General features: G+C 44.3%; 1 protein-coding gene across 1 annotated transcript; it reads left to right on the top strand.

Annotated features, from left to right (window-relative positions):
- Positions 1-136,278: 136,278 nt before the first annotated feature.
- LOC130272765 (uncharacterized abhydrolase domain-containing protein DDB_G0269086-like) lies at positions 136,279-136,910 on the top strand. Its single transcript, XM_056518643.1, has 2 exons — positions 136,279-136,613; positions 136,731-136,910. Exons 1-2 carry the CDS (start codon positions 136,386-136,388, stop codon positions 136,836-136,838), a joined length of 336 nt encoding a protein of 111 aa, XP_056374618.1. The 5' UTR covers positions 136,279-136,385; the 3' UTR covers positions 136,839-136,910.
- Positions 136,911-144,179: the final 7,269 nt, after the last annotated feature.

The following is a 144,179-nucleotide window of genomic DNA, read 5'->3' as shown; positions in this document are numbered from 1 at the left end:
GCCAAGTATCAAGGAGGTGGTGGCAAATTGCTCAAGTGCCACAGCTTGGCACAACTCCTTGCCCGGCACACCTCCTTGCCTGGTACACCTCCTTGCCTGGTACACCTCCTTGCCCGGCACACCTCCTTGCCTGGTACACCTCCTTGTCCGGCACACCTCCTTGCCTGGTACACCTCCTTGCCTGGTACACCTCCTTGCCTGCTACACCTCCTTGCCCGGCACACCTCCTTGCCCGGCACACCTCCTTGCCCGGAACACCTCCTTGCCTGGTACACCTCCTTGCCCGGAACACCTCCTTGCCTGGTACACCTTGCCTGGTACACCTCCTTGCCTGCTACACCTCCTTGCCCGGCACACCTCCTTGCCCATCACACCTCCTTGCCCGGCACACCTCCTTGCCTGGTACACCTCCTTGCCCGGAACACCTCCTTGCCTGGTACACCTCCTTGCCTGGTACACCTCCTTGCCTGGACATACATAGCCCCGTGCATTATTGATGATGAGGTTCACTAATTAAGTAATGCAATTAAAGTGACAGTAAATAACATTGTAAAGTAACAAAACCAGGTTAGGGTGCATTCACATCACCTTTCCACTCTCCAGCAGCCGGATCCACCTGCTGCCGTATCCCCACCATAAAAGTGCAATACCTAATTCATTTCAATGATCCGACTGGAGTCAGGTAGTGACCCAGGACAGTTCATTTTCCGACCGTTTCTGCAGCAGTTCACGGTTTTCAGTCCGGGCCAAACATATATGATCGAAAAATGATTGGACCAAAGTCACCACACAGGTCCAGCAGGGATACGGTGGAGTGGAATAGTGATGTGAAAGCAGGCTTAAAGGGGTATTAAATCCCTGACAAGAAGAGGTTCTTCTAGTTCCAGTTTTTAGCTTCTCCTTAAAATTTTATAGATTTAGGGCAGGGTCACATGGGGCACATCTGCAGTGTATTTTAAAGGGACTGCAGAGTGAGCTCCTGGCTGCGGCCAGGTAGCTCTATGTGTCCCATTGTAGTGGCGGATTTATAGAAATCTGCCGTTACGAGCGGACACACAGAGCTACCTAGCCGCAGCCAGGAACTCACTCTGCAGTCCCTCTGTAACTGCCGTCGGCACATCCATAACGTGAAATACGTTGCGGATGCACCCCATGTGTTTCTGCTCTTAATGGAAAAATACAAGCCCTCCATTCTTTCCCAGTTGTCCCACCTGGTGGAAAGGGCATTAGAGGGCCTCTATGACGAACTCCGTGTGACCACTGCCTAGCAGTCATTCATGAAGTAGGGTAACCCAGTGCACTAGTCCAATATTCCAACAATTCCCCAAAGTATCCAAATAGTATTGACAGAAAGACAACCATCCCTCTATGTACCCATTTATAATTGACTATTCTTCACAGTAGTACATGGTATTTTAATGGTAAAATCTACAATAAAATACTAATGTACTGGTGTCACCAAGTCAACCTTAAAAAGTCCATCCAATATAGTATACTAGAAAAACAATGTAAAAAAGTACAGCTAGTGAGGTCTCTACAAATGACTATAATAAGAAAACAAACAAAAAAACTAACAAAAAACAACAACTAAATAAAACAAAGTAAAATAAAAGCAATTAATGTCTTGTGATAAAATTCATCAGATAAATTTCCACAGAATTTTACATGAAATTCTAGAGATTAAAAACCACAGGCCCTTGCGGTATATTATTGTTACTGTCTCTCCACTAAATGGCAATATTTATATGACCGCATTAGTAAGATGTAAACTTCATCTCGTAGAATTCAAGTATCATTAGGAAGTTGTGTAATGCTTTTTTTTCGTCTACTAGTGTAAACCGTGGCTGCTTGTTCCTGTTTCATATGTTAAACATCAATCGTGGCAGCAGTCAGAACAATTCCCAAGGGATCCATTTTCACCCTTATGTATGCTGCTGTGTTTTACATGTATTCTCTTGGCTACTGGAGTTCTGATTCTGAGCTGGGAATATCTGCAACGTTGATTGGTCAACTCCATAGCTGGTCAGAATGGGCTTGCTTCTAAAACACCCCCATCCCGCCTCATAACCCCTTTAATGGAGGGTTTTCCATCTCATAGAAAGTAAAGGGAAACATACAGCAGACCTTCCTGTCCTTGGGGGAAAAAATCAGATGCCATAATAGGAGGCCCATTTACATTTTTGCTGTGGGCTCCCCTTTCTTCTATGTATGCTATTAGCATGTGTTGTTGTCTGTGGGGTAGCGCGGCAAGAGCCAGGGTCATTGGGTCATTCCTTGGCTTAAGGTAAATAGTGGGGAAAAATGGGTCTTGAATGAGCGCTGCTGTATGTTTCTCACAAATGGATTCTTTAGCCACCACAATTGCATCGAACAAAGATTTCTTCGGTATGTACAGTATAAAAGTGGACAACGGGTTTTGGCGCTCACTGGTTCCTTCCTCAGGTCCAAAAACAGTCAACTTCTGGCGTCCTTTTTTCAGCAAACACGCCACAGTAGCACTGTTTTTGGACCTGAGGAAGGCGAGCGCCGAAAAAATCTTTGTTCGCTGCAACTGTGGTGGCTTAAGAATTATTTTTTGAGAAACATTCAGCAGTGCTTATTCAAGACTTATTCCCCCCCCCCCATTTACCTATGGTTCGTCCCACACCCTATGGCATGTGGCTAGGGTACTTGAGCAATTTACTGTGTAGACATTAAACCTACGCTCTGCCGAGAGTTGTGGCTATTTTATAGCACAAGTCGATAAGGTGTGGTGTTGAGTATATTGTTCCTCAACATATTACACCAAGGAGCCGCCCCTGTGTATTTTTTTTGCCTTTCTTTTCTCTCCCCTATGGGCTTTGGTACTGTAGCAGTGGTGGCTGCCACCCAGGGATCCGTTTAATCTAGTGGCCTTGATGTGCCAAGAAGGCTTGCTTGTTTTGATCAAAAGGTACACCAAAAACCTGTTGTTTTTTGTTTGAGAAGCAAATACCCTATATGCTCGAGTATAAGCCGACCTGAATATAAGCAGAGGCACTATATTTTACCACAAAAAACAAGAAAAACGTATTGACTCTGTGTAAGCCTCGGGTGGGAAATTCAGCAGCCTATACCATCCTCCATAGCCACAAATCCATCATAGCCACAAATCGCACAAATAGCACCTCCCTTCATTCACCTCCGCAGTCTGCACTTTGTAGGAGCTGCTGCTCTCAGCGGTGGTGGGATTCTGCTCTTGGTGAGTCATGCAGTTGGGATAGGGACACGTCCGTGACGTCAGGGACGCCTGTTACTCTTAAAGTGTCAGCGTCCCTACCCTGGCTGAGATTACTTGGGGCCGTGGCCGGCCCGGAGCGCCGCCACCAATAAAAACGGAGCCTCCCAGTGGGATGACAGGGGGAAGTGAGTAAGGAGCAGATGGACTCATGGACGGCCCGGCATGTCCTCACTCGAGTTTGGAGCATAGAAAAAGTTGTGAATAAGCAGCTGTGTCTGTATTTTTGTATATTTTAGTAATGTTTGGTATGTGCTATAGATAATGTGTATGCTCTGAGACCAACAGGCTATGGATACACATAGATTTTCACCACAAGTGGTTGCGAATTGGGGTCGCCTTTAGACCCAAACGTGGTTGCGTCTGCCACCTGACAATCGCAAGAAATCCATCTGGAATAGACAACTTGTCAATTGTGGATCATTGTTGTGGCTGCTTGATGGCTCTGATAACCACAGTGTGTTACAGCAATTTTTGAACGCACAACCTGTGTCATGCATAATATCACCATATAGCCAAAGCCAGAGTTCAAACAAACTATTCCTGCTCTCTACCTCCTCTCTCAGAGTCAAACAGAAATCACTCTCTTGTTTCCAACAAAACTAACTAGAGCCTAAATAATGCCTAACTAGAGCCTAACTAGAGCCTAACTAAAACCTAACTAGAGCCTAACTGGAGCCTAACTAGAGCCTAACTAGAGCCTAACTAGAGCCTTAATAGAGCCTAACTAGAGCCCAACTAAAGCCTAACTAGAGCCTAACCAGAGCCAAACTAAAGCCTAACTAGAGTCTTATCACCAACATACAGCAAGATACTGGTTGGGGGTACTGAAATTTATTATCAGGAAATACTCCATGAGAGAAAAGTATGAATCTCCATACACCACTGGGTCTCTCCCTGAGCTGCACATTAAGGCCCTTTCACAAGGGCGGATTATCAGCTGCATGAGTGTTTGTAGGGATGCTCATTCTCAATGATCAGACTATGTAAAGGTCCAACAGTTAACCAGTGAACAAGCAAAGGTTAATTCTTTGGTTGACTTGATTTCTTTTTTGTGTGCAGCCATCGCCTTGTATGAACAGGTAATGTGCGGTCAATAATGGTAAATTTAAAGGGTCACACACAGGAACCAGCTCCCGTTTGGTCCGACTGAACAATTGATTGAGATTGTAATCTAATTTGCATACAATTTACCCACCATGCCTGATAATAAGACTGTATCTCACAGTATATTCCCCCCCCCCCCCCAATTCCTAATGAAAATAGTGTAAATCCTGGTTAAGCGTATTTCGGAGCACTCTCCGTTCCTTCTTCAGTAGAAGATAGTAAAGAGTCTCCCTGGAATTCAGCCATTTAAAGCCATTCAAAAGTTAGGCTGAAATATGAGCTGTATTGGTTCTGACCCTTATGAAACTTGGACTGGATTCCATTGGTGTGTTGCGTCATACCTTATTACAATGAATTATCAACATCTTCATGCCTTCTCATCACACACAGCAAAGGTTTGTAGTATGTGATTATTAATAATATATAATTAAAGCATACCTGTCATATCACAGAAAAAATGATGCTTGTATATGTTAATCACTAGCTCATGCAGATGCTTTACATGTCTTTTTTTATGTGTCTAGCTTCTGTATTTGGTTCACAAATCCATCTGTTCTACTGCTCACCCATTCTGACATCCACTGCTTAGGAGGAGTTGTGTCCTAGGCAAGCACTGAGCCCGCCCTCATTCACCGTGCATTCACTCCCTCCCTGAGTCTGCTGTGCTGTGCTGGGTCTCTTTATCAAATCACTACAGACTGCTCTGTAACCCCTCCTTTCTGTTTTCAGACAGGAGTGAGGTGTGAAGACAGAGGAGTGCTTGTCCCGTCCTCATTTCCTGAACTTTGTCCATGTTTGTGATTCAGTTGGGACCAAGATGATGCTGCAGCCGCACAGGATTATGTTCTGGATTGTATGAGGACCCCTAGTGGTCTTTTATTTTTTATTTTTTATAAGACATGATTTATGTAAAAGATAACATTTTTGTTATGAAGTATATTAGACAGGTTAAAGGAAAACTGTCAGCCTGTTCACCCACACTAATACCAATACATTTGGTTATAGTGTGAGTGAACAGGAGTCCAATGAGGGGTCACTTATTTAAATATGTCCGGTAGGTCCTGAGATATGTCCCCCAGAAGAGCCTCTGCTAAATTCAGTGAATCGAGCACAGGGGGCGGGGCTCAACCCACTCAATTTACATATTCATAGTCTGTGACTCAACATCCTAGTGAAGTGGAGTCACATACAATGAATATGTAAATTGAGTGGGTGGAGCCCCTCCTCCTATATCCTAGTGAAGTGGAGTCACAGACAATTGGAGCCCCGTCTCCTGTGCGCGATTCACTGAATTTAGCCGAGGATCTTCTGAGGGACATATCTCAGGACCTACTGGACATTTTTAAGTAAGTGACCCCTCATTGGACTCCTGGGTAAAAGTGGGTGAACTGGAGTCCAACGAGGGGTCACTTGCTGACTTTAATGTTTTCCTTTAATGTTTTGCCAAGATCTACAACATCTAAAAAGTTTTTTGAATCTGACAGTGCCCATTTAATATATTTACTATAGTAAAAAAAATTAATGTAAAAATTTGCTACTTAAATTTGCAGATAAAACATACTCCACAAAATGGCAATAAATTCTACATTGTGCAACTAAGGATAAATAAAATTACACAAATGGGAGACTCTAACTGCAAGATATCCAGATGGTCAGTGAAGATATTGGTACGATAGAGGGAAACCGGGGCACATCGGAACGCTGGTAAACTTCCCGACTTCCAATGCATTGGGTCCACCAAAAATCTAATGGATCAATCATCCTTGAGGAATCCAAAAAATTTAGGTTCAGAATTCAGGCCTTTGCGGGCTAGAGAATCCAACGTGTAAGTGGTAGTCTGCTGATATTAACATTTACACCACACGTTACACAACTCCCTGACGGTATTAGAATCCTATGAGATGGCGTTTACATCTTACTAATGCGGTTACATAAATATTGACATTTAGTGGCGAGACAGTAACAATAATACAGCATGAGGGCCTATGAGTATTTACACCTGTGCTGGGATATCAAAATCTGCGGAAATTTATCTGATGCATTTTATTAAGGGGCATTCATTCTGTTTTATTGCTTTTACTTATGTATTTATTTATTTTTTATATCCATTTGCATCACAGTCATGTTGTGATATTACGTAATAAACTCCTTATCTGTATTTTATTTTTTCATTAAACTCCTACATGAAATTTTGAGATGGGGTAGGTGGAATGCACTTCATATGATTGACTTAGTCATTGACTTTTTTCTACTAAACCATAGACAAAACAGCAGTTAATTTTAAATGGTTGTGGTCTTTTTGGATATGTCATAAATATCTGGGGTGGGAATAGGGAGAAGAATGTGAAATTCTACTGTTGCTATGGGATTAATTTTCACATTTTCTTGCGTAAAGGGGTACTCCATTCCTAGACATCTTAACCCCTATCCAAAGGATAGGGGATAAGATATCTGATTGCGGGGGTCCCACCACTGGAAAACCCCCACGATCTCTCCTGCAGCACCCCTGTCATCTGCTGCATGGAGCAAACTTTGCTCCGCGCCTGATGACGGGCGATACAGGGGCATTCACGCCCACTCCCATAGACTTGCATTGAGGGGGCGGGGTGTGACATCATGATAATCTGTCCCCTGTATCGCCTGTCATCAGGCACCGAACAAAGTACGCTCCGTGCAGCAGATGACAGGGGGGTGCTGCAGGAGAGATCGCAGAGGTTCCTAGCGGCAGGACCAGTGGTGGATCCGGGGGGGGGGGGGGGGGGGGGGGCAACGGGGCAATTGCCCCCCTCCCCCAAGATTGCGTCCCCTCCCGTACTATAGCATGATGGAGCAGGAGTTGTCAGCTCCCGCTCCACCATTCCCCCACCTTTCTCAGACGCTGCTCCATTCTTGCAGCATGTGAGCCACAGGGACGCCATCCACTGCAGGCCAGCACAATGAAGTCACATCATGGTGCCGGCGCCTGGAGATCATGTTCCCACGGGTCACACTCTGCAAGAATGGAGCAGCGTGTGAGAAGGGTGACAGCTAGAGAGAGCTGCTCGGGCGCTGTATGGTACAGGGTAATTATTAAAGCTAAAACTCGGGGGGGGGGGGGGGGGGGGAAGGTGATGCGCAGAAAAGGGCACATTATAAGTCAGGGGCCGGACAGGGGGCATTATATGCTAGGGGCGCAGGACAGAGGGCCTTATTATTATGTGGGGAGAACAGGATGGGTCATAATTATTACATGTGATGACACAGGATGGGGCATTATTATATATGAGGGGCGCAGAGTGTTTTGCATTCCAGTGGTATAGTGTATAAGGATGTATTCAGAGGGTTCAGTGTGTAGTAGTATTATATTCAGAGGGTACGGTGGGTGGCGGTTTTATATTCAGAGTGTACAGTGTATTGTACCATTTTCAGAGTGTATGCATTGTGTCAGAATTATATTCAGAGGGTGTGTGCCAGTATTATATTCACAGAATACAGTTTCTGGCAGTAATATATTCAAAAGATACAGTGTTTGGCAGTATTATAATAATTATTGTTTTCATATAGAGGATCAGAATGTGCTGACATAGTGAGGAGCCGTCTGGGCATCAAGTTCCCAGGGAGAACATTTAGCTGGACCCAGCGGTATGTAAATCCAAATTAGATAAGAAAAGACTATAGAGAAGACGTCACCTGTAGTCACTGATATCATTGTGTATTGTCCTCACTATAGAGAAGACGTCACCTGTAGTCACTGATATCATTGTGTATTCTCCTCACTATAGAGAAGACGTCACCTGTAGTCACTAATGTCATTGTGTATTGTCCTCACTATAGAGAAGACGTCACCTGTAGTCACTGATATCAATGTGTATTCTCCTCACTATAGAAAAGATGTCACCTGTAATCACTGATATCATTGTGTATTGTCCTCACTATAGAGAAGACGTCACCTGTAATCACTGATATCATTGTGTATTGTCCTCACTATAGAGAAGACGTCACCTGTAGTCACTGATATCATTGTGTATTCTCCGCATTATAGAGAAGACGTCACCTGTAGTCACTGATATCATTGTGTATTCTCCTCACTATAGAGAAGACGTCACCTGTAGTCACTGATATTATTGTGTATTCTCCTCACTATAGAGAAGACGTCACCTGTAATCACTAATATCATTGTGTATTCTCCTCACAATAGAGAAGACGTCACCTGTAGTCACTGATATCATTGTGTATTGTCCTCACTATAGAGAAGACGTCACCTGTAGTCACTGATATCATTGTGTATTCTCCTCACTATAGAGAAGACGTCACCTGTAGTCACTGATATCATTGTGTATTCTCCTCACTATAGAGAAGACGTCACCTGTAATCACTGATATCATTGTGCATTCTCCTCGCTACAGAGAAGACGTCACCTGCAGTCACTGATATCGTGTATTGTCCTCACTATAGAGAAGACGTCACCTGTAGTCACTGATATCATTGTGTATTCTCCTCACTATAGAAAAGACGTCACCTTTAGTCACTGATATCATTGTGTATTCTCCCTCACTATAGAGAAAACATCAACTGTAGTCACTGATATCATTGTGTATTCTCCTCACTATAGAGAAGACGTCACCTTTAGTCACTGATATCATTGTGTATGCTCCTCACTATAGAGATGTCACCTGTAGTCACTGATATCATTGTGTATTCTCCTCACTATAGAGAAGACGTCACCTGTAGTCACTGACATCATTGTGTATTCTCCTCACTATAGAGAAGAAGTTACCTGTAATCACTGATATCATTGTGTATTCTCCTCACTATAGAGAAGACATCACCTGTAGTCACTGATATCATTGTGTATTCTCCTCACTATATAGAAAATGTCACCTGTAGTCACTAATATCATTGTGTATTCTCCTCACTATAGAGAAGATGTCATCAGTGTTTAGAATAGAACAGCTCAGGACACTAAGGATGGACACAATTGGACAGTCGTCTATGCCTCCTGATTGGCCCAGGCGTCATCCTGACAACTGTGGACACTGCAGATGCAGCTGAACAGGAAGGGCTGGAGCTGCTGTCAGAACAAGAAACAGACAAACCCATTACAGTCACCTTCCATAAAATGGACAACTAATGTTTTCAATTTTGCATGTTTTTCGCCCATAGCACATGAGAAGTTTTGTGCGCCAAACAACAACATCATGTCACACATTATAATGACAAAGGCGTATCACTCCTAGTAAATTCTGGGCAGTAGATAGACACTCGAAATTCCGTAGAATGTGTGCGTCATGTCGCTTCAAAACGCTGCAGATAATAAATCTCCACCGTTATTTCCGCTACATGGTGACCATTGCAAAATTAAATATGCATGAACGAAAAGCGGAATTGCATTTGTTTCCTCATTTCATCCCAGAAAAAAAAAATTCTATAAAAATGTATCGACACGTATCCCATATTCGTGTGAGAAAAATTAATTATTAATTAACTTTTTATTTATTTATTTAATTAAATTATTATTTTTTACCAAGAAGATAGGCTCTGAAGGGGTTAAATCAGTGTTACCCAATGACATTGCCTCCAGCTATTGCAAAACTACCACTCCCCGCATGCCTGGACAGCCAAAGGCTGTCCGGGCATGCAGGGAGTGGTGGTTTTGCAACAGCTGGAGGCACTGTGATTGGGGAACACTGGGTTAAATAATAAATGTAGCTCTGCTACAGAGGACAGGTGGTTATACAGTGAAGCTTTTAATATCCCGGTCTCCAAGAATACGGAATTTATGTGGACACATGTGGAGGATTTTATAGGGAAACCACTGTCTGGTACATAGCACTTACATTTAAGGACATGATTTTTGTTTAACAATTGCGCAATTGAATAATTTTTATATTTAATTTTTGTTTTGTTTTTTGTTTACAATTAAACATCACAGTGAACAAAAACAAATCAAAATAATTAATAGCAACAAATCAAAGTGAACATAATAAACCAGTAACTCCCACCCGGGGGCCCGGGGCTCTTTGATTTAATTAATTCCTATTGTAGTAAACAGGAAATTTAGAGCTTCAGGCAATTAAAAGCAGGGAATTAGGGAGTCACTTGACCCGCCCCTTTAAGAGTCAAATAAGGTTGTCTGTGTTGGTTTAAAGGGGTATTCCAGGAAAAAAAACTTTTTTTTATATATATATCAACTGGCTCCAGAAAGATAAACAGATTTGTAAATTACTTCTATTAAAAATTTTTAATCCTTTCAGTACTTATGAGCTTCTGAAGTTAAGGTTGTTCTTTTCTGTTTAAATCCTCTCTAAAGACACCTGTCTCGGGAAACGCCCAGTTTAGAAGAGGTTTGCTATGGGGATTTGCTTCTAAACTGGGCGTTTCCCAAGACACGTGTCATCAGAGAGGATTTAGACAGAAAAGAACAACCTTAACTTCAGAAGCTCATAAGTACTGAAAGGATTAAGATTTTTTAATAGAAGTCATTTACAAATCTGTTTAACTTTCTGGAGCCAGTTGATAAATAAAACATTTTTTTTTCCTGGATAACCCCTTTAAGTCAGGGTTTCCCAACTAGAGTGCCTCCAGCTGTTGCAAATCAACAACTCCCAGCATGTCCGGACAGCCGAAGGAATGACCTGTCCCTTTAGGAGTCAAATTATGCCGTTTGTGTTGGTTTATGTCAGTGTTAGGAATCAAATTATGTTGTCTGTGTTGGTTTAAGTCTGTGTTTCCTGGGTGCCTCCAGCTGTTGCAGAACTACAACTTCCAGCATGCCCGGACAGCCAAAAGGTCCCGGTCCCTCTTAGGATTGAAATGATCTTGTATGTGTTGGTTTAAGCCAGTGTTTAGGAGTCAAATTATGTTGTCTCTGTTTTTTTAAAACCAGTGTTTGCAAACCAAAGTCCCTCCAGCTGTTGCAAAACTACAACTCCCAGCATGCCCGGACAGCCGAAGCAGTCCAATATGGCATCACCCATAAAAAGTGACCGAAAAGTCACATATACACAAAAGTTGTACTGATAAAAATACAGATCATGGTGCAGATTTCTGTCGGGTAGTAAAGGTGTACTACTCTGGGACACCATATAAGCCTAGGCTGGGACAAAGTCCAGAAAGTGAGGGTGGGACTAGCACTCCTCTGTGCTCACTCCTGTCCTATTAGACTGCATTATGAAAACATAGAGGAGGGGGTTGCAGAGCAGCCTGTAATGATTGGATGATGAGATTCAGCACAGCACAACAGACTAAGGGAAGAAGTGAATGCATGGTGAGTGGGGGCGACTTCCATCACGAGCAGTGGATGTCAGAATGAGTAAGCAGCAGAACACAGGGATTTCTGAGTCAAATAGCTAAACACATAAAAAGACATGTAAAGCTGCATGACCTAGTGAGTAACATATAGAAGAATTATTTTTTTCTGTGATATGACAGGTACACTTGAAGGCTTCTCTGACACATAATAGAATGTAATTATTATAAACAAAACATGGTAGGTAGGGGCTCTGTTGCAGATTTTGCCCTGTGGTCAGGCACGTTAGGTTCTACTCCTGACCTACCATATATACTCGAGTATAAGCTGACCCGAATATAAGCCGAGGCCCCTAATTTCACCCCAAAAACCCAGGAAAAGTTATTGACTCGACTATAAGCCTAGGGTGGGAAATACATCATCCCCCCTGTCATCATCCAGACCCCCGTCCTCAATCCCCCCCCTTCATCATCCCCCCTGTCATCATTCAGACCCCCGTCATTAACACCCCGTCATCCCACCCCCCCTTCATCATCACCGCCTATCATCATCCCACTGTTACCATCCCACCCCACCCTTCATCATCACCGCAGTGGTCTTCAACCTGCGGACCTCCAGATGTTGCAAAACTACAACACCCAGCATGCCCGGACAGCCATCGGCTGTCTGGGCATGCTGGGAGTTGTAGTTTTGAAACCTCTGGAGGTCCGCAGGTTGAAGACCACTGCGGCCTTCGTCATCATCCAGACACCCCATTTAGTTTTCGACTCACCTCCCCTCGGTGGGAAGGAAGGATGAGCTAGTCCGGGCCATCTATGTTGCAGGGACCGTCCGGTGGGGAGGGTTAGTCATTCCGGGCTGTCCATTTTCACCGGGGGGGCCCTCTTCTCCACGCTCCGGGCCTGCCCCGGACTAGTGACGCTGCCTTGTTGACGACGCACAGAGACGCGCATGAACGTCCCTGTGCGTCGTCGTCAAGGCAACATCACTAGTCCGGAGCGGAGAAGAGGGCCCCCCGGTGAAGATGGACAGGCCGCAATGACTAGCCCTCCCCACCGGACGGTCCCTGCAGCATAAATGGCCCGGACCAGCTCATCCTTCCTTCCCACCCAGGGGAGGTGAGTAGAAAACTAAAGGGGGGTCTGGATGATGGCGAAGGCCGCAGTGGTCTTCAACCTGCGGACCTCCAGATGTTTCAAAACTACAACTCCCAGCATGCCCGGACAGCCGATGGCTGTCCGGGCATGCTGGGAGTTGTAGTTTTGCGACATCTGGAGGTCCGCAGGTTGAAGACCACTGAGAAGGGATTGACAGGCGGAGAGTTCACTCGAGTCTAAGCCGAGGGGGGTGTTTTCAGCGCGAAAAATCGTGCTGAAAAACTCGGCTTATACTCGAGTATATACGGTATTTATTGCACTAGGTAGCTGCTCTGGTTTTATATACCGCCTCTCTATCACTTATGAGGAACAGACTGTGGTTTTTGGCGATGGATGGTGTTTACATCTGATGTCACCAGAACATGACTTCAGCCTCTCTAGAGTTTAATATCACTGTTGCATCTATTGTTACCATTGACTCCTTGTATGTTTTTATAAGAGGAGACCATGAGGATTTCTTCGTGTTATTATTGTCCCCTCGCTGTTCGTTACATCAGCTGATGGTTTTCCATGTGGGCTGTAAGAATAAGCTTGTACATAATAGGGGGGCAAATCGACGAATTTCATGAGACGGACATTTTGGAGAAGAGTAATATCTTCACTTGGGGTTCTGCTAGAGCCGATGAGCTTGGACAATGTATATAATCAGGGTTCAAGTCCTGCAGGAATGCATGGGAACAGAGTTCCTGTACTTTTTCCACAGCAGGAACCCTGTTCCCATTAGCAGGAGTCCCGCAGGACCAGTTCTTAAAGGGGTACTCCGAAGGATAGAGGGATAAGATGCCTGATCGCGGGAGTCCCGCCACTGGGGACCCCTGGGATCTTGCACGTGGCACCCGGTTTGTAATCAGTCCCCGGAGCATGTTCGCTCCGGGTCTGATTACCGGCGACCACACGGCCGGCGGAGTGTGACGTCACGCCTCTGCCCCCGTGTGATGTCACGCTCCGCCCCTCAATGCAAGCCTACGGGAGGGGGCGTGATAGCTATCACGCCCCCTCCCGTAGGCTTGCATTGAGGGGCGGCGTGTGACGTCACACGGGGGGCGGAGGCGTGACGTCACACGCCGCCGGCCGCATGGTCGCCGGTAATTAGACCTGGAGCGAACACGCTCCGGGGACTGATTTCAAACGCGGTGCCGCGTGCAAGATCCCAGGGGTCCCCAGCGGCGGGACTCCTGAGATCAGGCATCTTATCCCCCTATCCTTCGGATAGGGGATAAGATGTCTAAGCACCGGAGTACCCCTTTAAGTGGAAATCTTGAGTGAGTTCCCACACTTTTTTCCCCAGGATTGACCCCTGTATATAATGTATATAACTATCAGATAAGGATCTATTACTGAGATAAGACATTAGGTCACTGACCAATGGTGGCCATACACTTCAGATAGCTGCCAGATGAATACTCTCTCTGGTGACATCTTCTCCTATCGCCACCCCCATACACATATATTCTTGGCCAAGCACGTGTTCTGAATAGAGAGAGGGGAGTAGTGTTGAGCACGAATATTCGTAATGCAAATTTTTATCGCGAATATCGGCACTTTGCGATTTTGCAAATATTTAGAATATAGTGCTATATATTCGTAATGATGAATATTGTTTTTTTTTTTCTTTTTTTCACATGTGAATTTTCCATGCAATTTTTCCAATTTTCACATTGAAAAAAAAAAGTGAATGAACATAGCGAATATGCGAATTTCACGAACATAGGACGAATAATTGTCAATATATTCGCAAAATATCGCACATTCGAATACGGCCCCTGCTGCTCATCACAAGAGGGGAGAACGCCGCTGTCTAACAACTCTGGTGGTCACTTATGTCTCCGGTTGGAGTGTACTTTGGAGTGAGGGTACCGGCGCAGCTTGCGGGATGTTGTTTGTTGTGGTATATGCAGTGGAGGTAGTCAGTTCTGGGTCAGCTGACTTCCTGTGAACTTTAGAGATTAAACCATGCCCTCTCAGATGTTTTCTTAAAGGGGTACTCCACTGGCCAGCGTTCGGAACACTTAGTTCTGAACGCTGTGTGCGTGCTGCGGGGGTCGGCCATGCCCCGTCGTGACATCACGTCACACCACCTCAATGCAAGTCTATGGGAGGGGGGGAGTGACATACACTTGCATTGAGGGGGCAGGGCGTGACATCATAAGGGGGCATGGCCAACCCCCGCAGTGCGCACACAGTGTTCAGAACTAAATGTTTCGAATGCTGGTCAGTTGAGTACCCCTTTAACGCTCAAGGTGGTCTGTGGCTTTGTAAGTGTCAACTAGGGGGAAGGGGTCAATAATAATTTATCAATATAAATATTTTTTACTTGCTTTTTTGATCCACTACACAGCAATCTGGTCTGTTTTCCAACCATATTTTTTCCTTGAAAATGTTGAAAGTGAGATCCAAGATTTAGTCACTGTCTACTTGGGCGATTTCAGACAATCACAGATCGGTGTGTGCAAGCACTGTATATATCGTGACATAAGTTTTGGGGAATGTTCTCCCCTTCCTCAGGTTACAGGATCGTTTTATCTTTAACCTGAGGAAGGGGAGAACATTCCCCGAAACACGTTGTTTTAAGACAATAAAAAGCCTTGGAGTATCTAAACCTTGGACGGTGGTTGGAGTGTATGTTGCAGTGCAACTTCCGGGATATTGTTTGTCGTGGTCCATACAGTGGAGGTAGCCAGTCCTGGGTCAGCTGACTTCCTGTGAGCTACAGAAATGACTCCATCACATATCACTGTCCAAAGTTATGATACTCCAAGGCTTTTAATTGTCTTAACACAATGTGTTTTGGGGAATGTTCTCCCTTTCCTCAGGTTACAGGATCCTTTTGTCTATAAACTGAAGAAGGGGAGAACATTCTCAGAAACGCGTTGTTTTCAGACAATAAAAAGCCTTGGAGTATCTAAACCTTGGACGGTTGGAGTGAGAGTACCAGCGCAGCTTCTGGGATATTGTTTGTCATGGTGTAGACAGTAGAGGTAGTTAGTTCTGGGTCAGCTGACCTCCTGTGAGCTACAGGGATGACTCCATCACCTATCAGATCTATTTTGACTGCCTAGGGTGGTCTATGGATTTGTAAGTGTCAACTAGGGGAAAGGGGTCAATAATGATTTATAAATATATATTTTTCAACAACTTTCAACTGTTTTCCCAACAATATACATATTTCTTTATCTTTAACCCCTTAAGGACCAGGCCATTTTATACCTTAAGGACCGGAGCGTTTTTTGCAATTCTGACCACTGTCACTTTAAACATTAATAACTCTGGAATGCTTTTAGTTATCATTCTGATTCCGAGATTGTTTTTTCGTGACATATTCTACTTTAACTTAGTGGTAAAATTTTATGGTAACTTGTATCCTTTCTTGGTGAAAAATCCCAAAATTTGATGAAAAAAATGAAAATTTAGCATTTTTCTAACTTTGAAGCTCTCTGCTTGTAAGGAAAATGGATATTCAAAATATATATTTTTTGGGTTCACATATACAATATGTCTACTTTATGTTTGCATCATAAAATTTATGAGTTTTTACTTTTGGAAGACACCAGAGGGCTTCAAAGTTCAGTAGCAATTTTGAAATTTTTCACTAAATTTTCAAACTCACTATTTTTCAGGGACCAGTTCAGTTTTGAAGTGGATTTGAAGGGTCTTCATATTAGAAATACCCCATAAAAGACCCCATTATAAAAACAACACCCCCTAAAGTATTCAAAAAAACATTAAGTAAGTGTATTAACCCTTTAGGTGTTTCACAGGAATAGCAGCAAAGTGAAGGAGAAAATTCAAAATCTTCATTTTTTACACTCGCATGTTCTTGTAGACCCAATTTTTGAATTTTTGCAAGGGATAAAAAGGAGAAAATTTTTACTTGTATTTGAAACCCAATTTCTCTCGAGTAAGCACATACCTCATATGTCTATGTTAATTGTTCGGCGGGCGCAGTAGAGGGCTCAGAAGGGAAGGAGCGACAAATGGTTTTTGGGGGGCATGCCGCATTTAGGAAGCCCCTATGGTGCCAGGACAGCAAAAAAAAACACATGGCATACCATTTTGGAAACTAGACCCCTCAGGGAACGTAACAAGGGGTAAAGTGAACCTTAATACCCTACAGGTGATTCACGACTTTTGCATATGTAAAAAAAAATATATATTTTTTTTACCTAAAATGCTTGGTTTCCCAAAAATTTTACATTTTTAAAAAGGGTAATAGCAGAAAATACCCCCCAAAATTTGAAGCCCAATTTCTCCCGATACAGAAAACACCTCGCATGGGGGTGAAAAGTGCTCTGCTGGTGCACTACAGGTCTCAGAAGAGAAGGAGTCACATTTGGCTTTTTGAAAGCAAATTTTGCTCTGGGGGCATGCCACATTTAGGAAGCCCCTATGGTGCCAGAACAGCAAAAAAAACCCACATGGCATACCATTTTGGAAACTAGACCCCTCGGGGAACGTAACAAGGGGTAACGTGAACCTTAATGCCCTACAGGTGTTTCACGACTTTTGCATATGTAAAAAAATATATATTTTTTTTACCTAAAATGCTTGGTTTCCCAAAATTTTTACAATTTTAAAAAGGGTAATAGCAGAAAATACCCCCCAAAATTTGAAGCCCAATTTCTCCCGATTCAGAAAACACCCCATATGGGTGTGAAAAGTGCTCTGCTGGCGCACTACAGGTCTCAGAAGAGAAGGAGTCACATTTGGCTTTTTGAAAGCGAATTTTGCTCTGGGGGCATGCCGCATTTAGGAAGCCCCTATGGTGCCAGGACAGCAAAAAAAAACCACATGGCATACCATTTTGGAAACTAGACCCCTCGGGGAACGTAACAAGGGGTAATTTGAACCTTAATACCCTACAGGTGTTTCACGACTTTTGCATATGTAAAAAAATATATATATTTTTTTACCTAAAATGCTTGTTTTCCCAAAAATGTTACATTTTTTAAAAGGGTAATAGCAGAAAATACCCCCCAAAATTTGAAGCCCAATTTCTCCCGAGTACGGTGATACCCCATATGTGGCCCTAAACTGTTGCCTTGAAATACGACAGGGCTCCAAAGTGAGAGCGCCATGCGCATTTGAGGCCTAAATTAGGGACTTGCATAGGGGTGGACATAGGGGTATTCTACGCCAGTGATTCCCAAACAGGGTGCCTCCAGCTGTTGTAAAACTCCCAGCATGCCTGGACAGTCAACGGCTATCTGGCAATACTGGGAGTAGTTGTTTTGCAACAGCTGGAGGCTCCGTTTTGGAAACAGTGGCGTACCAGCCGTTTTTCATTTTTATTGGGGAGGGGAGGGGGGCTGTGTAGGGGTAAGTGTATATGTAGTGTTTTTTACTTTTTATTTTATTTTGTGTTAGTGTAGTATAGTGTTTTTAGGGTACAGTCGCACGGGCGGGGGGTTCACAGTAGTTTCTCGCTGGCAGTTTGAGCTACGGCAGAAAATTTGACGCAGCTCAAACTTGCAGCCGGATACTTACTGTAATCCTCCGCCCATGTGAGTGTACCCTGTACGTTCACATTGGGGGGGGGGGGAAATCCAGCTGTTGCAAAACTAAAACTCCCAGCATTTACGGTCTATCAGTGCATGCTGGGAGTTGTGGTTTTGCAACCGCTGGAGGCTCCGTTTTGGAAACAGTGGCGTACCAGACGTTTTTCATTTTTATTGGGGAGGGGAGGGGGGCTGTGTAGGGGAATGTGTATATGTAGTGTTTTTTACTTTTTATTTTATTGTGTGTTAGTGTAGTGTAATGTTTTTAGGGTACAGTCACACGGGCGGGGGGTTCACAGTAGTTTCTCGCTGGCAGTTTGAGCTGCGGCAGAAATTTTGCCGCACCTCAAACTTGCAGCCGGATACTTACTGTAATCCTCCGCCCATGTGAGTGTACCCTGTACGTTCACATTGGGGGGGGGAACATCCAGCTGTTGCAAAACTACAACTCCCAGCATGTACGGTCTATCAGTGCATGCTGGGAGTTGTAGTTTTGCAACAGCTGGAGGCACACTGGTTGTGAAACACCGAGTTTGGTAACAAACTCAGTGTTTTGCAACCAGTGTGCCTTCAGCTGTTGCAAAAGCTACAACCCCCAGCATGTACGGACAGTGGAAGGGCATGCTGGGTCTTGTAGTTATGCAACAGCTGGAGGCATACTACTTTGGCTGGGGATGCTGGGGATTGTAGTTATGCAACAGCTGGAGACACACTGGTTTGATACTTAACTCAGTGTGCCTTCAGCTGTTGCAAAACTACAACTCTCAGCAGTCACCGACAGCCAACGGGCATGCTGGGAGTTGTAGTTATGCAACCACCAGATGCACCACTACAACTCCCAGCATGCACTTTAGCTGATTGTGCAAGCTGGGAGTTGTAGTTACACAACAGCTGAAGGTACACTTTTCCATAGAAAGAATGTGCCTCCAGCTGTTGCAAAACTACAAGTCCCAGCATGCCCATAAGGGCATGCTGGGAGTTGTGGTGGTCTGCCTCCTGCTGTTGCATAACTACAGCTCCCAGCATGCCCTTTTTGCATGCTGGGAGCTGTTGCTAAGCAACAGCAGGAGGCTGTCACTCACCTCCAACGATCCTCGCCGCACAGGTCAGTCCCTCGTCGTCTCCGCCGCCGCCGCTGCTCCTGGGGCCCCGATCCCAACAGGGGCGCTGGGGATCGGGGTCCCCAGCACCCGGGGTGCACGTCCCGCACCCGCTCACGTCCTCCGGAAGAGGGGCGGAGCGGGTTGCGGGAGTGACACCCGCAGCAGGCGCCCTGATTGGTCGGCCGGTAATCCGGCCGACGAATCAGGGCGATCGTGAGGTGGCACCAGTGCCACCTCACCCCCGCTGGCTCTGGCTGTTCGGGGCCGTCTCTGACTGCCCCGATCAGCCAATAATTCCGGGTCACCGGGTCACTGGAGACCCGATTGACCCGGAATCCGCCGCAGATCGCTGGACTGAATTGTCCAGCGATCTGCGGCCATCGCCGACATGGGGGGTCATAATGACCCCCCTGGGCGATATGCCCCGATGCCTGCTGAACGATTTCAGCAGGCATCGGGGACCGGCTCCGCTCCAGATGGTTGCGGGGGGCCGGTAAAACACATGACGTTCTCATACGTCATGTGTCCTTAAGGACTCGGAAATGGAGACGTATGAGAACGTCATGTGTCCTTAAGGGGTTAAAGTAAAGTATTTATTCGAATTTTCAAATACAATATAATAAAACCTACACGCATCATAAAAGAACATGAGGGAGAGAAACCCTACAGGGCCTGTATGGTCGAGTCGTGCCAGGGGTAGCGACCTGGGTGCCGCCTGCTGCAGCAAGACTGTCCCGCTATGCGGCGGGCTCTGGTGAAAACCAGCGGCACCTTAGACTCCGCTCCCTGGCATGGGCCGCGTCATCTGCCACACAGGTCCAGTGGATCTACTACCTCTCGTGTTCCAGACTACTGTGGTCCAGTGGATCTACTTCCTCCCGAGTGCCAGTGGACTGCGGTGAGTCAAAGGGTACGTTCACACTACGGAATTCTTGCGGAATTCCACGAGCGGAATTGAGCGGTGTGACCAGTTCACACTGCAGAATTTCCGCCGCTGAAATTGTTGCGCACAAAGAAAGAACGTGTTCATTCTTTGAGCGGATTCCGCAAACACTGTATAGCCGTCAATGGTGACGGCTCAGTGCCCCGCGGCCCCAGCGTCGAAGCATTCTCGGCAGCGGCCGCCAGGCAGAATCTCCGCTCGCGAAATTCAGCGAGCGGAGATTCCATAGTGTGAACGCACCCCAACAGTCGTGATCTATACAGCGGAGGTAGTCAGTCCTGGGTCAGCTGACTTCCTGTGGACTCCATCACCTATGAGATCTCACTGCTCCGGGTGGTCTGTGGATTTCTAAGTATCAAATAGGGGAAAGGGGTCAACAATTTATCAAGATATATTTTTAAACTTCCTTTTTGATCTGTTTTTCCAACAATATTTTTCCTTTAAAAAAAGGTTATAGATGCGAGCCAAGATCCAGTCGCCGTCAACTTGGACAATTTCGATACTTTAACCAACAATAAATAATCTTACTTTTGACCAGTCTATGACGTGATCTGATTCCGGGGCATTTCCACTACAAGGACACAGAAGATTTCATTAGGAGACGGGGAGGAAGGTCACTTCCATCAGCTTAGCATTGGCCTCAGAATTGTTTACATGACTAAGACCTTCACAGTGGGATACTGAGACCACCCTAAGGAGCAGACTGTGTAAATGTGGCCTTGGACGATGTATGATATATAGTTCTGTTGTCTTGTATAGTCCTGCCAACAAGCAATTCTGCTAGATTAATAAACATTGACTCCTTTTGTACACACCCCACGACGGGACTCGAGTGCATTATTTATGCGCAACTTAATGACCCCCAATTCATAATATTGGAGTATTTGTTATGACGATGGCTCCTAGTGAAAATCAGGGATTTACTTCACATTTTTCGTGCGTATTAAGTTTCTCAGGTTAACCATACGCTGAGCTGCTGATCTGACGGAATGTTTTTTTTTATTCTTCATGGATGGCATGAAAGCGAATTGGCCTGGTGGAAAGAGAGAGCAGAGGTGATGGTGGAGCCAAATCTGTGGCTCCTGGGGAATAAAGGAGGCGGCAGCGATTATTGGGAAGAAGTAAACATGGAACAGTGTGCCTTTAGCTGTTGCAAAACCAAAACTCCCAGCATGCCCGTGTGGTGTCCCGGGACCGTATTGCATACCGTACTTTGTATGGTGGTCCTCAAAGTTAGTGTCACAAGGTTCAGGTAGGGTTCCCCAGGTGGGACAGCCCCTAGTTGCCTCTTCTATAATGTTTAAATGTATATATTTAATTTGTGATCGGGGCTCCATACGTGTACTAGTGACAGGAAAGATTGCCTACATACCTATACAAGATCTTACCCTAGCATAGCGGTCTGAGTTGTGCCATAACCGTGCAATGAGGGCACGCCTATAGAAGGCAAAAAGCAACCATGCTAGGATGAATACAAATTCCTGAAATAAAACATCCTACATCCAGCATCAATCTTCACATACCCGAAGTAGACTATACCTAATGTGCTGAAAGAGTAGCCCTGACCAACTAGTGACTACTAGAGGTGGTAACCATACCTTTGAAACCGTGGTAGTAACGTCCATCTGTAAAGAATCAACCTGAGAATAACCTTCCCTGCCAAATACTAACTGAACTATACCTATCACCATCCCTACTTGTGACATTACTTCAAATGGACACGGAAAGGCTAACTTCATGGCAGGTCTGACAAGCACCAATCCCCTGCTATTTAAGAGGCAAAAACTAAACTGACAGGTAAATGACAAGAAATACCTATCTACCTGATAGATCGTGTGGGTCATGTCGCATGACAAGGTTCACGAAGGCACCTTACCTGATTGAGACTGTAACAGACATACCTAACTAGCCACTGTACTGACCCAACTGGACTTGGAAGTGATGACCCATTGCAGATGACAGCTCCCTGCGAGAGCAACGTATCTGTAGATGTGACCAGTGTTTAGATGAACCATCATGTCTGTAGACCTGACAGGTCTTTGTGACACCGTCGTGCCTGAACCCGTCACAGGTCCCCGCGGAACCATCGAGCCTGTAGACATGACAGGTCTTTGTGAAATCATTGTGCCTGTAAACGTCACAGGTCTTTGTAAACCACTTTTTTTTTTTCTTAAATACGTAAGTGTGAAATGCCATATTGAGATTGTATACTATCTGAAACGTGTCAGATTACCTACATAACCATGTCAAATCAATTGCTCTGAAATGAGACAGCAGCAACCATGATTCAATCCCCGATCCTAAAGAAATGAGTCATGAAACTGTGTATTAAATGCAGAATATATCTGCAACTAAATGCTGGCCCTCCTTAAAAGAGAACGTGCAATTATGCCAGATAGTTGAATCTGTGAACTATAACGAAATTATAATGTCATCGAGAAATACAACAGACGAGGTTATATCTGACCTGAAAACGTGTCAGGTCATAACAAATATAACACACGACAAAATTGCTCTGAAAACGAGTCAGTAGCAACTGGCATTACCCCTTTTAACCTGAAGAGGAGTCAGGCAACAGGGTAACATCATGAGTATTCCTGACAAGATACCTGTATGAAGCTGGCGTGTTGTTCTGAAGGCGTGTCAGTAACAAAATGACCAATTGTGTCCAATACCCTAAGCAAAGGATCTACCTCCCCTGTGTGCACCACATGAAACATGTTAACCGTATGTGCGGCATAACCTGCTAACAGTATACCCAACTACAAGTCGCTACTCAATATGTTATTGCTCTGAGACATGTCTAACAATAACCTATGTGGTGCATCCCCCCCTGCAGACGTAGGAGGTTTAAGAATATGTGCTCGATATATCTGCAATGAATGTAAGCACCATATGAATACTGTAATCGTGTCTTGTAAATATATGTACAGCCAGAGGTGCAACTGCTATTCAACACTAGGAACGAATGCACATAATAACCTACCCGCATACAACTATGGTAGTATGCAACAAATGCTGTGTACTGGTGCATGTATCATACACAAGCTGGGAGCGTAAGTACCGTGAAAACGTAAGGAACGTTATGAATTTATGCTCTAACATCATTATGAGTACCTCATACATGCCTAGAAAATAAAGTGTAAACATATATCTAAAAAGATAGACAACGTGCAACTATGCCGGATAGTTGAATATGTCTACTATAAGTAACTGATAACGTGGTCATAAAATACCACGGAGGAGGCTGTATCTGTCCTGAGAACGTCTCAGGTCGTGACAATGAACCACAATGTAATTGCTCTGAAAATTTGTCGGTAGCAACCGACATTAACTCCTTAAGCTGAAGGAGTCAGGCAAATAGGGCAACATCCTAACAAAGCTGTATAACCTTTCCGTATAAACATTATGCACGAATATGCAGTATGAAAGCTATGAGCATGAGTACAGTAAAGCTACGGGAGCATATGTGTAGTGTAGACTCTAAGGATGGAAATGCAGAAAAACTATTACCCATGTGCAGTACAACAAAATAAAGCTATGAACGTAACCAGACTATGAGCGTAACGTGCAACTTTGCCAGAGAGTTGAATCTGTGTACTATAACGAAATAACAATCGAGAAATACAACAGACGAGGTTGTATCTGACCTGAAAACGTGTCAGGTCATAACAAATACACCAACGACAAAATTGCTCTGAATATGAGTCAGTAGCAACCGACATTACCCCTTAACCTGAAGAGGAGTCAGGCAACAGGTTAACATTGTGACTATTCCTGAAATTGGTTGCTCTGAATGTGAGTCAGTAACAACCGCGATTCAACCCCTGAAGGAACGAGTCAGGTGACCGGGTATTGAACAGCCGATTAGTGCCACTAAAATGATGACCACCCTTGAACGAGTACCTGTGCCGGATAGTTGAATATGTGTTCTATAACTAACTGATAACTTAGTCGTGAAATACAACAGAGGAGGTTGTATCTGACCTGAGAACTTGCAGGACATGACAATAAACAACAATGCGATTGCTCTGAACGAGTCAGTAGCAACCGACATTGACCCCTTAACCTGAAGAGGAGTCAGGCAATAGGGCTACATCCTGACAAACCTGAGTGAACTTTCCGTATAAAAGACTATGCACGAATACACAGAATGAATGCTATAAACATACGTACAGTAAAAGCTACGGGAGCATGTGTGTAGTGTAGACGCTATGGATGAACATGCAGAATAAATACCATTACCCATGTACAGTAAACGCTATGGATGTTAGTGCAGATAACATAACAGAATGAATGCTACATGTACGCAGAATAAGTACTACAACGTGTCAGCATAATAATTACTACCATAGTATGTACAGAATGAATGCTACGAATGTCCGTGTAGTGTATTGCTACAATTCTATGTGCAATATACATGACGTGAACATGTCTGTGGTATGAATACAACGAGCGTGTATGTGGTATAAATGCTATGAGCGTATAGTGATATGATACTATGAGCAGTATAATGCTATGAGAATACTTGCGATATCAATGCTAAGAGCGTATGTGCCTGATGTAGGCCATGTGTATGTGCAGTATAAACGCTACAAGTACATGTGCAGTATAAGCGTCGAGCATATGTGCTACGAATTAATATGTGGTATGACGCTATGAGGTATGAGTACTATGAGCAGTATAATGCTGTGAACATGCTATGAGCGCGTGGCCACAACTGCACGAAACAGCATGACGCTATGTGTGAGAACCGTATGAAACCTGCGTGTATGAATGCGGTGAACATGTGAACAACAAAACCATGACCGTGTAACCAATATAACTGCCATGAGCGTATGAACCCTGCGTGTATGAATGCGATGAACAACAAAACCATAACCGTGTGACCAATATAACTGCCATGAGCGTATGAAACCTGCGTGTATGAATGCGGTGAACATGTGAACAACAAAACAATGACCGTGTAACCAATATAACTGCCATGAGCGTATGAATGCGATGAACGTGTGAACAACAAAACCATAACCGTGTGACCAATGTAACTGCCATGAGCGTATGAAACCTGCATGTATGAATGCGGTGAACGTGTGAACAACAAAACCATGACCGTGTAACCAATATAACTGCCATGAGCGTATGAAACCTGCATGTATGAATGCGGTGAACGTGTGAACAACAAAACAATGACCGTGTAACCAATATAACTGCCATGAGTGTATGAACCCTGCATGTATGAATGCGGTGAACATGTGAACAACAAAACCATGACCGTGTAACCAATATAACTGCCATGAGTGTATGAACCCTGCATGTATGAATGCGGTGAACGTGTGAACAACAAAACAATGACCGTGTAACCAATATAACTGCCATGAGCGTATGAACCCTGCATGTATGAATGCGATGAACGTGTGAACAACAAAACCATCACCGTGTGACCAATATAACTGCCATGAGCGTATGAACTAGGCATGTATGAATGCGATGAACGTGTGAACAACAAAACCATAACCGTGTGACCAATGTAACTGCCATGAGCGTATAAAACCTGCATGTATGAATGCGGTGAACGCGTGAACAACAAAACCATGACCGTGCAACCAATACAACCGCCATGAGCGTATGAACCGTATGAACCCTGCGGTGAACATGTGAACAACTTAAGAACCGTGAGCGTGTGACCACTATAACTGCCATGAGTGTATGAACCGTATAATTGCCATAGCAGTATACTGCCGTAACCAGTATGAAATACCATTAACATATGAACCGAATGATACTTTGAGCGTATGAACCAGTGATAATTACGAGGTGTTTGATTGCCATGAACGTAACATGGTAGAAAGAACGTAAGACCGTGAACATGCCAAGAATATGAGAACAGCATTAATGCCAAGTTTGTGGACCGTGTAAAACACCAGTGAGTGAGAGAATAACCATGAGGTGAACAGCATAAACGAGTTTGCCCAGTATAAATGCTGTGAATGTATCGTCAGTGAGTATATGTACCGTATATAATGATATTAGCACATGAAACTGTATACATACTAAGCGCGTACGAGCAGTGTGCCATAAGCGTATGAATTAACCATGAGAGTACGGACAATAAGAAACTCATGGAGTTATCAAACCGTGAAGATGCTCTACTCGTGTGCACCTTGTACCAGTAATGCGTGTATGCCCATAATAAACCAAGCGTATGAACTGTATGGATACCATGACCGTGCAAATAACGAGCATTACACTGTGTATACTATGATTTAATTGGATGTAGCCTATGTTATATCTCTACAGAGCATTGCACCCTACTATATACTATATTGAAACAAGACAGTCTACAGAGCACTGTATCACCACACACAGCATATGCTACCCTGCAACGTGATCCTCTGCAGAGTATTGCACCACACCAAACAGTAAATGCCACCCTGTGTTGCAACGAGACCCTTCGCAGAGCACTGCACCACACTGGACATGCTAACTGTAACGACCCTCTGCAGAGCATTGCACTATGCCCTATATAATATGTTGTATTGAAACCATCCCATCTGCAGAGCATTGCACTAACTGTATAAAGTTTGTTTATAATGAGACCATCTGCAGAGTATAGCACTATACTGTATATAGTATATTTTATATTGTAACAAGACCATCTGCAGAGCATAGCACCATAGCTGTATATCATGAATACTATATTGTAATGAGACCATCTGCAGAGCATTGCACCTTAACTATATATCATGTATACTATATTGTAATGAGACCATCTGCAGAGCATTGCACCTTAACTGTATATCATGTATACTATATTGTAACGAGACCATCTGCAGATTATTGCACCATAACTGTATATCATGTATACTATATTGTAACAAGACCATCTGCAGAGCACTGCACTATACCGTTATACAGTACATGTTATATTGTAACGAGACCCTTTGCAGAGCATTACACTGTACCGTATACTGCAAGGGCACCGTATACCCCGCAGAGCACCGCACCACACAGCAAAAGTTATATTGAAACGACTCTTTGCAGAGCATTGCACCACACTGTATACAGCAAACTTTATATTGAAACAACCCTCCGCAGAGCATTACACTATACTTTAGATTAACGATAGCAGACAAGCTGACAGGACCGCATAACGAGAACTGGGCAGCTGCCGCAACCTGTCCCAAGGGCATAGACAATTGTAGTTGTGTGGGTGGCGGGCGGTCCACATGTCGCCATGAGGCAGCTAGCGGGCTACGCGAAATGCTGAGGCCGCACCACCCCCAGCACCGATTTAACTCACCTGTTTGCCGCTCCTGGCCCCCACTACCGCTGCGGGCAGAGCCAGTCAGCACCATACCTGCCCAATATTACCTTATAATCAGAGTGAGACATCCCCAGATAAGACAGCCAGCAGAGCTGCCAGGATGCCGCGCCTGCACCCCCCCAGACCCATGATCAGCGAGGCCTCCGCACCGTGAGCAGCAGCTCTGAAGATTTTTGTGGGAGATTCAAACACCAGCCTGCCACAGGAAGCAGAGATTCCACAAACGACACGTGCTCCGCCCCTGTAGGAGAGGGGGAAGTTATATACACACGCCCCCACCTGTTCCCAATGAGCCCCACCTGGAAGTGCAGGGAGCGATAATTACTTCCGCCCCTCGCACAAACACAGCCCATCAGGCTTTATACATAATGTATAGTGTACTTGCCTTGGTAGCGTCGCAGGACCTTCGGTCATGTGACTATGTTAATTCCTCTATGGTATGTTGGAGGATCTTTGGAGGTCCTTGGGTTACATGGTAACCCATAATTCTCTGTACAGAAGATTGACAGTTGTTATGGACCACTGAGCTTTAGGCCAGCCCCTGCCCATATAAGGGAGCTGTAGCCAATGATCGCTCTCTTGGGTTGCTGCTCTCGTGGATGCCGGACTAGCAGGACGGATCTGCACAACTTTCAAAGACAAGCTAGGCCAGAAACCTGCCGGTCTCAGCCTAAACTAAACTGTGAGATAACATCTCAATCCCCGCTAAAGCTAGCGTGATCACTGGACTGAATCTAATCCCCTAAATCCAGTGGATCACCGCAACAATTACCTTCTTAAGCTCAATAGACTCACGAGGTCCCAACCAATTGTCAAGCTCTAATAGACTCTGTTGTTTGGACTTTTCCTGTTCATTATTGCCTAAAATCTTCAGTGAAAGTCACGACAAGTTTCTGCAAATCTCCGGTTGTGGACAATCAATTATTTCATATCTCCCTATCGCTCTTGGGACGGGTGGCGGTAGGACAAGCATACAGAGATTAGCCCTCACCCTGGCATCACGAATAGAAAGGGTTAAGCAAGCACCCTTAGTCACCGCACAGCTACACCCCCATATACCCTACTCCCCCAGGCTATCACACCCGGACAGCCTTTGGCTGTCCAGGCATGCTTGGAGTTGTGGTTTTGCAACAGCTGAAGGCACACTTTTTGGGAGATACTGGTCTGGAACCTTCTGTCCTCCTCCTCCATATGGTGTGGAGTCAGGGCCGGCTCTGCCTATAAGCAAAATATAGTGAAATAGACGGAAAAAAGGTAGGAGGACGGCGCCTCATGTAATTCTGTTGGTAGGGTGAGTAGAGAAATAAAAATATAGATTCGTCTCTCACCTTTAGACCCCCTTGGTTTCATGCATTTCACCCCTTAGAGATGGCGTACTGAAATGGAGTAGACCTGCGGCCCATCAGTGCGAAGAACTGGAATCCTTGGCAGGAACCCGGTGGTAAATCCAAAGGAGAAGAAAAGGTGCACTGTAGCAGCGCTGGATCCGCATTCGAGAGTGCACAAAATTGGCAGAATTCCAAAGTGAAGGATGAAACATCAACAAGTTTATTGATACCAAATTTAAATAATAAAAGACAATGACGCGTTTCGGGGGTTAAATCCCTCTTCCTCAGATTGGCATGGGTACATAGGATTACAGGTTTTAAAAACACACAAAATGGGCAGCAAAAATAGGTGGGTGGGATCTGGGGGTCACACAGTGTCAGACCCAGACTCCTAAAACATATGGGTAAAGTGTATTGATGGTGGTTTGGTGTGTGGTATAGATACAATAATATCGGGTCAGGTATCTTTTGACCTGGCAGCTGTATTCAGAAAGAGGCTCAATTAGTGTATAAGCAAAATAGGCAGCCGTCTAGAGTGCCCTCTTGAAGGGGGCGCCACTCTGTCTGCCACAAGAAAGTTAGACAGCCACTATCTAAACCAATTTGTTACAGTGTGTTACCCCAGTGGTAAGGAGATTACATGAGGAGGAGGTTTGTTACAGTGTGTCACCCCAGTGGTAAGGAGATTACATGAGGAGGAGGTTTGTTACAGTGTGTCACCCCAGTGGTAAGGAGATTACATGAGGAGGAGGTTTGTTACAGTGTGTCACCCCAGTAGTAAGGAGATTACATGAGGAGGAGGTTTGTTACAGTGTATCACCCCAGTAGTAAGGAGATTACATGAGGAGGAGGTTTGTTACAGTGTGTCACCCCAGTAGTAAGGTGATGACATGATGAGGTTTGCTACAGTGTGTCAACCCAGTAGTAAGTAGATTACATGAGGAGGAGGTTTGTTACATTGTGTCACCCCAGTAGTAAGGAGATTACATAAGGAGTAGGTTTGTTACAGTGTGTCACCCCAGTAGTAAGGAGATCACATAAAGAGTAGGTTTGTTACAGTGTGTCACCCCAGTAGTAAGGAGATTACATGAGGAGGAGGTTTGTTACAGCGTGTCACCCCAGTAGTAAGGAGATTACATGATGAGGTTTGCTACAGTGTGTCACCCCAGTAGTAAGGTGATTACATGAGGAGGAGGTTTGTTATAGTGCGTCACCCCAGTAGTAAGATGATTACATGAGAAGGAGGTTTGTTACAGTGTGTCATCCCAGTAGTAAGGAGATTACATGAGGAGGAGGTTTGTTATAGTGCGTCACCCCAGTAGTAAGGTGATTACATGAGAAGGAGGTTTGTTACAGTGTGTCACCCCAGTAGTAAGGTGATTACATGAGAAGGAGGTTTGTTACAGTGTGTCACCCCAGTAGTAAGGAGATTACATAAGGAGTAGGTTTGTTACAGTGTGTCACCCCAGTAGTAAGGAGATCACATAAAGAGTAGGTTTGTTACAGTGTGTCACCCCAGTAGTAAGGAGATTACATGATGAGGTTTGCTACAGTGTGTCACCCCAGTAGTAAGGTGATTACATGAGGAGGAGGTTTGTTATAGTGCGTCACCCCAGTAGTAAGATGATTACATGAGGAGGAGGTTTGTTACAGTGTGTCACCCCAGTAGTAAGGAGATTACATGAGAAGGAGGTTTGTTACAGTGTGTCATCCCAGTAGTAAGGAGATTACATGAGAAGGAGGTTTGTTACAGTGTGTCACCCCAGTAGTAAGGAGATTACATGAGGAGGAGGTTTGTTACAGTGTGTCATCCCAGTAGTAAGGAGATTACATGAGGAGGAGGTTTGTTACAGTGTGTCATCCCAGTAGTAAGGTGATTACATGAGAAGGAGGTTTGTTACATTGTGTCACCCCAGTAGTAAGGTGATTACATGAGGAGGAGGTTTGTTACATTGTGTCACCCCAGTAGTAAGGAGATTACATGAGGAGGAGGTTTGTTATAGTGCGTCGCCCCAGTAGTAAGGTGATTACATGAGGAGGAGGTTTGTTACAGTGTGTCACCCCAGTAGTAAGGTGATTACATGAGGAGAAGGTTTGTTACAGTGTGTCATCCCAGTGGTAAGGAGATTACATGATGAGGAGGTTTGTTATAGTGCGTCACCCCAGTAGTAAGGTGATTACATGAGAAGGAGGTTTGTTACAGTGTGTCACCCCAGTAGTAAGGTGATTACATGAGAAGGAGGTTTGTTACAGTGTGTCACCCCAGTAGTAAGGTGATTACATGAGGAGAAGGTTTGTTACAGTGTGTCATCCCAGTGGTAAGGAGATTACATGATGAGGAGGTTTGTTACAGTGTGTCACCCCAGTAGTTAGGAGATTACATGGGGAGGAGGTTTGTTACAGTGTGTCACCCCAGTAGTAAGGTGATTACATGAGGAGGAGGTTTGTTACAGTGTGTCACCCCAGTAGTAAGGTGATTACATGAGGAGAAGGTTTGTTACAGTGTGTCATCCCAGTGGTAAGGAGATTACATGATGAGGAGGTTTGTTACAGTGTGTCACCCCAGTAGTTTGGAGATTACATGATGAGGAGGTTTGTTACAGTGTGTCACCCCAGTAGTAAGGTGATTACATGAGGAGGAGGTTTGTTACTTATAAATTCCAATGTACCGTATTTTTCGCCCTATAGGAAGCACCGGCGTATAAGACGCACCCTATTTTTAGGTGCAAAATCTAAAAAATTTAAGATTTTGAACCCAATAGTGGTCTTCAACCTGCGGACCTCCAGATGTTGCAAAACTGGGAGTTGTAGTTTTGCAACATCTGGAGGTCCACAGATTGAAGACCACTGCATAGGAGGTAATACTCACGTGTCCCCACCGCTCCGGACCCGTCACCTCTGCCCTGGATGTCGCTCCATCGCTGTTGCCGTGTCCCGGTCGCTCCGGAACGTCTCTGCTGCCAGCTGGGTATCCTCGCTCTCCGTCGCCGTCATCACGTCGTTACGCATGCCGACGCACGTACGCGACGACGTGATGACGAGGAAGGAGAGCGCCGGCCATAGAGGGGATCCCTGAACGGAGAAGACACCGAGGAGGCAGGTAAGGTCCCTCCCGGTGTCCTGTAAGCACTAACCCGGCTATTCAGTCGGGCTGTTCGGGACCGCCGCGGTGAAATCACGGCGGTCCCGAACAGCCCGACTGTACAGCCGGGTTAGTGTCACTTTCCCCTCAGACGCGGCGGTCAGCTTTGATCGCCACATCTGAAGGGTTAATACCGCGATCGGTGATGTCCTGTATTAGCCGCGGGTCCCGGCCGTTGATGGCCGCAGGGACCGCCGCGATAGGGGTGTATTCGCCATATAAGAAGCACCAACTTTTTTCCCCCAGTTTTGGGGAAGAGAAAGTGCGCCTTATACGGCGAAAAATACGGTAATCTTATTCATTCACATTAGATGTGACACTGCCTGTCCAGTCTCACCCAGTCAATATCCTATTACAAATCAGTGTGTCATAGTTAGCGCAGGGTGTGTGGTGCCTCGGGGGTTCAAGATATTCTTGTCAATTTATGACGCCAGGGCACGTTAGCCTATACATGGTCTGAGGTAGAGACAGCTTCTCCTGGGCCAGACACGGAGGGTAAGAAACACACTGATGTTGTGTTACGGATAACAACACACAGTACGTAGAAGAGTTGAATGAATGCAGTGTAACCCCTGGGAGCCCTGTTTCCTTGCTGGGACTTATGGTGCTTTTCACCTACTTGTATTATAAAGACTTTAGATTTGAGACTTGAAGATATCCCACCCTGACTAGGGTTCGGACACGGTCCAATTATTATCACCGCCAGGGCTTGACTCCCCGCTGTATGGGAAACACTTGCAGAATGGCGGTGCTGACTTGATTCAGAGATTTTCTCAGGCTTCCCCCTGGATTTACCACACACGTCTTCCTCCCCCTTTAGACACTGCAGCTCAGTCTAAACTGGAACTTCAACTGGGGCAACTCCTCCCCCCCCATACACTATATACAGGAGAATTTAGGGGTTCCCATTGGACAGACAGGGTAATCTGGTTACTACTGCATCTCCTCTGAAAGGTAAAGTACATAAATAACACAAAATACAGTGAATATAATAAAGTGCAGGAACATAATTAACAGGATAAGAGTGGGCCCAACACAAGAGCAACAGGCATGCCTGAGGAGATCCGCAGCCCACAGGACAGCCTTTGGTTCTGGTACACCACAGGTGTCTACCAGTATTGCTTGGCAAATATTCTCACATGTAGTATGGGTACTAGTGTTAAGCAGGCCGAGATCTCTATCTGAACTCCACGGGGTTCGCGGCTTGCTGAACTTTTAAACATTGCCGGCTCAAGCAAACCTGTCGGGCTGAGCTGTGCCCGCAGCTGACAGCCATGGGTCCAGCTCAGCCCAGAAAGCCTAGCAGCGCTAGATAACTCCTGAGACAAAAGTTGCACTGCACAGTTTACAAGACAGCTTACAAGTTCACTGGAAATGGAACACTTTGAGAAAGCTGGCTCACCACTAATGGGGACAATCTCTGTAAGGCTATGTTTCCACACAGGATATTGGTCCTCATTTTTGGAATCACTTTAATCAGTATGTTTTTTTTTTTACCAACACAAGAAGTGGAAGCGACACGGAGACAAAAATATTGGGAAGATTTCTGCGTTGGTTCCACTCCTGATTTGGGTTAAAAAATACTGATCAAAATGACTCCCAAAGATAAAGGCAAAAATATTGTGTGCAAAAGAGCCTAAAGCTGTCATATGACCATCATGTGACCTCTTAAAAAATTTAAGAAATTATCCTGCACAATGGCTTGGACTTTGTCCATGAAGATTTTAAAAATGACCGTTTTCACCAGGGATCCTTTTACAGTAAGGGGATGCCCAATGCAGACGGCAGTAAATGACACGGAGCATCCATCATCCCTTCTTCTGGCTCTGGTGCACACACCGCACCCTTGATGTCTGGAAAGAAAGTGTTTCCAGAACGTATGGATTAGATAGTGAAGAACCCCGGATCAGACTTATCTGTGTCCTCCACACTCCGCACTTCCTCTCCACTTTCATCTGAGGTTTCCAGATTCTCTGTCTCTCTTCTCTATTGCTGGAATGTTCTTATCTGTCCATCCTTGTGCATAGTAAATCCCCCAAATCCCATTCACCAAAACATCTTTATCTCTATCCAGGGAATAGACCTATTGTGTAATAACTAAGCTACAATTTTACATCTGACAGTATCTGGTCATTACACACATTTAGGGGACATCTCTTCTTGTTGAACACAAAGACGTTCTGTATAGATTATTATGGTCACTGCATGAATAAAAGCAATGTGGCCTTTACATTTAGTATACTAATGTGTTGACACGGGGGTGTTAGGAATATCTGATCACTTCGTGACGCCAGGGCACTGTTAGCCTATACACGGTCCGAGGTTGAAGACAGCTCCTCCTGGGCCAGACACAGGGAGTAAAGAAACACATCGACGTCAGGTTACGAATAACTGTCTTTACTGAGCAGAGTGCAGATGGTATTACACAGACAGTATGGTGCAGGATAAAGAGGATGCAGTGTAACCCCTTGGGAGTCCTGTTGCCTTGCTGGGACTTATGGAGTTTTTCACCCAATTGATTAATACTGACTTGATATGAGACTGAAAATTCTCCAGGCTGGCTAGGGTTCTGACAAGATCCAGTAACTTTCCACTGTACAGGGGATCCCTTGCAGAATGGCTGGATAGGATTTGAGAAGAGATTTGTACTTGGACGTCCCTCAGAGTTCTCCACACACTTCTTCACTTCTTTACCACACTTGTGTTCAGCATACACTAAGAGCTGGTCTTAGACGGGGGCAACTCCTCCCCCACTACACTATATAGCTCACAATTTAGGGGTTTTCACTGCTCTCTGCTCTTAAAGGTATAACACATATAAATAACATTTTACAGTGCACATGAGAAACATAATGAACAGTTGGTAAAATGCTCAAACATATCAAATAGAACAGACAGTCTCTTAGTAGGCCCAACACCTGTGCTGAAGGTCTGCCCGAGGAGATCTGTAGCTCACAGGACAGCTTTTAACATTTTCAATAAGAACCAGTGTGGTGTTGGGTGAGGGTAATGTATGAATCAACCTTTTGCGTGACGCCAGGGCGTGGTTGACCTATATACCACCCGAGGTAGACCAGCTTCTCCTGTGCCAGGTATGGGCCAAATAATCACTCTGATGCAAGGTTATGGATAACTGGCTTTACTGAGGTTGGAAAGATGGTACAATCCATTACAGCTCAGATTAGCATGAAGGAGAAGCTTATTGGCTTACTGGGACTTATAGTTGGTTATGCTGTATATGACTGACTTGACTTGTATGCAGCCCACGCTAGACTGTAGTTACTTGGACTTGACGAACTTGACTTGAATTAATCCACGGACTTTAATGCTTACCGCCAGGCTTTTCACCTGGGTACTGGGGATACCTGGTAGTAGATGCGTGGTTGCTGGACTAGGCCTCAGGCCTCTTTCAGAATCACCTCACAGACTCCACACTTCTCTCTGGTTACACTATATATGGGAGCAACTTCCCATTGGCTAGATAAGTCACATGGTTCATTTCTGCATACTCCCCTAACAACAAGGTTCATGACAACAGGTTTAAAGTTTAAAGAGACAAGTACATAGAAAATACCAATAACTTAACCATTGCATAACATTGCATTATTATAGAGTCATGAGGAGAGTGGGCCCAAGACGGACATTGAAGCAACATCTGCCACATAGGATGGGCAGGAGTACAGAAGAACACGTTATTCTGTACTGGGTCACCACTCCAGATAAAAAAAATCCTGTGTGCACGTAAGGTATTAGCTGGTTCATGAGAAGACACATAGCCAAGCTGCAAATGATGAACAATAATAAGGCCTATATCATCATAAGGTGACGAATACAGAACCATGCATGGACACATCTAAAATCTATATAGACATGAATATAAACAAGCAAAGTACAGTGAATAAAATCCCATTTTGCGAAGACCACCCAAAATTCCACTGAGTGGTCTTCTAATGTGGTGATCTTCTCAAAGAACCTGGCCACCATACATAATGTATAATGGACTGGAAATCTGTCACATGACATGAGAGGTGTTATTGTGGAGAGGTCAGCAAAATAAGGAAAGGGTGGGCATTAGCACTACAACTGTTAGACCCACCTATTCCCGGCTCATCTGAAGGAGGGCCTGATGGGTTTGCTGCTGACTGCAGTGAGATGAGTGATACCCAGGTCTTGGTATTTGACTTTACCTCTTGCTTATACTGACTGGTTTTGTGAGATGTTACATATTCATGGTCTGGAGGAGTGCTTAACAGAGATATAGCCCACTACTGTGACTTATCTTAGCTGCTTACATCCGTAGATAGAATATGTCTCTTCTAGAGGGTCTCTGTGTTTTTGCCTTTCGACCCTTTCCAGTTGAGACCTCCTGATTTCTGTAGCTGTTGCTATTTCACGGGACCCCCTGGTGCACCATCTCTTCTCTGCTCTCTTTTCTCTTTCCCTTGTTTTTCTTCTGTCTTCTTTCTCTACATTCTTTTGACTCACTGTGTGGCAAGATTATATTCAGGGGGCAGAGTGTTTGGTAGGGTTATATCCAAAGGGCATAGTGTCTGGCAGGGATATATGCAGGAGGCACTGTGTCTGGCAGTGTTATAGTCAGAGGGCACATTGTGTGGCAGGGTTATAGTCAGGTGCACTGTGTCTGGCAGTGTTATAGTCAGAGGGCACATTGTGTGGCAGGGTTATAGTCAGGTGCACTGTGTCTGGCGGTATTACATTCAGAAGGTACAGTGCATGACAGGGTTATATTCAGAGGGCACAGTGTCTGGCGGGGTTATATACAAGTGGAACAGTGCCTGGCAGTGTTATATTCAGAGGGTAGTGTCTGGAGGGGTTATATACAAGTGGAACAGTGCCTGGCAGTGTTATATTCAGAGGGCACAGTGTCTGGCAGGGTTATATACAAGTGGAACAGTGCCTGGCAGTGTTATATTCAGAGGGTACAGTGTCTGGCGGGGTTACATACAAGTGGAACAGTGCCTGGCAGTGTTATATTCAGAGGGCACAGTGTCTGGTGGTATTATATTCAGAAGGCACAGTACATGACAGGGTTATATTCAGAGGGTGCAGTGCCTGGCAGTGTTATATTCAGAGGGTATAGTGCCTGGCAGTATTATATTCAGAAGGCACAGTACATGACAGGGTTATATTCAGAGGGTGCAGTGCCTGGCAGTGTTATATTCAGAGGGTACAGTGCCTGGCAGTGTTATATTCAGAGGGTGCAGTGTCTGGCGGGGTTATATACAAGTGGAATAGTGCCTGGCAGTGTTATATTCAGAGGGCACAGTGGCTGGCAGAGTTATATTCAGGTGTACAGCATGTAGCAGGGCTATATTCAGGGAGCACAGTGTAGGGACATGGTGTGTGGCAGGGTAATATTCAGGAACACAGTTTTTGTGGCGCAATTATATTCCCTACTTTGTTCATATAAAGGAGGAGCATCTGCTAATTTAGTGAAGAATCAATGATGTCTGCAGAGAGAGAAGAAAAGACTACAAAGACGATGTCACCTGTAGTCACTTATATCATTGTGTATTCTCCTCACTATGTCCCATCAGAGCTGTAGTCAGCTAAAATAACAACTCCCAGCATACCCCTTACCACTGCTTAGATCATACTGGGAGGCGTAGTTTCACACGGTAAAAAACTTTTTTAGCGATTTACCCTGAGGCTGGGTTCACACAACGTTTATCACATACGGGAACCGGACCTGGTTGGGAGATGGGAAAACCGGGCGCTTTTGTATCCCAGCCGGACCCGTATCCCAGAGTGACTCCAGTCGGCTCCTTTTTGCCCCGTATCCTGTTTTGTGACCACGGTTTACAAAACTGGATACGGGGCAAAAATGAGCCAACCGGAGTCACTATCTGACTCTAATCGGCTCATTCAAATTAATGATATGCAGGCCGCGAGCGCCCGGTTTTCCCATCTCCCAGCTGGTTCCGATCCCCATATGTGAGTAACGTGGTGTGAACCCAGCCTAATTTGGCAATTGACATATCACAATTGATTATCACAGTAGAAATATTTTTCTGTGAAGCACTACACCGCAAGCGATTGTCACGCCATGTAGGGAACCTGTTGTTAACAATTGGAACCCTACTCCTGTTTTTAACCCCAATGGTGGCAGCAGATAGCACACTTCTGCTTGTTCGAATGATTGTCTGAACTCTCAGACCCCGACTAATCAAAACTTTTGACGTGTCCCTGCAATCCGTCAAAAGTTGTTTTTTTTATATTAAAAGGAACAATTTAAACCATCAAATAACCAATGCGGAGTGTATTGTCACTATATTTCATTATTATGTTATTTATATTATTATTGTTTTTTTTTTTATTGAAAAATTTTTTGGGATTGGATTGGCATATCCAACCACATTGACCCAATTCTGGGCTAAGACAAAGCCTTTTCTTTAAGGTTTTCAATTTTTTAGACAACACAAGTGAATCTGATAATTAGAGTCTCTTATGTTGATTTAGTCATTTCAGTAATTAATTTCGATTCAACTCTTTTCACTTCCAAAAGTTTAACAGCAATAAATTCTGGATTTACATGAATTCCCACTAGATGCACAATCTCCAACTTTGTGTCATACATAGGAGAAACACGTATGTACTCTATCAGCAAATGGGAGTGGAGGTTTTCTTATGTTGGCAGGTATAGGTTCCCAAAAGTAAACATTCATAACCTAAAAAATAAAGATGTAATAAAGAAAAGTTTAACAAGATTACGAATGTTTTGTATTATAAAGATTCTATTGGCACAAGGGATAGGAACCTTTGTGATGAAAATATGGAGGAGATACAGTGTTGGACAGCGTATTCTTGGTCTTGTAAGGGGGTTAACCCTCACATTTCATCCTTAAGATTGCCAGCTTGCTGAAGGAGGACCTGGTATCAATGTAGGTGTCAGATAAAGAGACGAGCTGGATATAGAGACTAAATAGTCACTTAAAGATAAGCTGGTGGGCTACGAGCAGAGACTGATAGGTGCTGTAAACCGAACCCAAGTGCAATTGCCATGAGACAAGGCTGGTATACACCGGTAGGACAGAGACTGGTAGGTGCTGTAAACCGAACCCAAGTACAATTGCCATGAGACAAGACTGGTATACACCGGTAGGACAGAGACTGGTAGGTGCTGTAAACCGAACCCAAGTACAATTGCCATGAGACAAGACTGGTATACACCGGTAGGACAGAGACTGGTAGGTGCTGTAAACCGAACCCAAGTACAATTGCCATGAGACAAGACTGGTATACACCGGTGGGACAGAGACTGGTCACCCTGAGGCCTACTAAAGGGCCTATTTCTCCTCTTTTAGCACAACAAATGGACTGACTGGGCAAGAGTCACCTATATGCCAGTTAGTGGCACATAGGTGGCCTCTGTAGCCTCTCAGAGGTCCACAGTAGTATAGGTGGATGGACCGGAAACAAGACCTTTGGGTTCAATTTAAGGACTGTTCAGGAATGTTGTGCCACTGGAGTGTAAATGTTTTCAGAGTTTTGTCCAAAAGAAGAGCTCCTCTCACAGGTCAGGTAGAACCAAACTAAACTATACTACAAATGGCGCTGTGTTCTGCTGGACCTTTGGGGCTGTAAAAAGTTCAAAACAGCAGCACATTCAAATAAGAAATCAGCTGTGGAGGACCACCTAAGGGTCCCAAAATGTCCACCTTCCATATAAGAAACAGCGGCAGTCAGCTCCTGACTAGTGTTGGGAGCGAATATTCGCATTTCGAATTTTTATTGTGACTATCGCAAATTCATGAATTCACGAATATTGCGAATATATTCGCTACATATTCGAAATTACGAATATCCACTTTTTCCGCATATGCACATGTTCGCATATTCCTTCTTTTCACTTGTGGGCCAATTAGAATGATGCAAATACACTTATCAGAGGTTATCAACAACATCCCTAGCAACCAATAGTAAAGTTGCCCACCCCCCTCACTGTTTTATTCCTCGAATATGCGAATGTGCGAATATAAGAATATGTTAAATTTGTGAATATAGGACGAATATTCGTCTATATATTCACAAAATATCGCAAATTTGAATATGGCCAATGCCGCTCATCACTACTACTGACGGTGCCTTGTTACTCCCATCACCTGCTCCCACTCTGTGCCCGGCTCTCCCCCTTGCTGTCCATACTGCTTCCTCATTTGAGGTCATTCCTGCTCTGGCTCCCATTTTTCTCTGCCCAGAACTACCTATTTAGGGATTCTCCACCGGCTCCCCAGTGGCTGAGATATATTGTGGTTCCCTAGCATTCATAGCAAAAGTTTTCTTCATTCCTGACCCTGAGGTCTGTGCATGAACTGTACCTGTTTCTCCTGCATCAGCCTAACCACGTTGTATCATTCCTAATCTCTTGTGCCTGACCCGGATTGCTAACTATAAATCTGTGCTGTCTGCCCCAACTCTTCTGCCTCTTCTGACTACACTGTCTTGCTGCTTGCCCACAACCAGGGATTCCTACTTGCCTGAAGGGCCCTGGACTGGTGTCTTCTGGTCTGCTGGGCCACTACTCACCCTGGGATCACTTTTGGGAAGTAAGCTGGCTTCTAACAGCAGATGTCCAGCTTCTGCATCCTGGAGTGGGGGTAGTCCTGAGAATGGACCAAAGCCAAATTGGTTGGGTAATACACCTACTTTTCAATTTAAGAACTGGGGCTCAGGTTTTAAGTTGAAATAGCGGTTAGTGGACATGTGTACAGGGCTGTAGATGTCAAGTAGGATCAAACAAGCCATTATAGCATTGGCAAGGGTATTGTCAAGGGGCATTTATAAAGCACAAGTCCCAAGTTTCAGGCCCGCATGATCTTCAGCTTTAGCGTGGGAAGACGTAGGCCATGGTGGGCGGTAAAGTTGTGGAGGTAACCGTACCACACTCAGTGAAGTCCTGTACCGTCCAGTGTAGCCTGTGTCTCCCCACGCTGGAGCTGAAGATCATGCAGGCCTGAAACTTGGGACTTGTGCTTTAAGAAAAGGGAATTGCCCAAAGTGAGGAACTCCTTTAATTCATGTCAACAAATGTTCTACAAGCCAAAGTAATATGAATAAATCAGTCACTGTGAGCATAAATGTGTTGTCTGAACTGTATGACTCAAACCTCATGTATTCCAAACACTATCACAAATCATGAAATATCATGAAGACGACTTTAGAAAAAAACTCTATGGGAGATGATTAAGAATACCACAGGGGAAGAAGGATTCTGCGAGATGAGAATTTCAATGTAGCACGTGGGATGCCACCATATAGGGTTTCGCCCTTTTGGATACATAGAGGAGCAGTCTGCAGGACACAGCCGCAGCTCAGTCAGATCATATTTCTTGCAGTTTAGAGGTCCCCAGTTTTGACACAGTAGTTATCCTTCCTTTTGATGTTTTTGTGAGATGTTTGACTTGCAAAACTAGGAAATCTGTAATATTTTGGTAATGACTTAAGCAGATAATACTGAGCTTATTGGGGGCAAAATGAGAGAATACACATGGTCTGTATATTGACTTTACCCTAACAAAACTTTAATTCCAAACAAAAAAATAAAGCTTGGCTTACATTGCTTTTGCTTAAAAAGAGATTATAAATTGCTCTCCAGATCCTCAGGGACTGTGGGAGAAGAAGAACAAGTATTCACAGTATAAACCAAGAAATGTTCTAAAGCTTATGAAGCCTTTATCAGTAGTTGAGATTTCTCTAATGCCCTCTAAGTAATGTTTAGCTTGGCAAATGTTCGCTGGATGATGTTCTTTGGCACATGGAGCCTCATGGCACCGGAGAAGGGGAATCACTTCAAGCTAAATGGTGGGTCTACAACAAAGACTTAAAGGAGTACTGTTGTGGAAAGCTATTTATCCCCTACCCAAAGTATGGGGGTTAAGTGATTGATTGTGGGAGTACAAAGTTGTGGTCAACACGTCCCCTCTACGTATTTCTGTGGGAGAGCCGGAGAAACACGGCCGCTCTATCTCCTGCTCTCCAATAGAGATGCATGGAGGGGACGTGTCGGTCAATGATTCATGCAGGGGTTGTTACCGCTCTGTTTACGGGGAGAGCGGGGTGCCAGGCAGGAAATCATGGGAGGTCCAAGCAGTCAGCACCTCCGAGACCAATCACTTATTCCCTATCCTTTGAATAGGAGATAAATTGTTTTCCACAACAGTTTTGGTGGAGTCGAGCTCCGCCTATTTTCACTCCTGTGGATTTGCTAAGAGGTGCACGCCCCCCTAGTAATTTCAGCAACTCCATGGCTGCCCTTGAATCCATTGCGGCCCTAAAGTCATAAGTGAGGAGGGCACGCCCACTTCGTGTAAGGCTAAGCCTACTTCCAGCCTTCTTCACTCCCCTTGGCATGAGTGGCATACATCCTCCCACATTTTTTGTGCAGAATAGCCAATATTTGAGCAGTGTCGCCATTTCTATTGCAAAAAATGACCCCCTTGTTCTTAATACAACATGGTGGGTTTAATGGAAGAGGAGAAGACATCCAGCGCTTAGTCAAGGTTCCCATATAAAAGCTTTTCCATTTATTAAAGGGTTACTCCGCCCCTAGACATCTTATCCCCTATCCATCACGTCCCCTCCCATAGACTTGCATTGAGGGGGTGGGGCGTGATGGCACAAGGGGTCAAGGCTGTGACATCCCAATCCTCCAGCCCTTGCATCACCAGTCATCAGGCATGGAGCGAAGCTTGCTCCATGCACCAGAGGACAGGGGTGCTGTTCCCAGTGGGTGGGACCCCCATGATCAGACATCTTATCAACTAAGCTCCTGACTAAAAAGTCCCCCCCCACCGAAATGCATCAAGAATTTGGTTCTATAATATCTGCAGGTTGTTTTAATGGATTGTTAAAACAGAAAAACTTTAATACTGGATCCCTGGGTGAACAATCGATTTCTTCTTCCCTTGCATTCAGTTCAATTTGCAGCACATGCGAGGATACGTTGCGCTCCTCCAGGAGGACACCAGTGAGGGAGCTGGTAGGGTAGTATAACACCCACCACTGAAATCATACAAAGTAGTTTTCAGCTACCTGTAGTGCTGTGTGTACCAACCAGTATGCCTCCAGTTGTTGCAAAACAACAACCCTCAGCATGCTCGGACAGCCTGTGTATAGGGGCTTACCCATCTGATCAGTGGGGGTTCGATAAAGAAGCAGTTACTCACTCCTTCCGATCCAACTCTGATCACTTGTTCAGGCTTTGGTCGGCACCCCAGTCTTCCTCAGCCAATCAGCAGCCTCATGTGCTGTACTTCAGGCATCATGGCTCCCATCAATGGGAGTAGTGATGCCCAGAGTACAGCACTTTACCTCCAAGGCCTCTGATTGGCTGTGGTGGTCGCGTGATGCTCTCTACAAAATAAATACTGAATGTTGAAGTTTGTAAAATATTGTTCCAAATGGTCTGCAATGGAAAGATGCTTGTGTGCACGGCAAATTGCCAATATAACATTGTAAGGCTGGAGTCAGGATCTTGCCAACGGCTGTCAAGGCATGCTGGGAGTTGTATTTTTACAACATCTGGGGAACCACAATTTAGAGACCATAGATCTTAAAGAGTACCCGTCATATCCCACAAATAAACCCCAAAAGTAATATATAGCTCAATATCTACTCCTGATGATGTACATATTTTTTTATGTGTCTAACACCTATATTTCTCATACAAACACCTTCTTTCTCTTGCTTACTTGGTTTTTCATTCTATACTTTGAAGGGGGAGTGTCCCTAACCCTGAATGACTTATCTTCCTCCCTTTGTGCTGGTTCTCTTCATCCAATCACTGCACTGCAGTCTGATAGGACAGGAGTGAGCACAAAAGAGTGCTAGTCCTGCCCCCCCCCCCCCCCGCCCTTACTTACTGGCCTTGGACTGAGCCTGTGCTTCAGCTGGGACAAAGATGCTGCTGCAGCCAGAAAGGGTTATGTTCTGGACAGTATCGGGACCCCCAGTGGTCTTTTTTTAAAGCCATTCTATTAAAAGGAAACTATTTTTAAGAAGTATATATATATATTTTTTTTGTTTTGCCAACATGTACAACATATAAAAAGTTTTTGAATCTGACAGTGCCCATTTAAAGGGCTACTCCAGTGGAAAACAAATGTTTTAATCATCAGATGCCAGAAAGTTATACAGATTTGTCAATGACTTTTATTTAAAAATCCAGTACTTATCAGCTGCTGTATGCTCCAGAAGAAGTTGTATTTTTTTCTGGAATTCTTTTCAGTCTGACCACAGTGCTCTCTGCTGACACCTCTGTTGTGTCAGGAAGTGTCCAGAGTAGAAGCAAATACCCATAGCAAACCTCTACTGCTCCTGACAGTTCCTAATACAGACAGAGGTGTCAGCAGACAGCACTGTGGTCAGACTGGAAGGAAATACACAACTTCCTCTGGAGCATACAGCAGCTGATAAGTAATGGAAGGATTAAGATTTTTATATGGAAGTAATTTACAAATCTGTTCAACTTTCTGGCACCAGTTGATTTGAAAACATGTTTTTTCCACCGGAGTACCCCTTTAAAAACTGTGCATGTAATAATTTATATTATTGGAACTGGAAGTGACAATTTGCCTGCATATGTTGTTTCAGAGATTCAGAGGGGGTGATGTGGCCCCTGAAAGCAGTCTAAGATATGGTCTAGAGCAGTGATCTCCAACCTGCGGACCTCCAGATGTTGCAAAACTACAACTCCCAGCATGCGGTGACGGAGAGCGAGGATACCCGGCCGGCAGCAGAGACGTTCCGGAGCGACGGGGACACGGCGACAGCGATGGAGTGACATCCAGGGCAGCGGTGACAGGTCCAGAGCGGCGGGGATACGTGAGTATTACCTCCTATGCAGTGGTCTTAAATCTGCGGACCTCCAGATGTTGCAAAACTACAACTCCCAGCATGCCCGGACAGCCGTTGGCTGTCCGGGCATGCTGGGAGTTGTAGTTTTGCAACATCTGGAGGTCCGCAGGTTGGACACCACTGGCCTAGAGTAACGGTGAGTTGTCCACGTGTGGGTGTAGAGTTCTCTTTTACATGGCACTGATGTAGTAGAGCTGAGAAGTTGGTTGTGGTTAAACCAACTACATTAGGGGTACTCCGGTGGAAAACTTTTTTTTTTTTAATCAACCGGTGCCAGAAAGTTAAACAGATTTGTAAATTACTTCTATTAAAAAAAAAATCTTAATCCTTCCAGTACATATTAGCTGCTGAATACTACAGAGGAAATTCTTTTCTTTTTGGAACACAGAGCTCTCTGCTGACATCACGAGCACAGTGCTCTCTGCTGACATCTCTGTCCATTTTAAGAACTGTCCAGAGTAGGAGAAAATCCCCATAGAAAACATATGCTGCTCTGGACAGTTCCTAAAATGGACAGAGATGTCAGCAGAGAGCACTGTGCTCGTGATGTCTGCAGATAGCTCTGTGTTCCAAAAAGAAAAGAATTTCCTCTGTAGTATTCAGCAGCTAATATGTACTGGAAGGATTAATATTTTTTAATAGAAGTCATTTACAAATCTGTTTAACTTTCTGGCACCAGTTGATTTATAAAAAAAAAAAAAAAAAAAGTTTTCCACCGGAGTACCCCTAATGCAGTTGGTTTAACCACAACCAACTTCTCAGCTCTGCTACATCAGTGCCATCTATACAATCATCCGGAAGATTATAAATGTGGACTTTTGCAGGCACGGTGGTTACAGAAATGTATACGAACATTAATCCTATACTGATGTAACGTGGATTAATACGACCTTCAGGACAAGGCGTTGCCAGGCTGCAGAATTAGGCAAATCACAAGATCATGGTAAGTTAGGACTTTGATGTCAGTGCCAGCAAATCTTATTTACAATGGAGGGTAAAGCTAATAGGTGGTAATTGGATGCAGATTCAATAAACCAAGGAAGGATGCGGAGAGCCTGGGGGTCCGATGGAAGCAGCTAACCAGCTGTGAGTCAGCGCACGTCCCCTGCACGGGCAAAGAGAGATTACAGGGCCGCATCTCCGAGGACTTTATAGTCTGTAATCAGGAGAAATCCTGCAAAGTTCTTTATCTTCTAACCTAGAATTCAGTAAACGTTTGAATGTGTTCTCTGAGGTGGAAATACGTGAAACCAGGGATTTGGTTGTAGTCAGTGACATACGCATTCCGAAAAAGACCCTTTCACTCCCCCCCATCATTCTACCAGAATGATAGAAATCTTTGCTAATTTATTAAAAAGGGAAAACTTTGACAGTGATTCCACACACCTGGATTTGGGGATTTTCTTCCATTCTTCTCCGTAGATCCTTTCGGGTTGGAGGAGGACCGTCGGTGGAAGCCATATTCCGGTCTCTCCAGAGATGATCCATTGGGTTCGGGCTCTGGCTGGGCAACTCAAGGACGTTCACAGAGTTCTCCCTGAGCCGCTCCTGTGTTGTCTTGGCCGTGTGCTCAGGGTCATTGGGGTTGTGATTTCCGCACATAAATTGTGGTTTAAAATTGTCATTCGCTCCATTGTCTTGGTTTGAATTCAGCATATTGACCACATGGTCTATTATTAGGAACTAGTAAACCAATGCAAGGTGCCTGCAGTAACACCTGCACTATTTGAAATACTCAGGACAGGGCGTCTGTATTAAAACCTAAACTGCCCCCAGTTTAGGTTTAGGTTTTAACCTTGCATTGGTTTACTAGTTCATAATAATAGACCATGTGGTCAATATACTGAATTTAAACCAGGACAATGGAGCGAATGACAATTTTAAACCACAATTTATGTGCGGAAATCACAATGAAGATTGCACTTTTCATTTAGGTATATGGGAAAACAAAGGGTTGCTTTTGCTGGGTTGCCCTAGGGTAACCTATAAGTTTAGTGGATTAATTCTCCACCCTCCATATACCTGTCTCTAATGTGATATAGGGTCATTTGGGGAGATTTATCAAAACCTGCCCAGAGGAAAAGTTGCTGAGTTGCCCATAGCAACCAATCAGATCTCTGCTTTCATTTTTGAAAAGGCCTCTGATAAAAATGAAAGAAGCGATCTGATTGGTTGCTATGGGCAACTCAGCTACTTTTGCTCTTGACAGGTTTTGATAAATCTCTTCTATTGTCTTTTTGGAAGGTGAAACTTCAGCCAGGTCTGAGGTCCAGAGCTCTGGATCAGGTTTTATTAAGAATTTACAGTGGGGCAAAAAAAAGTATTTAGTCAGCCACCAATTGTGCAAGTTCTCCCACTTCAAAAGATGAGAGAGTCCTGTAATTGTCTTCATAGGTGTACCTCAACTATGAGAGACATAATGAGAAAAAAAATCCATAAAATCACATTGTCTGATGTTTAAAGAATTTAATTGCAAATTATGGTGGAAAATAAGTATTTGGTCACCTACAAACAAGCAGGATTTCTGGCTCTCACAGACCTGTAACTTCTTCTATAAGAGTCTCCTCTGTCCTCCACTTGTTACCTGTATTAATGGCTCCTGTTTGAACTTATTATCAGTATAAAAGACACCTGTCCACAACCTCAAAGAGTCACACTCCAAACTCCACTATGGCCAAGATCAAAGAACTGTAGAAGTACACCAAAAACAAAATGTATGAGTAAATTTTGTATTTTTAAATATAAAAAAATATTTTTAGTATGTAAGGGGTTAATTCTTTTCCCTGAATGGGTTAAGAATTTTCCCTATATAACCCTTGTCTGTATTGCCCTCCTATATGCCTGAAGAAGCGGAACTTCTGTGAAACGCGTTGCATTGTGGGTAATTAAACACCATGAATTTTATCTTGGTCTCAGCGCTTGATTTTACCTGCTTTTATTTGGAGGAGCATTTTATCTATTGTTGATCATCGAAGCTTGGAGCGGCTGCAGAGACCTTTGGTCTTACCACCTGGATTGAAGAACAACTACATCTGGTAAGCACAGTTCACATTGTGCGGTTGTGCCCCTCATCTGATGATAATACACTATGGAGCGCATCCTTCTGTTTTTTTGTCTTTATAAGGTATAAATGGGATGGGTCCTTAAGGGGTTAAGTCAGTACATGTCTAGGTCCGACTGAAGTTTGCTAGAGAGCATTTGAATGATCTAGAAGAGGATTGGGAGAATGTCATATGGTCAGATGAAACCAAAGTAGAACTTTTTGGCAAAAACTCAACTCGTCATGTTTGGAGGAGAAAGAATGCTGAGATGCATCCAAAGAACACCATACCTACTGTGAAGCATGGGGGGGGGGGGGGGAAGCATCATGCTTTGGGGCTGTTTTTCTGCTAAGGGACCAGGACGACTGATCCATGTAAAGGAAAGAATGAATGGGGCCATGTATTGTGAGATTATGAGTGAAAACCTCCTTCCATCAGCAAGGGCATTGAAAATGAAATGTGGCTGGATCTTTCAGCATGACAATGATCCCAAACACACCGCCCGGGCAATGAAGGAGTGGCTTCGTAAGAAGCATTTCAAGGTCCTGGAGTGGCCTAGCCAGTCTCCAGATCTCAACCCCATAGAAAACCTTTGGAGAGAGTTGAAAGTCTGTGTTGCCCAGTGACAGCCCCAAAACATCACTGCTCTAAAGGAGATCTGCATGGAGGAATGGGCCAAAATACCAGCAACAGTGTGTGAAAACCTTGTGAAGACTTACAGAAAATGTTTGACCTCTTTCATTGCCAACAAAGGGGATATAACAAAGTATTGAGATGAACTTTTGTTTTTGACCAAATAATTTGCAAATAAATTCTTTAAAAATCAGACAATGTGATTTTATGGATTTTTTTTTCTCATTCTGTCTCTCATAGTTGAGGTATACCTATGATGAAAATTACATGCCTCTCATCTTTTTAAGTGGGAGAACGTGCACAATTGGTCACTGACTAAATACTTTTTTGCCCCACTGTATGTGTACTTTGCTCACTTATGTTTTCCCTCAATGCTGACTGGTCTCCCTGTCCCCACTGCATGATGCTGCCCCCACCATGATCACTGTAGGGATGGTATTGGGCAGATGATGGGCAGTGCCCGGTTTCCTCCAGACATGATGCTGCCCCACCATGATCACTGTAGGGATGGTATTGGGCAGGTGATGGGCAGTGCCTGGTTTCCTCCAGACATGATGCTGCCCCCATCATGATCACTGTAGGGATGGTATTGGGCAGATGATGGGCAGTGCCCGGTTTCCTCCAGACATGATGCTGCCCCACCATGATCACTGTAGGGATGGTATTGGGCAGGTGATGGGCAGTGCCTGGTTTCCTCCAGACATGATGCTGCCCCCACCATTATCACTGTAGGGATGGTATTGGGCAGGTGATGGGCAGTGCTTGGTTTCCTCCAGACATAATGCTGCCCCCACCATTATCACTGTAGGGATGGTATTGGGCAGGTGATGGTCAGTGCCTGGTTTCCTCCAGACATGATGCTGCCCCCACCATGATCACTGTAGGGATGGTATTGGGCAGATGATGGGCAGTGTCTGGTTTCCTCCAGACATGATGCTGCCCCACCATGATCACTGTAGGGATGGTATTGGGCAGGTGATGGGCAGTGCCTGGTTTCCTCCAGACATGATGCTGCCCCCACCATGATCACTGTAGGGATGGTATTGGGCAGATGATGGGCAGTGTCTGGTTTCCTCCAGACATGATGCTGCCCCCACCATGATCACTGTAGGGATGGTATTAGGCAGGTGATGGGCAGTGCCTGCTTTCCTCCAGACATGATCCTGCCCCCACCATGATCACTGTAGGGATGGTATTGGGCAGGTGATGGGCAGTGCTTGGTTTCCTCCAGGCATGATGCTGCCTCCACTATACTTCACTGTAGGGATGGTATTGGGCTGGTGGTGCCCATATTGCGGCAAGTCACTTCAGCTTTTTATTTCAGAGAGAGCGTTTCATTGCAGGGAGAGATAGAGCATTGTGTGCGTTGCACAGAAAAACAGCTCGACAACCACAAGCCCAAGTCCCTGCATAAAAGCACTGACAGAGAGAGAGAGAGAGAAAGTACATTTTTGGGTGTAATACACAGCGACTCCACTGCTGCAGTGGGAGTACAGCAACTCTAAAGCTTAAAGGGGCCAGTTAGGCAGAGCAGTAAAAGCCATTGTCATCTGCTATTACTGTCTAATAGTACTGTACTTGGGCTCTACTACACAGTGATTCTGTTTTGCTGCAGTTGGTGAGATTTGAACCCAAGGCCCCAGCGCTGCAAGTCAGCAGTGCTAACCTTACCATACATCTAATTTGCATCTAATATGCACGGTTGCTAAAATGGACAGAGATGTCAGCAGAGAGTACCAGAAAAATTAGGCATGTACACATGGCTCAAAAATTTGGTATTGTTGAAAAATTTGGTATTGTTGCAGCCGCAGCTGTAGCAGCGCCCAGAAAAATTGCAGCAGCATAAAAAGTGCAGCACCAGAGGCCAGAAAAATGAGGCATTTACACATGGCTGAAAAATAAGAACAAGCGCATATCCAAGAGTCCAGAAGACTCTATAATGCAGGACGGAGAAACACACAAAGAAATTATTTTCTAAATAAAATTTTTCATCAAATAAAGAAACAGAGTTCTTCCCTCTCTGTATTTTACTTTTGAAAATGTAAGTTAAAAAATCACACGCAACAAGTGTTCCTTTGTGTAATGGTTAGTACTCTTGAAAATTCAAGTTTAAATCATCATAAAGTCCAGAAGACTCTATAATGCAGGACGGTGGTGCGGTGTGACTCTCCGCTTTGAGACAAGTCAACCCCAAGATGGCGTGACACTGCCGTATCCGGGATGTGGAATAGCACCTGGGGAGCTGGGGGGGGGGGGGTGCCAGTGATGTGGAGCAAGATGCAGCAGTGGAAGAGGACTCGGCCAAGGAGGTTATGAAAGAGGATGGAGATGGAGGAGCAGAGGAGGTGGCAGTAGGCCTGCCTGCAAGTCGTGGCGGTGTCACCAACTCCTCTGCAGAGCCACGCATTCCATGCTTGGCAGCCGTCACCAGGTTTACCCAATGCGCAGTGTAGGTGATATACCTGCCCTGACCATGCTTTGCAGACCAGGTATCAGTGGTCAGATGGACCCTTGCCCATACACTGGGTGCCAGACATGCCATATTTCCTTTTGCACAATGGAGTTGTTACGCCGAGCGCTCCGGGTCCCCGCTCCTCCCCGGAGCGCTCGCTTCACTCTCCCCGCGGCAGCGCTCCGGTCACGTCCTCTGACCCGGGGCGCTGCGATTCCGCTGCCAGCCGGGATGCGATTCGCGATGCGGGTAGCGCCCGCTCGCGATGCGCACCCCGGCTCCCCTACCTTACTCGCTCTCCGTCTGTTCTGTCCCGGCGCGCGCGGCCCCGCTCCCTAGGGCGCGCGCGCGCCGGGTCTCTGCGATTTAAAGGGCCACTGCGCCGCTGATTGGCGCAGTGGTCCCAATTAGTGTGTTCACCTGTGCACTTCCCTATATCACCTCACTTCCCCTGCACTCCCTTGCCGGATCTTGTTGCCTTAGTGCCAGTGAAAGCGTTCCTTGTGTGTTCCTTGCCTGTGTTTCCAGACCTTCTGCCGTTGCCCCTGACTACGATCCTTGCTGCCTGCCCCGACCTTCTGCTACGTCCGACCTTGCTTTTGCCTACTCCCTTGTACCGCGCCTATCTTCAGCAGCCAGAGAGGTGAGCCGTTGCTAGTGGATACGACCTGGTCACTACCGCCGCAGCAAGACCATCCCGCTTTGCGGCGGGCTCTGGTGAAAACCAGTAGTGGCTTAGAACCGGTCCACTAGCACGGTCCACGCCAATCCCTCTCTGGCACAGAGGATCCACTACCTGCCAGCCGGCATCGTGACAGTAGATCCGGCCATGGATCCCGCTGAAGTTCCTCTGCCAGTTGTCGCTGACCTCACCACGGTGGTCGCCCAGCAGTCACAACAGATAGCGCAACAAGGCCAACAGCTGTCTCAACTGACCGTTATGCTACAACAGTTACTACCACAGCTTCAGCAGTCATCTCCTCCGCCAGCTCCTGCACCTCCTCCGCAGCGAGTGGCCGCTCCTGGGATACGCTTATCCTTGCCGGATAAATTTGATGGGGACTCTAAGTTTTGCCGTGGCTTTCTTTCCCAATGTTCCCTGCATCTGGAGATGATGTCGGACCTGTTTCCCACTGAAAGGTCTAAGGTGGCTTTCGTAGTCAGCCTTCTGTCCGGAAAAGCCCTGTCATGGGCCACACCGCTCTGGGACCGCAATGACCCCGTCACTGCCTCTGTACACTCCTTCTTCTCGGAAATCCGAAGTGTCTTTGAGGAACCTGCCCGAGCCTCTTCTGCTGAGACTGCCCTGTTGAACCTGGTCCAGGGTAATTCTTCCGTTGGCGAGTATGCCGTACAATTCCGTACTCTTGCTTCAGAATTGTCCTGGAATAATGAGGCCCTCTGCGCGACCTTCAAAAAAGGCCTATCCAGCAACATTAAAGATGTTCTGGCCGCACGAGAAATTCCTGCTAATCTACATGAACTTATTCACCTAGCCACTCGCATTGACATGCGTTTTTCCGAAAGGCATCAGGAACTCCGCCAAGATATGGACTCTGTTCGCACGAGGCGTTTCTCCTCCTCGGCTCCTCTCTCCTCTGGTCCCCTGCAATCTGTTCCTGTGCCTCCCGCCGTGGAGGCTATGCAGGTCGACCGGTCTCGCCTGACACCTCAAGAGAGGACACGACGCCGTATGGAGAACCTCTGCCTGTACTGTGCTAGTACCGAACACTTCCTAAGAGATTGTCCTATCCGTCCTCCCCGCCTGGAAAGACGTACGCTGACTCCGCACAAAGGTGAGACAGTCCTTGATGTCTACTCTGCTTCTCCACGTCTTACTGTGCCTGTGCGGATGTCTGCCTCTGCCTTCTCCTTCTCTACAGTGGCCTTCTTGGACTCAGGATCTGCAGGAAATTTTATTTTGGCCTCTCTCGTCAACAGGTTCAACATCCCGGTGACCAGTCTCGCCAGACCCCTCTACATCAATTGTGTAAATAATGAAAGATTGGACTGTACCATACGTTTCCGCACGGAGCCCCTTCTTATGAGCATCGGATCTCATCATGAGAGGATTGAACTTTTGGTCCTCCCCAATTGCACCTCGGAAATTCTCCTTGGACTTCCCTGGCTTCAACTTCATTCCCCTACCCTGGATTGGTCCACTGGGGAGATCAAGAGTTGGGGGTCCTCTTGTTCCAAGAACTGTCTAAAACCGGTTCCCAGTAACCCTTGCCGTAACTCTGTGGTTCCTCCAGTAACCGGTCTCCCTAAGGCCTATATGGACTTCGCGGATGTTTTCTGCAAAAAACAAGCTGAGACTCTACCTCCTCACAGGCCTTATGATTGCCCTATCGACCTCCTCCCGGGCACTACTCCACCCCGGGGCAGAATTTATCCTCTCTCTGCCCCAGAGACTCTTGCCATGTCCGAATACGTCCAGGAGAATCTAAAAAAGGGCTTTATCCGTAAATCCTCCTCTCCTGCCGGAGCCGGATTTTTCTTTGTGTCCAAAAAAGATGGCTCCCTACGTCCTTGCATTGACTACCGCGGTCTTAATAAAATCACGGTTAAGAACCGCTACCCCTTACCCCTCATCTCTGAACTCTTTGATCGCCTCCAAGGTGCCCACATCTTCACTAAATTGGACTTAAGAGGCGCCTATAACCTCATCCGCATCAGAGAGGGGGACGAGTGGAAAACGGCATTTAACACCAGAGATGGACACTTTGAGTATCTGGTCATGCCCTTTGGACTGTGCAACGCCCCTGCCGTCTTCCAAGACTTTGTCAATGAAATTTTTCGTGATCTGTTATACTCCTGTGTTGTTGTATATCTGGACGATATCCTAATTTTTTCTGCCAATCTAGAAGTACACCGCCAGCATGTCCGTATGGTTCTTCAGAGACTTCGTGACAACCAACTCTATGCCAAAATTGAGAAATGTCTGTTTGAATGCCAATCTCTTCCTTTTCTAGGATATTTGGTCTCTGGCCAGGGACTACAGATGGATCCAGACAAACTCTCTGCCGTCTTAGATTGGCCACGCCCCTCCGGACTCCGTGCTATCCAACGCTTTTTGGGGTTCGCCAATTATTACAGGCAATTTATTCCACATTTTTCTACCATTGTGGCTCCTATCGTGGCTTTAACCAAAAAAAATGCTGATCCCAAGTCCTGGCCTCCTCAAGCAGAAGACGCCTTTAAACGACTCAAGTCTGCCTTTTCTTCGGCTCCCGTCCTCTCCAGACCTGACCCTTCCAAACCCTTCCTATTGGAGGTTGATGCCTCCTCAGTGGGAGCTGGAGCTGTTCTTCTACAAAAAAATTCTTCCGGGCATGCTGTCACTTGTGGTTTTTTCTCTAGGACCTTCTCTCCAGCGGAGAGGAACTACTCCATCGGGGATCGAGAGCTTCTAGCCATTAAATTAGCACTTGAGGAATGGAGGCATCTGCTGGAGGGATCAAGTTCTCCTGTTATTATCTACACCGACCACAAGAACCTCTCCTACCTCCAGTCTGCCCAACGGCTGAATCCTCGCCAGGCCCGGTGGTCTCTGTTCTTTGCCCGATTTAATTTTGAGATTCACTTTCGTCCTGCCGATAAGAACATTAGGGCCGATGCTCTCTCTTGTTCCTCGGATGCCTCAGAAGTTGAACTCTCTCCGCAACACATCATTCCACCTGACTGCCTGATCTCCACTTCTCCTGCCTCCATCAGGCAGACTCCTCCAGGAAAGACCTTTGTTTCTCCTCGCCAACGCCTCGGAATCCTCAAATGGGGTCACTCCTCCCATCTCGCAGGTCATGCGGGTATCAAGAAATCTGTGCAACTCATCTCCCGCTTCTATTGGTGGCCAACTCTGGAGACGGATGTTGTGGACTTTGTGCGAGCCTGCACTATCTGTGCCCGGGATAAGACTCCTCGCCAGAAGCCCGCTGGTTTTCTTCATCCTCTGCCTGTCCCCGAACAGCCTTGGTCTCTGATTGGTATGGATTTTATTACTGATTTACCCCCTTCCCGTGGCAACACTGTTATTTGGGTGGTCGTTGATCGATTCTCCAAAATGGCACATTTCATCCCTCTTCCTGGTCTTCCTTCTGCGCCTCAGTTGGCTAAACAATTTTTTGTACACATTTTTCGTCTTCACGGGTTGCCTACGCAGATTGTCTCGGATAGAGGCGTCCAATTCGTGTCTAAATTCTGGAGGGCTCTCTGTAAACAACTCAAGATTAAATTAAATTTTTCTTCTGCATATCATCCCCAGTCCAATGGACAAGTAGAAAGGATTAACCAGATCTTGGGTGATTATTTGCGACATTTTGTTTCCTCCCGCCAGGATGACTGGGCAGATCTCCTCCCATGGGCCGAATTCTCGTATAACTTCAGGGTCTCTGAGTCTTCCTCCAAATCCCCATTTTTCGTGGTGTACGGCCGTCACCCTCTTCCCCCCCTCCCTACTCCCTTGCCCTCTGGTCTGCCCGCTGTGGATGAAATTTCTCGTGACCTTTCCATCATATGGAGAGAGACCCAAAATTCTCTCTTACAGGCTTCATCACGCATGAAGAAGTTCGCGGATAAGAAAAGAAGAGCTCCCCCCGTTTTTTCCCCTGGAGACAAGGTATGGCTCTCCGCTAAATATGTCCGCTTCCGTGTCCCTAGCTACAAGTTGGGACCACGCTATCTTGGTCCTTTCAAAATTTTGTGTCAAATTAATCCTGTCTCTTATAAACTTCTTCTTCCTCCCTCTCTTCGTATCCCGAATGCCTTTCACGTCTCTCTTCTCAAACCACTCATCCTCAACCGTTTTTCTCCCAAATGTGTTCCTCCCACTCCTGTTTCTGGCTCCTCGGACATCTTCTCGGTCAAAGAAATTTTAGCTGCCAAAAAGGTCAGAGGAAAAAATTTTTTTTTAGTGGACTGGGAGGGTTGTGGTCCTGAAGAGAGATCCTGGGAACCTGAGGACAACATCCTAGACAAAAGTCTGCTCCTCAGGTTCTCAGGCTCTAAGAAGAGGGGGAGACCCAAGGGGGGGGGTACTGTTACGCCGAGCGCTCCGGGTCCCCGCTCCTCCCCGGAGCGCTCGCTTCACTCTCCCCGCGGCAGCGCTCCGGTCACGTCCTCTGACCCGGGGCGCTGCGATTCCGCTGCCAGTCGGGATGCGATTCGCGATGCGGGTAGCGCCCGCTCGCGATGCGCACCCCGGCTCCCCTACCTTACTCGCTCTCCGTCTGTTCTGTCCCGGCGCGCGCGGCCCCGCTCCCTAGGGCGCGCGCGCACCGGGTCTCTGCGATTTAAAGGGCCACTGCGCCGCTGATTGGCGCAGTGGTCCCAATTAGTGTGTTCACCTGTGCACTTCCCTATATCACCTCACTTCCCCTGCACTCCCTTGCCGGATCTTGTTGCCTTAGTGCCAGTGAAAGCGTTCCTTGTGTGTTCCTTGCCTGTGTTTCCAGACCTTCTGCCGTTGCCCCTGACTACGATCCTTGCTGCCTGCCCCGACCTTCTGCTACGTCCGACCTTGCTTTTGCCTACTCCCTTGTACCGCGCCTATCTTCAGCAGCCAGAGAGGTGAGCCGTTGCTAGTGGATACGACCTGGTCACTACCGCCGCAGCAAGACCATCCCGCTTTGCGGCGGGCTCTGGTGAAAACCAGTAGTGGCTTAGAACCGGTCCACTAGCACGGTCCACGCCAATCCCTCTCTGGCACAGAGGATCCACTACCTGCCAGCCGGCATCGTGACAGGAGTAAAGGTTGGGGATTGCCTTTGGCCAGGTACCTTCCACTGCGGTGTCCCAATGGCTACAAATTTTTTAAAAGGCCTCAGACTCCACCAGCTTGTATGGTAAAAGCTTGCGGGCTAGCAGTTCCGACAAGCCAGCTGTCAGACGCCGGGCTAGGGGGTGACTTTGAGACATTGTCTTCTTGCGCTCAAACATCTCCTTGACAGACACCTGACTGTGGGCAGATGAGCAGGACCTGCTCAAGGCGAGAGACGGAGAGGAGGATGGTTGAGAGGGGGCAAGGAGGGCAGCAGTGGTTGACCTGGCTGAAGATGCTGGACCAGGAGGAGGATGGCGGCTTTGACTTTGTGTGCTGCTTGTACTGACGTGTTGATCCCATAGGCGTTTGTGATGTGACATCATGTGCCTTCGCAAAGCAGTTGTGCCTAGGTGGGTGTTGGACTTCCCACGACTCAGCTTCTTCTGGCACAGGTTGCAAATGGCCTCGCTGTTGTCAGAGGCAGACACACCAAAAAAATGCCAAACTGCTGAGCTCTGCGATGACGGCATTCTGGTGGTGGCAACAGCATGCGTTGATTGGCGTCCCGTCTGGCTGTCCCCGGGTGCCGATGCATGCTGTCTGACTGTGCCTCCTTGCGACGACCTCCTCCTGCTTCCAACTCGTCTCCTCCTCCTCTCTGTCTCCCCATCTGAACTTTCCCCCTCTTCTTCTCTTCTAGCGGGCACCCACGTGGCATCCACGGACACATAGTCATCATCAACACCTTCACCGCTATCTGACACCTCAAGAAAGGAAGCAGCAGTGGGTACAACATCATCATCACACCGTACGTCCATGTGTGTAATGCTGCCTTACTGAGACATATCCCTGTTAACTACATCCTCTGGCAATAATGGTTGCGCATCACTCATGTCTTCAAACTGATGTGTAAATAACTCCTCTGACGGATCAAGTAAAGCTGCTGTGGTGCTAGTGTTGGTGGTGGCGGCAGGCGGGCAAGTGGTAGCATGAGAGGTGCCTGAAGCTAAGCTAGAGGAGGAGAAGGACGGTGCGTCAAGGTTCCAAGCGGAAGCTGTAGTAGATTGGGTGTCTTGTGATAGCCAGTCAACTAAGTCCTCAAAACTTTGGGGGTTCAGGGTACGTGGCCTCTGAACACTGGCCATTCTAGGGCTAAAGGGAATCCCAGCACCATGATGGCCCCTGCGGGGTTGCCTTCCTCTGCCATTTTTTTGGTTAAATTTGCACAAGTGTCACACCAAATGTGATTTGCACTAGGGTGACACAATTTGCCCTGCAGGCAAAAAAATGGCAACTGTGACGTGACCTGACAGTGATGACTGATTTTATTTAACAGCCAAAAAAGGTTTTTTTTTTAACTTGCACAACTGTCACACCTAATGTGATTTGCACTAGGGTGACCCAATTTGCCTTGCAGGCAAAAAAAAAATGGCAACTGTGACGTGAACTGACAGTGATGACTGATTTTATTTAACATCCAAAAAAGGTATTTTTTTTTTAATTTGCACAACTGTCACACCTAATGTGATTTGCACTAGGGTGACAATTAGCAAAAAAGCTTGCCAGCGGAATTCCCCTTTTAAGCAGTGGTCCCCAACCAGGGTGCCTCTAGCTGTTGCAAAACACACGGACTGATATATTTCAGCCCTTTGAATACTGTAGTAGTTAGTTGCTTTAAAGAAAAAAAGCTTTCCAGCGGAGTTCCCCTTTTATGCAGTGGTGCCCAACCAGGATGCCTCCAGCTGTTGCAAAACACACGGACTGATATATTTCAGCCCTTTGAATACTGTAGTAGTTAGTTGCTTTAAAGAAAAAAAGCTTTCCAGCGGAGTTCCCCTTTTATGCAGTGGTGCCCAACCAGGATGCCTCCAGCTGTTGCAAAACACACGGACTGATATATTTCAGCCCTTTGAATACTGTAGTAGTTAGTTGCTTGAAGGAACTTAAGTTTGATTCTGGAGTACCCCTTTTAACCAGTGTTTCCCTCCCAACCAGGGTGCCTCCAGCTGTTGCAAGACACACGGACTGATATCTTTCAGCCCTTTGAATATTGTAGTAGTTAGTTGCTTGAAGGAACTTAAGTTTGATTCTGGAGTACCCCTTTTAACCAATGGTTCCTTCCCAACCAGGGTGCCTCCAGCTGTTGCAAGACACACGGACTGATATCTTTCAGCCCTAAAAAGGGCTTTTTTGGGTGCTTTCCTTAAAGCAGATGTTACACTAGTGCTTTAGAAGTAAACTGGACCCTGAATATACCACCTAGAAGCAACCTAGCTGTCGCTTTCCCTATACAGCAGGAGCAGCTTCTCTGACCCTCCACTTCCTAAGCCTGCGGCATGCTGAATGAGGGTAAAATGGCGTCCGTGCAACAGGTATGAGGGTCTGGAAGGGAGGGACTGCTGCTGATTGGCTGTAATGTGTCTGCTGACTCTGACTCACAGGGTCAAAGTTTACTGCAATGTTAAAGTATAGGGGCGGATCGAACTTCACATATGTTCGTCCGGCGAAGCGAACACGAACATGCTAAATTCGCCGGGAACTGTTTGCCGGCGAACAATTCGCGACATCTCTAGTGAGCACGAAAAGCCATATTCACCTGGTTACAGCTCCTAATACAGGTTGCATAGCAGAGCTTATTGTCTTCTCATAAGTGTAACCTGTGCGTACAAAGGTGGTGTACGTTTTTTTTTCCTGAAAAACTAATTTTGGCCTAGTTAATGTGAAAGGCCAGCCAAAGCTACACCCTTGTTTCTGTAGTGTGGTGTCAGGGTGTGATGTGAGGCGTAGGGGCAGAGGATGTTGCCCAGAGGTAGATGGTGTTAACCCCTTAGTGTTTGTGATGCCAGGGCGTGGTCTGCCTATGTAACCACCCGAAGGTAGCATCGCTAGTCCTAGGTTAGGCAGGGGCAAATAATAGTTCATGGTCAGGTTAAGGTTAGTACCTTTTACTGTGGTAGACAGATGGTACAGTCTTTACAGCTCGGCCAGGATCCCAGAGAGGTGACCAGTAACACAGGGCACCTCGCAGCTTGCTGGGACTTGCAGTGACTTTACCGACTTTAGCGCAGCCACGCCGACTATAATAGACTTGACTTGACTGAAGATAGTGACAGTAGACAAAGATGACTTGACTTACTGACATGTGGCTGCAAATTAGACTTGAGGCCTCCAAATGTGCTGGACACTGGCTCTGAGACGTCTGGACTGGACTTGACCTCAGGATCTAAGAGAGTGATTGTAGTACCTCCCCCTCTTATAAAGGGGGGCTGAGCAAGGAGCCCTTAGGCTAGCTGCAGGTCATCTGGTTACCTGGTGTCCTCTGAGTAACAAAACATATGAATTAAACATGTGACAACCATTACCAGGTGACTAACAATCAGGTGACTATATTAAAAGTCCTTTACACTAAATATACAACCTATACACAATATGGGTGGAACACTGCAGGAGAGCCCTGAGGACGTACAGGGACACAACCTGACAGGACAGTAGGAGCATATCCCGTACTGGGACATAACAGTAGCCTTATACAGTTTTAAGCGGAGCGTATTGTCCAGCTCTCATAAGTGAAAACTGTACGTACACCTACGCGGTGTACGTTTTTTTTTTCTTCCTGAAAAACTAATTTTGGCCTAGTTACCGTGAAAGGCCAGGCAAAGCTACCCACTTGTTTCGATAGCCTTATACAGTTTGTAGTGGAGCGCATAGTCCTCCTCTCATAAGTACAAACTGTACGTGCATCTACGTGGTGTAGGTATTTTTTTTTTCCTGAAAAACTAATTTGGGCCTAGTTACTGTGAAAGGCCAGCCAAAGCTACACACTTTTTTCTGTTGTCTAAGGCTGGGTTCACACTACGTTTTCTCCCATACGGGAGCACATACGGCAGGGGGGAGCTAAAACCTCGCGCTCCCATATGTCACCGTATGCGCTCCCGTATGTCATTCATTTCAATGAGCCGGCCGGAGTGAAACGTTCGGTCCGATCGGCTCATTTTTGCGCCGTATGCGCTTTTACAACCGGACCTAAAACTGTGGTCAACCACGGTTTTAGGTCCGGTTGTAAAAGCGCATACAGCGCAAAAATGAGCCGACCGGACCCTCTGCCGTATGCCGTATGCCCTCCCGTATGGGAGAAAACGTAGTGTGAACCCACCCTAATACAGTTTTAAGCGTAGTGGAGTGCATTGTCCTCCTCTCATAAGTGAAACATATACGCACTCAGCTGGTGTATAAGTATGTCAGATACAGAAGTGCCAGGACGTGCACAAAGGAGTGGCAGAGGCCTAAATTCATCAGGCGCAGGCAGAGGTCCCAACAGAGTAGGGGTGTGTGGCAGCAGGAGTCGCAGGTCTGAGCTTCCGGTGTCAGCTAGCAGTCGTCATCCACTTCCAGCCAAATGACATCCGACACCCCCAGTCAACAGTCGATGGGTTCCTCAGACTCATCCCTCAGTTGGTATGTCCCTCATGCTGCTGCTGCCACCTCCACTCTCTGTCATTGTGCCTCCATATGGTCACTTCATGCTGATGCTTCCACCTCCAGGCTCTCTCATTGTGCTGCCACATGTTTTTTTCCGTTTTTGCACTTTCGTTTTTTCCTCCTCACCTTTTAAAAATCATAACCCTTTCAATTTTGCACCTAAAAATCTATATGATGGCTTATTTTTTTGCGCCACCAATTCTACTTTGTAATGACATCAGTCATTTTACCCAAAAATCTACGGCGAAACGGAAAAAAAGAATTATTGTGCGACGAAATTGAAGAAAAAACACCATTTTGTAACTTTTGGGGGCTTCCGTTTCTACGCAGTAAATTTTTCAGTAAAAAGACATCTTTTCTTCATTCTGTAGGTCCATACGATTAAAATGATTCCCTACTTATATAGGTTTGATTTCGTCGTACTTCTGTAAAAAATCATAACTACATGCAGAAAAATTTATACGTTTAAAATTGTCATTTTCTGACCCCTATAACTTTTTTATTTTTCCGAATATGAGGGCTCATTTTTTGCGCCGTGATCTGAAGTTTTTAGAGCTACCATTTTTTGTATTTATCGGTCTTTTTGATCGGTTTTTATTCATTTTTTCATGATATAAAAAGCAACCAAAAATACGTTATTTTGGACTTTGGAATTTTATTGCTTGTACGCCATTGACCGTGTGGTTAAATTAATGATATATTTTTATAGTTTGGACATTTACGCACGCGGCGATACCACATATGTTTATATTTATTTTTATTTACATGTTGTTTTTTTTATGGGAAAAGGGGGGTGATTTGAACTTTTATTAAGGAAAGGGTTAGATCACATTTCTTAACTTTTTTTTTTTACCCTTTTTTTTGTTGCAGTGTTATAGCTCCCATAGGGGCCTATAACACTGCACACACTGATTGCCAGCACTGTTCACTGCAAAGCCATAGCTTTGCAATGATCAGCGTTATCGGCGGTCGATTGCTCAAGCCTGCATCTCAGGCGTGGAGCAATCAATCGCCGAGGGGACACTCCGGAGGCAGGTAAGAGGACCATCGCTCGTGTCCCAGCTGATCGGGACACCGCATTTTCACTGTGGTAGTCCCGATCAGCCCCACTGAGCAACCGGGCAGCTTTCACTTTCGTTTTAGACGCGGCGTTCAACTTTGAACGCCGCGTCTAAAGGGTTAATAGCGCGAGGCACCGCGATCGCTGCCGCGTGCTATTAGCCCCGGGCCCCGGCATCAGATACATGCCGGGACCGACCCGATATGACGCGTTATATCGCGGGAGCCGGCCAAAGACGTAAATGTACGTCCTTGGTCGTTAAGGGGTTAAGGTGCTGGTCCCCAGTTACAGAAATTCCTCCGCATAAGACCACTAGTAAGTATTGAGGATATGCATTAGCTAAAACTTAACTTTTCTTAGGATAAAATATATGGACCCCAAATTTTTTTGAAATCTAACAAAAGGAAAGGTGTGCAAAAAAAACACTGTGTGCCACATACACCACCAAGTATTGAAGCAATGCAAAGACCTCTAAAAGGTGGAAGGGAACAACGTATGGTCCATTGTAACAGGTGGGGTTAAAAACTTCCCCTGTAAGGCCCTACTCTCACCCTATTAATTCCCTTCTTGGCAAGTGTTACTCGCCCTAAAAAGGGCAGCCCCACAAAGGAAGCTCTCCTTATTACCACCTAAAAACACTGCCATTTCCCAGGGTTTTTAGTTGTCTTTTTTAGGGCGAGTAACAATTGCCAAAAAGGGAATTAATAGGGTGAGAGTAGGGCCTTACAGGGGAAGTTTTTACCCCCACCGGTTACAATGGACCATTCGTTGTTTCCACATCAATACTTGGTGGTGTAGGTGGTACATGGTATTTTTTTGCACACTTTTCCTTTTATTAGATTTCAAAAAAATGTTGGCTCCATATATTTTATTCTAAGAAAAGTTAAAGGGGTATTCCATGATTTTTTTTATTTGACTATGCTACAGGGGCTGTAAAGTTAGTGTACAGTAGTTCATAATATAGTGTCTGTACCTGTGTGTGACGGTTTTCTCACAATTTTTTCACCCCAATATTTATTTTTTACAGCATACAAAATGACTGTTGTCTCAGATTTTTCCCAGGTTGCAATGCACCAAGACCTGACTCACTAGTCAGCTGATGACAGGGAGCCTGTGGATGGATCGCTTGGTGGAAGAGAGATCAATCTGCAACTAATCAGCAACAGCTGTAGGCACCCTGATTGAAAATCACAGGTCTTTTGAATGGATGCCGCTACTTTATGTTTCAATGGGTGGGGTGGCTGATGTGTGGGAGGGAGGAAAATGGAATTATGGAATTTGTAGTGAAAAAAGAAAAACTCAAAACAGAAAAATACCAGTTTACAAAAACATAGCCACAATGTTATGGTGGACTCACAACATAGCCATTTAGCCTCAAGACAAGCACAGATCCTTTCTAAGCATGTCCATTACTGTCTGGCAGGTACGTACTAAAATCACCTTATGGTGGAGAACTCCTTTAAGATTTAGCTAATGCATATCCTCAATACTTTGCCCACCAACACTTTGCCAAAAGAGACATTTTTTTCTGCCTACCTGCCTCAACTACTATTCTGATCCTGCCACCCGCCTGATGCCACGCATCTGATGCCAAGTTTTCCTTCTTTCACCCACCTTCGTCACCGAGTACTGGTATTAACACCCACTACCCCACTCACATGGGAGGAACTGCTGAAAGTCATTCATCAAGAAATGGAATCATGGCTTACTCCAGGAAAACTGGAAATGGGAACCATGGTGACCGACAACGGGAAGAACATCTTGTCTGCGCTGCGTCAAGGAAGCCTGAGCCATGCGCCCTGCATGGCACACGTGTTCAATCTGGTTGTCAAGCAGTTCCTGAAGTGTTCCCCCCATCTGCAAGACATCCTAACAATGGGAAGAAAACTTTGCATGCACTTCAGCCACTCGTACACCGCAAAGCACACCCTCCTTGAGCTGCAGTGTCCCCCAACATAGTCTGATTTGCAACGTTTCCACCAGTTGGACTGTTATATGTTGGACCGACTATACGAACAGAGAAAAGCCATCACCGATTTCTTGATAATTCAAGTGGATAGGAGTACTCCCCTGTGTAACTTCAACCAGTGGCAGCTCACACGTGACACCTGCCGTTTGCTCAGGCCCTTTGAGGAAGCCACATTATTAGTCAGTCGCCAGGATTACCGGATGAACAACATCATTCCACTGCTTCATTTTCTCCAACAGATGGTCGGAAACGGTGGCTGGTCATGGCACTGCAGACGTGGTGCCTGCATCTAGTGGCCACATAAGCCCTGTGGGGGCTGAACTGGAGGAGGGGGACAGTGGAGCACAGGCAAGGTTTTGCAAATTGGGTGGTTTTTATAGTCATCTGACAGGAGAGGAGAAGCAGGTGCAGGCTGTGGAGCTACAGGGTGATAAGGACGATGAGACAGAGGACCCAGACACACCGTGGCCATGTAGTCTCCTCATGCTGCTGGCACATTAAATGAAACTTTATCTGAATCTATTTTAAATCTTCAATTAAAATTTTACAAAATATCATTAATCTTTTCAATTGTGAGGCCCTATGGTCTCGTCAGGCTGTTGTCACCTCCAGGCTATGTCATTCTGCCACATTATGGTCTCCTCATGCTGCTTCCACCTCCAGGTTGTATCATTGTACCACCATATGGTCTCCTCCTGCTGTCGGCACATTAAATTAAACTTTTAAAATTTTAATCTATATAAAATCTTCAATTATAATTTTACAAAATCTCTTCAATCTTTTCAATTGTGAGGCCATATGGTCGTCGTCATATATTACCTGTGGAATTACCACAAGAATTGCTGAGAGGCAGGGGCTGGAACAGGTGGTAGCTCACCTCGCGGCAGACCGCCAGCTCGATACTCACTGGAATGGGTCCTCAAAAAAGGATTAAAAATTTTTTTAATAAATTGAAATTAAATTAAAATTGCATAAAAAAATCTCTTTAATCTCTTCAATTGTGACACCATATGGTCTCCCGACCCTGCTGCCACATCCAGATGCTCTGCGGCAGTGATTCTTATAGCAATGCCTGTAATCTGCATGTCCTACTGAATAACAGTATTATTTAACTAACACAGCACACTCCATATGCATGTTAGGACAAGGCAAAGTGTTATATATCCCTATTGAGGCTCTCTGTAGCCCAGAAATAGCAGTTTTTAACCACTTAGGGACCACAGGCGTACAGGTACGCCTCCGCTCCCTGGTACTTAAGGACCAAGGGCTTACCTGTACGCCAGTGGGATTTTCGGTCCCTGCCGCGCGCCGGGTGGGGACCAGACCGGGGTGACTGTTGATATCGATCAGCAGGCAACCCGCGCAAATGCCCAGGGGGGGTCATCAGACCTCCCCATGTCGGCGATCGCCGCAAATCGCTGGTGAATTAACACCGGCGATTTGCACCGATCCCGGGTCATACGGGTCTATGGTGACCCGGAAAATAAAGGGGATCGGGGTTTTCCAAGACACCCACGATCCCCCTGAAGGGATAGGAGTGAGGTGGCAGGGGTGCCACCCCTCCTATTCCTGCTATTGGTCATCTAGAAGCGACAACCACTAGCAGATCAAGGGGCGGGGGGTTAACTTTCGGATTCCTGTTCTGCCCACCCACAATAGGCCGGGCAGAACGGGGAAACTGAGGAGGACCGACACCAAAGGTCCACTTACCCATCGGATGCGGCAGCGGGCAGCGATCGGCGGCAGAAGAGGACGGCGATGCGGCTCCCTGGATCCTACGGAAGCCTGTGAGTTGCCTAGCAACATCTGGAGGAATTCAGTCCGAGACCACTATACAGTGGTCTCTAAACTGTGGCCCTACAGATGGGGCAAAACTGCAAATTCCAGAATGCCCAAACAGCAAACAGCTGTCTCGGCATGCTGGAAGTTGTAGTTGGGTACCTCCAGCTGTTGCATAACTACATCTCCCAGCATGCCCTTCGGCGATCAGTATATGCTGGGAGTTGTATTTTTGCAACAGCTGGAGGCACACTGGTTGGTAAAATACTGAGTTAGTTAACAGAACCTAACTGAAGGTTTTCCAACCAGTGTGCCTCCAGCTGTTGCAAAAGTACAACTGCCAGCATGGCATGGTTTCAAGTTTTGAAACAGCTGGATGTTGTACAGGGTACATTCACACAGGCGAGTTTACAGTGAATTTCCTGCTTTAAGTTTGAGCTGCGGCAAATATTTGTCCCCCCCAATAAAAATGAAAAACGTATTGCACGGCAGTGTTTCCAAAACAAAGCCTCCAGCTGTTGCAAAACAACAACTCCCAGCATTTACGGACAGCCACTGACTGTTCAGGCATGCTAGGAGTTTAGCAACAGCTGGAGGCACTGAGAGCTTCAAAGTTAGAAAAAATTCAAAATTTTCAATTTTTTCATCAAATTTTGGAATTTTTCACCAAGAAATGATGCAAGTATTGATTAAATGTTACCTCTAACATAAATTAGAATATGTCACGAAAAAACTATCTCGGAATCAGAATGAAAGGTAAAAGCATCCCAGAGTTATTAATGCTTAAAGGAGAACTCCAGAATATAAAAATTATTCTCCATACTGCCGGCTCCGGTCTCCGCCGCGAGCCTTTTCCTGGTTGCCGGTGGTCGGCGAGTCATACTGCGCTCAGCCAATCACCGGCCGCAGTGAAGTCCCAACTCGGCCGGCGATAGGCTGAGCGGCAGTGTGAGAACGCTTCAAGACACACAATTCTTCACTACACCGGCACCTGCTGCCGGGGCCGAAAACGTCACACTGCCGCTCAGCCTATCGCCGGCCGAGTCGTGACTTCACTGCGGCCGGTGATTGGCTGAGCGCAGTATGACTCGCAGAGGATCATGGCGGAGGCCGGAGCTGGTTACCGGAGGCACCCGGGGAGCGAAGGAAGGTATGTATCTCTTTATTTTCTTACTGCCGGCAGTATGGAGGACAATTTTTATATTCTGGAGTTCTCCTTTAAAGGGTACCTCTCATCAAATAAACTTTTGATATATTTTAGATTAATGAATGTTGAATAACTTTCCAATAGCATGTTAAAGAAAAATATGCTTCTTTCTATTGTATTTTTCCCGATCAGTCCTGTCAGCAAGCATTTCTGACTCATGCTGGAGTCCTAAACACTCAGAGCTGCCAGCCTGCTTTGTTCACAGCCAAACAGGCTGTGAACAAAGCAGGCTGGCAGCTCTGAGTGTTCTCCTTTGTGAACAAAGCAGACTGGCAGCTCGTAGTGTTTAGGACTCCAGCATGAGTCTGAAATGCTTGCTGCCAGGACTGGTAGGGAGACCCCTAGTGGTCATTTCTTCAAAGTGGAAAATTAAATAGAAAGAAGCATATTTTTTAATAACATGCAATTGTAAAGTTATTCTGCATATATTAATCTATAATATATCAAAAGTTTTTTTGATGAGAGGTACCCTTTAAAGTGACAATGGTCAGATGTGCAAAAAATGCTCTGGTCCTTAAGGCCAAAATGGGCCTGGTTCTTAAGGGGTTAATAGCAAACAGCCGCGAATAAATTCGGACGGAATCAAATTTTTTCGGAAAATTTGGCGAATCCGACGAATCAAATTTTTCTAAAATTCGAATGATACTTAGAACTAAGGTCAAAAAATGTAATCTTGGTTTCATCAGACCAGACAGTTTTGTTTCTTACAGTGTGAGAGGCCATAAAGTCCAGATTATTGGGGCTGTAGTGATGTTGACCTTCTGGAGTTTTCTTCTATTCTCCAATTCTAATCTCACATTTTCATTATGGGTTATTGAGTGCAGAATGATGGAAAAATATATTTTCTTCATTTTATCTCAAGGCGGCAACATAACAAAATGTAAAAAAAAGGCTCTGGAAACTTTCTGAATCCATTGTATTTAAGAAAGTTCCCAATAATAAAGATCAAGGAGGGCTGTTTGGAGTAGGGATGTTGCCTTGACGACAACGCACAGGGACGTTCATGCGCAAGGTCTCTGTGCGTCGTCGTCAAGGCAACATCACTAGTCCGGGCCCGAAGCGAGGAGAAGAGCCCCTCCGGTGACAGCCCAATGACTAACCATCCCCACCGGACGGTCCCTGCAGCATAGATGGCCCGGAACAGCTCACCCTAACTTCCCGCTGAGGGGAGGTGAGTACAAAACAAAAGGGGGAGGGGGCTGAATGATGATGAAGGGCGCAGTGGTCTTCAACCTGATGGCTGTCCGGGCGTGCTGGGAGTTGTAGTTTTGCAACATCTGGAGGTCCGCAGGTTGAAGACCACTGATGAAGGGATTGACAGGCGGTGATGATGAAAGGGGGGGGGGGAGGGATGATGATGGGGGTCTGGATGATTACATGGGGGGATGATGTATTTCCCACCCTTGGCTTATAGTCGAGTCAATAACTTTTCCTGGGTTTTTGGGGTAAAATTAGGGGCCTCGGCTTATATTCGGGTCAGCTTATACTCGAGTATATACGGTATGTAAATCCATCCTGGATTATGGACACAGCAAGACTGAAGAAGGCTTCAGCAGGAATGAGTGGTAAAGTGACCAAGTGATGATATCAGGACAGAAATGGGTTAAAAAAAACTCAAAAAAAAGAAGGAAAAGGCATATATCTCCTGCCAGATATATTACATGCATACAAATCTCTAGCTTTGCTTTTACAGTGGTCCCTCAACATACGATGGTAATTCGTTCCAAACAAGCCATCGTTTGTCGAATCCATCGTATGTTGAGGGATTCGTGCAATGTAAAGTATAGGAAGCTGTACTCACCGCTCGAGATGGTGTCCCCGCCGCTCCCGATGGTGATCCTGGGCCTCCGCTGGGCTCTCCGCTGTTTTCTCCGGTCCTCTGCTGTCTTCTCCGGTCCTCTGCTTTCTTCCGCAAGGCCTTACTGGGCCTGCGTAGCGACGTCATTACGCCGCTGCATACGCCATTTTTATTGGATGACGTGCGCAGCAGCGTATTGACGTCATCGGAGAGGGCCGAGAAGACACCGGAAGACCAGCACTGGACCCGGAGGGCACCCCGGAGCATCGTGGAGGGGTAAGTAATACTTACCGCACCACACGGGGAACATTAAGCTGCTATCCGGCAGCAGCTTAAGCATTTGGCGCTGCCGGATAGCACTTAATTTGATGGCCCCGACATAAAAAAGCATTGTATGTCGATTTGATCATATGTCCGGGTCGGGGGGTCACTGTATATATCTGCAGACAACATATCCATGTAAATTTCAATAAGAAGATTTGCTGTTCAAGACCTAAATTGACGCTGCCAGATTCAAAAACCTTTTTCTATGTTGTACATCTTGGAAAACCATTATTTTTTCTAATATACTTCATAAAAAAAATGTATCTCCTTTTTATAGAAATCATGGCTTATAAAAAATGACCACTAGGGGTCCCCATTCCATCCAGAACATAATCCTTTCCTGCTGCAGCATCATCTTTGTCCCAGCTGGACTATCACTTCACCTAGGCTTAGGCATTAGCCTACGGTCTATTGTAGGGTATATTAGGCTCACAGCTACGGCCAACAGTCTGCCCATGTCCCACCCTAAGGCTGGAATTCCACTGAGGTTTTTTTTTGCAAAAACGCCAATTTTCCGCCCAGATGTTAGCTGCAAGTCAATAGTAAACTGCAAAATGCCAGATTCACTTGGCGTTTTTTTTATTCCTTTTGGTGTTTTTCAGCAATTTCGGGCTCAGAGGCTGGATTTTCAAAACCTAGTTTGGCGTTTTTTGCCCAGAAATCTTGGCGTTTTACTCCCATAGAAGTCTATGGGAGAGCAAAAACGCCAAGAAAAACGCCATGTTGGTTTTAAATTTTGCGTCTTAGCATTCGATTTTTATTCTTTTTTGGACTTTAGCGATCCAAAAAAGTGATGGAGATACCTTTTTTATAAAAATTTCGTAGGGTACCATTATAAAAAAATAATAAAAAAGGATACAGTAGTGCTGGAAAAAATTGTATCTAACGAAATTTATCTTTTTTATTACGAAATGTTTATTAATTTTTAAACAGGAATCAATTTATGTGGGCGATTAAAGCACTAAAAATTTAACCAACAATAATAAAAATGTAGTGTGCGTGTGTTTTTCACTTTTCCCCCCCACTTTTTTTTAGGTAGTACTACTACTCCCAGCATAGAACACACTGTTCCATGATGGGAGTAGTAGTACATGTAGTAATTGACAGATCGCCCGTTGCGATCCTCCTCTATAATGTATAGATGCGGCGGACGCTCTACTATGGTCCCCTGCACTGCCGTATATATACACATATTCCTATTTCCCGCAGAGAGCTGTGATTGGTCAGATGGTTCCAGCCAATCACAGCTCTCTGTGGGAAATCGGAATGTGTATATATACGTCTGTGCAGGGGACCATAGAAGAGCGTCCGGCTGCATCTATAAATTATACAAGAGGATCACAGCGGGTGTCAGTAGTGACATCCGCTGTGATCTTTCCCTAACTACAAGTACTACTTCTCCTAACATGGAGCACACTTTGCTCAATGCTGGGAGCTGTAGTACCTGCATTCATAGACAGATCACATCATGTGTCAGAAGTTACACTGACTGTGATCTGTCTATTAATGCAGGTACTACAGCTCCCAGCATGGAGCAGAGTGTGCTCCATGTTGGGAGTAGTAGTACCTGCAGGTAAGAACAGATCACAGGGGGTGTCACTGGCATTCCCTGCGATCGTCCTGTCTATAGCAGAGATGGAGCGGCTGTATACAGTGCTCGCATCTCTGCTCTGTTTTCCGGCCACTCACTCATTGATATTTTCCTCAGAGCTGTGATTGGCTGCAACCATCTGGCCAATCACCACTCTGGGCGGAAAATATGAATGATGTTCTATTCCCATAACTGGCCGGAGTACAGAGCAGAGATGCGAGTGCTGTATAGAGCCGCATCTCTGCTATATTATGGACGATCACATCGGGTGTCAGGACTGACACCCGGGGCGATATGTCTATAGTACAGGTACTACTACTCCCATCATGGAACAGTGTGTTCCATGCTAGAAGTAGTAGTACTACATAAAAAATGTAAAAACATTTTTTTTAAAAACAACATTTAGTTAAAAAAAAATTTACATCCCTACTGCATCCTTATTATTTTTTTTATTTTGGTACCCAACTATTTTGGTACAAAAAACGCCAAAGGGGCCAAAAAAGGCAAATTCCACACAAAGGTAAAAAACGCAAGAAAAAACACCGGAAAAAAACGCCAAAACGCAGGGAAAAACAGTGGCAGTTTTTCTGGCGTTTTTAAGCCAAAAAAATTGCAGCGCAAAAATCTCAGTGGAATCCTAGCCTAAGCCATTGATTTAGGGTCTAGGTATATAGCTGTTTGTTTTCTCCCAGATACACTGGTGATACTTTAGCACCTAGTGAGTACTGGAGTTTTGGTCAGTTTGGCTTGTTTGGTGTTTATGTTTTTTTTTTCCTGTTGTTTTTAAAAAAATTTAGTAACAAAATAACTGATGTTTTAGTCTACAATCTGTGATATTTATTCTTGTTGGTGGACTTTTTGGTACATTGTTCTCAATGAACTAAGTGGAGTGGAGTTCTGCAGCTAGGGTGCGTTCACACGGAGTAAACGAAGAGTAATTGACGGTGAAAAATTTACGGGCGGAAAAAAGAATTTTATTTTTGTGCAAAATTCTCAGGAAATTTGTGCGCAATTTTCAGTCATTTTCCCGCGAATTGAGCGCAAATTCCGTGCGAAGATGATGACGGGCGGGAATTTTTTTTTCACCATTGACTTCTATTGATTTCTGCTAGCGGATTCCGCTTGAAGAATGAACATGTTCTTTCTTCAAGCGGAACGGAATTCAGTGTCGGAATTCTGCTAGCAGAATTTCCGCAGTGTGAACAGGACAGTGGAAAAAACATTAAAGTCAATGGGCAGAGGAGATGTGTATTAGTTTGTAGCAGAGAATTCAAGAGGAATTACTCGAGTAAATTCCTCTTGAATTACTCGGTGTGAACGCACCCTTACTGAATCATTGTTCAATTAGCTTAATTAATTAGGACCTTGCACATCACATTGTTCTCACACCTTTCTACATCTGCATTAGACATTCTCAAGTTCATGTGCAAAACTGATCTCCATCAGAAGTTCAGTTCACCGAAACCTTGGCTGTTCCTTCCTGGGTTTTGCGTAAGGGAATAACGCTAAGCCCAAGCTCACAAAGGCATCTTGGTTTGCACCATTTAGCTACATGACATATCAGGGACTACTACCCTCATCATTATCATCACCCACTACATCATTTTGGTACCTAACATAACATAGAATAAGATATAATCTATAATAATTTGACAGAAGAGGCCGTCTTACTATGTTTATTCGTATACAGTATTCCCACTTCTTCCCCATCCCATGAATCTTCTCTTCTCCCTCCCGCGATGACATCACAACCTTTACCTGTGTCATCTCTCACCGCAGTGACACAAACAGTGAGGATTACGCTCCATCTAAACACTGCACTGTTTATTTTCTGAGCTGATTGAAAGGCTTTTTATTCATCATTATGTAGTGATTTAGTGCCGTCGTAGGAAAAGGGATGATGTAGTCTCCTTCAGTAATTACAAATTATATCCCGTCCTTTGTATGTTTTAATTATGCACCAACATGGCCGTAATTGCTCCTTTTGTGTATACGCCGCGCACATGTGCATAGATCACACCGCCTTACATCAAGGTATTATATGTCCGCTCTGCGGTTTCAGCGCTTGCCGTGCATCAAGGCAAATCAATCAGTCTTTTGTTTCTCATCTAATTGGAGCCATTTTCTAGGAATTGCTTACTAGCGCAGATCTGATAGCTGCCGATGGTCCTACGCTTCAGCGGTCTCCACAGTTGCAGTGTAATTTGCAGTAATTGTAAAGTTATCTACGGCACTTTCCACCATATTTAATCGCTCAGCTCCTTTGGCCCCTGCTGGGATTCAATTACAAATGAACATATACACACTGTCTGTGGTAGGAAGATGTATCTCCTAATTGTTAACATTAAGTCAAGAAGCGGTAAGCATGAGCTGCCATTGATCTGTAATGATCTGCAGGGAGATGAGAGGCACTGGAGAATGCGCAGTAATACTGGAAACCTCTTCAATAATGTTCAGGAAGTTTTCTATACCACATGTATGAAAATGGTAACAAAATGTCAAGGGGATGATTCAATTTATAACTTTCTGTTATAAGCAACTCACCTGTCAGCCTTGCTGTATAGATTGAGACAGAATGAACAGAGTCATCTCATATATATATATATATATATATATATATATATTTCAATGTGTGTATGTAAACTGCTCAAAAAAATAAAGGGAACACTAAGATAACACATCCTAGACCCGAATGAATGAACTAATCGTATGAAATACTTTCGTCTTTACATAGTTGAATGCGCTGACAACAAAATCACACAAAAATTATCAATGGAAATCAAATGTATCAACCCATGGAGGTCTGGATATGGAGTCACACTCAAAATCACAGTGGAAAACCACACTACAGGCTGATCCAACTTTATGTAATGTCCTTAAAAAGCAAGTCACAATGAGGCTCAGTAGTGTGTGTGGCCTCCACGTGCCTGTATGACCTCCCTACAATGCCTGGGCATGCTCCTGTTGAGGTGGTGGATGCTCTCCTGTGGGATGTCCTCCCAGACCTGGACTAAAGCATCCACCAACTCCTGGACAGTCTGTGGTGCAACGTGGTGTTGGTGGATGGAACGAGACATGATGTCCACACTCATGCCACATGAGGTCTACCATTGTCTTGCATTAGGAGGAACCCAGGGCCAACCACACCAGCATATGGTCTCACAAGGGGTCTGAGGATCTCATCTCAGTACCTAATAGCAGTCAGGCTACCTCTGGCAAGCACATGGAGGGCTGTCTGGCCCCCAAAGAAATGCCACCCCACACCATTACTGACCCACCGCCAAACTGGTCATGCTGGAGGATGTTGCAGGCAGCAGAATGTTCTCCACAGCGTCTCCAGACTCTTTCACATGTGCTCAGTGTGAACCTGCTTTCATCTGTGAAGATCACAGGGGGCTGTAAGCACAACCCCAACCTGTGGATGTCGGGCCTTCATACCACCCTATATGTGGACGGGATATGAGGTGAGGATATAAGGATGGGATGTGAGGATGGGATGTAAGAAAGGGATGTGAGGACGGAATGTGAGGACGGAATATGAAGACGGCATATGAGGTGAGGATATAAGGATGGCATGTGAGGACGGAATGTGAGGATGGGATATGAAGACGGGATATGAGGTGAGGATATAAGGATGGCATGTGAGGACGGAATGTGAGGATGGGATATGAGGACGGGATATGAGGTGAGGATATAAGGATGGGATGTGAGGACGGAATGTGAGGATGGAATATGAGGACGGGATATGAGGTGAGGATGTAAGGATGGGATGGGAGGACGGAATGTGAGGATGGGATATGAGGACGGGATATGAGGTGAGGATGTAAGGATGGGATGGGAGGACGGAATGTGAGGATGGGATATGAGGTTGGGATATGAGCAGGGCTCAAGTCCTGCAGGAATGCATGGGAACAGAGTTCCTGCACTTTTTCCACAGTAGAAACACTGTTCCCATTAGCAGGAGTCCCGAAGAACCAGCTCTTGAGTGGAAATATTGAGTTCCCACATTTTTTCCCCCCCAGTACTTGACCTCTGGATATGAGGTTCGGATATTAAGTCGGGATATGAGAACAAGATGATGGGATATGAGGTCTCGATATAAGGTCGGTATGTGAGGTTGGAATGTGTGGATGGAACATGAGGACGAGATATGAGGTCGACATATAAGAACGGGATATGAGGTGAGGATATGAAGACAGGATATAAGGCCGTGATGTGAGAACGGGGTATGAAGATGGGATATGAGGTCAGGATATGAGGTCAGGCCGTGAGGACAGGAGCGTCTTTGTTACTTTTTCTCTCCCACAAGGTTTAGGTAGGATGACTGGGCAATGCCGAATATCCAGCCAGTAATAATAATACTTTATTTCTAAAGCACCAACATATTCCAATGCACTGTTCAAAGCGTCATCACTCACATCAGTCCCTGTCCTCAATGGGGATCACCATCTAAATTAAACATTTTCTGGAGTGATTGGAGCAGAACCCTACAAACATGGTGAAAACTTACAAACCTTATTCGGATATTTATCTTGGTCGGATTAGAACCCAGGACCCCAGCGCTGCAAGACAAGAGTGCAATCTGCCCAATAAAGTGTTGAAACAATAAGTGCTGAAATCAAAGCTACATACAAGTTATAAACAATACCGCCATATAGCGCATAGATAAAAACCTATTAAAGGGGTACTAAAGTGGAAAACTTTTTTTTTTTAAATCAACTGGTGCCAGAATGTTAAACAGATTTGTAAATGACTTCTATTAAAAAAAATCTTAATCCTTCCAGTACTTTTTAGGGTCTGTATACTACAGCGGAAATTGTTTTCTTTTTGGAACACAGAGCTCTCTGCTGACATGAGTACAGTGCTCTCTGCTGACATCTCTGTTCATTTTAGGAACTGTCCAGAGCAGCATATGTTTTCTATGGGGATTTTCTCCTACTCTGGACAGTTCTTAAAATGGACAGAGGTGTCAGCAGAGAGCACAGTGCTTGTGATGTCAGCAGAGAGCTCTGTGTTCCAAAAAGAAAACCATTTCCCCTGTAGTCTTCAGCAGCTAATAAATACTGGAAGGATTAAGATTTTTTAATAGAAGTAATTTACAAATCTTTTTAACTTTATGGCACCAGTTGATAAAAAAAAACCAAAAAAAAAAAACGTTTCCACGGGAGTACCCCTTTAAAGATATAGGCCTATGGTAGATGTTGGGTCTTTTTTTTCTTTCTTTTTTTTTTTTGGGGGGGGGGGGGGGGCTATCCCAATGAGTTATAAAGGCTAGTGGCCTCCGAACTGTGGACTGCTGTTGCAAAACGACAACTCCCAGCATGCCCGGACAGCCGTTGGCTGTCCGGGCATGCTGGGAGTTGTAGTTTTGCAATGTCTGGAGGTCCACAGTTTGGAGAAATCATTGCTTTTAGAGGTTAAATAAATAAAGTCCATACTAATATGAATTGTTTTATCCCCGTATATTGTTAGAATGTGGAATCTTTCTATTTAAAATCACTGAGGCGCAAAAAAAAAAAAAAGGAAACGTAAGACTTTTTTATGCCCTAGAAACCACGGTAAAAACAAAATGATACTCACAGCCACGGGATGAAAAAACATCCAATTCTGAGAAAGCCGATCTTTGGGGAAATTCTCTCTTTTATAAGCCAAATTTCCAAGGACTGACTAGAATCTTATTTTCTTAACCTCCACGCAATAAATACAGACACCAAATGTCAAGATGGACTTTGTTATTGGGATACAAAGGGTTTCTTCATACTGCGTCTTATTTAAATTTTTTATTTTATTTTTTTTACTCTCCTGACTTCGGGCACCACACATGCTTTACGAGAATAGAATTATATTTCGGTGATCCCAGATATCAATGTCTGTGGGCGACTAATGATTTTTATTTTTGTTAAAGTTATTATAGTAACGTACATAATAAGCATGAAATACCATTGCGGAATGTGTGTTTATATAGTAGACTCCTCCGTAGGGCACATACAAGTGTATGGACCTTGACTGTAGATCTCTTTGCCTGGGATTTTACATGGAGGCATGCAAAGTTTTTCCTGATGGACAAAATTATTGTTCCACGCTCTCGTAAAAGACACCAAATGGGGGGGGGCTCAATCTATGTAAGGATACAACATATGGGTGCTGCCACAGAACCAAGACTACAGCAGCAAGACCAGCATAAACATATCTTAGGGCACTCACCAAAATGATATGTGGTGTGCCACGGGGTGTGAAGAGAGGTGGATCGGGCAGATGTGATAGCCCAGGGGCAGATGGTATTAACACCCAAATGTTCGTGATGCCAGGGCGTGGTAATACCGAGTACCACCCGAACGGTAGCCCCGCTAGTCCTAGTTAGGAAGGGCGAAGAAGAGTCCAAGGCCAGGTCAGGGTTAATTATATCTTTACTGAGGTATATATATGAAGTTAAGGAACATCCAATAAGGCAGTGATGAAAAAATAATATATAACTTTTATTCTGAATCTTTTTAAAAAAAGAGAATTAAAAAGTCCATAGCTAACAGTATAGTTGGTCAACACAGGACCGTGCTCATGAGATGGGTATAGGGTAACAGGTGAATACCTATATCTAAATAGTCCTACCTCATCCTAGGACTATCCCTCACTACATTTAGTGTGGGTGGGGGTGGGGTTTAGTGATTTCCACTCGCAGGTGGTTAGCTAATTAATCATACTCCTGTCCAACGCGTTTCTCCCACTTGTTTTAAGGGTTCATCAGGGAACCGAGGAGGGAATAATAGGCTACCAGTATATAATCATATCACACAAGGGTACATAGAAATAGGTATATATGGACTAAGTTAAGATCAGTAGTTAGTCAGATACAGACCAGATAAACACTAGATAAAGGGATGGATATGTCAGTCAGTCACTGGCAAGTTGGAACCACAGTCAATGTCCAGATTGGTAAGTTTACAGTCCGAAAAAGTAATTCAGAGTGATGTGTACACCGTCAAAAAGTCCAGAGTCAATCTGATAACCGCAAACCACCATGTCATAACTTTAAATTGAGTAATACATATAGATTATCTATATATAACACCACAGCCATATAGGGTGTGTGGTGTCACATCCATGTAGATTCCAATATTGGCGATAGCACAGAGTGATTATTACGTCCACACAGGTATATAGTAACACTCAGATTCTATGTATAGAGATGAACTGTGAAGACATAATTAGACAAAAGATGTGTTTGTATAAGACATGTAATCAATAATATTACATATTACATATTACATTACTTTACTGAGGTAGACAGGTGGAAATAGTCTTTACAGCTAGGCCAGGATCCCAGAGAGGTGACCAGTAACACGGAGTGGACCTTGCAGCTTGCTGGGACTTGCAGTGACTTTGACAGACTTTAGGACAGCCACGCTGACTATAATAGATTTGACTTGACTGAAGATAGTGACAGCAGACATAGATGACTTGACTCAGAGATCTGTGGCTGCCTTTTAGGCTTGAGGCCTCCAGATGTCCTGGACACTGGCTCTGAGATGTCTGGACTGGACTTGACCTCAGCAGAAAGTGTGGTAGAAAGAGAGAGATTGTCATGGCTCCCCCTCTTATAAATGGGGGGCTGAGCAAGGAGCCCATAGGTCATTCTGCAGGTCACCTGGTTAGCTGGAGTTCTCTGGATAACAAAACATGTCAATAGAACATGTGACCACATTTTCATGGGACTGAACTGAAAGGTCCGCAAAGGTCCTTTATACCTAATACATCTAAAACTATGGGGGAGGTGTTGCAGGAGATCCCTGGGACACAGAGGGACTCAACCTGACAGGGCCTAGGTACTGTACGGGACCGTATCACGAACTGGGACATCACATGATCATATGTAATCTTTATTGGTACAAAAACAATAAAACAAAATGTATACAAAAGTATACATTATAGGGAGGGGAAGAAAAACTTAAGACCGGTCCGAAACCACAGAGGGGGGTCCCAAACTAATGGGGCTTCCCCTCAGGGACACCCAATAACCTCCTAAAGTAGACCGGTCGAAAACCACAGAGGGGGGTCCCAAACTAATGGGGTTTCCCCTCAGGGACACCCAATAACCTCCTAAAGTACAGCAAAATCACAATGCCCCTATGCACATACGAATACTATTACAAAAGAGGATATTGTAGCAAAATGCAAGTTCAGTAGCCCAATATGTACAAGGTTTGCAAAGATGGATCATACAAAGAATACATCCTGATAAGATGGAGTGGGTTTCCCCCCCAGATAGTCCCCACTCATTCCGCCACTGCACAGTGACTTCCTCAGGGGCACTGTGGGTATTGAGGAGGGCTTTGTTCTTAGTTTTAACTTCGGTAGCGCTATGTCTTTTATTACAATTTGGTAGCCTACTGATACAGAAAGCGCAACATGTAGCTACCATAACAAATAGCACTTTTCCAGCTGACTGACTGGATTTGAAAAAACAATATTGCTACATACAATGGAGAGTGGCGCTCTGAGTTTTTTAATGTGTGTCAAATTTTTTTCAATATCTAATAAAATACTAATTTTATTAATTCTAGTGGTTGGTAAAATAGGGTCCCTTTTGGCCATTTTTTGGCTTTATGTTAATAAGAACTGCCTTGTTTTCAGGGGCAACTGTATGCCCATTCTTGGGATCCCCAGCAATTAGATCTCCTATTTTGTAAATAGGGAATAAGTTCTTCTATAGGGGATACCCCTTTAACAATGACATTTAAGGCTGTCGACAACATGTCCTCTCAATACATCTCTCAACAGATCTCCCAATACCTCCTCTTACATAAATATTGTCCCACAACCTGTCCCCTCTATATATCTCAGACCTGATCTCCAGAAACCTCCAGTCATGGTAATATCTGATCCTCACAGGTCCTCATTCACTGCTTTCCTCTTAGAAATTGAATCCCAGGTTTCTCCCAATTTAAGCCCCATACTTCGGACCTCACTCTCTAGCCTACTCACTCATCGAAAATTTCAAAATAACCTAAAAATACTTCCCTAGAAAAAAACCTACAAGCTACAGTAACACATCTGCAACTTTTCTATAGGAGCTACCCTCACCTACTCTCTCCTTCCCATGTAGTTTTTAGACCCTCATATGCAGGGTCCTCTCCCTCTGCACCAGTTTGTCATTTATTTACTATGTATTTGTGCTAGACCACAAGTTACATAAACAGTATAGATTGTGGTGCTAGGCTGCTTTTGGCTTTTGACCATCTCTGACAGCTGCATCTAGGCTGGAGAGGGGCAGAGGGGCCTCAATCTCCAAATAAAAGCATATCCTGTAGATATGCCCTAAATGTTCAGATAGTAATACCACTGCATAGGGTTGAATGATAAAGTATTTGTATCGGCTGTGGTTAGGTGTATTCACTGACCTGTGAGGAAGATGGCTTGGGCTGTACCAGGGAGCGGAGTCTAAGGTGCCGCTGGTTTTCACCAGAGCCTGCCACAAAGCGGGACGGACTTGCTGCGGCAGGCTGCACCCAGGTCACTATCCCTGATACAACTCTTCCCCACAGACAGCCGAGGTATAATGTGGCACAGGAAGGATGAGGCACAGACGTAGTCAGGACGGGAAAGAGGTCAGAAGGCAGGCGGCACAGGAGCAAGGTCAGGTCACGTAGCAAGCGATCAGGTACATGGCAAGGCAAGACACAAATATACACTTTCTCTTGGCAACTAGGGCACATAGATACGGCAGGGAACAGTAGGAAGTGCCGGAACTAAATAGCGTTGGTTTGGGAAAATGAACCATTTATTGGTGCACTGGCCCTTTAAATTTAGAAAAGCCGCCACACGCGCACCCTAGGAGGAGGGGACATACGCGCCGACAGAGACGGGCAGGAGAAGAGGAACAGAGTGGGGCTCGCAAGCGAGTGCGCCCCGCAGCGTGAGGAGAAGGTCCAGAGGAGACAGAAAAGGACGGGGCAGAAGGTAAGCGGCAGTCCAGGGTTCGCATGCGGGTGCGTCCCGCAATGCGAACCGCAGCACTTTCGGGAGCAGATCGCTGAGCCCTAACAGTATTCTTGTAGGACATTCATAGAATTCTTGTGGGATCCATAGCTCAATGAGTCAGAGCCGGTTGGTGACCTACACAATAATAGGCAGGTGGTTTTAGTGTTAAAGGGGTACTCTGTCCCTAGACATCTTAGCCACTATCCAAAGGATAGGGGATAAGATGTCTGATCGCTGGGCTACCGCTGCTGGTGACCCCCACGATCTCCCTGCTGCCGGAGGCTTGTGACGTCACGGTCATGCCCCCCTCAATGCAAGTCTATGCCCCCGCATCGCCAGTCATCCGTCACGGAGCGAAGTTTGCTCCATGCACCAGATGTCTGGGGTGCCGCAGCCGAGATCGCAGGGGTCCCCAGCGGCGGGACCCCCGCGATCAGACATCTTATCCCCTAGTTTTTGGATTGGGGGATAAGATTTCTAGGGGCAGAGTACCCATTTAAGGCCTATCTGAGGTATCTATGTTGTTAGATATTGCCGAGTCATAGAACACTTGTCTTTTTTTATTAAAACCTTGGCCTATGGCAAAGAATAAGTGTAAGCTGATACATGGTCAGTGTTATTGACCAAGTTGGAAGCCCACAAAATAAAATAAAATAGCAACAAAATGAAATCCTTGCCTGGTAAGCACTAGATCTGCAATAAACCTCTCTTGCTAAATTCTGAAAAGCTTCTCCTGGTCAATCTGAACCAATTCCAGTAACCTTTTCCTCACATTTGACTCTCATACAGTCAGACCTTCTGTATCTCCAGGCAGAGAACTCCCTGACCTCCTAGGCCTACTTAAAGGGGCTCTCCCATGAAAACATTTATCACCTATCCTGAATATATCCGCCCTGTGGATTGTATAATCGATTGCCTGCATCTCGATATAGGAAAGAAGAAATCCATGGGAAATATAGCCCTCGATACAAGAAATCCTGCGTAGATGTCACTAAGGTCTATTTTTATAGTAGAACGTTCTGGAGATGGATATCTTGACACGCGGCCTCTCGGGGATTGTAATCTTTGCACAGTGCATTACTCTGCATGTGGTTAATGATGAAAGGCAATTGCCCAGAACTGTCCATGTCTTGAAGGACCACTTAGAGGTCTCTGGCCGAGCAACTTGTCTCACAGCAAGTAATATTACGTCTGGATTTCTACTCTGACTGTGAAGACATTTACAGGCCCATCTGTCACGTAGAGAAAAATATGTGCGCAGCGTACAGTGTACAAGGACAATAAGGGAACTTACCCATGGACCCAAAAACCTGAAATATGTAGCCATAAGAAAAAACAAATGTACGCAGCTCTACAATACTAAATGTAGAGAAGCCAATTTTAGGTCATACACAAACTTGGGCATATAAGTGGTCCCATAGTACTTTTGTGGGTAGCCAAACCAATATCTGTGAGAAATGCCTTCAGAAATGAGTTTTACTTTGCCCCAATTTCTGTTCTCTACTATTTACAGTAATACCTACATACCCCTCTACAAGGAAGATGCTTTAACAGTGTTGGTGGGTCAACTTAAACTGCTGGGCCCTACAGAAGATGCTGTTCCTGTGACCTTAAAGGAGATCTCCGGTATGGACTATTCCTATTCCATCCTGTCTGGGCTGCAAAAAAGAGAAAACAAACTTTCACTTACCTTCCTATGTTCCCCTGGAGCTGATTGGCCGACGAGCTGTCTACTTCCTACTTCCCTCAGCCCAGAACGCTTCAGCCTATCAATGGGCGCAACGATGTCCCACCTCGGCTTGATAGGCTGAAGCACTGTGTGATGTCCCAGGCTTAGGAAAGTAGGAAGTAGACAGCCCGGCCGACCAATCAGCTGTTGCAGAGCTCCGGGAGAATGTAGGAAGGTAAGTGAAAGTTTGTTTTCTCTTTTTTTGCAGCCCGGGCAGGATGGAATAGGAATAGTCCGTACCGGACATCTCCTTTAATAGTTATGCCTTTGAGTAAACCCATGTAAAAGTAAGTAAAATCAAACTTTTGTTGGGGTTACTCTAGTCCCTAAGGCTCTATTCATATGGCAGAAGTTCTGCATGCAGATTCTGCATCAAATTAAAGGGGTACTCCCCCCCCTAGAAATCTTATCCCCTATCCAGAGAACAGGGGATAAGATGTCTGATTGCGTGGGTCTCGCCTTGCCAGATGACTGTTGATTGGAAGCTTGTGATGTCACTGCCACGCCCCTCGTGATGTCATGGTCACGCCCCCTCAATGCAAGTCTATCGATGGGGATAAGATGTCTAGGGGCAGAGTACTCCTTTAGGCTAAGTTTTTTTTCTGGCAGTTTTTGGAAAACTGTCACTGCAGTTTTTGAACCAAAGTCAGAAGTGGATCCATAAGGGAGGAGAAGTGTAAGTCCTTCCTTTATATGTCCTATTCCTTTTGAATTCATTTCTACATTTGGATCCGCAGTGGCAGTATTCCAAAAATTGCCAGAAAAAAGAAAACAAGTGCAAACTTTGCCTTAAAGGGGTACTCCGGTGCTAAGACATCTTATCCCCTATCCAAAACATAGGGGATAAGATGCCTGATCGCGGGGGTCCCCCCATGACAGCTGTCATGCCCCCTCACATAGGCTTGCATTGAGGGGGCGGAGCGGGATGTCACACAGGAGCGGGGTCGTGACGTCACAATGCTCCAGCCCCCGTGTTCTCCAGTAATCAGACCCGGAGCGAACATGCTCCAGGGACTGATTATAACGGGGTGCTGCATGCAAGATCTCGGGGCTCCCCAGCGGCAGGACCCCCGCGATCAGGCATCTTATCCCCTATCCTTTGGATAGGGGATAAGATGTCTTAGTGCCGGAGTACCCCTTTAATCTGCTTGTCGATGGATGACATACAACTAGGAAAGGTTCCAACAAGACCTGGTCAATGGGACCCTTTGCTTGTATACCTTTTCCCAATGGTGGTTATCCCAATAAGTGCCAATGCCGGGCCTAGTTGGAGAAGAATAGCTGATGTACCTTCTTGAGCTACGGTGTTCATCGTGCTGATTGGTCAAGAGACCTAGTGCGACCAGAAGAAAGAAAAAAAAATTGAAAAATCTTTTAGTCTTTTCGTTCCAGACTGAGCAGCACAGTAGCTCAGTGGTTGGCGCTGTGGTCTTGCAGTGCTGGGGTCTGAGGTTCAAAGCCCACCAAGGATAACATCTGCAATGAGTTTGTATGTTCTTCCCATGTTTGTGTGGGTTTCCTACCACAATCCAAAACATTCTAATATGTGAATTCTGAGGAATCCCGAAAGATTGTCTCTATGAAATTCTGTTAGTCCAATAAAAAAGGTATTATAAGATACTGCAACATTTTTGATTTAGCATCACTGGACTAATACGGCTTCTCAAATTTATTATTTATATATATATATATATATATATATATATATATATATATATATATATATATATATATATAATTAATAACCGCAGATTCAAATGTAACTTTAGTCCCAGTTAAAACGTTAGATCGTAATGAGACAGAACACAATCTGCCAGTCCATGTGCCGAATCTCCCAGGACTGTAAATTCCAATTATTTTTACATTCAGGTCCCATCATTTAGTCAGTATGGGGAAATATAAAAAATTATTTCAGTCATTTCTAGCTAATTACTAGAACGACATTAAAATCGAATCAAACTATGGAGAAGTAATTGACCGTTTTATCATTTTTCGTGTGTTTTTCCTTTTGGAACAATCTTTTTTTTAAATTATTATTTTTTTTATTCAAAATTTCCAACACACGCATTAAATATGAACTGCATTTGAACTCATTTCAGCATAATTTTTCTTATATGTTTGGCTTGCCTTCTTATTGCTTAGTAGGACTTCCATTACCCCTGGTGGCACTTTACACAGTCAGTATCAAACCTCGGGTAGTTCATTTTCCTCTTTCTAAGAAAATCTCCCCATGTGATAGTCTAGAAAAAAAAAAAAAAAATGCAGATATTTCACTTTTATTACCTAAAGAGCTGTCAGGTGATTTTTTGGATGATAATTGTTGCTGTTGTACAAAACCAGTGTATTTATGAGTATATGGGCCGCTGTGGAGTAAGAAGAGATGTTATTGTGGTGATAATAATCTGAATTTGTCTGCACTCGACTGGAAGGATGAAAATATATGGGAAATTGTATACTTTCTGGGTCTCACAGTGTGATTCCAGGTATCGGCTATCGTGGCAGTTCCGGCTAAGTGATGGAACAATATGGACAATATCAGACTGGGGTCCCCTGAGCCCATCTAAGGAAATTATTTTGAGGGCCACCCTGGGGGCCACCCATGCGGCTGTTAGAGTGTGAGAGTTCAACCTAATAATGATGGATAGCAAAGTATAGCTACAGGGGGTGCAGAAGTATAAGCTGTACCTTGGCCCTGGTTCCTTAGGCCTAAAGGCGCCTCTGCTACATGAAAAGACACCAGTATTATCAATAACACATGGAAAGTAGAGGTTGTACGTGATGGATAGCATGGGGAATGCTGGGGTCTAGAGTACCATGCTATCATAAATACAAATTAACTAGTTCATCCCTTACTGGGGTCTTTGATAAAAGGGGTATTCTGGGATTTTTATTTTTATTTGACTATGCTACAGGGGCAGTAACGTTAGTGTAGTTCATAATATAGTGTCTGTACCTGTGTTTGATGGCTGGTCTTGTATTCCTATGTGATCTTTTCTCCAAATGTTTATTTTTTGCAGCATACAAAATTAGTGTTGTTTTGGGATTTTCCCAGGTTGCAGTGCGGCCTGAGACAGTACATCATTACTCAGGTGCTGAAAGGGAGCATGGCAGTGCATCAATGGGCTGGGTAGGAGGTAGATCATTCTTCACAGGGGTGCAGGGAATTGTAGTTTCAAGCACAGCACACGTGGAAGGAAGCCCAGCTGTGCTGCAATAGGTGGGCTAACTAACTCAGACTGTAGGTTGACAAAGAGATTACTCTATTCAGAGAAGTCCTTGTTCATCTTCTTCTCTCTAGCATAAATAATATTCTCCATCTTGGAGACGTGGGAACTTGTTGTTTTTTATCCTCACAGCATGGCCAGGAGCAGAAAATGTGACTTGATTAAAGACAAGATGGTCCCTAGGTTAAAGATATGTGGCTTAGTATGCCTATCAATAGCAGAGCTCTGAGCAATATACTTTGCTTGGTGACTGGACCTCTGAAAAAGTGCAGGGCTAGGACAGGTTACACTGGTCAAGGCCAGGCCTAGACTAGTTTACTTGTCTTTTCAGCAGATGCTGAGCAGAGAAACATGTGGCTAGACCTTCACTGGTCCTAACAGGCTTAGGTCCGCCCATTATCCTTGGATAGAAAGGTTGGGCTATGGTCTTCTCTAGCAATTATTGGCTAGGAGAATCATTTGACCAATGCATCATTCTTATCGCTACAGTGAATGCAGAATATTAACCCATAACACTCTTGTTGCCTCAATGTATGCACTAAAAGTGGTACAATAAACATAAATACATTTGCAATAACTCTCCAGTATCTGATACACATTCATGCACCGACAACTTTCTTAGGATAGTAGCTGGAACAGTTGTACTGGGATACTACATACTCACAAGTAAACTCATACTCATATGTAAAAAGCATGTTGCAAAAATCATGGAGAACATGCGGCACACCCTCTCGCTCCCAATCCTGGTTTTTACCTGTCCGACTTCGTTCTGGAGCAATATTGTACTGCCATACTTGATGGAAAGAATAACACAGTATTCAGCTCTAATCTTCTGGAAGATGCTGGGAGTTGTAGTTTTGCAACAGCTGAAGGCAGACTGGAAGGCAATCGGAAATTATTGATCACAGTATGACACCCAACCACTAATCTCCACAGAGTGCGCAGTGGGACACTGCATATGAAGTATGCATCAAATTAATCATACTGCCTGCACCACCAGAAGAAATCCGGCTCAGTTTATGCCTGTTTTGTCCAATTTTATACATATCTTAATTTAATATCTAAATTATTAAGAAATCTGCCCCACTGTATAGAAAATGAAAAGTCCTCCCCCCCCCCAATTGCATTTTCCAAGTTGTGTTCATTCACGAAAACTGCTGCACGAGCCAAAAGTGAGCTTGAGATTGGTCCAGAACGGTTCATTAACAGAATATAACACAAAATGAACAATTACTTACAGATTTAGGAAAAACTTAGTATAAAAGTAATACATTGTAAATGTTCCATATGGAGGTTACCGAGCAGTAATTAAAGAAAATTGACCCTCAATGGCAGCTAAATACCTCTGGCAATGCACCAGTATAATGTAGAACGAGAGCGCACAATGAGAACGTCCACATTTAGCCTTTGATTTCGTACATTAGACACAATGGTCTCTCTGCTGACATAAGGGAAATATAAAAAGGGACCAAAGATCTGCTGTACCGTAGAAAAACGTGGCTATGTCATTGTCTCCAGGATCTGCCAAAGGTCACATGCAACATTCGCATTCTGGAAATGTCGAATTAAGCTTTATACTTAGTAGCGAAGGAATAAAAGAAGGAATGAGATAATCATTTTCCTATGGACGTAAAAACAAGCACAATGGGGTGTATTTAGGAAAACTCTCGTAAAACGTAACGTTCCCAGCTTGTACCCTCACTGGCCCCTCTCAATACTGCATCAATTTAGCAGGTAACCCAAAATCCAGGGGTACATTCTGTCCGCCATATTCTTCTCTATAGCGATTTTGACGAGAAGTAAAGGTTGTGATTGTATTTGGACCTTTTTCACCCATAGACTAAATTGTCACCCATAGATCATGTGGTCCCCCATAGACTGTACTGTCACCCTAGACCGTATAGTCACCCACAGACCATATGGTCACCCATAGAACGTGTTGTCAGCAATAGACTGTGGTTTCACCCATACACCGTGTTGTTACCCATAGACCATACTGTCACCCTAGACCGTATAGTCACCCATACATCGTGTTGTCACCCATAGACCATACTGTCACCCTAGACCAGTGATGGTGAACCTTTTTGAGCTCGAGTGCCCAAACCGTAATGCACGCCAATCTTTTGTTCCATCAAAGTGCCAGCACAGCAATTAAATCAGCAATTAAATCAGAATACTGATATGTGTGGGGTTATGTATGTTTGAGGGGTGCTGTGTGTGAGGGGTGCTGTGTGTGTTTTTGGGGTACGGTTTGTCTAAAGGTGCTGTTTGTGGGGGTGCTGATTGTGAGGTGCTGTTTGTGGGGGTGCTGTGTGTGTGTGTTTGAGGGGTGCTGTGTGTGAGGCAATGTGTGGCCGAGGGGTGCTATGTGTGTGTGTGTGTGAGGTGCTGTGTGTTTGAGTGGTGCTGAATGTGTTTGAGTGGTGCTGAATGTGTTTGAGGGGTGCTATGGGTGCTGTGTGGGGGATGGGGTACCTAATACAAACATAAAATACATAAAAAAAAATGTTATTTCAGCTACCGTGTTGCATGCTAGGGTGGTGCTGTAGTAGTTTTTAGTATTTTTGCATGGACTGCAGAGAGTGGTCCGTGTCCCGTGTGACAGAACAAAGCAAACAAAGAAAGTTGCCTCTTTCAAGGTGCTTGCAGTTTTAAAACATCAAACCTTTAATCTGTATACATTAAAAATAGAAAAAGGTGACATCAATCTTAAAAGAGAAGCAAAACTCCAACATGTTTTGAGCTAAATGTAGTTTAGCTCAAAACGCACTGGAGCTTCACTTTTCTTTTATGATGTCACCTTTTTCTATTTATAATGCATATAGATTAAAGGTTTGATGGTTTAATACTACAAGCACCGTTATCCTTGGAAGAGCTGGAGGCAACTTTCTTTTATCTTTTGTTCTGATTCATAATACATATATACATACATGATACATACATACACACATATTTTTATATATATATATATATATATATATATATATATATATATATATATATATATATATATATATATATATATATATTATATATATACACACACACACACACACACACACATATATACATACATACATACATAATGCATAAATACATACTATATGCATACATACAAACATCATATATATATAATACATGCATACATCATACATATATAGTACATACATCATACATACATATGCACATCATACATTATACATACACAAAGCCAAAATATGTACATATACACATCATACATAAATACATCATACATTCATAATACATACATAATACACACACCATACATACATATATCCCACCCCCCTCCCGTCGCCTTACCCCAGTCATTTCTCACCAGCTTTGCACCATTGCCCACTTCTTCCTCACGCCGAGGAATGGACACCCGGCGCCAGGAGTTGCGGCCAGGATCATCCCAGGAGGTGGAAGCAGACGTGCGCCGCTGCGGGGCAGCCCCTGCGCCTTCCGTTAGTGCAGCAGTGTGCACGGCCGGGGAAGGGGGAGGAGCGGCCCGGAGGAAGGTGTAAAGAGCAGCCAGAGGGGATAGAGCGGCCGGCGGACTGGGGGGATAGAGCGGCCGGAGGACGGGGTGATAGAGCGGCCGGAGGACTGGGGGGATAGAGCGGACAGAGGACGGTTGGATAGAGGGGCCGTAGCCACAAGTTAAAAATAAGTACATTTTTAGACAAATTCCGCAAAGACAGACGGCTGGGCAACCGTTGTGCCCTGAAAGGCATCCATGGCGACCTATGGCCGCGTGTCCACAGAGGGGGCTCGGTGTGCCACCTGTGGCACGCGTGCCATAGGTTCACCATCACTGCCCTAGACCGTATAGTTACCCATAGACCATGTTGTCACCCATAGACCATGTTGTCACCCATAGACTGTGTTGTCATCCATAGACTGTGTTGTCATCCATAGACTGTCATACTGTCAACTATTGTCTTTAATACAAGAATATGGGTGCACTACTGTGGTAGATGTAAACAATACATTGGCTATCCCTCAACACTGATGTTAAAATTGAGACATTCGCCAGTGTATCCTTATATGAAGGACACACCAGAGCCCGCACACCAACGCCAAGGTTTCTCAATTTGGTGCGAGACCTAACGCTAGTCCTACCTGTGCTTGATAAACAGAACAGGGGCCAGTGGGCAATTACGGCAGCATTCGGCTGGCTCACAACTTCCTTCCAGATACCCTCCAGTGTTACTACGAACACATGCAATGGGAGGAGGGAGGCAAGCTGCAAGCCCCACCTGAGTTGGCTATTATGGGTGCCTGGCCTCACAGGTGCTACCTTAATGCTGCCTGGTAGATATTCAAGGCGCATTAATGTTGGAGTTTACACACCTCCAAATTTAAAATTTAAACAAACAACAAAAAACGTGGTCTCAAATGGCTGGAAGTGCTCAACCCCAAATGCGGTTGTGCATTTATACTGGGGGAGCAGATCCTGCCCTTGTAGTCCGTTGCTAGGGGCGATCCCCAGCATAAAAATGCATACAATGGAGGATGCCTGCAGCGGACTACAAGTGCCACAATAGAATCCATCACCAGATAAACGGTGTGGATGTGTAACAATTAGAATACAATACAAGAATATGGGTGCACTACTGTGGTAGATGTAAACAATACATTGGCTATCCCTCAACACTGATGTTAAAATTGAGACATTCGCCAGTGTATCCTTATATGAAGGACACACCAGAGCCCACACACCAACGCCAAGGTTTCTCAATTTGGTGCGAGACCTAACGCTAGTCCTACCTGTGCTTGATAAACAGAACAGGGGCCAGTGGGCAATTACGGCAGCATTCGGCTGGCTCACAACTTCCTTCCAGATACCCTCCAGCGTGACTGAGCACACATGCAATGGGAGGAGGGAGGCAAGCTGCAAGCCCCACCTGATTCTATTGTGGCACTTGTAGTCCGCTGCAGGCATCCTCCATTGTATGCATTTTTATGCTGGGGATCGCCCCTAGCAACGGACTACAAGGGCAGGATCTGCTCCCCCAGTATAAATGCACAACCGCATTTGGGGTTGAGCGCCTCCAGCCATTTGAGACCACGTTTTTTGTTGTTTGTTCAACTATTGTCTTTAGTTAGGAAGCTGAAACATATTCAGGTGGCTATTGATAAATCAGGTTGGGGGGATAATGTTAAGCAGAGTAACCCTTATTCTTCCTTACAATGTCTTTGCGTTCCCCTATTGCTCCATGTTGTGCCCCCATCGTTGCCCTGTGTGTGTTACTTCCTGTACTACATTTTGTAGTTATGTCTGTTGGGCTGCTGCAAATGTTGGCACCACCAGTCCCTCCCAATATCTCTGAGCACCGAAATATCATTTCTTGGCTGTCAACTTGCAGAAGGGGCAGGTGCTGCAGCAGCCTAATGTTGACATGTAGGTTTCAATGTGGTGCCCAATGTTATTGGGCAGACACCCACTATAGAAAGCCTGGACTGAGTAAACAGTTACAGCAACCCCAGAGGAGAGGTGTGGTATAGTGACCCAGAGATATGGCCGTGTGGCTGGAATGATGGGGCTAGTAGTCCTCTATCATGGTCTGGTCCAGGTGCCCATGGCGGCTGAGATCTTCAACCACATATCCCACACTTTTTGGACTGGGAAGAGATAAACCTTTTAGAATATACTAGAACTTTCTGGAACAAAGGTAGGGCTAGTATAATTAGCTCCCTATATATACCCATTTTTTTCATATCTTATGGTCTCGACCCAAGTCTGTAATCTTAAATTGGAATAAGTGTCTGTAAGTTGCTGTACTCAAGACAAAAATAAAGTCATTTGGCTAAGTCTACCAGGACTGGCTGTTATGTTGACCTTTTCAAGGTATCCTGTATATGAGTTTTGCCGAGCTGTGGAGACCTTCTCTTTTCTACTACACTTCAAGTCTTAGGGGGTAGAGATTTCAATGGCCCCGTGGCTGTCTATGCTTTGGTGGACCTCCGGATTGCTGGTTGGAGCCAACCTGCAGTTTATGTTTAATCTACGTGAAATCTTTAATTCAAGGGAAATCTTCAATCTAAGAAACTAGTTCATCCGATCATACTGACTCCACACGAGTAACCTCCTTTGCTGCCAGCTACCATCTGCCATCACAACTTGTTGGAACTGTTGAAGCTGTGTGCCTCCACTTTATGGACAAAATTTGGTAAAGTTAACCATTCCAAAGTAACTCCTCGAGAACCAGTGTCTTGGTTATTTACCACCAGCCAGGACATCCTTAAGGAGTGACTTAGAGGACAAGACTTAAAGGGGTACTCCGCCCCTAGACATCTTATCATCAATCCAAGGGATAAGAGGCTGGACCCCCGCAATCTTGGCTGCAGAACCCCAGACATCGGGTGCAGGGAGCAAACTTCGCTCTATGCCAGATGACTGGCAATGCGGGGTGGAGGCTCGTTATGTCACGGCCATGCCCCCTCAATGCAAGTCTATGGGAGGGGGTGTGATGGCCGTATCACAGATGTCATGAGTGGGGCGTGACAAGGGTTACCACCTGACCAGTATTTTAAAGGTACAGCCGGTATTTAGGTCACCCTGCCGGTATTTTTATATTAAAAATACCGGCCATGCACCATATACTATACCAGTGTTTCCCAACCAGAGCGCCTCCAGCTGTTGCAAAACTACAACTCCTAGCATTTCCTGATACAGCCTGTGGCTCAGCAGCTGCCACAAACGTAAACTACAACTCCCAGCATGTTGGGCTATATAGCAGTATATAGTATAGGCCAGTGTTTAACAACCAGGGGTATCTCCAGCTGTTGCAAAACTACAACTCCCAGCATGCCCGGACAGCCAACGGCTGTCCGGGCATGCTGGGAGTTGTAGTTTTGCAACAGCTGGAGATACCCCTGGTTGTTAAACACTGGCCTATACTATATACTGCTATATAGCCCAACATGCTGGGAGTTGTAGTTTACGTTTGTGGCAGCTGCTGAGCCACAGGCTGTATCAGGGAATGCTGGGAGTTGTAGTTTTGCAACAGCTGGAGGCACCCCTGGTTGGTAAACACAGACCTATACTATACACTACTATATAGTCCAACATGCTGGGAGTTGTAGTTTACGATTGGGGCAGCTGCTGAGCCACAGGCTGTATCAGGGCATGCTGGGAGTTGTAGTTAGTAACTGACTGCAATTCCCTAATTTAAGCGATCAAAAAGTGACATCAAAACAAGAAAGATACTGTTAAAAACTACAGATCGGGGTGCAAAAAATAAGCCCTCATACAGGCCCATATAAGGAGAAATAAAAAAGTTATAGGGGTCAGTATAGGACAAAATTTCCCCTGCATATGTGACGTTACGCATATATAATTAATTATGCAAATTAACATGGCCGGTATTTTATTGCAAGAAAGGTGGCAACGCTAGACAGCAGGAAAGATCGCGGGGGTTCCCAGCAGCGGGACCCCCGCGATCAGAAAACTTATTCCCTATCCTTTGGGTAGGGGAAAAGATGTCTGGGGCAGAGTACCCCCTTTAACATCTATAGTTCATCCCACTTCTCTCTACATTTGTAGGGACCCTCAGAGTCACACCTAGGGCCAGACCACCAACTTCTGCCACTGTGACATCTGTGACAAGTGGGTTTCCTCCAGCCCTCCTGAGGAGATGATACTTAGGCCTGCCCTCCATCTATACAGAACACGTCCAGTTATAATTTCATTGTAATCTATCTTGTTACCATTGTACATGTAATGTCCCAGTACAGGACATGGCTCTGTACTACCCTTGGGCCCTGCCAGCTTGAGTCCCTCAGTGACCTGGGGTCTCTCCTGCAGTGTCTCCCCTGCTGTTACTGCACTGTTATCTATTTTATTTTATGGATTATCAGTGTCCTAATGTATAGTCAGTATAAAGGACCTTTGGAGGACTCCAGCAGTTGTCTAAAGGACCTGTGAAATGTCACATGTTATGTCTATGTTGTCACATGTTACCCAGAGGGCACCAGCTTAACCTATGACCCGCAGCTTGACCAATCGGCTTTGGCTCAGCTCCCCTCTATATAAGGGGGCGGCCATTACAATTCTCTCTCTTAGCACTTGTGCTTCTTTACTGGGACCAGCAAACATCAGAGATCTCAGTGCTAGTTACCAGTACCTGGAAGGCCTCAAATCTACAGTCATTCCAGTAAGTCAAAAGTCTATGTCTGCTGTCACTACCCATAGTCAAGTCCAGTCTAAAGTCAAGGCTCAAGATAATTATCTAAAGTCTATTACCATTCTAATTGGTCCCAGCAAACTGCGAGGTCCTTCTGGGTTCCTGGACACCTGGGAATCTGGCCTAGCTGTGAGGATAACATCTATCTAAACTCAGTAAAGCCTCCGTTAAACCATAACTGGTTGTGGACTCTCCTTTCACTGCCTAGCCATTGGAATAGCAGAGATACCGTTCGTGTGCTTCCGGTACCCAAAAACCACTCTGGCATCACAAACATTGGGGGTTAACAACACCTTACCCCAGGGGTTAATACCATCTTGCCCCTCCACCTATATCGCTACACCACATGGTCCCGCCATATACCGTGGGTCACCACATGCACACAGGACAAATCATCATTAAAACCCTATACCTTATTTGTGAAGCAAGAAAATCCTGGTCATTGTCTCCAAAATCACCTCCAAATGGGGTTGGCCTGGGGTCATATTGGTGTAAGATCCAGGAGCCGCCAAAAAAGATCCTCTTTTACTTCTGTGGGTCCATTCCTCATTGGTAGAGAGCATCCAGCCCAGTCATGGCTTAGTAGAGGCAATGTATGAGAAGTCAAACCTATGAACGCCGTACATCATTGGTATCATGCCTCTCATGAATTGCATCCAGCAAGAATATAGTAAAGGATGGAGCACTCACCCGGTCTTAACGCACAATGTACTTCTTTATTTCATTACAGCACGATAGCGTTCCAACACATGTGGGAGACGGAACAGAAACAGAGAGGCAGGAGAGTGGGTTGGGCTGGTGGCCGCCTCTCTGTTTCCGTTCTGACTAATGGCAGGGGATAGGAGGAGATCGCAGCTCTGCGACCTCAATCCTATCCCTTAGGCTGATCGGGGCTGTTGCTGACAACTCTGATCAGCCCTATATTCCGGGTGATCGGGTCACCAGAGACCCGATCAGCCCGGAATTGGAGAAAATCGCATGTCTGAATTGACATGCGATTTTCTCCGATCGCCGACATGGGCGGGGTCTCAGGACCCCCCTGGGCGATGTGCCGGGGTGCCTGCTGAATGATTTCAGCAGGCATCCGGCTCCGGTCCCCAACCGGCTAGCGGTGGGGACCGGATTTCCTACGGGTGTATGGATACGCCCTGTGTCCTTAAAGGGGTATTCCGCCCCTAGACATCTTATCCCCTATCCAAAGGATAGGGGATGAGATGTCAGATCGCCGCGGCCCCGCTGCTGGGGACCCCTGGGATCCCCGCTGCGGCACCGTGCTATCATTACAGCACAGAGCGAGTTCGCTCTGCACGTAATGATGGGCGGTACAGGGGCTAGAGCATCGTTACGTCACAGCTCCGCCCCTCGTGATGTCATGGCCCGCCCCTTTCAATACAAGTCTATGGGAGGGGGCGTGGCAGTCGTCACGCCCCCTCCCATAGACTTGCATTAAGGGGACGGGCCGTGATGTCACGAGGGGCGGCGCCATGACGTCACGCTGCTCCGTCCCCCGTATCGCCCCTCATTACGCACAGAGCGAACTCGCTCTGTGCTGTAATGATAGCAGGGTGCCGCAGCGGGGATCCCGGGGGACCCCAGCAGCGGGACCGCGGCGATCTGACATCTTATCCCCTATCCTTTGGATAGGGGATAAGATGTCTAGGGGCGGAATACCCCTTTAAGGACTCGGAATGCAGGGCGTATCCATATGCCCTGTGTCCTGAAGAGGTTAAGCTAACTTAAAGGGGTACTCCTGTGGAAAACTTTTTTTTTTTTTTTTTTTTATATCAACTGGTGCCAGAAAGTTAAACAGATTTGTAAATCACTTCCAGTACTTTTTTGGGGCTGTATACTAAAGAGAAATCCAAAAAAGAAATGCATTTCCTCTGATGTCATGACCACAGTGCTCTCTGCTGACCTCTGCTGTCCATTTTAGGAACTGTCCAGAGCAGCATATGTTTTCTATGGGGATTTTCTCCTGCTCTGGACAGTTCCTAAAATGGACAGCAGAGGTCAGCAGAAAGCACTATGGTCATGATATCAGAAATGCATTTCTTTTTTGGATTTCTCTTTAGTATGCAGCCCCTAAAAAGTACCGGAAGGATTAGGATTTATTAATAGAAGTGATTAACAAATCTGTTTAACTTTCTGGCACCAGTTGATTAAAAAAAAAAGTTTTACATGGGAGTACCCCTTTAATGGGTCATCCATGTAAGCCTAAGCAACTTTTGTAATTAGTCTCTTAGAATTTCTAATGTGCTTCTTGCACTTTGGTTGGAGGTGGTGGTGTACAAATACCGTCCAAGCGGATTAAACTCTGCTGTGGAGGGTCTGCACGGATTTGTTTACTGTGGTACAAATGCTTGAAGACTTTACTTATGGTTTGCAGCTCGATTTCATAAAGCAGGATGTACGCTGCTAGAACTCCTCTGTGCTCACTCCTGTCCTATCAGACTGCAGCATGAAAACAGAGAGGAGGGGGTTACAGAGAAGCCTTCAGTGATTGGATGAAGAGACCCAGCACAATACAGCAGACTCAGGGAGGAAGTGAATGCATGAGTGAGTGCTGGCTCAGTGCTTGCCTCAGACATGCCCCTTCCTGAGCAGTGGATGTCAGAATGAAAGAGCAGAATGGAGGGATTTGTGAGCCAAATATAGAAGCTAGCCACATAAAAAACAGCTAAAGCATCTGCATGACTTAGTGAGTAACATATAAAAGCATTATTTTTTTTCTGTGATATGACAGGTGCGCTTTAAGAATCAGGGAGCACACATGGGTAGATCCAGGAGTGGCACAGAAAGAAAGAGGGGCAGAAACCAGGTGGCATGGCTGTGCATGCTGTAATCAGGAGTTATATTCTTTTACATAGGGGGCAGTATTATAGTAGATATATACTTGTACATAGGAGCAGTATTATAGTAGTTATATACAGTCCAACAAGATGAGTGGCACTATTATGTGGTCTCCCTTAGTAACAGGCAAAGTTCTTAGCATACAATGCGAGGCTGTGCAGGTGGACTGATAATCCAGGCTAGACCTGGAGGTGCAAGTAACAGTATAGTATTCATATAGATCCAAAAAGCGAGTGAAGAAAGGAGTACCGCACTCACCCACTGTCAAAAGCCGGGAACAGGAGAGGTTTATTTCAGATCATAAGATCGGAATGACAGGTGTAGGACGTGGAGGAGAGGAAAAAGCCACACACGACTAGTTTCGCGCCGGACGGCGCTTTCTCTGGCTGACTTGGCTGCCAGAGAAAGCGCCGTCCGGCGCGAAACTAGTCGTGTGTGGCTTTTTCCTCTCCTCCACGTCCTACACCTGTCATTCCGATCTTATGATCTGAAATAAACCTCTCCTGTTCCCGGCTTTTGACAGTGGGTGAGTGCGGTACTCCTTTCTTTACTCGCTTTTTGGATTTATAGTAGTTATATTCTTGTATATAGGAGACAGTATTATAGTAGTTATATTCTTGTACATAGGAGGCAGTATTATAGTAGTTATATTCTTGTATATAGGAGCAGTATTATAGCAGTTATATTCTTGCATAGAGGAGCAGTATTATAGTAGTCCTATTCTTGTATATAGGAGGCAGTAATATAGTAGTTATATTCTTGTATATAGGAGCAGTATTATAGTAGTTATATTCTTGTATATAGGAGACAGTATTATAGTAGTTATATTCTTGTATATAGGAGCAGTATTATAGTAGTTATATTCTTGTATATAGGAGCAGTATTATAGTAGTTATATTCTTGTATATAGGAGGCAGTATTATAGTAGTTATGAATTCGGGTAGAAAAACAGACATGGCGCACATCTACAATCTTGCATAATGATCTGATTGCTTCTCAGCATAATATCAAAAACTAACAGGTTGTATACATTTTTGATCAAAAAGTACAAGCCCACTCGCCACGTAAAGGCCACCTACTCAGAGTGGGTCCCTAACGTCCCTAGCATAAAATGGCGCAGCACCGGGCGGCGACCACCACCGCCGCGACACCAGTGCCCACAGGGGGGAACGACCCACTGGCAGAGCGGCCCCAATACCACTCAAACCAGTCCATGGGCCGCACCTCCCCGCAAACACGGCGCCACGGCAGCAATGGACGCCACACAGCACCACACCAGTGTGAACAGGGTGTAATAGCTCACTTACCATGCTCTCCCAGTCAGACTGGGAGGCTGCTAGGAAAGAAATGGCCCATGTGTAGCTAACTACTACTTATATAGGGTTGGGCTGAGGGGGTGGGGAAGAGTGCAGCACATGTTCAACCAAAAAAAAAAAAAAAAGAGGGGATAGAAAACACAGTGTGAATTCGGGTAGAAAAACAGACATAGACATCTACAATCTTGTATAATGATCCAATTGCTTCTCAGCATAATATCAAAAACTAACAGGTTGTTAGTATACATTTTTGATCAAAAAGTACAAGCCCACTCTGTTTTTCTACCCGAATTCACATTATAGTAGTTATATTCTTGTATATAGGAGGCAGTATTATAGTAGTTATATTCTTGTATATAGGGAGCAGTATTATAGTAGTTATATTCTTGTATATAGGAGAAGTATTATAGTAGTTATATTCTTGTATATAGGAGCAGTATTATAGTGGTTATATTCTTGTATATAGGAGGCAGTATTATAGTAGATATATTCTTGTATATAGGAGGCAGTATTATAGTAGATATATTCTTGTATATAGGAGGCAGTATTATAGTAGATATGTTCTTGTATATAGGAGGCAGTATTATAGTAGATATATTCTTGTATATAGGAGGCAGTATTATAGTAGTTATATTCCTGTATATAGGAGCAGTATTATAGTAGTTATATTCTTGTGTATAGGAGCAGTATTATAGTAGTTATATTCTTGTATATAGGAGCAGTATTATAGTAGTTATATTCTTGTATATAGAGAGCAGTATTATAGTAGTTATATTCTAGTACATTGAAGGCATATCTTACTTGAGTCCTGTTCTTACTATTACAGGTTGAGGCTTTGTAACCTCTCATGTGGTTGTATCAGCTGGAATACAGCGCTCGATCCTACAAACCTTCGAAGGTTTATACATCCTGTCCTTGTTATGCATCAATTTAACCAGAAGTCTTTTAACCTCATTATCCTTAATGAAAACCATAAGGTGAGCCGGGCTGCAGAGCATTGGCAGCATAGTCTTTATGGAATGATCTATCGATGATGTATTTGGGGTTTACATTGTCTATACCTCTATTGTTTTTTTCATGCTTCTAGCTGGTGATTGCCGGTATATGCGGAAATGTTCTTTCCTGTTACTGACGTGTTTTGTAGGGTAAACTGGGGAAGTATCTTATCATGTATAAGGCCAACAAAAGTAAAAAACTTGGCTTTAGTACATTTTAAATTGTTCTGATCGGACTAAATCAGTGGTTTCCAACCTGTGGCCCTCCAGCTGTTGCAAAACTACAACTCCCAGCATGCCCGGACAGCCATTGGTTGTCCGGGCATGCTGGGAGTTGTAGTTTTTCAACAACTGGAGGGCCACAGGTTGGAGACCACTTGCTTAAAAGGTCTGTTGCCTGTAATGTATTGAAAAAAAAAAAAAAAAAAAAAAAAGAAGAATTGGATCAAATATGTCTATCCTTACTGACATCAACAAGCTTAAAGGGGTATTCTGTTATTTTTTTTTATTTTTTTTTTTATGTGCTACAGGGGCTGTAAAGTTACTGTAGTTAATAATATCTTGTCTGTATCTGTGTTTGATGGCTGGTCTTGCAATTCTTATGAGATCTTTGCCCCGATGTTTGTTTTTAGCATCATACAAAATGAATGTTGTCTTGAGCGTTTTCCAGGTTTCAATGTGGCCTGAGACATTACATCACTAGTCAGGTGTTGAAAGGGAGCTTGTCTGTGCTTCAGTGGGGGGAGTGAGCACTTGGTGAGAGGGAGATAATTCTCCACAGGGCTACAGGGAATTGTAGTTTCAAGCATGGAAGGGAGCCTAGCTGTGTTGCAGTGGGTGGGGTGACTGATGTGTTGGAGGGAGATAAGTCACCTACCACCTAGAAACAATAGATCCTAGGGATTGTAGTTGGAGAGAGGGCACAGAAATAGGAAATAGTCAGTTCAAACAAACAAGCCAGCAGCATGATAGGGGACACAGGACACGGCCATTTACCACCAACACAAGCACGGATCATTGGTAAGCATGTCCATTACTTGCTGACAGGAAATTAGTAAAATCACCTTATGTTGGATAATCCTTTAAATGTTTCACTTATATACCTATCACCAGTTTTCTGATAACAAAGCTCAAAACTCTCCTGAATAGACATATAACTTAACGACTGGGTGCTCTGTATCAGAAATAAAAAAGTTTCATCTGTTTTAGTCAATTACGACCACCCAATTTAGATTTATGGGCTTCCGTTTTCTTCCTCCTTCCTTTCTACGGCCATGTTCACTGGGAAGAATTTCCGAGCGTAACCTGGAAGAAAAATTCTGCTCAGAAATTCTGTTGCAGCAGAGTCTCATTGTTATCAATGGGATTCAGCTGCATCATCCACGCAGAAGAATTTCTGGAGCGGAAATTCTAATTCTGTCCTCCGCAGAAGAAATAGTTTCTGCGGAATCTGCTTGGAAATGCATTGCTGCCTATTGAAATGTAATTTCCAAATGGTGCCTCTGTCCGCCAGAATATTTTGTGAATATAGCCTAAGCTATTAACATTTACATTTTTCCACTGCCAGTTGTAGGAAGGTTTATGTTTAGCTGGAACCCTTTATTTGACTACAGAATGTAACACAGAAAAAAAAATTATTGTATTTCAAAAAAAATAAAAAAATAATGTAATGCAAATTTACAACTTTGTGCATAGGGGGCAATATTATAGCAGTTGTATTCTTGTACATAGGAGCAGTATTAAAGTAGTTATATTCTTGTATATAGGAGCAGTATTATAGCAGTTATATTCTTGTATATAGGAGCAGTATTATAGTAGTTATATTCTTGTATATAGGAGCAGTATTATAGTAGTTATATTCTTGTATATAGGAGCAGTATTATAGTAGTTATATTCTTGTATATAGGGAGCAGTATTATAGTAGTTATATTCTTGTATATAGAAGCAGTATTATAGTAGCTATATTCTTGTATATAGGAGGTAGTATTATAGTAGTTATATTCTTGTATATAGAAGACAGTATTATAGTACTTATATTCTTGTACATAGGAGGCAGTATTATAGTAGTTATATTCTTGTATATAGGAGCAGTATTATAGGGAAAATTTGTACTTTGTACCGTAATTTTGCTTTCCATGAGTCTGAAGGCATCACAGAAGGATTAATATCTCCTTTCAGTTCATCCCAGGACCGCCCACCTAGCAAACAATTAAGAGAATTAACAAGCCTCAGGCCAAGCCTGGCTATAACCATCCATCAGAACCTCATCCACTTGTGTTATTGAATAGACTCAGTTCTGATGCAAAAATGACCTATTGTAGGGAAGGTTTGTATGTGCTGCCTTCAGACTCATGGAAAGCAAAATTACGGTAAGTACAAATTTTCCATTTCGTCTTCAGGCAGCACAGAAGGGAGCTGTATAGCAACATAAGGGGGGGGGGGGGATACTTAATTGAACACGACATGCCAGAGGCTGGACCCCAGCTTTGGTTGTCTAGAGTGTAGATTGAGCTATGATGTAATCTGGTGGCTCAACTCCTGTGATCTCACTGGCGTTCAGAATCGTAGACTTAAGCCATTACCCCAAGGTAGCTTTAGACACCTTTCTTCCCTTTACCACACCGGCAACTGTACGAACAGATTCTCTCCCACCCTGAATGTCTTGGTTCTATTGTGGTAGCAGATTAGTGCTGTAGACCCATCCAAATGGTGAAGAACTCTTCCTCCTCAACAGTGAATCCAGTAAGAACTTCAGCAAGCGAATTCCCTGATGATGTCATGTCAGATGACACCTTCAGCAGGACTCCCTCTGGTACAAATCTTATAAAGGGATCTCATGAGGAGAGAGCTTGTATTTTATCCCAACCTGTGTGAGTGTCACGATTCGGCTGGCAGGAGGTGGATCCTCTGTGCCAGAGAGGGATTGGCGTGGACCGTGCTAGTGGACCGGTTCTAAGTTACTACTGGTATTCACCAGAGCCTGCCGCAAAGCGGGATGGTCTTGCAGCGGCGGTAGTAACCAGGTCGTATCCACTAGCAACGGCTCAACCTCTCTGACTGCTGAAGATAGGCGCGGTACAAGGGAGTAGACAAGAGCAAGGTCGGACGTAGCAGAAGGTCGGGGCAGGCAGCAAGGATCGTAGTCAGGGGCAACGGCAGGAGGTCTGGAACACAGGCTAGGAACACACAAGGAAACGCTTTCACTGGCACAATGGCAACAAGATCCGGCGAGGGAGTGCAGGGGAAGTGAGGTATACATAGGGAGTGCACAGGTGAACACACTAATTAGAACAACTGCGCCAATCAGTGGCGCAGTGGCCCTTTAAATCGCAGAGACCCGGCGCGCGCGCGCCCTAGGGAGCGGGGCCGCGCGCGCCGGGACAGGACCGACGGAGAGCGAGTCAGGTACGGGAGCCGGGGTGCGCATCGCGAGCGGGCGCCACCCGCATCGCGAATCGCATCCCGGCTGGAGGCGGTGTCGCAGCGCACCCGGTCAGTGGATCTGACCGGGGCGCTGCAGTAGCGAGGATGTTGCGAGCGCTCCGGGGAGGAGCGGGGACCCGGAGCGCTCGGCGTAACAGTGAGAATGTTATCGCAATCAGGAAAGAACTTGTAGGACAATCACTTCAGGTCGATTTACTCGGGAGAGGCTTAGACACCACCACCGGAGGAAGACATACGACTGGTCTGAGGAAGACCCCTGACAGGTCTGAGGAAGACCCCTGACAGGTCTGAGGAAGACCCCTGACAGGTCTGAGGAAGACCCATGACTGGTCTGAGGAAGACCCATGACTGGTCTGAGGAAGACCCATGACTGGTCTGAGGAAGACCCATGACTGGTCTGACCTGCCTTAGTGCTGTGAAGAATTAAGTGATGACTGGATGACTGCCAATCTGCTATCTGTGAAGGAATTTATTGAGACATGGAGCCTCCATGTATTTGCTCACAGCCTTTTTTCAAATCCATTTTGGAGGATCTGCAAAACTACTGCAAATGGAACCTCTTTTCGATCCTCCTCCAGAACGTGAACTTTCTCTAGAGTGTCGAGTAGAGCGCCTTTAAGGATTCTCTTTTGGCTGAAAAGACGAGTAGATATCACCTCCTCCAATGAGCCCATCATATGGAATCTATCCTTCTCAAACTCCACACAGTCAAAGGCAACAGCTCCGGCTGTGGATGAAGGACCCATTCTGTGTCAGCAGGTCCCTGTGGGGAGGAAATTTCCTTCAACTGTAACAGGAGGGGAAACAAACCCTGTCTTGGCCAGTATGGGGCTATCAGGATCATGTCTGGCTTGTCCATCAGGATCTTCTTTATGACTGGAGGCTGAAATAGATAGATATAGAGGCCTCTCTATGATACTGTCAGTGCATCCAATATGTCTGGTTGGTTTCTGCAATTCAGAGAAGCAAATTTAGCAACCTTTCAGTTTTCTATGGTAGCCCTCATGTCGTAATCAGGTAGACCTCTCCTGCTGACTATTTGGCAGAGGTATACTTCAGTGAGGGACCTCTGCTTGAACATAGAATAGTTTTGCTCGGATGATCCGCCTGGATATTCAGAGTGCCTGCTGGGACCGCGGGGATACTGGGCACTGGGTTAAAGAGTAGCCAAAATACCCAAGTTCACTGGCCCCATCTTCCTCAGGTTGGCTGACATCTGATATTCTTCATGTGTCCAGCTCCTCTGGACTCAAAGATTCAACATGTAAGCTCCTTAATCTGATTCAGAGACATCTGTTGTGAGCAGGACCACATCCGTAGGTCAAAAGCTACAACCTATTTGGAGATTTTCTTTTGGAAAGCCACAATCTGAGACTCCTGCATGTGCGACTGACAGCCCAAGCGGGGAGGAAATATATTTACGATTCCTGTCCAGACAGACTGAGCTTTCTCCTGGAAATCTCTCAGACTGTTTGTAGAATGTGACTTCTTCAGTGGAAAAAAACAGCCGGAGTCAGGTGCCCGGGTACGGCACCACATGGATCCCCTGAAGATGAAGAACAGCCACTACCACAATGGCTCTACCACCCTGGGAGTATATACTAACAGCAGGGTCCAGAATAGTGAAGCGCTCCTTTCCTGACTGTATGACCACTCATATTCCGCTGAGGATGGATGTATGGGCACATGTAGATAGGTGTCCATAACACATGCCACCCTTCCTCAGGCTGACAGGAATCCAGAAAGTCTTGCACCAACCATGGTTGTCCTTCTGACATCAAACTGATTTGGTTTGGTAGTCTTCTCCCTGGTTCCTTTATCCTGAGCCCTTTTGCAGAACATTGGCTCTTGGAGAAGAAGTTTCGCCCTTTAGAGCAGCAGGACTAAGATGGTTTCCATTTGGCAGCTTGTGGAAAGGTCAAGCTCTTCCTTTCCTTGGAGGAACTCTAGGATCCTCATATACTGCTGACCCATCAGACAACCGGGCTGATTCTCAGATGAGATTCTCAACACATCTAAGGGAAATCACATAGGACGTCTGAAACAGACCTGAGTGATGACACTTGGGAGACAATTCTTCTCCAGGTACCTTGTCCTCAATGTCTCTGCTCAGCCGGACTACTCACGGTGGCAGAGTTGGATATCTGAGGACACCAGTGACTTTACATAGTTAAGTAACAGCAGAGTCTGTCTTAGGGTGGGTTCACACTACGTTTTGTCCCATACGGGAGCGCATACGGCAGGACGGAGCTAAAACCTTGCGCTCCCGTATGTAACCGTATGCGCTCCCGTATGCCATTCACTTCAATGAGCCGACCGGAGTGAAACGTTCGGTCCGGTCGGCTCATTTTTGTGCCGTATGCGCTTTTACAACCGGACCTAAAACCGTGGTTGACCACGGTTTTAGGTCCGGTTGTAAAAGCGCATACGGCGCAAAAATGAGCCGACCGGACCGAACGTTTCACTCCGGTCGGCTCATTGAAGTGAATGACATACCGGAGCGCATACGGTTACATACGGGAGCGCGAGGTTTTAGCTCCCTCCTGCCGTATGCGCTCCCGTATGGGACAAAACGTAGTGTGAACCCAGCCTTACCTGGATTCTCCCAATGTTTGGACTCTGACTTGAGCCTGGAGTCCATCTCATGTACCTGTCTGGCTTTGTCCACTCAAGCGAAAAAATGTCAGCAAAGCCTTGTACATGAAAAACATCAGTATATAGTGAGCAGAGCCTCACTACTGACAGGAATATATAGAAAACCTCAGTATATAGTGAGCAGAGCCTCACTACTGACAGGACTATATAGAGAACATCAGTATATAGTGAGCAGAGCCTCACTACTGACAGGAATATATAGAAAACATCAGTATACAGTGAGCAGAGCCTCACTACTGACAGGAATATATAGAAATGTATGGAAAACATTAGTATATAGTGAGCAGGACCTCACTACTGACAGGAATATATAGAAAACATCAGTATATAGTGAGCAGGGCCTCACTACTGACAGGAATATATAGAAAACATCAGTATATAGTGAGCAGAGCCTCACTACTGACAGGAATATATAGAAAACATCAGTATATAGTGAGCAGGGCCTCACTACTGACAGGAATATATAGAAAACATCAGTATACAGTGAGCAGAGCCTCACTACTGACAGGAATATATAGAAATGTATGGAAAACATTAGTATATAGTGAGCAGGACCTCACTACTGACAGGAATATATAGAAAACATCAGTATATAGTGAGCAGAGCCTCACTACTGACAGGAATATATAGAAAACATCAGTATATAGTGAGCAGGGCCTCACTACTGACAGGACTATATAGAGAACATCAGTATATAGTGAGCAGGGCCTCACTACTGAGAAATATATAGAAAACATCAGTATACAGTATCACTTACTGACAGGATTATATATCAGTATACAGTATAATGTGATCATACAGCATCACTTACTGACGGGATTGTATATCAGTATACAGTATAATGTGAGCATACAGCATCACTTACTGATAGGATTGTATATATCAGTATACAGTATAATGTGAGCATACAGCATCACTTACTGACAGGATTATATATCAGTATACAGTATAATGTGAGCATACAGCATCACTTACTGACAGGATTATATATATCAGTATACAGTATAATGTGAGCATACAGCATCACTTACTGACAGGATTATATATCAGTATATAGTACAAGGTGATCATACAGCATCACTTACTGACAGGATTATATATCAGTATACAGTATAATGTGAGTATACAGCATCACTTACTGACAGGATTGTATATCAGTATACAGTATAATGTGAGCATACAGCATCACTTACTGACAGGATTATATATCAGTATACAGCATTATGTGAGTATACAGCATCACTTACTGACAGGGTTATGTATACAGTATAAGGTGAGTATACAGCATCACTTACTGACAGGGTTATGTATACAGTATAAGGTGAGTATACAGCATCACTTACTGACAGGATTATATATCAGTATACAGTATAATGTGAGCATACAGCATCACTTACTGACAGGGTTATGTATACAGTATAAGGTGAGTATACAGCATCACCTATTTACAGGCCCCTTCGGGGCCCCACTCGTACCCGGGAGCAGCTCATATACACACATACATATATATACACAGCCGGCTCAACCAGGGAGTAGCTGGACATCTGTGATCCGTACAGACAGCAAATAGTATAAGCTGAAGACATAACCCGCATAGTCACCAATACACATAATCGCATGTGAGGTAACCGCACAGAAATACTGCATGATAGTGTTTTAGTGCGCGCAGCATTACACACTATACCACCAATAACATGGCAGGGATTTACAATATGAGTGATATGGGGAGTAAGCCATCATCACCATGTACACTGTATAAATAGTGAGAACCATCATCACAATATACATAGTATATACTAAGTGTTACCGTGAGCGTACAGCGTCACACACTTATCCTGCCATAGAGTATTACAGTGAGAGACTCTGCACTAACTCTGCACACTGCTGCTGGGGGAGGCTGAGCCTAATTACACAGCCCTCACAGCTGAATCCCTCTGTCTGCCAGCAGCTATTACCTGGAGAGAAACAGCATAAGGGTGGGTTCACACTACGTTTTCTCCCATATGGGAGCGCATACGGCAGGGGGGAGCTAAAACCTCGCGCTCCCGTATGCCTTTGTATGCGCTCCCGTGTGTCATTCATTTCAATGAGCCGGCCAGAGTGAAACGTTCAGTCCGGTCGGCTCATTTTTGCGCCGTATGCGCTTTTACGACCGGACCTCAAACCGTGGTTGACCACAGTTTTAGGTCCGGGGGAAAAGCGCATACGGCGCAAAAATGAGCCGACCGGACCGAACGTTTCACTCCGGCCGGCTCATTGAAATGAATGACACACGGGAGCGCATACGAAGGCATACGGGAGCGCGAGGTTTTAGCTCCCCCCTGCCGCATGCGCTCCCGTATGGGACAAAACGTAGTGTGAACCCAGCCTAAGATAGGGAGATTAGCAATATGCAACACTGCAATAGCCTAGTATATGCACATAGCAACAGACCAGCAATATGCAACACTGCAATAGCCTAGTATATGCACATAGCAACAGACCAGCAATATGCAACACTGCAATAGCCTAGTATATGCACATAGCAACAGACCAGCAATATGCAACACTGCAATAGCCTAGTATATGCAGAACACCAAACAAAGATTGACTATGAATATTATGGCCTCCATGTACATTAATACAGATACTAGCTGGCAGACAGCCCTCCAGAAGTAACCCCAGCATACGCAATGTGCCCCCACATACCTTATAGAACGCGCGATCCGGCTGCCCAGCACTGCAGGTGCGGGCGCCATGATCGGCGCTCTGATGTAGGGCTTCGCCTGGAACTCCGATCCTGCACTGGCGGCCGAATGACGCATCTCCACACCGGAATTTAATGGCCGCCTCCACTGGAGCTCCCCGCCGCAGCACCGCGCTGCCACATAGCGCATGGACGCGCTAGCAAGTGAAATCAATCACCGGGAGCCCCAGGACCACATGGGATCCTATACTGCACTGTAAACAGGTCAGCTCTCCATGGGGACGGCCTAGCCAGGCTCACCCAGCACCAGCAAACAGGGGGTGGGGTGGAGGGATGGATAGTAACCCTGCAGCGGCCGAATTTAACGGCATTTAAGGCCAGACTTGCTCAGCCACGCAGAGGGGTCCCACGAGCCAGTACCCCCAAGTCTGGCGACCCCACAGGTTTACCGGGACTGCGCTCAGGGGGCCAGGGCTTCCCAATAGCCCCATCTAAGAGAATAGGAAGGAAAAAAACAGATATTAGTTGGTGGGCTTGGAAGGTATATACACCTTACACCTGTCCCAGAACTGAAGGACAGAAAAAAACACAAGTGGATGAGGTTCTGATGGATGGTTATAGCCAGGCTTGGCCTGAGGCTTGTTAATTCTCTTAATTGTTTGCTAGGTGGGCGGAACTGTGATAAACTGAAAGGAGCTATTAACCCTTCTGTGCTGCCTGAAGACGAAATGGAAAGTAGTTATATTCTTGTATATAGGGGGCAGTATTATAATAGTTATATTCTTGTATATAGGAGCAGTATTATAGTAGTTATATTCTTGTATATAGGAGCAGTATTATAGTAGTTATATTCTTGTATATAGGAGCAGTATTATAGTAGTTATATTGTACATAGGAGGCAGTATTATAGTAGTGATATTCTTGTACATAGGGGGCAGTATTATAGTAGTTATATTCTTGTATATAGGAGACAGTATTATAGTAGTTATATTCTTGTATATAGGATGCAGTGTTATAGTAGTTATATTCTTGTATATAGGAGCAGTATTATAGTAGTTATATTCTTGTATATAGGAGGCAGCATTATAGCAGTTATATTCTTGTATATAGGAGCAGTATTATAGTAGTTATATTCTTGTACATAGGAGGCAGTATTATAGTAGTTATATTCCTGTATATAGGAGCAGTATTATAGTAGTTATATTCTTGTACATAGGAGGCAGTATTATAGTAGTTATATTCCTGTATATAGGAGCAGTATTATAGTAGTTATATTCTTGTATATAGGAGCAGTATTATAGTAGTTATATTCTTGTATATAGGGGGCAGTATTATAGTAGCTATATTCTTGTACATAGGAGGCAGTATTATAGTAGTTATATTCTTGTATATAGGAGCAGTATTATAGTAGTTATATTCTTGTACATAGAAGACAGTATTATAGTAGTTATATTCTTGTATATAGGAGCAGTATTATAGTAGTTATATTCTTGTATATAGGAGATGTATTATAGTAGTTATATTCTTGTATATAGGAGCAGTATTATAGTAGTTATATTCTTGTACATAGGAGCAGTATTATAGTAGTTATATTCTTGTATATAGGAGCAGTATTGTAGTAGTTATATTCTTGTATATAGGAGCAGTATTATAGTAGTTATATTCTTGTATATAGGAACAGTATTATAGTAGTTATATTCTTGTATATAGGAGCAGTATTGTAGTAGTTATATTCTTGTATATAGGAGCAGTATTATAGTAGTTATATTCTTGTACATAGGAGCAGTATTATAGTATTATTTCTCTTTTTTCCCCCCGTCTTCAGTTCTGAACATTTTCTATATCCTTGACGTTAATAACATTTATTGCAAAATCATTAATCATTTCCCCCCAGTTTCATACATGTGGCCCCTGGTTTCTTTACTGTTCTTTGTTTCACTACATCCATGTATTTTATTTCTCCCTAAAACATTTTAGCACTGTATAAATAAAGGTACCTGGCTTCGCAGGGTATCTAAGTCCAATGGGATTTTGGGTTTGAACAGACTTCAGATTTGTATTCTGACTTACTGGATATTACAATATCACGGCTATGACTATACTCTAAGACTGGGAAACAACTGTTCTCAATTATCTTCTCTTCCCAGAAGGCTTTTTACCCTCTGGCCATTCAAAGAAACATAATTGAATCTTTCAAATTTGCAAACCCCATGAAAAAAAAATCTTTTCAAGCTCCCCTTAATATTAAACAAATACAGCATGTGTTATTTTACCAGTCCATTTACAATAGATGTTGGTGAGTGGGATATTGGCGGTATGGTAACGCTTGTGGTTTAGCAACTGTGCGCTTCATCAGCATCAATTTTCGTTAGTGTGTTTACCCAGAAATGTTATGGAAGAAACTTTAGCGCAACATTTTCCATCAAGATAGAAATAGATCTAAAATATTTTATTCAACCGTAACAATAAATAATAACATCGCCTTCTGGGACAGCTATAGACCCCAATGACCAGTGATGTCAATACACAAAGGCATCAGCACTTTTGAACTCAAGCTTAAAGGGGTACTCCGGTGGAAAACAATTTTCCTAAAATCAACTGGTGCCCGAAAGTTAAACAGATTTGTAAATGACTTCTATTAAAAAATCCTAGTCCTTCCAGTACTTATCAGCTGCTGTATACCACGGAGGAAGTTGTGTCGTTCTTTTCTGTCTGACCACAGTGCTCTCTGCTGACACCTCTGTCCGTGTCAGGAACTGTCTGGAGTAGGAGCAAATCCCCATAGAAAACTTCTCCTGCTCTGGACAGTTCCTGACATGGACAGAGGTGTCAGCAGAGAGCAATGTGGTCAAACTGAAAAGAAATTCAAAAAGAAAAGAACTTCCTCTGGAGCATACAGCAGCTGATAAGTACTGGAAGGATTACGATTTTTAAACAAATGTAATTTTCAAATCTGTTTTGTTTTCTGGCACCAGTTCATAAAAAAAAATAATAATAATAATTTCCACCAGAGTACCCCTTTAACCCCTGGAGGACGCAGCAATTTTTTATTTTTCTGGTTTTATTTTTCTTTCTCGCTTTAAATTTTTCACCTACAGATCCATATGATGGTCTTGTTTTATGTGGAACCAATAGTGCTTTGTAGTGACATCACTCGTTTTACCACAACATCTACAGGGAAGTCCCCCAAAAATTATTTGTAGTAAAAAAAAAATTTGAAAAAACCTCTCCTGCAATTTTGCTAATTTTGGGGTATTCTGTTGGTACCCAGTGCACATTAAGGTTAAAATGACACATTATGTTTATTCTGTAGGTCCCTACGATTATAATGATACCCAAACGATATACCGTATTTTTCGCCCTATAGGACGCACCGGCGTATAAGACGTCATATACACAAAAGTCCCCCATAGGGTACCCAGGGTATTTAAATCACAAATTCCAATTCCTTTCAGGGTCGGAGACCCATCCGGGACAAAGACCCCCAACTAGGGTCACCCTTATAAAACTTCACTTTTATTTATTATATTAATATTTAAGTCAAATTATAGTGCAAAAATAATACAAAAAGAAGTGTGTTTTAAAAGCACAATATATGGGATTGAATTGGTCCAATAATGGTTCCACCAATTTAATTTTCACTCAAGCTCTATGTTAGGGACTCTTTATCCCATTTATCTGGGTCCTAAGACTCCAATTTTTAGCGGTCCACACCACATAGAGCTTCCTATATTTTAATGTCTATCAATTCCCAATATTGCTAGTTAAAATTAATTACTCCCTAGCATCCCCCCGTGATTTGTAGTTTTTATCGGTACCATTTTTGTTTTCATGGGACTTTTTGATCCCTTTTTATTTATTTTTTACTTGTATATGAAGTGATCAAAAATTGGGCATGCCGCGATATGGTTATGCTAATTTTTGTTTATCTAACTTCTATTTGAAAATAAGCTTATTAAAAAAAAAAATGTATATATATATATATATATATATATAAAAAAAATATTTATTCATTTTTTTTAATTTTATTTAACTCACTATTATTTAGTCTTCATAGGGGACTATTACATGCGTTAGTTTGATTGCACACATTGAGCCTCCCGATTCGAGCCCCCAACATACCGACTCATTTCAGTAGAGCTATTTAAGGAAAACGGTCATTATTTTTGTATTATTTTTGCACTATAATTTGACTTAAATATTAATATAATAAATAAAAGTGAAGTTTTATAAGGGTGACCCTAGTTGGGGGTCTTTGTCCCGGATGGGTCTCCGACCCTGAAAGGAATTGGAATTTGTGGCGTATAAGACGCACCCAATTTATAGGTGCAAAATCTTAAAAAATTAAGATTTTGAACCCAATAGTGGTCTTCAACCTGCGGACCTCCAGATGTTGCAAAACTACAACTCCCAGAATGCCCGGACAGCCATTGGCTGTCCGGGCATGCTGGGAGTTTTAGTTTTGCAACATCTGGAGGTCCGCAGATTGAAGACCACTGGTATAGGAGGTAATACTCACGTGTCCCCGCCGCTCCGGACCCGTCACCGCTGCCCTGGATTTTGCTCCATCGCTGTCGCCGTGTCCCCGTCGCTCCGGAACGTCTCTGCTGCCGGCCGGGTATCCTCGCTCTCCGTCGCCACCATCACGTTGTTACGCACGCCGACGCACGTACGCGATGACGTGATGACGAGGAAGGAGAGCGCCGGCCATACAGGGGATCCCTGAACGGAGAAGACACCGAGGAGGCAGGTAAGGTCCCTCCCGGTGTCCTGTAAGCACTAACCCGCAGTGAAATCTCGGCGGTCCCGAACAGCCCGACTGAACAGCCGGGTTAGTGTCACTTTCCCTTCAGACGCGGCGGTCAGCTTTGATCGCCGCGTCTGAAGGGTTAATACAGGGCATCACCGCGATCGGTCATGTCCTGTATTAGCCGCGGGTCCCGGCCGTTGATGGCCGCAGGGACCGCCGCGATAGGGGTGTATTCGCCGTATAAGACGCACCAACTTTTTCCCCCCAGAAAAAGTGCGTCTTATACGGCGAAAAATACGGTAGGTTTTATTCATTTTTTTTTACTTACATTGTTCTATTCTGACCCCAATAACACTTTAATTTTCTTGTAAATTGGGCTATATGAGGACAAATTTTTTGTGCCGTGATTTGTAGTTTTTATCGGTACCATTTTTGTTTTCATGGGACTTTTTGATCCCTTTTTATTTATTTTTTACTTGTATATGAAGTGATCAAAAATTGGGCATGCCGCGATATGGTTATGCTAATTTTTGTTTATCTAACTTCTATTTGAAAATAAGCTTATTAAAAAAAAAATGTGTATATATATATATATATATATATATATATATATATATATAAAAATAAAAAAAATGTATTCATTTTTTTTAATTTTATTTAACTCACTATTATTTAGTCTTCATAGGGGACTATTACATGCGTTAGTTTGATTGCACACCCGATTCGAGCCCCCAACATACCGGCTGATTTCAGTAGAGCTATTTAAGGAAAACGGTCATCCTGTTCACCCACATCAAACCCAATACACTGGATTATAGAGTGGGCGAACAGGAGACCGATGAGTGGTCACTGACTACAATATGCTCCTTCGCTCCGGAGATATATCCCTCCAAACATCCGCTTCCATCTTCTGGGAATTGGGCGCTGGAGGCGGGCCCATTGGCTCAATTTGAATATTTATTGATGCTAGTCACTTAAAGGGGTACTCCGGTGGAAAACATTTTTTTTTTTAAATGAACTGGTGCCAGAAAGTTAAACAGATTTGTAAATTACATCTATTAAAAAATCTTTACCCTTCCAGTTCTTCTTAGCAGCTGTATGCTACAGAGGAAATTCTTTTCTTTTTGAATTTCTTTTTTGTCTTGTCCACAGTGCTCTCTGCTGCACCTGATGTCCGTATCAGGAACTGTCCAGAGCAGGAGAAAATCCCCATAGCAAACCTACGCTGCTCTGGACAGTTCCTGACACAGACAGAGGTGTCAGCAGAGAGGACTGTGGACAAGACAAAGAAGAAATTCAAAAAGAAAAGAATTTCCTCTGTAGTATTCAGCTGCTAATAAATACTGAAAGGATTAGGATTATTTAAATAGAAGTTATTTACAAATATGTTTAACTTTCTGGCACCAGTTCATTTAAAAAAAAAAAAAAAGTTTTCCACTGGAGTACTCCTTTAATGCTCAGTCGGCGCGCCACTCACGTGACCAGCAACAATTAATATTCAAATTGAGCCAGTGGGCCCGCCTCCAGCATGTAATTCACAGCAGATGGAAGCGGATCTTTGGAGGGACATATTTCCGCACTGAAGGACGTATAGTAGTCAGTGACCCCTCCTCGGTCTCCTGTTCGCCCTCACTATATCCCAGTGTATTGGGTTTGATGTAGGTGAACAGAATGACAATTTTTCCTTCTAAAAGGAAAATGTAAATGCTCCCTTGTGGCATAGCGGTGAGGGTCACCCCTCCGCAGGAGGTTGGGTGGGATCCGCTGTTCAGACACCCGGAGGACTTACCTTATCCTCCGTGGCTTCAGATCCTCTGCTATTGATAAAGCCTGTCTGGAGCAGACTCTACCAATAGAGCATGAAGTAAAGATAGATACAGCTCACCTACCAATAGAGCACAGATCAGATAGAAACATAGAACAATGGTTCTTAACCTTGTTGGAGGTACTGGACCCCACCAGTTTCATATGCGCATTCACCAAACCCTTCTTAATTGGAAAAATAAAGTTTGATTTTTTTTCAATTTCAAAACATAGCTAGGTAGGGATAGGGTTAAAAAAGATTATAGGCGCAGATAAACAAATATTGAATGCAGGCAGTGGTGATTCAGTGTAAGGATAGGGTTAACTATGAACTAGACACAGTTAGCCAGGCATTGAGTGAAGGCAGTGGTGGTTCAATGTGCCTACCTGTTCCCGTGGCATCCGTGCATCCAGGCTGTCCGCTCGTCAGAGGGACCGTCTGGCTGAGCCTGTTTAAGACGCCGCGGGACCGGAAGTGCGTCACGGGAGGCCGCGCCGGGAGCCACAAAGGATAGGAGGCTTCCTTTACAGTAGGGTAAAACAGTACTCTGAGATCTGTTAGGTGGGACATGATCACCTGCAGCGGGACAAGCGGGGCGTGCCATCACGAATCATATGAGTCGGGTGTGTGTGACCTCCGCCAAACCCGCGAGACTGACTCACCGAACCCCTGGGGATCGAACCCAGGTTAAGAACCACTGACATAGAATGTGTCGGCAGATAAGAACCATTTGGCCCATCTAGTCTGTCCAATAATCTGAATCCTATCAATAGTCCCTGGTCCTATCTTATATGAAGGATAACCTTATGCCTATCTCTATCTTATGTGAAGGATAGCCTTATACCTATCCCTATCTTATATGAAGGATAGCCTTATACCTATCCCTATCTTATATGAAGGATAGCCTTATACCTATCCCTATCTTATATGAAGGATAGCCTTATACCTATCCCTATCTTATATGAAGGATAGCCTTATGCTTATCCCTATCTTATATGAAGGATAGCCTTATGCTTATCCCTATCTTATATGAAGGATAGCCTTATGCTTATCCCTATCTTATATAAAGGATAGCCTTATACCTATCCCTATCTTATATGAAGGATAGCCTTATACCTATCCCTATCTTATATGAATGATAGCCTTATGCTTATCCCTATCTTATATGAAGGATAGCCTTATGCTTATCCCTATCTTATATGAAGGATAGTCTTATGCTTATCCCTATCTTATATGAAGGATAGCCTTATAACTATCCCTATCTTATATGAAGTATAGCCTTATGCTTATCCCTATCTTATATGAAGGATAGCCTTATGCTTATCCCTATTTTATATGAAGGATAGCCTTATACCTATCCCTATCTTATATGAAGTATAGCCTTATGCTTATCCCTATCTTATATGAAGGATAGCCTTATGCTTATCCCTATCTTATATGAAGGATAGCCTTATGCTTTTCCCTATCTTATATGAAGGATGGCCTTATGCCTATCCTATCTTATATGAAGGATAGCCTTATGCCTATCCCTATCTTATATGAAGGATAGTCTTATGCCTATCCCTATCTTATATGAAGGATAGCCTTATGCCTATCCTATCTTATATGAAGGATAACCTTATACCTATCCCCATCTTATATGAAGGATAGCCTTATGCCTATCCCTTACATGCTTAAACTGCTTCACTGTATTTGCAGCTCCCACTTCTGCAGGAAGGCTATTCCATGTATCCACTACTCTCTCAGTAAAGTTATACTTCCTCATATTACTGTAGAAACCTTTTCCCCTCTAATTTAGAAAGATGTCCTCTATATAACACTATGTCCTCTTGTGGTAGTTTTTCTTCTTTTAAATCTCCTCTCCTCCTTTACCGTGTTGATTCCCTTTATGTATATAAAAGTCTCTATCATATCCCCTCTGTCTCTTCTTTCTTCTATACATGTTAAAGGGGTACTCCGGTGAAAAACTTTTTTTTTTTTTTTTTAATCAACTGGTGCCAGAAAGTTAAACAGAATTGTAAAGTACTTCTATTAAACAATCTTAATCCTTCCAGTACTTATTAGCTGCTGAATACTACAGAGGAAATTTTTTTCTTTTTGGAAGACAGAGCTCTCTGCTGAATCACGAGCACAGTGCTCTCTGCTGACATCTCTGCCCATTTTAGGAACTGTCTAGAGCAGCATATGTTTTCTATGGGGATTTTCTCCTACTCTGGACAGTTCCTAAAATGGACAGAGATGTCAGCAGAGAGCACTGTGGTCATGATGTCAGCAGACAGCTCTGTGTTCCAAAAAGAAAATAATTTTCTCTGTAGTATTCAGCAGCTAATAAATACTGGAAGGATTAAGATTTTTTTAATAGAAGTAATTTACAAATCTGTTTAACTTTCTGGCACCAGTTGATTTAAAAAAAAAAAAAAAAGTTTTCCACCGGAGTACCCCTTTTAAGGTCCTTTAACCTTTCCTGGTAAGTTTTATCCTGCAATCCATGTACTAGTTTAGTATCTTCTCTGAACTCTCTCTAGAGTATCTATATCCTAGAGTATCTATAGATAGATCAATGCAGTTCAATAAAATTGCATAGATCTGTACAAGGAATTTAATGATTTCTCATTCAAGTCCCCTAAGAGGACAAATGAAGTAAAGGAAATGAAGGTTTTACACATATACATTAACCCCTCCTATATAAAAAGTTTAACCCCCCCCCCCCCTTTTCCCATCTTCCTTTAAAAAAAATATGTAAATATAATAAAAATAAACATCTGGTATCCCCGGAATTGTCCAAACTATTAAAATGTAACATTATTTATCCTGTATGGTGAATGGTGTAAACGTAAAAAAATAAGAAAAACCCTTAGAAGTTTTTTTTTGTCACATCACATTGTTTTTTTCTTCTATGCCATTACATACCAGAAAAATTGAGTAAAAACCAATCAGAAAGTCCGATCAGAACCAAAATGGTACCGGTAAAAACGACATGCCTAAGGCCCAGTTGTAGGGCCGAAAAGCATCACATTTGTCCACTATGTCCTTATACCGAGGTGACATTTTGCAATAAATTGCTCCGTTCTGCACTATCCTGCGCTGGACATTCCTTCTTTCTATTGCCTATAAAAAGAATATCCTAAAAAGTTTAGAATTTTTAAAAATGATTAAAACCTGGCAGAAACTATACAGATTGGTTATTGTCGTAATCGCACCGACCAAAACAATTAAGATAACATGTTAGGATGACCTCACAGGGAACAGCGTAAAAAAGAAGCCACACCCCATAAATTCGCTTTTTTTCTAATTTTACCTCGTAAAATATTTTTTTCTGGCTTTGGGGCAGATGTTAATTGAAAATTAAATAAAAAAAACTCATTATAAAGTACAATTTGTCCCACAAAAAACAAGCCCTGTAGTGTACTGTAGATGAAAAAAAATTAAAAAGTTATTGCTATTAAAAGGCAAGGAGATAAAAACTAGAATTGGTCTGGTTCTTAAGATGTTAATTAGAGATGAGCGAACTTACAGTAAATTCGATTCGTCATGAACTTCTCGGCTCGGCAGTTGATGACTTATCCTGCATAAATTAGTTCAGCCTTCAGGTGCTCCGGTGGGCTGGAAAAGGTGGATACAGTCCTAGGAAAGAGTCTCCTAGGACTGTATCCACCTTTTCCAGCCCAGGGGAGCAGCGGAAAGCTGAACTCATTTATGCAGGAAAAGTCATCAACTACCGAGCCGAGAAGTTCGTGACGGATCGAATTTACTGTAAGTTCGCTCATCTCTAATGTTAATATATGTTGCAAAGTTTTAAAGGATATGTAGGGTAAAACCCAGAACCACATTGGGGCTCCTGTCCTCTATGTCAATGACAGCTTTGTTGATTTTAAAGAATTATGTTTATTATTTATTATGTGAATTATATCCAAATAAAATCCGTGAAAATTAGCAACTTTCACTTGAATGACAAGCAAGATTCCTGATATTATCCGTCCTACAGTGATTATACCAGTGTTTTCCAACTAGGGTGCCTCCAGCTGTTGCAAAACTACAACTCACAGCATGATCGGGCAGCCTTCGGCTGTCCGGGCATGCTGGGAGTTGTAGTTTTGCAACAGCTGGAGGCACCCTGGTCTGAACCTTCTCCGGGGAACTGATTCCTGCAGATAAAAAGGAAAAATCCTCTGCTGGCTTCCAAGAACTCAATACACGCTGTAGAGGGTAACATTGTCTAATACCAGGGACATCATATACTATCATAAATATGGACAAAATGCTTTACACAGATAAATAAATCTTCTATATATTACTCTCTTGGCCATGCAGATTCTTTACATGTTTTTTATGTGTCTATCTTCTGTATTTGGCTCAAAAATCTGCTGCTCTTTCATTCTGACAGCCACTGCTCAGGAAGGGGCGTGTCCGAGGCAAGCACTGAGCCCACCCTCACTCACCATGCATTCACTTTCTCCCTGAGTCTGCTGTGCTGTGCTGGGTCTCTCCAACCAATCACTGCAAGTTGCTCTGTGACCTGTTTCTTTCTGTTTTCAGACAGGAGTATGATAGACAGGACAGGAGTGAGCACATGAGTGCTAGTCCCGCCCTCACTTATTGGACTTTGTCCCTGTCTGTATTTCAGCTGGGACAAAGATGATGCTGCAGCCCGACAGGATTATGTTCTGGATGGTATAGGGACTCCTAGTGGTCTTTTATTTTATTTTTATAAGCCATGATTTCTATAAAAAGGAGATGTTTTCTTATGAAGTATACTAGGAGGGGATATGGGTTCCTCAAATCCAGACCCCCCATCCCTTCCTCATATTCCGACTTCATATCCTGTCCTAATATCTCAAACTTATATCCCATCTTCATATCCCGTCCTCATGTCCCGTCCTCATATTCTATCCTCATGTCCCGTCCTCATATTCTATCCTCATGTCCCGTCCTCATATTCTATCCTCATGTCCCGTCCTCATATTCTATCCTCATATCCCGTCCTCATATCCCGTCCTCATGTCCCGTCCTCATATTCTATCCTCATGTCCCGTCCTCATATCCCGTCCTCATGTCCCGTCCTCATATTCTATCCTCTTGTCCCGTCCTCATATTCTATCCTCATGTCCCGTCCTCATATTCTATCCTCATGTCCCGTCCTCATATTCTATCCTCATGTCCCGTCCTCATATTCTATCCTCATGTCCCGTCCTCATATTCTATCCTCATGTCCCGTCCTCATATCCCGTCCTCATGTCCCGTCCTCATATTCTATCCTTATGTCCCGTCCTCATATTCTATCCTCTTGTGCCGTCCTCATATCCCGTCCTCATGTCCCGTCCTCATATTCTATCCTCATGTCCCGTCCTCATATTCTATCCTCATGTCCCGTCCTCATATTCTATCCTCATGTCCCGTCCTCATATTCTATCCTCATGTCCCGTCCTCATATTCTATCCTCATGTCCCGTCCTCATATTCTATCCACATGTCCCGCCCTCATATCCCGTCCTCATATTCTATCCTCATGTCCCGTCCTCATATTCTATCCTCATATCCCGTCCTCATATCCCGTCCTCATGTCCCGTCCTCATATTCTATCCTCATGTCCCGTCCTCATATCCCGTCCTCATGTCCCGTCCTCATATTCTATCCTCTTGTCCCGTCCTCATATTCTATCCTCATGTCCCGTCCTCATATTCTATCCTCATGTCCCGTCCTCATATTCTATCCTCATGTCCCGTCCTCATATTCTATCCTCATGTCCCGTCCTCATATCCCGTCCTCATATTCTATCCTCTTGTCCCGTCCTCATATTCTATCCTCATGTCCCGTCCTCATATTCTATCCTCATATCCCGTCCTCATATTCTATCCTCATGTCCCGTCCTCATATTCTATCCTCTTATCCCGTCCTCATATTCTATCCTCATGTCCCGTCCTCATATTCTATCCACATGTCCCGTCCTCATATCCCATCCTCATGTCCCGTCCTCATATTCTATCCTTATGTCCCGTCCTCATATTCTATCCTCTTGTGCCGTCCTCATATCCCGTCCTCATGTCCCGTCCTCATATTCTATCCTCATGTCCCGTCCTCATATTCTATCCTCATGTCCCGTCCTCATATTCTATCCTCATGTCCCGTCCTCATATTCTATCCACATGTCCCGTCCTCATATCCCGTCCTCATGTCCCGTCCTCATATTCTATCCTTATGTCCCGTCCTCATATTCTATCCTCTTGTGCCGTCCTCATATCCCGTCCTCATGTCCCGTCCTCATATTCTATCCTCTTGTGCCGTCCTCATATTCTATCCTCATGTCCCGTCCTCATATTCTATCCTCATGTCCCGTCCTCATATTCTATCCTCATGTCCCGTCCTCATATTCTATCCTCATGTCCCGTCCTCATATTCTATCCACATGTCCCGTCCTCATATCCCGTCCTCATATTCTATCCTCATGTCCCGTCCTCATATTCTATCCTCATGTCCCGTCCTCATATTCTATCCACATGTCCCGTCCTCATATCCCGTCCTCATATTCTATCCTCATGTCCCGTCCTCATATTCTATCCTCATGTCCCGTCCTCATATTCTATCCTCTTGTGCCGTCCTCGTATCCCGTCCCTACATCCCGACCTCATATCACAACCTCATATCCCATCCTCATATCCCGTCCCCATATCCCGACCTCATATCCCAACCTCATATCCCGGCCTCATATCCCAATCTCATATCCCATCCTAATATCCTGTCCTCACATCTAATCCCCATTTCTAATCCTCATATCCATCCTCAGGTGGGGCTGAGTTGTGATGAAGATATTGGACACTGAAAATAAAAGGGGTGTGGTTTAAAGGGTGGGCGTGTCTTTGCAAGATGAGGCATGGAATGTGAGGGGGTGTGGCTTGCCAGCCGGACTGACTCATTCACCAGGAGATGCAGAGCGGAGCTTGTAGAGTAAGGTACCAGAATTTCCATATACTTGTATAGGACCTAAAACAAAAACCCCATCCTTCACATAAGGGGGTAGGTTAATTACCTGGTATTGAGTTGCAGCCCTTATGCTTCAGAGCTGAGTTCATAATTCTTCCAGCATACAATACTTTGCACTAAGACTGTTCTGGTGATTTATAGGCACTGTATCGGGGGACAACTCACAACTGTTTCCAGTGTCCACCAGCAGAACTACAAAGGCGGCTCTGAGCTTGACACCATTTCTGTGGCGTGAAACACAACAGCTGTACTATGTATATGCCATTTTATGGTTTACTCTTCCCTGGTAGACGGGGAAGTCTCCGTACAGTAAATCACTGGGACCCGCTTCTCCTGATTTTCATTTATTTACTCTCCAGCCATACACCGGAGGTTGAACGCTTTGAAGCTGAAGAATCGCACATCAGGAAATCAGGTTCTCTCCAAGTCCCGGGCTCTGCAGTCATTTTTCAGTAAGTCACACCACCGACAGTCCTGGGGGAAAGGCAGCAACTCGCTCACATTCTCTCCTCCGCTCTGCGCCTCAAACACGCTTCTTATAGATATGCTATTGTTTTTGTGGAGCTCCAGTTTTTGCTCCAGAAATGGGAAATAAATGCACTAAAACTTAAGCGAGAAGCAGACCTTTAAAAGAGTACTCCGCCCCTAGACATCTTATCCCCTATCCAAAGCATAGGAAATAAGATATCTGATCGCCGCTGTGAACCCCCGCGATCTCCCTGCCGCACCTGCTCTTCGTTGCATTGAGGGGGCGGGGCTATGAAGTCACGAGCTCCCGGCTCTAAGCATTCAGAACATTTTGTTCTAAACGCTGAGCAGCGGAGTACCCCTTTAAGTTTGAGACCCCTTTTTTGAAGAGCAGTGACTATAAGTTCTAATCTCTGCTATGTCCATTATATAATAAAGATATATATACGAGAGCAAAAACATTAAAGGCCCTAAGTGTCTAATACTGGCCCGGCAGATACATAATGACAATTTCAGATCTCTCTGCTCTTTTTTTGCTTAGTGGTTTCCAAGTTATGTGTACCGCTGGATTAATAGACCACGCTCCGCTGTGAGATGACGCGTCGTGTTCCTGCAGCTCAGCGTGTATCTGATCCAGCTGGGATCGCATGCCACTGGATGCTCGGATCTAAGTGGAAACACATTGACATGAGTCACTGGATGTAACATATAGCACGAGTCGGATGAAGCTGATGTCACTGAACGTAGTGTCCATGTCACCGTCTGCTGCTACTAATTGGATCGCTCTCGGCTGACAAGTCATTAAGAAAAAAAATGGCATTATAAATAATAGAAGATTAAGTGATGATGCAGATTTCGTCCTTATTTAAGCCATTAACTTAAAGGGGTACTCCGGAGAAAACCTTTTTTCTTTTAAATCAACTGGTGCCAGAAAGTTAAACATATTTGTAAATTACTTCTATTAAAAAATCTTAATCCTTCCAGTACTTATTAGCTGCTGAATGCTACAGAGGAAATTCCTTTCTTTTTGGAACACTGATGACATCACGAGCACAGTGCTCTCTGCTGACATCTCTGTCCATTTTAGCAACCGTGCATAGCAGATGTATGCTAAGGGCAGCATGGTGGCTCAGTGGTTAGCACTGCTGCCTTGCAGTGCTGGGGCCTTGGGTTCAAATCCCACTAAGGATAACAATAAATAAAGAGTTATTATTATTATAATGACGTCAGCAAAGAGCACTGTGCTTGTGATGTCAACAGAGAGAATTCCAAAAAGAAAAGAATTTCCTCTGTAGTATTCAGCAGCTAATAAGTACAGGAAGGATTAAGTTTTTTTAATAGAAGTCATTTACAAATCTCTTTAACTTTCTGGCACCAGAAGGTTTTCACCGGAGTACCCCTTTAAGCCAGGATTACTCACATAGTTATTGACAGCTATCTATACACGAGCGAGCGTACAGGGAATTATAAGGGATTTCAGGAGTCTTTTTACTGATCCATTGGGTTCTGCCATAATAATAATAGTTGTTATTATTATTCCTTTATTTATATTATTATTTATTTGTATTATTTATTAATCATTTATTTATGTATATTATTGTTTAGTCATTGTGTTTATTATTTATTGATCATTCCTTTATTTATATTATTTATTTATAATTTATCTTTTTTATTTATGATTTCATTATTTACATGTTTATCTATAATTATTAAGTAATAATATCTTTATTTACATGTTTATCTATTATTCATTAATCATTCCATTATTCACATGTTTATCTGTTATTATTTATTAATCATTTATTTATTTACATGTTTATCTATTATTTATTAATCATTTCTTTATTTACATGTTTATCTATTATTTTTTATTAATCATTTCTTTATTTACATTCCGCAGCGCTGTGCAGAGCTTGTCATCACTCAAATCTAAAATCCAAATTCATCTATCGGTATGTTTTGCATCGTGGGAAGAAATCGGTGCAAACACAGGAAGAACATACAAACTCCTTGCCGTTGTTGTCAGCATTATTTATTCGGTCAAATGCAACAGACAACTTCCGGCACAGATTTGAACACAGCCGAAACACTTTAGTGGAGATTTTTGTGCAATGCAAAAACCTGATGTGCAAATGTTTGATTTTCCCAGATCCTGTGCAAAATTATGTTGCACATTTCACTTCAAAGATTTGCGTAAATGACAGAACAACCCCTGCATAGTGAAAAGCTTACACACATTCCTACAACAGCTGGTCACTGCAGTACATTTGCGCACAAATAATTTTTGCACACGTGATAAATTCAGCGCACCAACCAGTGCATCTGCTAACCACGCCCCTGGAAAAAACACGGCCAGAAAAATGACTACAGTTTCCTGCAGCCCTGTGGAGAATGATCTCCCTTCCACCCAGCGGTTGCTCCACCCATTGAAGCATAGACAGGCTCCCTTTCAACACCTGACTAGTGATGTAATGTCTCATGCCGCACTGCAACGTAAAAAATTGCAAGACCAGCCATCAAACACAGGTACAGACACTATATTATGAACTACATTAACTTTAAAGCCCCAGTAGCATAGTAAAAAAAAAAATCCCAAAATACCCCTTTAACCCCTTAAGGACACAGGGCGTACCTGTATGCCTGTGGGAATTCCGGTCCCCGCCACTCACCGGGCAGGGACTGGACCGGGATGCCTGCTGAAATCATTCAACAGGCACCCCGTGCAAATCCGTGCGATAACAGCAAATCACTGATCAATTCAGATTGGCGATTTGCGGTGATTCCAGGTCAATCGGGTCCCTGGTAACCCGGAAAAAAAACATCATAGGTGCCGTCTGAGATGTCACCTATCACCCTTTAGAAGCAGGAGTGAGGTGGCATTGGAATCAGGACTCCTGCTGTGGGGGTGTCCCTAACAGCAACTGTTCCGCCCCTATTCCAGAGGGCGAGAGCGGGTTCTGGGAGTTGGTACCTGTGGTGGGGGACCCCGATTCCTGGCATCGGCGTTGGGATTGGGGCCCCAGGAGTAGAGTCAGCGGCTGCGGCAGGCAGGAGCAGCAGCGGGAGGTAAGGCTGGCCTCCTGCTGTTGCTTAGCAACAAGTCCCATGCATGCACAAAAGGTCATGCTGGGAGTTGTTGTTATGCAACAGCAGATGGCACAACTACAACTCCAGGCATGCCCTTTGGTAGATTGTGCATGCTGGGGGTTGTAGTTATACAACAGCTGGAGGCACATTTTTTCTATGAAAAAGTGTGCCTCCAGCTGTTGCATAACTACAAGTCTCGGCATGCCCTTCGACTGTCAGTGCATGCTGAGAGTTGTAGTTTTATAACAGCTGAAGGCACACTGGTTGCGAAACACAGAGTTTGTTTCCTAACTCAGTGTTTTGCAACCAGTGGGCCTCCAGCTGTTGAAAACTACAACTCCCAGCATGCACTGATAGACCGTACATGCTGGAAGTTGTAGTTGTGCAACAGCAGGAGGTCCCCCCCCCCCCCATGTAAATGTACAGGGTACATTCACATGGGCCGGGGTTTACAGCGAGTTTCTCATTGCAAGTCAGAAGCTGCAAATTTTCCAAACTCCTAGCGGAAATTCACTTTGAACCCCCGCCCATGTGAATGTACCCTAAAAACACTACACTACACCTACACAAAATAAAAGGTAAAACACTACATATACACACACCCCTACACAGTTACTCCCCAATAAAAATGAAAAACTTCTGGTACAGCACTGTTTCCAAAACGGAGCCTCCAGCTCTTGCAAAACAACAACTCCAAGTATTGCCGGACAGCTATTGACTGTCCAGGCATGCTGGAAGTTTTGCAACAGCTGGAGGCACCCTGTTTGGGAAACACTGCCGTAGGGTAATTATACCGTAGGGTATCAGAGGCACGTGTAAAGCTTGCATCCGGGTTCGTCCCTATGCAGATCCCTAATTTAGGCCTCAAAAGTGCATGGCAATCTCTCACTTAGGAGCCCTGTCATATTTCAAGGCAACAGTTTAGGGCCACATATGGGGTATTTTTGTAATTGGGAGAAATTGCCTAACACATTTTGGTGGGCTTTTTCACCTTTTATCCCTTATAAAAAGGTAAAGTTGGGGTCTACTCCAGCACTTTATTGTAAAAAAATGAAATTTTTTACACTAACATGCTGGTGTTGCCCCAAACGTTTCATTTTCACAAGAGGTAAAAGCAAAAAAAAAAGCTCACAAAATTTGTAATGCAATTTCTCCTGAGTACGGAAATACTCCATATGTGGATGTAAAATGCTCTGCGGGCGCACAACAAGGCTCAGGAGTGAGAGCGCCATGTACATTTGAGGTGATTTGCACAGGGGTGGCTGATTGTTACAGCGGTTCTGACATAAACGCAAAAAAAAAACACCCACATGTGACCCTCATTTTGGAAACTATATCCCTCACGGAAGGTAACAAGGGGTAAAGTGAGCCTTAACACCCCACAGGTGTTCGAAGAATTTTCGTTAAAGTTGGACGTGAAAATGAAACATTTGTATTTTTTCAATAAAATGCTGGTGTTATCATATATTTTTCATTTTCACAATGGGTAATTGGAAAAAAGTCCCACAAAATTTGTAACCCCATTTCTTTTGAGTATATTCATACCACATGTGTGGATGTTAAGTGCTCTCTGGGCGAACTACAATGCTCAGAAGAGAAGGAGCGCCATTGGGCTTTTGGAGAGAGAATTTGGCTGGAATTGAAGGCCATGTGCCAAGCTCCCATAGTGCCAGAACAATGGACGCCTCCCACATGTGACCCCATTTTGGAAATTTCTCCCCTCAAGGAATGTAATATGGGGTGCAGTGAGCATTTATGCCCCACAGGTGTCTGACAGATTTTTTTGAACAGTGGTCCATGAAAATGAAAAATTTAATTTTTACTTTGCACAGCCAACTGTACCAAAGATCTGGCAAATGCCAGTTTGGTGTAAATACTCACTGCACCCCATATTACATTCCGTGAGGGGCGTAATTTCCAAAATAAGGTCATGTGTGTGTGTGTGTGTGTGGGGAGGGGGTCCATTGTTCTGGTACCACGTGGGCTTTGTAAACACACATGGCCCCCAACTTCCATTCCAACCAAATTCACTCTCTAAAAGCTCCATGGCGCTCCTTCTCTTCTTAGCATTGTAGTTTGCCTGCAGAGCACTTTACATCCACATATGGGGTATTTCCATACCAGAATTTTCTCCTGTTACCTCTTGTAGAAATGATCAATTTGGGGAAAATGGGGAATTGGGGAATGTAAGTTTGTGACGTCACAACTCCGCCCCCGTGTGACGTCATGCCCCGTCCCCACAATGCAAGTCTATGGGAGGGGGCATGACGGCCCCCTCCCATTAAGATTTTTAAATAGAAGTAATTTACAAATCTGTTTAACTTTCTGGCACCAGTTGATTTAAAAAACAATAATTTTCACTGGAGTACCCCTTTAAATCGGTTTTGTGGTAGCCACGGGTGTTGTAGGGAAAATACCTTATCATTTCGTGACGCCAGGGCACCTTTAGCCTATACACGGTCCAAGGTTTGAGACAGCTTCTCCTGGGCCAGACACAGAGAATAAAGGAACACTCCGATGTCATATTACGGATAACTGTCTTTACTGAGCAGAGTGCAGATGGTATTACACAGACAGTATGGTGCAGAGTGAGAGGATGCAAAGTAACCGCTTGGGAGCCCTGTTGCCTTGCTGGGACTTGTGGTGCTTTCATCCAATAAATTGATACTGACTTGAGAGACTTGAAGATTGACCCAGGTAGCTAGGGTTCTGTCAAGGTCCTGTAGCTTCCTCCGCCAGGGCAAGAACTTCCACCGTGCGGGTGATCCTTGCAGAATGATTACATAAAGTAGATTTGATCTGAGCCTTCCCTTAGAGCTTCTCCACACACCTCACACCTTTACCACACTTGCTCTGTTCACAGCTCTAGGCTGAACTCAACTGAACTCTACAGTGACTAGGACGGAACTGGGGCAAGATCTCCCCCATTACACTAATATCACTAGGGTCACATGGGATACACTGCTCCTCTGCTTAACGACCAAGAACATGTATATACGTCCTTGTGCCGTTAACGGGGCATAACGCGGGCTCCCGACTCGAGCCTGCGCCGTACTGACTGGCCCTCAGCTGATTCTTGTAGCTGAGGGCTGACGTTAATAGCCGGCTATTAACGCTTTAGATCACCACTGTCATCTTTCGTTTAAAAGAACCTGTAAACGCTCCCTGGTGGTTCATTGGGGGGGATCGCCCCTCCCCCGCGATCCACTGTTGAGGTAGCCGGAGGGCTTACCTCTCCTTTTCTGCTGGCTGCGGCTCTGAGAATGATAAAGCCTAACTGGACCAGGCTTTATCAATCAAGTGCAGAGCACACAGATCAATGTGGTTCCACATGGAACCACATTGATCTGTATGAGGAATCAAATGATTCCTCCTAAAAGTAAAAAAGTTAAAAAAAAACTGTTTAATAAAAGCTTTAAAAAAGTTTAAATCACCCCCTTTTCTCAAATTCCATATAAAAACATAAAAATAAACATATGTGGTATCACCGCATGCGTAAATGTCCGAACTATAAAAATATAACATTAATTAAACCATACGGTCAATGGCGTATGCAAAAAAAAATACCAAAGTCCAAAATTGCGTAATTTTTGGTTACTTTGTATACTGTAAAAAAAACTGTATTAAAGCCGATCAAAAAGTCCCATCAAAACAAAAATGATACCTATGAAAACTTCAGATCATGATCACAAAAATGAGCTCTCATACATCCCTTTACATGGAAAATTTAAAAAGTTATAGGGGTCAGAAGAGGACATTTTAAACCTACTATTTTCCGTGCATAAAGTTATAATTTTTAAATTTTTTAACAGAAATAAAACAAAATCAAACCTATATAAGTAGGGAATCATTTTAATCATGTGGACCTACAGAATAAAGATAAGGTGTCACTTGTAACAAGAAGTGCGCTGCGTAGAATCGGAAGCCCCCATAAGTTACAAAATGCGTTTTTTTCTTTTTTCAATTTAGCCCCACAAATATTTTTTTTCTGATTTTGCCGTAGACTTTGTGGTAAAATTATTGATGTCATTACAAAGTAAAATTGGTGGCGCAAAAAATAAGTCCTCCTATAGGTCTGTATGTGGAAAATTGAAAGCGTTGTGATTTTTAGAAGGTAAGGAGGAAAAAACGAAAGTGCAAGAATGAAAAAACCTGTGGTTCTTAGGGGTTAAAGGCACCATAACACAATTAAATAACACATAGAAAAATAACACAACAGCATAATTATAAAAAAAAATATATTAACTCTTAAAGGGGTACTCCGCCCCTGACATCTTATCCCCTATCCTTTGGATAGGGGATAAGATGTTAGATCGCCGCGGTCCCGCTGCTGGGGACCCCCGGGATCGCCGCTGCGGCACCCCGCCATCATTACTGCACAGAGCAAGTTCTCTCTGTGCGTAATGACGGGCGATACAGGGGCCAGAGCAGCGTGATGTCATGGCTCCGCCCCTCATGACATCACGGCCCGTCCCCTTAATGCAAGTCTATGGAAGGGGGCGTGATGACCCCCACGCCCCCTCCCATAGACTTGTATTGACGGGGGCGGGCCGTGATGTCACGAGGGGCGGAGCCGTGACGTAACGATGCTCCGGCCCCTGTATTGCCCGTCATTACATGCAGAGCGATCTCGCTCTGCGCAGTAATGATGGCGGGGTGCTGTAGCTGCGAGCCGAGAAGTTTGTGACGAATCGAATTTACTGTAAATTTGCTCATCTCTAATGTACGATCTTACTTTATCTGTATTAGTTATCTACTTATTTTTCTTTAATCCTCACTTTTTCCTATTTTTAGATGACATTTTGGTGGCTTCAGAACCAATTAACAGGTTTCCATAGAGTTCTGGTCTCAACATACAATGGTTTCAACATACAATGGTCATCCCAGAACCAATTAATATTGTAACTTGAGGGACCACTGTAAATCTCTGTGCATGTCACACATTAAAAAGTCATAATAAATTAGCCAATTTGCAATATGCTCCATGAAATGCTCCCCGCTCCCGGGGTACCACGGATCACCCTTATACGTAGTCCTGTATGCCGGCTGTATAGGATATTTCGCCGGGTTCCTTGCCTCAGTCAGGGATCGCACTGCTGGAGTCTCGGCCAACTCCTGGCATCGCAGCGCTTAGTGGTGGGCACCGTTTGTGGGGACTGCAGCGGAGTCCCTTAACCTGACCGGCTGGGAAAGGTGGTAGTCGGCAAATACAAAGTCCATATTGTAGATGGCCTGATCGGCTTCCTACTTTGAAATTAATGTAACGGCTGTATGTGGTATGCACAGTGAATAACCCGGCGGCGTTCCTCGTGCATAGGTCGCGCGCTCGGGAGATCACACACTGTAATAGATAGATGTCTTGTCTCTGCCGGATGATCACTGTTAGTATTAAGCAAGTGCTATATGTTGCCAGGCTCAATATTGCATATTTAAAATCGCTGGACGCGTTTCAAAACCCTCCTAGTTTTTTTCTTCAGCAGCGGAATGTATAAACTTTGGGATAATAGTGGTTTAAACCACTACGTCTATCTATTAATATTAGCTAGTGACTGATGTGGTGGCCCAGTACAGGAGTTGAACCCCAGTACCCTTGCTGCCCTGTCAGGTGGACTCTATTTCGGTGTCCCCTGAGTCCCTCTTTAATGTATGTCATACAAATGGTTAATTATACATTGTGTTGTCTGTTATAATGTCATTATACTGTTATGTGCCTTTAAATACTGTTGCCATGTGTTGTAACCAAGGAAGTTACCAGTGATCATGTGACTAATAGGGTGACCTATGGGACCCCTCGTGAGTCTCCCCCATATAAACCCTGGGAGGAGCTAGTTCAGTCTCTTGTGTGTAGTTGCTGAGAAGGGACAGCAAGGTCAAGTCCTGAGAGAGTGTCTGGTGTCCTGAGGAGGCCTAAAGCTACGCCGCAGCCACGGATCCACAAATCCACTGCCCCACAGGTGAACGTCAAAACCTGGTAAGCTACATACGGGGTGAAGTCAGTCTAGTCAAGTCAGTCAAGATCAATCTGTATACAGTCAGCGTGGGCCTGTAGCAAATTGTCCACTATAAGTCCCAGCGAGCCCTAGAGTCTCTGAAGTCACTGGTCACCTCCTTGGAACTAACTGAGCTGTCAAGATTATTACAACTGTTTACCTCAGTAAAGCTTCCGTTGTTCCGTAACTTGGTGTTGGAGTCATTATTTGCCCCCGTGCCTAGCCCAGGATCCAGCGGCATACCTAGATATAGCTGTACACCAGCGCTCTGCAGACTGTATAAGTGAGTATAGTGTGGTTGCCCAGTACAGGATGGCGTTTCCCCGTACCTTTCCTGCCCGGTCAGGCAGTGTCCCTCAGTGTCCCCAGGGCCCCCTGCAGTTGTTTACTCCATGTAAATATGTTGTGTATTATATTATGTGTTGTATCTTTAATAAATGTACCATGTGATCATTACCCAGGAGGTACTAGTGACCAGCTGACCCCAAAGGTGACCCATGGGCTCCCTGCTAGTCTCCCCCATATAAACCCGGGGGGGAGCTTCTCTCTCTTGTTCCTGAGGTCCAGTGCAGTCACGTCATCTTAGTGTGTGTGTCCAGAACATTGGAGGCCTCAAGTCAAGTCCTGCAGCCACAAGTCAAGTGCAAAGTAAGCTAAAAACACAGTCCTGTCAGTCAAGTCAAGTCTTCTGTCTATCCAGCGTGGCCTGCACTACATTCTCCTGTCTACTACAAGTCCCAGCAAACCTGCAAGGTCTCTGTGCCACTGGTCACCTCCTTGGGCCCTGGCTGTACTGCATAGACTGTAAAAACTGTCTACCCTCAGTAAAGCTACCATTGTCCATAACTTGGCGTCTTCATTGCCCCCGTGCCTAGCCCAGGACCAGCAGTATTACCTTTGGGGTTTAAGGCTAAACCATGCCCTGGCGTCACAAACACAAGGGGTTAATACCATCTGCCCCTAGGGCAACAACATCTGCCCTGCACCACACACCCTGCCATTACCACAAGTCAGGGCCGGTGCAAGGATTTCTGCCTACACACGCGAGCGGCGCCAGCTAGCTGTTGCAAGACTACAACTCCCAGCATGACTTTACAGTGAGAACATGCTGAGAGTTGTAGTTGAATCAGCTAGTGGGCAGGTGGCTGAGGCAGGTGGGTGGCTGGGAAGGAGAGCCAGCTCACAGAAATATGAAAGTACGGCAATGTAATTTCAAATTTCCCGCCCGGAGCCAAGAATGAAATGCTGCACAAAAAAATGAAATAATAATAAAAAAAAAAAAAAAAACAACACGTGCGCATATATACGTATATTTAACAAATGTATGAGAGTTTTTTTTTTTTTTTTTACACAATAATACTGTGTACCTAACCCTGGATGAAGTTACCAACTGATACCACTAAACAAGGAGCAAAAATTACCTTATATCATTGTAGCCTGACCAGATCGGGCATACTGAGACCAACAATACCAATAAAACCGGTATACCAAGATAAATATTACCAATAATACCGGTATACCAAGATAAATATTACCAATAATACTGGTATACCAAGATAAATATTACCAATAATACTGGTATACCAAGATAAATATTACCAATAATACCGGTATACCAAGATAAATATTACCAATAATACTGGTATACCAAGATAAATATTACCAATAATACTGGTATACCAAGATAAATATTACCAATAATACTGGTATACCAAGATAAATATTACCAATAATACCGGTATACCAAGATAAATATTACCAATAATACTGGTATACCAAGATAAATATTACCAATAATACTGGTATACCAAGATAAATATTACCAATAATACCGGTATACCAAGATAAATATTACCAATAATACTGGTATACCAAGATAAATATTACCAATAATACCGGTATACCAAGATAAATATTACCAATAATACACTGATATCAGGGACAAATAATACTGCCACACAAGGACCATTACACCACAAAGCGACTAGTGACTGGATAATTCCACTATACGGTTATTAAATAAAATCCACTGTATAGAAACCAAGATTCCCCAACTACCCCAGTGATCATATAGAGGTATATACCAGCTGTATACAGGATCTGTATCCCATATAAGTGATTATATAGAGGACCATATATTGGTATATATGAGCTGTACACAGGATCTGAATACCATATAAGTGATTATACACATGACCATATAGAGGTATATACCAGCTGTATAAAGGATCCGTATACCATATAAGTGATTACATACAGGACCATATACTGGTATATATCAGCTGTATACAGGATCTGAACACCATGTAAGTGATTATACAAAGGACTATATAGAGGTAAATAGCAACTGTATAGAGATCTGTATACCATATAAGTGATTATACACAGGGCCATGTAGAGGTATATACCAGCTGTATACAGATCTGTATACCATATAAGTAATTATATACAGGACCATATGGAGGTATATATCAGCTGTATACAGGATCTGAACACCATGTAAGTGATTATACAAAGGACTATATAGAGGTAAATAGCAACTATATACAGATCTGTATACCATATAAGTGATTATACACAGGACCATGTAGAGGTATATACCAGCTGTATACAGATCTGTATACCATATAAGTAATTATATACAGGACCATATAGAGGTATATACCAGCTGTACACAGGATCTGAACACCATGTGATTATACACAGGACCATATAGAGGTATATACCAACTGTATACAGATCTGTATTCCATATTAGTGATTATATACAGGACTATATAGAGGTATATACAAGCTGTATACAGGATCTGTATACCATATAAGTGATTACAATTACATTCAGGGACTAGTGTTGAGTGGCATAGGCCATATTTGAATTCACGATATTTCGCGAATATATGGACGAATATTTGTCATATATTTGCAATATTCGCAGCTTTTTTTTTACTATGCGCCATAAAATTTGCATGCGCATTCGCCATAACATTGCATGCACAATATCGCGTGATCTTCAGCAAACATGATCATTCTCATTGGCCCACAAGCTAAAAGAAGGGAGGGATCAATATGCACGAAAATTTGCATATGCACATTTTCGGGCGCTTACCAGTCTGACACAAGCTGAAAGCAGGGAGGGATTATCACTGTGATGGTTACTGTGAAAAAAATCTGAATATTCGTAATTGCGAATATATAGTGCTATATTGGCAATATTCACAAATTTGTGAATATGCGATATTCGCAATAAATATTTGCATTGCTAATATTCGTGCCCAACACTATATAGGGACTCACAACCTTTTCTGATCAGCAGCGTCCTCTTTCCTTTCCTTCCACATCTGGCTCAGACCGCCATGATGTCTTCTTCCAGCCAAAACTTCATCTCTTTAGCATCTACGGGACAAACATGCTAGACTCCAGTGCCCTCCATTGCCGACCCCCTTTGCCATTTCAATTGCCCCTCCCTTCTGTACCATTTCAATTCCCCTCCCCCCTCTGATCCCCTCTGTGCCATTTCACTCCCCCCTTCTGATAGGGGGTGGATGAAATAGCACAGGGGATCAGAGGGGGGGGTTGGGACTGGGAATTGAAATGGCACAGGGGGATCAGAGGGAGATGGATCAGAGGGAGATTTGGAATTGAGGTGGCCCCTCTGATCCCCTTTGCAATTTTAAATACCCCCCTATGCCATTTCATTCACAACCCCCCCCACCCCTGTGCCATTTTAATTACCTCCCCAATCCCTCTGTGCCATTTCATTACCCCCCCTCCCCTGTGCCATTTTATTAACCCCCCGCCCCTCAGTCATTTCATTAACCCCCCTCCCCTCAGTCATTTCATTAACCTCCCCTCCTCTCCCCTGTGCCAATTCATTAACCAACCCCCTATCTCCCCCTGTGCCAATTCATTACCCCCCATCTCTCCTCCTCCCCCCTGTGCCAATTCATTAACCCCCTCCCCCTCCACTGCTGCCTCACCTGCTCAGGCCTGGTCCCGCCTCACATTGCAGACTTGTCTTAGGCAGTGGCGTTGCTAGGGCTGGTGTCTGGTGTCACCCCCAACATAACACCGTCCCCTGCGCAGTTTTTTTTTTTTTTCCATTTAAACCCCCTCCCCCTGTGGTGCCTCCTGATCATTCCTCTTTCTCCCACTGCTGTGCCTCCCCCTCATTCATCAAACCCCACCCAATGCTGTACCCCCTCATCATTCATCAGCACTACATAATATTACATAATATTAAAGTAGTACATAATATTAAAGCATGTAAATATGGGTGTTGTTTTAATTATATTGATGCCCAGAATAAAGGCAAACATGTCAGTTTTACCATGTACTTCGTTAAGATGAAACCCCCCAATTCCCAAGTCCCCCCCCCCCCCAAATAATATTGTATATTGTTACGCCATACATTTTATGGTAAAATAAAAGGTGTAATTATAAAGTACAATTGGTCACTCAAAAAACAAACCCTTATATGAGTCTGTGGGTGGAAAAATGAAAAGGGTTATTTCTATTAGAAGGAGAGGAAAATGTAAGCTGGTTGTGTCCTTGGGGGGTTGAAGTAAAAAAGTAAAAAAACTAAAGGAGTAGTGCAGTGAAAAATAACATATCCCCTATCCAAAGCATAAGGGATAAGTTATAGATTGCAGAGGGTCAGACCGCTGGGAACCCCCGCCATCTCCTGAACGGGGTCCCGGCAGTCTGCTTGAAGGGGGAGTGCTGACCACTGCATGGAGCTGCAGCTGACACGCCCCCTCCATGTATCCCATAGAGATAAATGGAGGGGGGGGTGTCAGCTGCAGATTCCTGCGGGGGGTCAGCACGTCTGCTTCCAGCAGACTGCCGGGGCCCCATTCAGGAGATTGCGGGGGGTACCAGCAGTCGGACCCCCCGCGATCTATAATTTATCCCCCATCCATTGGATAGGGGATAAGTTATTTTTCATTGCACTACTCCTTTAATCTGTTTAACTGTGCAGTTTTGTTAATATGTTATGTACAATATTCACACACAGAGACCAACAAGCCCTAGCCTATACTTGCTTACATCACGCACGTGACCTCATAGCTACCAAACAAAGGGCTGTATAGAAGGTCCCACTGGGCATCTACAAGTCAGTTACCTCCAGCTTTGTTTGGAAGCAAGTACCACCAAGGCATCATGGCTGTTCTTAACCGTGGCAGAAGATCCCATGCCAGAAGATCCCATGCCAGACGATCCAATGGAAAAACAACCCATGGCAGAACAAACCGTGGAAGAACAACCAATGGAAGAACAACCCATGGAAGAACAACCCATGGAAGAACAACTCATGGAAGAACAACCCATGGCAGAACAACACATGGAAGAACAACCCATGGCAGAACAACACATGGTGGTAAAAGGAGGACTCAGGGGACTCGGAGACAGCCTAAAATGGGTAAAATGGTTTAGGGCCAGTAACACACACACAAAATCTAGTATAATATGGATTATAATGGTTCCATTTTATGGCAATGGTGACTCTTAGCTTACACTATGTTATTGTTTTTTTTAGGATACAAGCGCAGATACCACTATTACTACAGGAGGATGCGGGTGTAGAGGAACGAATAGGGACCTGCTCCTGTTGACACCGATAAGATCTTCCCTCCTGACCCATTAGTATCCAAGCTGACCTCCGACCTTTAGAACTTGTCACCAAATCGACCTTAGAAAATAAAGACCCCTGAGCAGATCGCTGGCTGTTTGCTTGTTCTTCTTTTAAATTTCGGAATTATTATCAGTAGATATGAAGGTAAAATAGGGTACATAGTGTAGATTTGTATTATTTTTATTTAGGGTACGTTCACACATACAGATTTGATGTGCGGGATTTGCAACTGCCGATTTGAAGCTGTGCTCGGTCATTTTGTTTGCATTGAAATCGGCAGCAGTAAATCCTGCGCATCAAATCTGCGTACTTGTGAACGTACCCTTATAGAAATAATGGGGGAGATTTCTCAAAACCTGTGGAGAGGCAAAGTTGCCCAATTGCCCATAGCAACCAATCAGATCACTTCTTTCATTCTTAACAAGGCCTCTGCAAAATGAAAGAAGCCATCTTTGCCTCTCCACAGGTTTTGATAAATCTCCCCCAATTTGTTATACAGTAAACACATATGGAGGAGATTCATCAAAACCTGTCCAGAGGAAAAGTTGCTGAGTTGCCCATAGCAACCAATCAGATCGCTTCTTTCATTTTTGAAAAGGCCTCTGAAAAATGAAAGAAGCGATCTGATTGGTTGCTATGGGCAACTCAGCAGGTTCTGATAAATCTCCCCTTTGAGAGATATACACTTACTTAGTCCCATGCGCTGTCTCTGTTTTGCTCTGTTGCCCTTGGTTACGACCATCTTAGGGAGGCGGTCGCACATGCTCAGTTTAACAGCATATTGCTTGTTAGTCCATAGCAGTGGTCTCAAACTGTGGCCCTCCAGATGTTGCAAAACTTCTGTTGAAGTTTTGCAACATCTGGAGGGCCACAGTTTGAGACCACTGGTCTATAGTGTGGATGCAAGCAAAGGGGATTGTGGGAAAGTGTGTGCGCCATTGCCTGGCAACCACAGGGTAACAGTCCAGAGAGGAAACCAGGAAGTGATCAGATCCATGGAAGAGAACAAAACAGTGATGTATGGCGTTATACCGAATAAAACCCCCTTTTTTATTTATTACTAGTGATGAGCGGCATTGGCCATATTCGAATTTGCGATATTTCGCGAATATGTAGACGAATATTCATCCTATATTCGGGAATTTCGCGTGTTTGTTATATTCGCATATTTGCGTATTCGAGGAAGAAAACAGTGAGGGGATGGGCAGCTTTACTATTGGTTGATAACCTCTGACAAGTGTACTTGAATCATTCTAATTGGCCCACAAGTGAAAAGAAGGAATATGTGCATATGCGAAAAAAATATTCCTAATTTCGAATATATAGCGAATATATTCGCAAATTTGCGATATTCGCAATAAAAATATGAAATGCGAATATTCGCGCCCAACACTATCCATTACATATACTAGTATATATATGTGTATAGCAAAAGTTCAGGAACAGCTCACCCACTTGCCTCTACTGTGCGTCGGACGAGACTGGACCTTAGTCTCATAAAATAATAGCATATAATGTACAAACGAAATGTCCAGCGCAATCTGCATGCAATTCATATTTTCTTTATTCAGCAGTCAGTCAAACTTGGAAATGCATAGGTGACGCGTTTTAGACACAGTATTCGGCCTTAGACGTCATGAATAAGGCAGCATATTGTGGCCGAAATGCGTCACCTGTGCATTTGCATGTTTGACTGACTGCTGAATAAAGAAAATACGAATTGCATCGAGATTGCGCCGGACATTTCGTTTGTTACTATTAGTATATATGTGGTTCACATCTGATTTTATCAACTTGACCTTGTGGGGGGGGGGGGTGAATTATAATGTGGGTGGTTTGGATGACTGCCGAAACCCCCCATATTATAATCCGCGGGTTCAGGTGGATTGGGGACAAGTCCATTTGTGTTCCCTGTCCTCCGGGCCACATAGTACTGGAGTACCCTGTCTTTAAAGTAGGTATGCCACTGCTGTGTATGCATCACCGTACAGGACAGTAAGTACACCACTGCTGTTTATGTATATCTGTACAGGATGGTAAGTACACCACTGCTGTTTATGTATATCTGTACAGGACGATACGTAAACCACATCTGTGTATGCTTTTCTGTACATGATGGTACGTACACCACTGCTGTGTATGTATATCTGTACATGATGGTACGTACACCACTGCTGTGTATGTATATCTGTACATGATGGTACGTACACCACTGCTGTGTATGTATATCTGTACAGGACGATACATACACCGCTGCGGTGTCTGCTTCTCTGTACAGGACGGTACGTACAACACTGCTTTGTATGCTTCTCTGTACAGGACGATACGTACACCACTGCTGTGTATGCTTCTCTGTAAAGATGGTACGTACACCACTGCTGTGTATGCTTCTCTGTACAGGACGGTAAGTACACCCCTGCTGTGTATGCTTCTCTGTAAAGATGGTACGTACACCACATCTGTGTATGCATCTCCGTACAGGATGGTAAGTACACCACTGCTGTGTATGTATATCTGTACAGGACGATACGTACACCACATCTGTGTATGCTTTTCTGTACATGATGGTACGTACACCACTGCTGTGTATGTATATCTGTACAGGACAATACGTACACCGCTGCGGTGTCTGCTTCTCTGTACAGGACGATACGTACACCACTGCTGTGTATGCATCTCTGTAAAGATGGTACGTACACCACTGCTGTGTATACTTCTCTGTAAAGATGGTACGTACACCACTGCTGTGTATGCTTCTCTGTACAGGACTGTAAGTACACCCCTGCTGTGTATGCTTCTCTGTACGGGATGGTACTGTACATACACCTCTACTGTGTACGCATCTCTGTACAGTATTGTACGTACACTGCTGCTATTTATGCATGTCTGTACAGGATGGTAAGTACACTGCTGCTATTTATGCATCTCTGTACAGGACGATGGTACGTACACCACATCTGTGTATGCATCTCTGTACTCGATGGTACGTACACCACTGCTGTGCATGTATATCTGTACAGGATGGTGCGTACACCACTGCTGTGTATGTATATCTGTACAGGATTGTACGTACACCACATCTGTGTATGTATATCTGTACAGGATTGTACGTACACCACATCTGTGTATGCTTCTCTGTACAGGATGGTACGTACACCACTGCTGTGTATGCTTCTCTGTACAGGATGGTACGTACACCACTGCTGTGTATGCTTCTCTGTAAAGATGGTACGTACACCACTGCTGTGTATGCTTCTCTGTACAGGACGGTAAGTACACCCCTGCTGTGTATGCTTCTCTGTAAAGATGGTACGTACACCACATCTGTGTATGCATCTCCGTACAGGATGGTAAGTACACCACTGCTGTGTATGTATATCTGTACAGGACGATACGTACACCACATCTGTGTATGCTTTTCTGTACATGATGGTACGTACACCACTGCTGTGTATGTATATCTGTACAGGACAATACGTACACCGCTGCGGTGTCTGCTTCTCTGTACAGGACGATACGTACACCACTGCTGTGTATGCATCTCTGTAAAGATGGTACGTACACCACTGCTGTGTATACTTCTCTGTAAAGATGGTACGTACACCACTGCTGTGTATGCTTCTCTGTACAGGACTGTAAGTACACCCCTGCTGTGTATGCTTCTCTGTACGGGATGGTACTGTACATACACCTCTACTGTGTACGCATCTCTGTACAGTATTGTACGTACACTGCTGCTATTTATGCATGTCTGTACAGGATGGTAAGTACACTGCTGCTATTTATGCATCTCTGTACAGGACGATGGTACGTACACCACATCTGTGTATGCATCTCTGTACTCGATGGTACGTACACCACTGCTGTGCATGTATATCTGTACAGGATGGTGCGTACACCACTGCTGTGTATGTATATCTGTACAGGATTGTACGTACACCACATCTGTGTATGTATATCTGTACAGGATTGTACGTACACCACATCTGTGTATGCTTCTCTGTACAGGATGGTACGTACACCACTGCTGTGTATGCTTCTCTGTACAGGATGGTACGTACACCACTGCTGTGTATGCATCTCTGTACAGGATGGTACGTACACCACATCTGTGTATGCTTCTCTGTACAGGATGGTACGTACACCACATCTGTGTATGCTTCTCTGTACAGGATGGTGCGTACACCACTGCTGTGTATGCATCTCTGTACAGGATGGTACGTACACCACTGCTGTGTATGCTTCTCTGTACAGGATGGTACGTACACCACTGCTGTGTATGCATCTCTGTACAGGATGGTACGTACACCACATCTGTGTATGCTTCTCTGTACAGGATGGTACGTACACCACATCTGTGTATGCTTCTCTGTACAGGATGGTGCGTACACCACTGCTGTGTATGCTTCTCTGTACAGGACGGTACGTACACCACTGCTGTGTATGCTTCTCTGTACAGGATGGTACGTACACCACTGCTGTGTATGCATCTCTGTACAGGATGGTACGTACACCACATCTGTGTATGCTTCTCTGTACAGGATGGTACGTACACCACTGCTGTGTATGCATCTCTGTACAGGATGGTACGTACACCACATCTGTGTATGCTTCTCTGTACAGGACGGTACGTACACCACTGCTGTGTATGCTTCTCTGTACAGGATGGTACGTACACCACTGCTGTGTATGCTTCTCTGTACAGGATGGTACGTACACCACTGCTATGTATGCATCTTCGTACCGGAGCAGGGATTCCTAAGTTACATTGGAGAACAGCAGGTAAGGGCTTTAATACAGGACTGGTGGAGCAAGTTTTGCGCTCCCTTACCTAAGAACAGTTTTCCCTGAACGCTGTCAACTCACTCTACTCCACTGCCCCTTTAATTATTTGCTTATTTAGAAATTCCGTAACATGATATTGTTTTTGTGCTTTTATCACTTCATACATTACTCTATGTTTTTAGTAGAAAATTCTTGTGAATTTGGTGCAGACCTTGTATTATTATATTTAATGCTTCTCTTTGAGGAAATAAGATATGTTCCCTGGAGGTTGCATTATAAGGTTGAACCAAATCTTTGCTTTCCAAAGGAAGCTTTCCTCTAATTGACTTCAATTTGATTTTCATCTTATCTCAATTTGAATTTTACAATAATAACATTTTTTGGGGCATTTTTAGGTGTCTATTGGTACCAGACTTCCTTTTCAGGAAGTTAGCCACAAGTTTCAAATAGCCCAGAAAAAACATATTACTTCACATAAATAATAATAGTATATATATATATATATATATATATATATATATATATATGTATAAATATTTATTTTATTTTATTTATTTGTGTTAAAACTTTGTTGAACTAAAAAAGAATACATATGAGCCAAAAAGGTAGTATGGCACATGCCACATTTATTATATTTCAGAAACACTTTGCATCTTCCTCAAACAGATTTGAAAAACGTACAGAAAAAATATTGTTGTTAAAATATGTGAAATTGTCTTGGTATAAATTAGGGCAGCCATGGGATGGCTGGGATGGAGGGGGTAAATGTCTAACATACAAAATGAGTTTCACCAAGTTCTTTAATTTACATAGTTATGTAGCGCATATCATAAGGCTTAAAGGGGTACTCCAGTAGAAAAAAAATTGTTTATATCAACTGTTTCCAGGAAGCTATACAGATTTATAAATGATTTCTGTAAAAAAAAAAAAAAATTTACTCCTTCCAGTATTTACCAGCTGCTGAATGCTCCATAGGAAGTTATGAAGTTCTTTCCAGTCTGACCACAGTGCTCTCTGCTGACACCTCTATCAGTGTCAGGAACTGTCCAGAGTAGGAGCAAATCCCCATAGCAAACATCTCCTGCTCTGGACAGTTCCTGACACGGACAGAGGTGTCAGCAGAGAGCACTGTGGACAGACTGAAAATAACAACTCTACTTCCTGTGGAGCATACAGCAACTGGTAAGTACAGGAAGGGTTAAGATTTCTTGATAGAAGTAATTTACAAATCTGTTTAACTTTGTGGCACCGGAGTACCCCTTTAAAGGAAAACTGTCAGCTTGCTACGCCCGGCGCTATAAACAGTGGTATTGGCTGATAGTGGGGGGATGCTGATCAGTTTGATACCTACTCTGCCCGGATCCACCCAGCATTCGGCCGATATAGTCGTTTCTCCCTATATACTAATTAAGTGCTAACTGGCACAGGCTGGGTAACTGGCACTCTGACGTCACCACTGCCGGCCGCAGCACTACCCAGCTCATCAATATTCCTCCCCTCCCTCCACCTCGCGCTCTTCATTACAGAGCAGAGAGAAGAGGGAGAGGCGGAAGGAGGTGAGGAATATTAATAAGCTGGGTGGAGCTGCATCTGGCGGCGGTGACGTCAGAGTGCCAGTTACCCCGCCTGTGCCAATTAGCACTTAATTAGCATATATGGAAAAACGAGGATATCGGCCGAACGGCCGGGCGGATCGGGGCACAGTAGGTATCAAACTGATCAGCATCCCAGCCAGTACCGCTGGTTAGTGCAGGCGGGGGACGGGGGGGGGGGGGGGCAGGGAGCAAGCTGACAGTTCTCCGACCACAGGTAGAAAAATAAAAATGCTGAAGAAGAATATTGCATTGTTTACTTATCTGCCCTGTTCTGAAAACACCAAAGACCCATTTGTTTTGTGTATTTAACCCTCTGCCCTATCATGTCCACTTTCTACTTCCTGGGGAAGCAGTTGCTCAGTACCACAATTCAGAGAAGGCATTGCTTTCCATCAGCTCCTTATCACAGTCCTCCCACCCTGCCTACTCCCCTCCCAAAACACTCCTACCAGTTCTCCTCCCAAAACTTCTGCAGAACATTGCTCTACAGAGCAGGACAGTCTGCAGAATTTGCTGTATTCACATGCACGTGACCATTATTAGTATTATATATAAGTTTTATTTCAATATGTTTGCTATGTCATGATGAAGGATCATGGATGATCCAAAACATGTCGATGTAATATTTCCTTATCCTATCATATGATCAAATTTTAGTATTTTATATAGGTACAGTGGAATATGAAAAACAAAAGGAGACAATGCGCCTGTCTATGTGCCGTAAATCCAACCAACAAGAGGGTGTAATAACACAAACAGAGTGTGCTCACCTGGTGATGTTATGCTAAGAGCATAACATCTGATGTTGCTTCAGGGGCCCAGCTGATGTGGGTTACCTAGTCACGGTGTGCTGCCTGGATCCTTCCGCCCAGCTGGACGGTCTGTAGAGAGTGTTCAGTGATGAAAAAGAAGCAATCCTGTTGCGGCGCTCGACCGTGTGGCAGGAATGGAGTTCAAAAGCCGATGGTAAGTA

The sequence above is a fragment of the Hyla sarda genome, chromosome 5 (genome assembly GCF_029499605.1).
Source record: "Hyla sarda isolate aHylSar1 chromosome 5, aHylSar1.hap1, whole genome shotgun sequence".
NCBI lineage: Eukaryota > Metazoa > Chordata > Amphibia > Anura > Hylidae > Hyla > Hyla sarda.
Note: the sequence above shows the minus strand (reverse complement) of the source record. Positions and strands in the feature narration are given on the sequence as shown.

Excerpts from the sequence above, each read along its gene's own strand:
- LOC130272765 (XM_056518643.1), top strand. The coding sequence starts at position 136,386 with ATGCCAGAAGATCCCATGCCAGACGATCCAATGGAAAAACAACCCATG. Across the intron at positions 136,614-136,730 it reads TCGGAGACAGCCTAAAATGG|GATACAAGCGCAGATACCAC; the intron begins GTAAAATGGTTT and ends TGTTTTTTTTAG.